Source organism: Stegostoma tigrinum, chromosome 8, assembly GCF_030684315.1.
Source record: "Stegostoma tigrinum isolate sSteTig4 chromosome 8, sSteTig4.hap1, whole genome shotgun sequence".
Classification (NCBI taxonomy): Eukaryota; Metazoa; Chordata; class Chondrichthyes; order Orectolobiformes; family Stegostomatidae; genus Stegostoma; species Stegostoma tigrinum.
Window position 1 is genome coordinate 92,430,373 of NC_081361.1, and position 115,803 is coordinate 92,546,175.

The 115,803-nt window shown below is 48.3% G+C and overlaps 1 protein-coding gene across 10 annotated transcripts; it reads left to right on the forward strand.

The window, feature by feature from the left end:
• The first annotated feature begins 8,532 nt into the window (after positions 1-8,532).
• On the forward strand, positions 8,533-113,934 carry miga1 (mitoguardin 1). Of its 10 annotated transcripts, none has more exons than XM_059648123.1 (17): positions 8,536-8,742; positions 8,892-8,923; positions 9,113-9,238; positions 17,087-17,282; positions 27,504-27,634; positions 32,011-32,140; positions 36,199-36,335; positions 38,878-39,001; positions 51,881-51,978; positions 65,581-65,702; positions 67,718-67,790; positions 69,486-69,572; positions 71,078-71,176; positions 96,670-96,804; positions 104,475-104,528; positions 108,016-108,132; positions 110,036-113,934. In XM_059648123.1, the coding sequence occupies exons 3-17, from the start codon at positions 9,131-9,133 to the stop codon at positions 110,243-110,245; spliced, it is 1,821 nt and encodes a 606-aa protein (XP_059504106.1). In that variant the 5' UTR covers positions 8,536-8,742; positions 8,892-8,923; positions 9,113-9,130; the 3' UTR covers positions 110,246-113,934. The 10 variants fall into 10 exon arrangements, with proteins under 10 accessions (XP_059504112.1, XP_059504106.1, XP_059504103.1 ...); XM_059648122.1 differs by having other exon boundaries at positions 8,537-8,742; positions 8,892-8,922; positions 9,091-9,238; XM_059648121.1 differs by having other exon boundaries at positions 8,537-8,742; positions 8,892-8,922; positions 9,109-9,238.
• Positions 113,935-115,803: the final 1,869 nt, after the last annotated feature.

A 115,803-nucleotide genomic window follows, 5' to 3' on the forward strand; every position in this document is an offset into this window, starting at 1 on the left:
AATCCACCTAAACTGCACATCTTTTGGACTGTGGGAGGAAACCCGTGCAGACACGGGGAGAATGTGCAAACTCAGACAGACATCCAAGGCCAGAATCGAACCTGGGTCCCTGGTGCTGTGAGGCAGCAGTGTTAACATGGTGCCACCCCAATTCTGCTGCTATTGTTGGCCCACAGTGCCTTATGGATGCCTGGTCTTCAGTTGCTACATCTTTTTAAAGTCTGTCCCATTTAGCATGGTGACAGTGCCACACAACACAATGGAGTGTATTCTCAATGTGAAGGTGGGACTTTTTCTCCACGATGAGTGTGCAATGGTCACTCTTACCAACAGTGTCGTGGACAGATGCATCTGCAGCTGGCATACCAGTAAGGTTGAGGTCAAGTATGTTATTCCTTCTTGTTGGTTCCCTCACCACCTGCCACAGGCCCAGTCTAGTAACTGTCCTTTAAGACTCGACCAACTTGCTCAGTGATGCTGCTGCCAAGCCGCTCTTGAAATCCTGAAATCCCCACCCACATTCTGTGCTTTTGCCATCCTCAGTGCTTCCTTTAGGTGTTGTTCAACATAGAGGAGTATTGATTCATCAGTTGGGAGAGGATGGTACGTGATAAGGAGCTGGAGGTTTCCTTGCCCATGTTTAACTTGAAACCATGACACATTGTGAGGTCTGGAGTCAATGTTAAGGATTCCCAGAGCAACCACCTCCCAATTGTATACCACAGTGCTGCCACCTCTGCTGTGTCTGTCCTGCCGGTGAGAAAGGACATATTCAGGGATGGTGATGGTGATGTCTGGGACATTGTCTGTAAGGTATGATTCTATGAGTATGACTATGTCAGGATGTTGTTTGTCTAGTCTGTGAGACAGCTATCCCAGTTTTGTCATTAGCTCCCAGGGGAATTTGCAGGGTCAACAGGACTGTTTTTGCTGTAGTCTCTTCGTGGCCTTGGTTAATGCCAGATGATCCATCTGGATTCATTTCTTTGAGAATTCATAGTGATTGATATTAACGGAGTGGCTTGCTTGGTTATTTCAGGGGGATGGTGAGATCCGGCCATATTGCTGTGGGTCAGGAGTTACATGTAGGCCAGACCTAAAATACATTGAGTCAGATGGGTTTTTCCAACAATGGTTTCATGGTGATCATAAGATTCCTAAATTAGAATTAGATTCTTAATTCCAAATATTTTCGTTGAATTTAAATTCCACCATCTGCCATGACAAGATATAAACCCAGGTCCCCAGAACATTTGCTGAGTTTCTGGATTAATACTCCAGTGAAAATACCACTCGGCCACCGTCTCCCTTACTTTGAAAATAAGGGGTCTTTTCAGACCTCTCTTTTCCAGAAGGGCATGGGGGCTGGATATTTAAATTTATTTGGAGGCCAAGTTTGACTTTTTTTTATTAGACAAAAGACGGTTAAAGGATGCAGATAGGAAAGTACAGCTGAGACCAAAACCAGTTCAGACATGAACAAAAACAGAAGTTGCTGGAAAAGCTCAACAGGTCTGGCAGCATCTGTGAAGAAAAAAAATCAGACCCGGACCCGAAACGTTAACTCTGATTTTTTTCCTTCACAGATGCTGCCAGACCTGCCGAGCTTTTCCAGCAATTTCTGCTTTTGTTCATGATTAACAGCATCTGCAGTTCTTTTGGTTTTTATTGAGTTCAGCCATGAGCTTATTGAATGGTGTAGCAGGCTTGAAGGGCCAAATGGCCTTTTCCTGTCACTAAGTCCCAAAGTTCCCAGCACTGATTCCTTCTACCAATGCTGCAGCAATTACAGTGAGTTGAACTATCACCTGGAGACATCGCAACAACTTACAAGACTCTTTCAATATCACTTCTGAACCCTTATTTTTGGTAATAATCTTAATTGAATGTCTTCTAATTACTGCACATGTAATTAAACATACCAAAGTCTCTCATAATTTTGAATACCTACATCAACTATCTTCTAAATTTCCATTGTTTTTAGAGCTACAGGGGTCACTGTTTAAATATAAGCAGTCAAGCCCCAGAAGGAGAAATCTTTTCTCTCAGTGGCCCTGAGTATTTGGAATTCTATTCTTGAAAAACTGGTGGAAGCAGAGTCTTTGAATACTATTCTTTCAGAAACTGATAATATTCTTGATGAGAACAGGGTGCAAAGTAATCAAAGTTAGGCCAGAATCAGATCATCCATGATGGTTAGAATCGTGGAGCAGGTTAAGGGGCTGAGTGGCCACCTCAAACTCCTAAGCTGTATGCTCTTTAATCAGATATTCCCAGTCTTTTTCACCAAAAATATATTTTTTTTGTCACTGATATAAATGATTTGGATGTGAAAATAGGAGAAATGGTTAGTAAGTTAGCAGACGAGGGTAGGGCACTCCAACATTAGAGGGCATAGGCTTAAGATGAGAGGGGAATTATTTAATAGGGACCCCTTTTTCACACAGAGGGTGGTGCATGTGAGCTGCCAGAGGAAATGGCAGAGGCTGGTACAATTGCAACATTTAAAAGGCATCTGGTTGGGTGCATGAATAGAGGGATATGGGTGAAATGCTGGCAAATGGGACTATATTAATTTAGGATATCTGGTCGACATGGACAAGTTTGACTGAAGGATCTGTTTCCATGCTGTACATCTCTATTACTCTGTGACTGTAATCCACTAGATAACTTTAGTGCACCCTTTCCATCCCTTCTCCAAATCCTTTCCATCTGTTGAGGTTGGTTGGCTCACTGGGTTGGTTTGTTGTTCCACAGACATTTCGTTACTGTGCTTGGTAATGGACAGGACAAATGTCATCTACAAGATCCCCTGCAGAGACTGCGAGAAACACTACATCGGACAAACAGGAAGGAAACTAACAAGAGAACATGAGCACCAACTGGCTACAAAAAGACACGACCGATACTCACTCATCTCAATCCACATGGACAAGGAGAACCATGACTTCGACCAAGATCCCGGGACAGGCTAGGCAGAGACAAGCGCGAGAATTCCTGGAAACATGGCACTCCACGAAGCAGGCTATTAATAAACACATTGAATTTGACCCCATATACATTCCGCTACGTAGGACATCTGGAAGTGAGGCAATCCATCGCAATGGACCCCAGAGTTTAAAAGCCAGGCAGGAAAACACACCGATGCTTCATCAGAGGCTGCACTGAGGATGTTACCCAGCACGGTAACGAAACGTCTACAGAACAACAAACCAGCTCGGCAAGACAACCAACCTCACCCCCACAACCCAAGCTACAAATCTACTCCAAAACCTTAGAGATCCTTCACATGTTTCCCAAATAAGCTACTAAAAACAGACACTGCAGCCTAACCAATGATTTAATTAGTTTTAGCATTTACACTCCAATAATCAGTCATAGCGTTTGAGACCCCTTTGGTCCATCATGTCTGTGTTAGTTATCAATTACCTATCTATTCTAGTCCTACTTTCCAGCACTTGGTCCATAGCCAAGTGTTCTATGATGCTTCAAGTGACCATTTAAACCCTTCCTAAATGTAATGTTAGTTCCACCCTCTACCACCCTTTCAGGCAGTGAGTTTCAGACTCCCACGACCTTCTAGGTGAAAATATCATCCTTAAGTCCCCTCTAAACTTCTCAGTCCCCTGGTTATTAATCCCTCTACTAAGGGGAAATGTTTCTTCCTATTTATGTCCCACATAATTTTGTACACTTCAATCAAATTGCTCCCTCAGCCTTCTCTGCTCTAAAGGAAACACTGCAGCCTATCTAAGGCAGTGTGTTGTCAATGATTTCATCTTGCTTTACAGTCAAAATACATTTATGTAGAAATAATACCTAGATAGAACTGTATGTTTCCTCTAGTATATAAGATATGTTAGCACAACAAGATATAAAACACATGGGGTGGCATGGTGGCTCAGTGCTCAGCAGTGCTGCTTCTCAAGGCCAGGGACCCAGGTTCAATTCCACCCTTGCGCAACTGTATGGAGTTTGCATATTCTCCCTGTGTCTACGAGGGTCCCTTTTGGGGTGCTCTGGTTTCTTCCCACAGTCCAAAGATGTGCAGGTTACAGTGAATTGGCCATGCTAAATCTCCCATAGTGTTCAGGGATGTGCAGCTACTTGGATTGGCTATGGGAAATATAGGGTTAGGGTAGCGAGGGGTGAATTGCTCATCAGAGGGTCAGTATGACTCATTGGGCCAAAGAGTCTGCCCCTACACTGTAGGGATTCTATGAAAATGACCAGCCATTTTGTACAAATGTAATAAGGAATATGGAATACATGCCTTTATTAACTGAGGTATTGAGTTCAAGAGCAGAGGTTACAAAAATAAGGTTGCTGGCAAAGCTCAGCAGGTCTGGCAGCAACTATGAAGGAAAAAACAGAGTTAACATTTTCGCTCTGGTGATCCTTCTTCAAACAGAGAGTTTATGTTAGTGCTGTTCAGCCACGTCAAGCCATATGAAATAGGAGCTGAAGTAGGATATACAGTTCACTGAGTCTGCTCCACCATTCAATGAGATCATGGCTGATCTGATAATCTTCAACTTCACTTTGCTGCCTTTTCCCCATGATCCTCCATTCCCTTACTGATTAAGAATCTGTCTATCTCAGCCTTTGCCATTTTCAACGACCCAGCTCATGCAACCCTTTGCAGTAAGGAATTTCACAGATCCACTACACTCAGGGAGAAGAGATTCCTCCTTATCTGTTTTAAATGGGTGACCTCTTATCCTGAGATTTTACCCTCTGGTCCTAGACTCTCTAATAGTTGCTTTATTTTCCAGCTTTGTATGCTATGTCCATTATCATGGATGATCTTGATAAAGGGAAACAACCTTCTTGCATCTACCTTCTCAATCCCTTGAGAATCTTGTAGGTTTCAATAAGGTTGGCCCCTATTCTGCTAAACTCCAATGAGTATGTGCCCAGCCTACTCAATTTCTCCTCATATGACACACCCTCCATATCAGCCTATCTTTCCTTAGATAAGGGGAGATGGAATACTGTGTGCAGTTCTAGTCACCACACTATAGGAATGATGGGATTGTATGAGACGGGGTACAGTGGAGATTCATCAAGGTGTTGCCTGTGCTGGAACAATACAGTATTGAACAGATATTAGATAGGCTAGAGATAGTAGGAACTGCCAATGCTGGAGAACCTGAGATAATGAGGTGTAGAGCTGGATGAACACAGCCAGCCAAGCAGCATCAGAGGAGCAGGAAAGCTGATGTTTCGGGTCTGGACCCTTCTTCAGAAAAAAGTGTGGGAGGAGGGAGGGAGGAGGTGTGTGGGCAAGTGTAGCATTTCCTGCGGTTGCAGGGGAAGGTGCCGGGTGCGGTGGGGTTGGAGGGCAGTGTGGACCGAACAAGGGAGTCATGGAGAGAGTGGTCTCTCTGGAAGGCAGACAAGGGAGGGGATGGAAAAATGTCTTGGGCGGTGGGGTCGGATTGTAGATGGTGGAAGTGTCGGCGGATGATTCCAGAACTCTCTCCCCACCCCCCTCTCTGATGAAGGATCTAGGCCCGAAACGTCAGCTTTTGTGCTCCTGAGATGCTGGTTGGCTTGTTATGTTCATCCAGCTTCATACTTTGTTATCCTATATACATGTAAGGCTTTCTTTTACATAATGTCTTACATGGCTTCTAAACGTCCCAGAACACTTCACATTAGTTATGTTAGTTATGCAGTAATCGTTGAAATGCAAAAGAAAGACAACTTGCACATGGTAAGATCCCATAAACAGCACTGAGGGAATGATCGCATCATGTGATTCTTGATGGGATGATTGTTAAGGAATTTATATTGGCCAGACACAGGAGAAATTATCTGAAAAGTAACATAGCACTCCCACAAAACTGTGATCGATTATCAACCTAGACTTTACACCTAAATCTCTGGAGTGAAACCTAGAGTGAGTCGAGAAGAAACAATGTTGGAAATATGTCACATCTGAACCAGACCACATCAAGATGCAAGGCTTTCTTCCTTTGAGGATATTAGTGAACCAACTGGGTTTTGTTCATACCAATCAGATGGTCATTTTTACTGATACCTGGCTTTCAGCATACAGGTGACGTGGTGGTTTGGTGGTTAGCACTGCTGCTTCACAGCACCATGAACCCAGGTTCGATTCTAGCCTTGGGTGACTGTATGGAGTTTGTGCACATTCTGCCTCTGTCTGTGTGGGTTTACTCCCACAGTCCAAAGATGTGCAGGTTAGGGTGGATTGGCCATGATATAGTGTCCAGGGATGTACAGGCTGGGTGGCTTAGCCATGGGAAATGCAGGGATAAGGTTGAGGGTGTGTCCAGGTGGGATGCTCTTCAGAGGGGTGGTGTGGGCTGAATGACCTGCTTCCACACTGTAGTGATCCTACAGCCTATTTTAATATTACAATTGAAAATTGTCGCCCGCACTAAGGAACTGGTCCTTTCAGCCAGCAGAGGTCACAGTGTAAGTTGCATCGAGCTATGACACTTGATGCTGATCAGACTAAGACCAGTGTGGCACAATAATATGGTTTTGCTAATTATCATTCAGATCTCACTTGTCAGTTGTAGTATGACTATAGCTTAAAATAATAGAAGTAGGGAGGTCTTACTGTACAGAACAATACAGAACATGGTTAGTCCACACCTGGAGCACTGGGCGCAGTTTTGCTCAACTTACTTATGGATTGACTGTTTGATTTGGAGGTGGATCAGAGGAGATTCGTTTGACTAATGAAAGATTTTTCTTCCGAGGAAAGGTTGGCCTTCCTCTGATAAACCATTTGTCATTAATCTGTCTGTCTTGTGTGTTTGCGGGTTTAGAAGGGGTATAATAAGTTATATAGTTAGCAATGCAAAATTCTTTTTTTCGGTTCTTGCTAAATTTAAGTGTGTAAATACAGTTACTATCAAAACCCAGTGTCAATTACTTTTGTTTTGAATATCAATCAGCCAGGTAACTTTATCATTTTGGTGGTCTTGCTTTATCAATTTACATTTTGGAATGGCTTGTAGAACAGTGAGGCACACTCAATGGTGCACTGTTCCCACTTAAATCATGACTCTATCCTTTTAAGACAACACACTTGTTCCACGTATCAATGGAGTGATACTTCCCTGAACTGCTTTGAACAGATTTGTATCCTTCCTTAAACAGGGAAACCAGAACGATATACCATGTGGATGCTAATAGGATATTTTCTCTCCTGGGGGAGACTAGAACCAGCAGGCAGAGTTTCCAAAGGGATCTCCCTCTGAAAGCAGTGCTTGGAGTGTTCTCCACAGAGAGCAGGAGAGGCGGTGTTATTAAATATATTTGAAGCTGAGTTTGATAAATTTTAGATTGACAAGGGAATGAATGGCTATGAAGGGCAGGCAGGAAAGTGGAGTTACAGGCATGTTAGATCAGCAAGGTTCTTATTGAAAAGCAGAGTTTGATCTCAGGGGCTGAATAGCCTCTTCCTGCTTTTATTTTTTTGTGATCACGATTGCCAAATTCGTTTATGAGCTTTTACATTCTCTTTGTATTTTTTGGATGTGGAGTCCTCATTGCTTATATTTTTAGTTGCAATTTCTGTGTCAACTGTGACACAGTTGGTTGCGCCGTCACCTCGGAATCAGAAGGTTCAATTCCACGGGTCAGAAATCTACTGTAACAGTCAGGGGAGACACTCCAGTGCAGTCCTGAAGGAGGCGCTGTCTTTTGAATGAGGTGTAAAACTGGGCTCTGCATGTCCTTTCAGGTGGAGCAAAAAGATTCCTGGCGTGTTATCATGAAGAAGAATGTCCTGGCCACTCTTTATTCTTCAATCAGCATGGCAAAAACTGGTGATCCAATCATTGGGAGTGTGTCAAATGCAAATTAGTTTTTTTAAATTCACTTGAAGGACATGGGTGTCTCTTGCTGGGCCAGTATTTATTGCCCCATCCCTAGTTGCCCTTGAGAAGCTGTTGGTGAGCTGCCTTCTTGAATGGTGGAGGGAGTGGATGCTTGTGGGTGTCGTGCCAGTCAAGCGGGCTGCTTTGTCGTGGATGGTATCAAGCTTTTTGGGTGTTGTTGGGGCTGCACCCATCCAGGCAAGTGGGGAATATTCCATCACACCCTTTTTATGCCTTGTAGGTAGTGGACAGGCTTAGTAGGGGTCGGTAAATGAGTTACTCGCCTCAGTATTCCCATCTCTGACCCGCTCTTGTAACCAATCTGTTTATGCGGCCAGTTTGGTTGAGTTTCTGGTCCACGGTAACCCCCAGAATGTTGATAGCGTGGATTCATTGATGGTAACAGCATTGAACGACAGCAGGCAATGGTTGGATTGGAGACGGTCATAACCTGGATTTTGTGTGGTACAAACGTAACTCTAGCTCTCCCAATTCTTGCATCACCACGGTTGCCTCATGTTAAAAAGTCCATTCAGGGACCGCAGGGCGTATGGAATACCATCAGGTGGGTCATGGAAGGAGCTACGCAAATAGAAGTTTCGCTTTCTGTTCGAGGTGGGGGGTGAGGGCGAGTAGCAAGGGGCAGCGTGACTTGAAGCGAAGGTTTGGGAACCCGGAAGTGGTGCGCGTTTGGTGCGTTGTCAATTACATCAGGGAGCTGAGGGAGGAGGCTGGGCTGGATGTAGCGAGCCAGCCGCAGGAAGCCAGCACCCTCCCATCCAGGGACAGCGACCAGTGCGTCCTCTCCCTCTCCTACCCAGCAACAACATCAGGAGCCTGACCACCTCCGTCCTCGGCCAATCCATGCCTGCTTCTGAAGGTGGGTCAAGTGCTTTGAGAAGTGCATGAATGCGTGCAAGAATCCAGATTGCAAAATTCTTATGCAATTTGCAAACCTTTCCCACCAAATATTTCAATCTGCCCTTTATTTTCTCTCTCTCTCTCCGCCACCTTGTGTTGCATAATCAGAACCCCGAGGCTGAGTCTGTACCAGTTATAAGGTAGGCTTAAAGATGCGCCAATGCTTAATTTTAATTTGCCGTTTGCCCGGAAAATCGTCAATAATTCAGTTTCATGCAAAACAAAATTGGACAGCGGTTTAAATATTCCATGTCTGTTTTGTTTGCATTTGGTCGAATAACGCCCTGTGTTTTGCATTTGACATGTTGCACCTGAACAATCTGCTGGAGGGGGAATGGAAAGGAGAAATGAGCGATCTAGCTGAGGAATCCATGAGCGATCCGACTGGTCACTTCAAGAAGCTGGCGGTCCGAGCTGTCGATCACCCCGTGTCTCTGTATCACTCCCTGCCGGAGGTCAGGCCATTTCTCTAACCCCCCTCCCCCCGGCGTTACAAACTCCACCTGTTAAGCTGACACCTTTCCCTACCCACGGTTCAGCCTTTAGAGAGCCCGTGTGCTGCAGTGGTAGCGGCCCTCCCTGTAGAATAGGATGCACCTGCTGCAGAGGTGCGTCATCACGTCTCTGAACTGGAAGGTTAGCACAGTATCGAACCAGGCTTTAATGGTGAGGTCGGCGAATTTTCAGGTGGATTCCAGCTTTAACACGCAGTGATTTGTTGGTTTTCGGGTCTGATATTCCCTCCCTGGGGACTGTGTCAGTATTTACAGGGGGTCTGTGGGAGTGTATCGGTATTTACAGGGGGTCTGTGGGACTGTGTCGGTATTTACAGGGGGTCTGTGGGAGTGTATCGGTATTTACAGGGGGTCTGTGGGAGTGTGTCGGTATTTACAGGGGGTCTGTGGGACTGTGTCGGTATTTACAGGGGGTCGGTGGGACTGTGTCGGTATTTACAGGGGGTCTGTGGGACTGTGTCGGTATTTACAGGGGGTCGGTGGGAGTGTGTCGGTATTTACAGGGGGTCTGTGGGAGTGTGTCGGTATTTACAGGGGGTCTGTGGGAGTGTGTCGGTATTTACAGGGGGTCTGTGGGAGTGTGTCAGTATTTACAGGGGGTCTGTGGGACTGTGTCGGTATTTACAGGGGGTCGGTGGGAGTGTGTCGGTATTTACAGGGGGTCTGTGGGAGTGTGTCGGTATTTAACGGGGGTCTGTGGGACTGTGTCGGTATTTACAGGGGGTCTGTGGGAGTGTGTCGGTATTTAACGGGGGTCTGTGGGAATGTATCACAATTTACAGGGTGTCTGTGGGACTGTGTTGCTATTTACAGGGGGTCTGTGGGAGTGTCAATAGTGACAGGAGGGTCTGTGGGTGTGCGTCGGTATATACAGGGTGTCTGTGGGTGTGCGTCGGTATATACAGGGGGCCTGTGGGTGTGTGCCGGTGTATACGGGGGGGGGGGGGGAGGGTCTGTTGGAGTGTGCCGGTGTATATGGGGGGGGTCTGTTGGAGTGTGCCGGTGTATATGGGGGGGGTCTGTTGGAGTGTGCCGGTGTATACGGGGGGCGTGTGGGAGTGCGCCGGTGTATACGGGGGGGGCGTGTGGGAGTGCGCCGGTGTATACGGGGGGGGGTGTGAGAGTGCGCCGGTGTATACGGGGGGGGGCGTGTGAGAGTGCGCCGGTGTATACGGGGGGGGCACATGGGTGTGCGCCGGTGTATGGGAGGGGCTGTTGGGAAGGCGCCGGTATTTCAAGGGAATTAAAGTGTCAATTTGTACAGGGCATCTCTGGGATTTATCTCCGAAGTGTCCCTGGTAGTATGTCAGTATTTGCAGAGTTTGTCAACATCGAAACACTACAATTATTTGCCTTGGAAGTGAAATTTTTTTGAGTTGTCCCATAGATCACTTTGGCTTTGAGTTTAGGACACTGAACTGTAAATATTTGGGTGTGCTCATGCCCTGAGAATCTGGTGGAAAAAACTATTGTCCTTCTGTGATGGTGCATCCACAATGATATTGGGTCAGGAATTCCACAAATCCAACTACCAACGATGAGAAGATAGTGTTGTATGGCCATGTCAGGATAGTGTGTGAGTTGGAGATGAACTTGGAAGTGACAGTATTTCCACCATATTGCTTTTCTTTTCACCGTGTATTCAGAGGTCGTGGCAGTAGGAAGTGCTGTTGATGTAGTCAGAAGGCAAAATGCTGGAAATCTGGGGTAAAAACAAGCAGGGAATGTGTCGGTATATACAGACAGTCCCCAGAAGTGTGTCAGTGTTTAATGGAGGCCTCTGGTGTATGTTGGTTTTTACAGGGTCTCCAGGAGTTTGTCAGTAAGTACAATGGTCTCTGGGAGTGTGTCAGTCTGTTCCAAGGCATTTCGAGGAATTATTTACAAAGGGTCACTGCAAGTGTATCAATATTTGCAGAGTTTGTCAACATAGAAATGTATTATCATTACTTGCCTTGCATTGTGAATTTTTTCGGGTTGTTCCACAAGATTGCTTTTCTGTGAGTTTAAACCGTTGAAGTGAAAATTTTTACATGTGCTCATGAAGTGTGGGCGACAGTGCCAGTTTATTTGCCCTTTTCTAGTTGCCCTATGAGTTTGGTGGAAAAACTATTTCTGTGATGGTGCATCTACAATGACATTAGGTCAGGAATTTCACAGATCGAGCTCCCAATGATGAAAGAATAGTTTTGTATGGCCACGTCAGGATAACGTGTGAGCTAGAGGTGAACCCAGAGGTGACGGTATCTCCACAATATTGCTTCTTTTTTCCACTGTGGCATTCCGAGGTCGTAGCAGTGGGAAGTGCTGTTGATGTAACCATAAGGCAAAATTCTGCAAATGTTGGAAATCTAGAGGGAAAACAAACAGGTTCTGGAACTTGTAGGTGAGTTGGTATCAGTGGGGAGACAACCAGTTAATTGTTCAGGCCAAGGAAGTTTCAGCTGAATGAATCATGCTACAGATGTGCTGAGTTTAATCAGGTAGCAGAAAGGTGATCTTAGCTGTAGTGGTGAGATAGCTGGCTGTGGTACAGTATAAATACCTACAGCATGGGGATCAATCCGTGTTGGCTGGAGTATTCCTGGAACTTATCTCATCACCCTACTCTGTGGTGGAAGCATAGCATTGCTGGAAAAGTTCAGCAGGTCTGGCAGCATCTGTGGAGAGAAATCAGGGTTAACGTTTCAGGTTGAATGACAGTTCCTGATTTACAGCATCCGCAGGTCTTTCGGATTTTGTTTATGGTTTGGCGACTGTCAGTTGAGCGTTCTACCAGAAGCGCGAGATAAAAACTGGAGGAAAGGGAAGAAAGAACAAAAATCTGTGTTAGGGCTAATGGCAGGCTGTGAGAGGATACAGGCAGTAGACTTTGGTACGTTAAATAAGTTAGCAAATGAAGTATACATTTTTCATTTTGGAAGTGAGAACAAAAGAGCATTATGTTAAATGGAGAAAAACTGCAGAAAAATGTTAACACAAAGAAACTTGAGGTTCCTTGCGTACGAAACACAGAAAGCTAGCACACAGGTACAGTGGCTAATCAGGAATGTTGGTCCTTTCCAAGGGGATTGGAGTATTACGGTGTACAAGGTACTGGTGAGACCACATCTGGAGTTGTATGAGCAGCTTTGGTCCCTCTGGTTAAGGAAAGATATTATTTCATTGGAGGCAGTTCAGAGAAGGTTCTTTAGAATGATCCTTGGCCTGGAGGAATTGTCTTATGAGTAAAGGTTAAACAGGTTGGGACTCTACTCATTGAGGGGTGGTCTCATTGAAACAGATAGGATACTTATGGGTGAAAAGTCAGCTGTAACAGGGCACAGGTTCAAGGTGAGAGGGTGAAAGTTTAGCGGAGAAGTGCGGGGAAAATTTTTCACACAGAGGGTGGTGGGTGCCTGGAACACATTGCCAGTGGAAGTGGTGGAAGCAGTCATGATAGCAATGTTTGAGGTGGTATCTTGGTAGACACATGATTGGGAGGCGAACTGAGGGATAGAAACTGTGCACGGGCGATAGGTAGCATGTCTAAACAAGGAATAGGAATTGGCGCAGGTGTGCTGGTCCAAAGGGCCTGTTCCTGTGTTGTATTGTTGTATTGTATTAAGGAGTAGATGCTGAGAGGATGCTTCCCCTCATGGGAGAGTCTAGGACCAATGGGCATAGTTTCAGAATAAAGGGACTCCAATTTAAGACTGAGATGAGGAGGAATTTCTTCTCTGAGGGTTGTGAGTCTTTGGAACTCCTTGCTACAGAGAGCTGTGGGGCAGAGTCCTTGAGTAGATTTACACCGGAGATAAATAGATTCTTGACCAGTCAGTAACTCAAGGGTTACAGGGAAAGGGCAGGAAAGTGGCCGTGAAAGATGTTGGATCAGCCATGATCCTATTGAATGCAGAACAGGCTTGATGGGCCGAACAGCGTGCTCTTTTTCTTATGATCTTAAATGAAAATAGGATGATGTTACAAGGTTAAAGGAGAACAAAAACAGAAGTTGCTGGAAAAGCTCAGCAGGTCTGGCAGCATCTGTGAAGGAAAAAACAGAGTTAACATTTCGGGTCAGGTGACCCTACCTTAGATTGTTGTCAACATGACCTGATACTCTTGATTCTGCCTGAGTAGCTCAATACCCCAAAAGTTTTTGTTTATATTAATCTTGATGCATTTAACAAATGCAAAATATATGCATTTCAGCTTTCAAACCACCCCCTAAATGTTTTGCAAAGCCAGAGCAGCCGATTTCCACTGTTCTTTGCATGAAGGACTGCTGGCTGACATCTGAGGCCTCACTCTAGTTATAAGGTTGTGTTCTTTGGTTTGGTTGACTGAGTTATGCAGTTGTATACAGCTCTTGTTAAACTCCTCTGATAGTACTCCGTGCTGTGCTGGACACTGTACCTCAGGAAAGATATGTTAGCTTTGGGCAGAAACAGCACATATTCATCAGAATGACTCTCAGAGTTAAATTATGAGGATTTAAATTAGCTGATGCCCAAGTTTGTGTTTTGTAAGCCCGAGGGAGGAAGGATAGACTTGGGAAGTTGGGAATTAAATTTCTCACTGGTTGAGTGTTTTGAGATTTTTGGAAATAAAGAATTAAAGTCGGTGTGTGTATTTTTTTATTATTCATTCACGAGGTAAGAGGTGTTGCTGGCTAGGCAGCATTTATTGCCCAGAGGGCAATTAAGAGTCAACCACATTCCCGTGGGTCTGGGAGTCACATATAGGCCAGACCAGGTAAGAATGGCAGTTTCCTTCCGTAAAGGACATTAGTGAGCCAGATGGGATTTTCCCTGACAATTGATTTACAGTCATCGTTACATTCCTAATGCCAGATATTTATTGAATTCAGATTCCACCATCTGCCATGGCAGGATTCCAACCCAGGTCCCCAGAATATTATCTCAGTGTCTAGGTTAACAGTCCAGCAATAATACCATTTGGCCATCATCTACCCTGCATATGATGGATCATGTTTACTACTCAGTCAGGGTGTAGGGAGGAGCCCGAGTGTGCAGTGCAGAATAGTTGTTTTATGCATTTGTGGAATGTAAGCATCGCTGGCTGAGCCAGTATTTATTGCCCATCCCCAATTGCCCAAGAGAAAGTGATGTTGAACATCCTTCATGAACCAGCAGGGTGTGGAGGCACCCACTGTGCTGTTAGGGAGGGAACCTTAGGATTTTGTCCCGGAACAGTGAGTTCCGAGTCAGGTTGGCGTGTCACTTAGAGGGCAACTGGCAGGTCATGGTGTTCCTATGTATCTGCTGCGCTTGCCCTTCCAGGTGGGATAGGGCACAGGTTTAGAAGGTGCTGCCAAACCAGCCTTGGCATTTTGTTGAAATGCGTCTTGTCAATGTGTTACTGTTGCCTCTGAGCATTAGTGGTACTCAAAATAAATGTTTGAAGCTGGTGGATGGACTGCCGTGTCTATGTAGCTGCTTCATCTTGTTGCTTTAGAAGAAGAGGTGGGAGTTTTGTGAAGCATAGACCAAAGCAATGTCAACCTAACAGAAGGAGGTAGAAGATTTGCTACTCCCAGATGCTGTTTATCAGTTGAATATTTAATAACTGCGTTGTGCTTCAAAGCAATCAACAAGAATTCATGTAAAATTTAAAAGTGCCTTGTAACAAATGTGTACATTTTATGAATAAGGTGGTAAATGCTTGGAACTTTCTTCGCAAGTGGCACTGAGGATCCATCAATTATTCATTTCAGAACCGAGACTGATGGATTTTGTAACCAAAGATGTCCAGGAATATAGGACAAGTGAAGTCAGGTCACAGATCGGTCATGACCTCATTGAATGGTGGAACAGGCTCAAGGGAGACTCAAATTACTGTGTTCTTCAGTTGTTGTTGCCTCTCAGAGATGGTATTTTCTTTGAATGAATTGTTACCCTGCTTGGCTGCACATTGTGTAGTTAAGTTGTACAGATCAGTAACGTCATTGATTGAATGGTGATAAAGCCAGGGAGATGTTGGTCTTGCCCTATTTGTTTCATTAACTTCACTCACATCTTAACCACCAACTTCACCTTTGCCAGCATGAATCATAGAACATAGAACAATACAGCGCAGAACAGGCCCTTTGGCCCTCGACCTGTGAACTGATCTAAGCCCCTCCCCTACACTATCCCATCATTATCCATATGCTTATCCAAGGACTGTTTAAATGTCCCTAATGTGGCTGAGTTAATTACATTGGCAGGCAGGGCGTTCCAAGCCCTTACCACTCTCTGAGTAAAGAATCTGCCTCTGACATCTGTCTTAAATCTATCACCCCACCCTTGTACAAGCTGAAGTCATCATCGTCGGAAAAAGACTCACTGTCCACCCTGTGTAATCCTCTAATCATCTTGTATGTCTCTATTAAATCCCCTCTTAGCCTCCTTCTCTCCAATGAGAACAGACCCAAGTCCCTCAGCTTTTCTTCATAAGACCTTCGCTCCAGACCAGGCAACATCCTGGTAAATCTCCTCTGCACCTTTTCCAATGCTTCCACATCCTTCCTGTAATGGGGAGACCAGAACTACACGCAATATTCCAGGTGAGGCCCCACTAGCGTTTTGTACGGTTGCAGCATGACATCACGGCTCTGGAACTCAATCCCTCTACCAATAAAACCTAACACATCATAAGCCTTTTTAACAGCACTATCAACCTGGGTGGCAACTTTCAGGGATCACTGTACATGGACACCAAGATCCCTCTGCACATCCACACTACCAAGAATCTTTTCATTGACCCAGTATTCTGCCTTCCAATTATTCTTCCCAAAGTGAATCACCCCACATTTATCCGCATTGAATTCCATTTGCCATCTTTCAGCCCAATTCTGCAGTTCTGCAATCATATTGTAAGATCCTACAAAGCAGCACGAGGCTGCTTGATCCATCATGCCTGCGTTAGATCTTCTGTAAAGTTGTAGGTTAACTCCCATATTTATTCCACACAGCCCTTCAATTTTCTCCCTTTCAAGCGCTTTTCCCAATTTTCTCTTGACAAGCTTGTATTCAGTCTACTTGTGCCACACCTAAGGCGTTACTTTCCATGTCAAAACAACCTTACACCTTTGGCCCGTGCATTCAAGTTCACCTTATACCCTCAATCAAAACCTTACAAGCAATTTTGTTCCAGGCAACATGTCCTGAGGTGCTTGGGAGAGCGATAAGTAGACAAGGGTCAATACCAAGCCAAAGAAAGACAGCAGTTCAAAAAGCCTGATGTCACTAGTGGGTCTTAAAACAGGTGAGGTGTGAGGATATAGAGAAGAACATCCAATACTCTGGGCCAAAGGACCTACCATTGTTGTCCCTGCACTATAACACAGAGTGCTCCTGGAGTCTTTTTAAAAACTACTATTATTGTGCGATTAGAAGAAACAAAGAAATACAAGATCTGACTGAAGTCCATATTAGGGAATTCCCCCCTTCAAGGCACATCTGAGTTTACAAATTGCATTCCCAAAACAGGAGGGACCTGAGAAGAACCAGATCAGAAAATGGCCCATAACACATAATCATTGTTGATTGTCAGAAAATCCCATCTGGTTCACTAATGTCACTGACGAGACTCCAGACTCTGAACTGCCCTCTGGGCAATTAGGGATGGGCAATAAAGGCTGCCTGGCCAGTGATGTCCTCACCCTATGAATGAATAATGGAAAAACTTATTGTATTGCAATGTTGTAGGAGTGGTAACAGTGATGCCCTGCAAGCTCATTATTTTGAATCATGCACTTAATAAGGAATAAATTTACAAGTAAATATTTTTTGCCTTCCTTAGATAAAGCTGTCTCCTCTTGTGAGGAAACTCTTGCTGATCTCTGTTGTGGGCGCTGCTTCGCTCGCTATTTTGGCTCACCAGTTAAAACGAAAGCGTGGGAAGAAGAAACAGGAGGAGGAGACAGAGAAAGAACAGTTGCCATGGGAGCAAGAGCTTTTCATACCTGAATTTTCCAGGACGGCAGCATCAGAGAAAGGTTCGCAGAGACACTTGTTTAAACAGCTTTTTTTTACATTTACTTTCATAATGAACATGTGTGAACAATTTGGATTTTTATGACAATACACTAGTTTTATTTGTGGCATCCACTTTTTATTCCAGATTTCTGTAATTGCCTAATTTTAAATTCTACAGCTGCATGTATATCTCTGGCTCATTCGTCAACTCTGCTGCTTCGCTTATTTTTGCTCCATGTCCCTTCTTCATAAGACAACACACCCATTCCACTCTTTTTACATCTTTGTGTTTTGTGCTGGAGTTACGTTACAGGTTATAAAGAATTTCCCACCTTCTTCCCTTTCTGGAATGTATTCTTGTGATACGCCGAGGGATAGGAACAGTTTAAGGCCATTCAGCCCCCTGAATCTGTTTCGCCATTTTAGTTTGATCACCACTAATCTATACTTCAACTCCATTCCTTCTTAAATAATTCCAAGGGATGTGGGCTGTTCCTTTATTCATTAACAGGAAGAGGGTGCTGCTGGCTCGGCAGCATGTATTGCCCCATCCCTAATTGCCCAGAGGGCGGTTAAGAGTCAACCACATTGCTGTGGGTCTGGAATCACATGTCGGCCAGACTGGGTAAGGATGGCAAAGTTTGGGGCTGGATGAACACAGCAGGCCAAGCAGCATCTTAGGAGCACAAAAGCTGATGTTTCGGGCCTCGACCCTTCATCAGAAAAGGGGGATGAGGAGAGGATTCTGAAATAAATAGGGAGAGAGGGGGAGGCGGACTGAAGATGGATAGAGGAGAAGATAGGTGGAGAGGAGAGTATAGGTGGGGAGGAGATAGGTCAGTCTGGGGAGGACGGACAGGTCAAGGGGGCAGGATGAATTTAGTAGGTAGGAAATGGAGGTGCGGCTTGAGTTGGGAGGAGGGAATAGGTGAGAGGAAGAACAAGTTAGGCAGGCGGGGACGAGCTGGTTTGGCAATTTCCTTCTCTAAAGGACATTAGTGAACTAGGTGGGCGTTTTTTTTTCCAGCAATCAGCAATGGATCATGATCTTCATTAGACTCTTAATTTCAGACATTTTACTGAGTTCAAATTCCACCTTCTGCTGTGGCGGGATTTGAACCCGGGTGCCCAGACCGTTATCTGGATTAATTATCCAGCAATAATACGACTAGGCCATTGCCCTGTTGTATAAGCATGTGAGGATCTGAAAAGGGTTAATGTCTCGGACACTGTCTGCTGTGATGCTGCTGTAGGGACTTAGTGAGGAGATCTTGAAGGAGTTAAGTTTGTCATCTGGGTGTTTCCCAGCCACTGTACAGCAAGGACATTGGTGAGAAAGTTGGGACAATCATGTGAGAACAGCTGTGAGGACCTTATTGATGTCAAGAGCAAAAATGCCCAACAACCAAGTGTGGAATGGCGAGATGACATTCTCACCAGTGAGCAGCGTTTACATGGATCGGTATGCATAAAAATCTCGTTATTACAGTCATGAAGAAGGGCCCAAAAAATTAACTCTGTTTCCTCTCCGCAGACGCTGCCGGACCTGCTGAGTTTTTCCAGCAATTTCTCTTTTTGGTTTTGATTTCCAGCGTCTACTGTTCTTTGGTTTCTTCATTATTACATGATATTGCCTTATTCGGAAAGACAGTTTTTTTTTCAATTTTCCCACTAGATGGCGACAATTTGCCTGAAAGTCAATGGGTTACCCAGCAACTTGAGCTCGCTCCTTGCCCTTCTGGACCTCCATCTTGGATACCAGTCACCGACATCAGATTAGATCAGTTCTGATCCCATTGACAGGCAGAGCAGGCTTGGAGAGCCGAGCGGCCTACTCCTGTTCCTATTTAGAGCCATAGAGTCATACAGCACGAAAACAGACCCTTCTTTCCAATCTGTCCTTGCTGGCCATGTTCCCAAACTAAACTAGTTCCCACTGCTTACGCTTGGCCCTTATCCCTCCAAATATTTCCTATTCCTGTATTTATCTATGTGTCTTCAACTTTGTAACTGTACGCACATCCACCACTTCCTCTGGAAATCCATTCCATACATGAACCACACTCTGTAAAAAAAGTTGCCCCCATGTCCTTTTTAAATCTTTCTCTTCTCACTTTAAAAATATACTCTGTTAGTCTTGAAATCCCCCACCTTAGGGAAAGGGCACCTGCCATCCACCTTATCTATGCCCCTCATGATCCTACGCTCCCACCCTATCTAGTCTGTCCACATAACTCAAATCCTTCATTCCTGGCAACATCTTTGTAAATCAATTCTAAACCCTTTCCAGCTTAATAATACTCTTCCTAAAATGGGACAACCAGAGCTGGACAAAGTATTCCAAAAGAGGCCTCACCAGGATCCTGTATAACCTCAACATGACGTCCCATCTCCTGCACTCAGAGGTCTAAGCAATGAAGGCAAGCATGCTGAATGCCTTCTTATGGTCTTTTAGTCTAACATCTGGGGCATGGGCAAAGCCGACATGCACACCTGATAGCCAGGACCTCTGGGTCCCCCTTGGCAAAGTAGGTGCTAGTTTCTCTCTGTCTGACATGTTGGGGGCAACTGACATGCACCAAGAAGGGCATTACATTAGCCAGTGCTCATCTGAGTGCATGGCTGGGCTTCAGAGATGGCGCCGGGTGCTAGGAATCCTGGGAGGTCCCGGCCCCGGTCCTGGGAGGTATGATGAGTGAGGTGCCGCAGATGTGTGATGCAAAGGTAATGAGAGCAGTTTGGGAAGATAGGACAAGAATACTTGCTAGCACTTACAGAGAGACACCCTCCACAAAACTCACCAAAATTGTCATCTTCTCAAGGGCAGCTAAGGATGGTTGACAAACATGCTGTAAGCCCAATGCCCACCACAGCTCGTGTTGTATGAATCTTCTGGTAGACGTCCTGCCAACATCATCTTTCAGGATAGGGTCTGTTTGAGTCTAATGTGACAGAAGTTCACTTAGCAATCAAAGAGAAGGGGCTCTTGTCTTAAACAAGATGCATGACAGCAACTGGGTACTAGGTACACAGAAGTGGTAGACATTGGGCTAAATCTTGCCAGGCGTGAAAATACCTTTAATGCCATTAAGCCCAATTTCAGAGGGCAGTTATGTGACCATATTGCTGTGGGTCTGCAATCACATGTGGGCCATATCAGACAAAAATGGCAGTTTCCTTCCATTAAAAAAATTTGTGAACAATTTGGATTTCTATGACAATACACTGGTTTCATTTGTGGCAATCCACTGGTCTCCATTAGTAATTCTGGCCTTTTATTCCAGATTCATTGTATTGACTAAAGTTCCATAGCTGAACGTATATCTCTGGATCGTGAGTCAAATCTGCTCCTTTTACCTAATTCACTCATTTTTGCTCCATATCCCTTCTTCATGAGGCAACACACCCATTCCAGGCTGGTAAACCTTCCCTGAATTGTTTCCAATGCATTTACGTCCCAAGAAACCTATGGACATTAAAAAAAAACAAGCAGGATCAGAGATAATGGGAACTGCAGATGCTGGAGAATCCGAGATAACAAAGTGTGGAGCTGGATGAACACAGCAGGCCAAGTAGCATCTTAGGAGCACAAAAGCTGACATTTCGGGCCTAGACCCTTCATCAGAAAAAAGTTCTTTGTGGTCCTTAAATGCTGTTTGGCCTGCTGTGTTCAAGAAGCAGGATATGGTCATTTCAAGGCTGCTCCATCATTCAATAAGATTATGTGGCTAACCCCAAATCCCCATCTCTGCCCACTCCAGATTACCTTTCACCCCCTTGTTTACAAAGAATCTGCCTTTGCTGTAAAAATATTTATATATTAGCGAGTTTTGACATAACCTAGAATGGTGACAAAACGTCTGAAAACTAACCTTCCAGCTCAGCAAGCAAACTCACATCCATATTTATATACTTTCCGCCCTCAAAAAGATGACCAAAATCAGAAGTCAGAATTGGAATTCTGTGCCTGTGCCCTTCTCTCCACTTCACCTGAGGAAGGAGCAGTGCTTCGAAAGCTCATGATTTCAAATAATCCCGTTGGACTATAATGTGGTGTTGTGTGACTTCTGATTTTGTCTACTCCAGTCCAACACCTGCACCTCCATGCCATGAAAAGGAATGTGGAAACAGAGCTCCAAATTCTCATGATCTAGAAAAAAATTCACCTAATCTCTGTCTTAAATGGGTGACCCTGGTTTTTAAACAGTGATCTTTGGATCTAGATTGTCCCATCGAATGAAACAACCTTTGCACATCTTCCCAGTCAAGACCCTTCATACATGATTCAGTCAAGTTGCCTCTTACATTTTTTAAATTTCAGTGGATATAAACCTAGTTTTATAAGATAACGTGCCTGTTCCAGGTGTATTCTGGTAAACCTTCTCCAAACTGCTTCCAATTCCTTTAAATCTTCCCTTAAATAAGGAGACCGATACTGTACCCTGTACTCCAGATGTGGTCTAACCAGTGCCCTGTATAACTAAAACATAACCTCACCTCACTAATTTTGTATTCAGTTCCCATCGCAATAAGTGATAATGTTCTAACTGTTTTCCTAGTCACTTGCTTCACCAAGCCTCTATAGACAGCACCTTCCAAATACCAGAAGCACAAGGGGCAGCAGACACACAGTAATACCACCCCCTCCAACTTCCCCTCCAAAACACTCACCATCCTAATTTGGAAAGATATCGCCCTTCCTTCAGTGTCACTGGTTCAAGATCCCGGAATTCGCTGCTTGCTGTCTTTGTCGGATTATCTACACCATATGGACTGCAAGGGTTCAAAAAGGCATTTTGCCACCACTTTCTGCCAGGCGATTAGGAATGGGCAATAAATTCTGTTCCAACAACAATCCTACATTCTAACCTTTTAATATTCATGCATTTGGACACCCAGATCCCGCTACCTCAGAAGCAAAAACGGAAATTGCTGGACAAGCTCAGCACGTCCGGCAACATCTGTGGAGAGAAATCAGCATTAACATTTCAGGTCCAGTGACCCTTCGAAACATTCCTCAATCTCAGACCTCTGCAATTTGTCTCCATTTCGATATAATGCTTTTATTTTAATTCTTACAACAAAAAAGGAAGATTCCAGATGTTCTATATTCTACTCCATTTGCCAGATCTCTCCCATTCACTTGGCCTATCCATACCTTTTTGTAATCTGCTTATGTCCTCTTCACAACTTACTTTCCTCCACATCCTTGTGTCATCTGCAAATTTGGCAACAGTACTGTCTGTCCTCAATCGATTACTGTTGGACACCAGTCATTACATCTTGTCAACCTGAAAAAGACTCATTTGTACCCAGCCCCTGCTTCCTGAGAGCCAGTTAATCTTCTCTTCGAGCCAAAACATGCCTACACCTGCGCTTTTACATTCTGCAATAACATTTGATGTGACATTTTATCAAATGCCTTCTGGAAATTCAAGTTCAGCTCAAAATAAAACTCTTCGAACCTCAGACTTGAAGATTTTAATCAATCCAGCATCTGTAGTCTTTTGACAGAGCAGTCCAGATTTGTGCTAATTTTAAAAAAACCTTAATTTCATTAATTAGTGCTGATTTTAAGATTATGTCCTCTAGTTTGAGGTTCCTCTAACACCACCCTCCCACCAAGGAATGAGTTTCTGTGTGTTAACCTGAGTGAACAACTTCTTATGATTTCAAGCACACAGTTAACGCAACCTTCCAAATTCAAACGAATACAAATATAGGGCCTGGGCTTACAATCTACAGGTGGGAAGACGCGGTCAGCATTGTTTCTGAATGTCGAGCCTGGCTCAAGAAGTAAATTGTCAAAGATTGAGATTTGCACTTGACCACCCCTTGACTGGCCAGAAGGGGCAGCACGGTGGCTCAGTTGTTAGCACTGCTGCTTCACAGTGCTAGGTGTCTGGGTTCAGTTCCAGTCTCGGGCAGCCTTCTGTGTGGAGTTTGCATGTTCTCCCTGTATCTGTGTCAGCTGCCTCCAGGTGCTCTGCTTCCTCCTGCAGTTCAGAGATGTGCAGGTTAGGTGGATTGGCCATGCTAAATTGCCCTTAGTGTCCAGGGATGTGCAGGCTAGGTGGGTTAGCCATGGGAAAATGCAGGGATAAGGGGCAGGATGCTGTTTGGAGGGTTGGTATGGACTCAACGGGCTGAATAGCCTGCTTCCACACAACAGTTAGACTATGATTAAAGTGTACTCTGAGCGTTTGAATTATTTGTCCAATTAACTGCATGCTATCTGCTCAATTTAACAAAATGATAAGGTACACAGGCAACCAAAACTAAATGATCTTCACCTTGATAGCAATTAGCATTGGTGCTAATGTTACAGATGACCCAAAGATGGGTGGAGGGGCAGGTAGGGTTGAGGAAGGGGAGGCTGCAGAAGGGATTAGACAGGCTAGGAAATTGGACACACAACTGGCAGATGGAATACAATTGAGGAAGTGTGAGGTTATGCACTTTGGTAGAAGAATAAAGGCATAGGCTATTTTGTAAATGGGAAATGCTTCAGAAATCTGAGGCACAAAGGGACTTAGGAGTCCTAATTCAGGATTCTGTTAAGGTTAACATGCAAATTCAGTTGGTAGGTAGGAAGACAAATGCATTGTTAGCATTCATTTTGAGAGGGCTAGAAAAAAAATGGCAGAGATGTATTAGTGATAATGGGAACTGCAGATGCTGGAGAATCCAAGGTAATGAAATGTGAGGCTGGATGAACACAGCAGGCCCAGCAGCATCTCAGGAGCACAAAAGCTGACGTTTCGGGCCTAGACCCTTCATCAGAGAGGGGGATGGGGTGAGGGTTCTGGAATAAATGGGGAGAGAGGGGGAGGCGGACCGAAGATGAAGAGAAAAGAAGATAGGTGGAGAGGAGAGTATAGGTGGGGAGCTAGGGAGGGGATAGGTCAGTCCAGGGAAGACGGACAGGTCAAGGAGGTGGGATGAGGTTAGTAGGTAGGAGATGGAGGTGCGGCTTGGTGTGGCTTCCTCTGCATTGGGGAAACCAAGCGGAGGCTTGGGGACCACTTAGCAGAACACTTCTGCTCAGTTCGCAATAAACAACTGCAACCTCCCAGTCACAAACCATTTCAACTCCCCCTCCCATTCTTTAGATGACGTGTCCATCATGGGCCTCCTGCAGTGCCACAATGATGCCACCCGAAGGTTGCAGGAACAGCAACTCATATTCTGCTTGGGAACCCTGCAGCCCAATGGTATCAATGTGGACTTCACCAGCTTCAAAATCTCCCCTTCCCCCACCGCATCCCTAAACCAGCCCAGTTCGTCCCCTCCCCCCACTGCACCACACAACCAGCCCAGCTCTTCCCCTCCACCCACTGCATCCCAAAACCAGTCCAACCTGTCTCTGCCTCCCTAACCTGTTCTTCCTCTCACCCATCCCTTCCTCCCAACCCAAGCCGCACCTCCATCTCCTACCTACTAACCTCATCTCACCTCCTTGACCTGTCCGTCTTCCCTGGACTGACCTATCTCCTCCCTACCTCCCCACCTATACTCTCCTCTCCACCTATCTTCTTTTCTCTCCATCTTCGGTCTGCCTCCCCCTCTCTCCCTATTTATTCCAGAACCCTCACTCCATCCCCCTCTCTGAAGGAGGGTCTAGGCCCGAAACGTCAGCTTTTGTGCTCCTGAGATGCTGCTTGGCCTGCTGTGTTCATCCAGCCTCACACTTCATTATCTTGGCAGAGATGTACTGTTGAGTCTGTCAGGATCTGGTCAGACCGCATTTGGAATATTGTGAGCAGTTTTGGGCCCTGTATCTAAGAAGGATACACTGGAGTTGGGGGGAATCAAGAGGAAGTGTACAAGAATGATCCTGGGATGAAGGACTTGTCACATGAGGAATGGCTGAGGACTCCGGGTTTGTGTTTGATGGATTTAGGTCGATCTGATTGGCACTTACAGATTACTGAAAGGCCTGGGTAGAGTGGACATGGAGAAGATATTTCCACTGTTAAGGGAGACTAGGACCTGAGGGCACAGCCTCAGAGTGAAGACATGATCCTTTAGAACTGAGATGAGGAGGAATTCCTTCGGCCAGAGGGTGGTGAATCTGTGGAGCCTATTGCTGCAGAGGGGTGTGGAGACTGAGTCATGAAGTGTCTTTGAGACAAGAGGCATGTTCTTGATTAGCAAAGGGATTGTGTTATGAGGAGAAGGCAGGAGAATGGGGTTTGAGAAACCAATGAACCATGATCAAATGGCAGAACAGACTTGATGGGTGAAATAATCTCCTTTTATCTTATGGTCTAAGATCTACTTCTGAGGCAACGTAGCATGGCACACTACGTCCCTGTCCTAAGGTGGTTTTCTGCGGCTGGTGAAATATAATTCTGTTCGGCAATCAGACAGTACTAATGGGATTTTAACGTGAATATTGTGTCTGTCCTGATTGAAGAGTCTGTTTTCATAAGCTGACTGCATGAGTTAGTATCTGGTACAACACTAGCACTGCATCAGTGCTTTCCCATCCCAGCTTCTGTTTGAAATCAATAGATGGGGAACTTTTTTCACATACTCTTCCAGCTAAGTGATAATTATCACTGCCAGGGATCAGAACATCTGGTGTTTTGTTTCTTGGTGTTGTACAGAACATTTTGTAAGTGTTAAAAACGCTTTACATAACAGTAGTCTTGGGACCGTTTGCCAACAGAATGTTTTGCGCATTGTTGGAAAAATATTTGAAAAGCAGGACCCTGCATTTATACATCTGTTTTCACGGCTTCATGTTGTCCCAGAGCAATTTACAGCAAATTATACAGTGTTGAAGTGCAGTCAGTGTGGAAGTATAAGAATTGCAAGCTTTCCAAATAGCTGAGAGGTAATGACTAGGTCCTTTTGTGATATTGATTGAGAAATAAATATTAGCCGGGATTCAGGGAGGATTTCAATGGTATTTTTGTAAAAAAAAAGGATATTTTGTGCCCAACAGCAGTTCTAGTTTAACGTCTTGTCTGAAAATTGGCACTTCCGACAGTGCAGCATTGCCTCGGATCTGCTTGGGAGTGTCGGTTGAGAATTTGTACTGGAGGCTGATATCATGAGAGGTGTAGATAAGGTAGATAGGCAGAGCTTTACCCCGCATGGTGGGGAGTCTAAAACTAGAGGGCATAGGTTTAAGGTGCTAGGGGAGAGATACAAAAGGGTCCAGAAAGGCAGTTTCTCACACATAGAGTGGTGAGTGTTTGGAACAGGGGCTACCTGAGGCAAATGCAATTTTGTCACTTAAGAAATATTTGGACAGGTACATGGATGGGACAGGTCTGGAGGGATATGGGCTAAACGCAGGCAAATGGGACTAGATTAATTGTGAAAAGTGGGTGTCTTGGACAAATTGGGCTGAAGGGTCTGTTTCCATGCTGTCGACCTCTATGACATGAAGCTGTTGAATGGGATTTGAACCCAAGGCTGTTTTAACAGTACAAATGTAAGTGCTGAGCTGTAGCTGTCACAAGAAGTGACAGGGTATAAGCGTGTAGAGCTGATTAAAGGACCAATTAGCTGCGATTATAAGACGTACATGTTTAGCTTCTGCTGGAGAGGGTCGTGGTTAGACTGGCGTGTTTGTGTACTGGGCTAGCAAATATTCACCAGAATTGTAATTAGATATAAAAGTTTAAATTCTGAGGACGAGCTGCATGAACTTTGCTTTAGGAAGTCGAGGCATGATCTAACCGAGGTCTTCGAGATGATGCACCGTGTAAAAGGAGAATTCAAGATGGCTTCGCACATCAGTCTCTCGGTTTAGTTATTGTTGTAACAACAGGCAGCAGATGTGGAAAGATTTGCATCTGAGTGTAGGCACTGGGTCCGCCTGGGCTCAACTTGTGCTTTTTTCACCCCTGAGAGAGAAGATTGGGGTTCAACCTCTGAGTGTATAAACCAGGCTGAGGAAGCGGTGTGCTATGGGAACTGTTGTTTAAAGGTACCATGCCAGATTGAGGTTCAAACTGTCCTCTTGGGTGGAGAATGGAAGAACAGTAGGAGACCTCTCCGTGGTGTTCTGGTCAACAAATGTGACTTCCCCCGCAAAAACAATTTTTATCTTCTTTCTTTTGCTATGCTCAAAGTTGAGCTGCAACTTTTCCTGCAGCAACTGCACTTCAAACATCTTGCTTTTATAATTGTGTTGAATGGCGCTACCCAAATGCAAGCTCTTTCCTGCATGAATGATGCATTCACAGCAATGTAACTGCCCACTCTGTGACCTCCATCCATAGGTTCGAGTTGTGCCAGTAGTCGACAGAACCTGAGCCTCTCCTTGCAGTCAAAGGGATCACACTCGCTCAACATGTACGCATCTGCCGGACTGCTCAGTAAATACTCTGGCTCAGTGCAGAGCCTGGCCTCAGTAAGTAGCTGACGAGCAGTCATTCAAGTGTCGGGACGGAGGGTATTGCTGCTCTGGTGATACAAAGACAGGTTTAGAGGGACAGGTGATGTTGAGAAAGCAGGGAGGCTGCAGAAGGACTTGGACAGGCTGGGAAAGCAGCCAATTGAATACCGTGTGGAAAGTGTCAAGCATGTTGGCAGGAATAATAAAGGCAGCAACTATTTTCTAAAATGGGAAAGGCTTCAGAAGCACAAAGGGTCTTGAGGGTCCTAATTCAGGCTAACTCGCAGGCCCAGTTGACAGTTAGAAAGGCAAATGCAATGTTAGCATTCAGTTTGAGCGGTTAAGAGCAGTGATTAACCGCTGAGGATGCGTAAGGCTCTGGTCAGACCGCATTTGAAATATTGTGAGCAGTTTTGCACCTTGTATTTAAGGAAGGATGCGCGTGCGTTGGAGCGGGTCCAGCAGAGGTTACAGGAACAATTCTGGGGATGAAGGACTTGGCGTGTGAGGAGCAGTCGAGGACTCAGGGTTTGTACTCGATGGAGTTGAGAAGGATGGGGATGGTGATCTTATTGAAACTTACAAAATACTGAAAGCTTTTGACAGAGTGGGCATGGAAAAAATGTTTCCACAAGTAGGTGAGACTCGGTTCCAGGGGCACAGCTTCAGACTGGAAGGAACTGAGTTGAGTAGGGATTTTTTCAGCCAGAGCATGATGAATGAAAGAACGAAGAATAGCATAGCACAGGAACAGGCCCTTTGACCCATCAAGATCGTGCCAACACTCAATGCCTTTCAAAACTAAAAACTTTGCTTCCATACAGTCTGTATCCCTCTATTCCCTGCCCATTCATGTATCTGTCAATACGCCTCTTAAACGTTGCTATTGTATCTGCCTCCACCTCCTCCTCTGACAGCTCATTTCAGGCACTAACCATCCTCTGTGTCAAAGACTTGTCTCTCACATTTCCTTTAAACTGACCCTTTCTACCTTAAATCTATGTCCATATAGTTGACCTTTCTAATCCTGGAACAGAACACTAACTTGTGGAACTCGTTGCTGCGGAAGGCTATGGAGATCAAGTCATTGGGTGTGTTTGAGACAGACAGATTCTTGACTAGTAAGGGAATGAAGGGCTACAGGGGGTAATATATCAGTCAAGATGGAACAGACTTAGTGCACCCAGTAGCTTAATTCTCCTCCTGTATCTTAGGTCCTTTGGAAGTTTGTTCAAGTCAGAATTGAAGCTCACTTTTGTCTTTGAAACCTCTGTAGAGCAACACCCATGACCCCTGAAGAAAGATGTCTCATTTCCACTTTAGTTCAGATAAACCTTATAAATAGGTCATCATAATAATGGAAATAACATTTTAAAGCTGAAAATAAAGCAGCTGTGGGAGACTGGAAGGCATAATATCAGTATAAGGAGTTGTCCAGTTAAGACAGAGATAAGGAAGAACTTCTTCTCCCAGAGGGTATTAATTCCTTGGAATTCCTTATCGCAGTGGACTGTCAATGCTGGGGAATTAAGTGTATTCGATACTTAGATGAAAAGATTCTTAATCAGTAAGGGAATGATGGGCTGTAGGGAAAAGGCAGGAAAGTATATTTAACAATTATCAGATCAACTTTGATCACATTGAAGGACAGAGTGATGGGCTGAATGGCTTCCTTCTTCTCCAATGTTTTATAGCCTTAACTTCAGAAGGACTGAAGTGGTGATTGAGTAAACCTTCCATTAGCTAAGTTTTTTAACCTCTGATCTGCTCACGGGTTTATGCACTTAAGGTCCGCACATGCCGCTACCCTTCAAGATGGTTATTGAGCAAAACTGGAATTTTGGAACTGAAGGCCAGAAAGTGGTCAGTCTCATGAACAAATCGGCAAAACCCTCCTCCTATTATTTAACACTAAATCGCCTGCCACAATTTCCATTAGTCCCCAACACATGCGCACACAGACGCACACACACACAGTCACTGACTGTCTCTCGCGCGCGCGCACACAGTCACTGTCTCTCTCGCGCGCGTGTGTACACACACACACACACACACACGTTCACTCACTGTTTCTCTCACACACACACACACACACGTTCACTCACTGTTTCTCTCACACACACACACACACACACACACACACACACACACACACACACGTTCACTCACTGTTTCTCTCACACACACACACACACACACACACACACACACACACACGTTCACTCACTGTTTCTCTCACACACACATATACACACATGCAGAGTGACTTACACACACAGATTCACTCACTGTTTTTCTCTCTCACACACACATGCTGTCACACTCACACGCTCTCACACACATACACACACACACTTCAACAAAGTGAACAAGAAACGATGACTAATTAGAGAATATTGGAGAAACTTAGGTCAGGCAGAAACAGCCGGGGAACGTTCCCAAGATGACATTCCACATTAAGCAGAGGTTCACCTGCACATCTGCCAATGTGGTATACTGCATCCATTGTACCCAGTGTGGCTTCCTCTACATTGGGGAAACCAAGCGGAGGCTTGGAGACCGCTTTGCAGAACACCTCCGCTCAGTTCGCAACAAACAACTGCACCTCCCAGTCGCAAACTATTTCCACTCCCCCTCCCATTCTCTAGATGACATGTCCATCATGGGCCTCCTGCACTGCCACAATGATGCCACCCGAAGGTTGCAGGAACAGCAACTCATATTCCGCCTGGGAACCCTGCAGCCATATGGTATCAATGTGGACTTCACCAGTTTCAAAATCTCCCCTTCCCCTACTGCATCCCTAAACCAGCCCAGTTCATCCCCTCCCCCCACTGCACCACACAACCAGCCCAGCTCTTCCCCCCCACCCACTGCATCCCAAAACCAGTCCAACCTGTCTCTGCCTCCCTAACCGGTTCTTCCTCTCACCCATCCCTTCCTCCCACCCCAAGCCGCACCCCCATCTACCTACTAACCTCATCCCACCTCCTTGACCTGTCCGTCTTCCTTGGACTGACCTATCCCCCCCCTACCTCCCCACCTATACTTTCTCCACCTATCTTCTTTTCTCTCCATCTTCGGTCCGCCTCCCCCTCTCTCCCTATTTATTCCAGTTCCCTCTCCCCATCCCCCTCTCTGATGAAGGGTCTAGGCCCGAAACGTCAGCTTTTGTGCTCCTGAGATGCTGCTTGGCCTGCTGTGTTCATCCAGCCTCACATTTTATTACCTAACTATTCTCATCCCATTTTCCAGCGCTTGGCCTATAGCCTTGTACAGCTTGGCATCACAAGTGCACGTCTAAATACGCCTTCAGTGCTTCCAGGGTTTCTGCCTGTAACACACTTACAGGCAGTGAGCTCCAGGTTCGTTCCAGCCTCTGAGTGCAAGATCTTTCCTCTCATCCCAGTTTTTTGTTTAGAGTATGTGGGCAATTCATTTAAGCGTGTCAGTGCTTTAGATTATTGTATGGTCAGTGTAATGTAAAGGAGCCAACTTGTGTGGTAGCCTTTGGCTTGACATGCATCATGCAGTTATAGCAAATATTGCCTTTAAGCCTGAAGATTGTGAAGCACTGTTGGTTTCCAGTGTGGGCCCCATTTCACCAGAACCAAAGCCCAACCAACGCAGAATTTTCAAAAAGAGAACTGAGATGCTGGAGAATCCAAGATAACAAAGTGTGGGGATGGATGAACACAGCAGGCCAAGCAGCATCTCAGGAGCACAAAGGCTGACATTTTGGGCCTAGACCCTTCATCTTCCGTTGCATCTTTTACATCCAGAGGGCATCACAAAACTCTTCGCAGCCAACAGGTTGACACTCTTTATTGAAGCTTTTTGTTTTGCACTCATCAGGACAATTTGCAAAAGTCCAAATTTAGTGTGGCATGGTTGCTTGGTGGATAGCACAGCCACTTCACAGCACCAGGGATTCAGGTTTGATTTCTAGCCTCGGGCAACTGCCTGTGTGGAGTTTGCACGTTCTCTCTGTGTCTGTATGGGTTTCCTCCAGGTGCTCTGGTTTCCTCCCACAGTCCAAAGATGTACAGGCTAGGTGGAGTGGTTATGCTGAATTGCCAGAGTGTTCAGGGATGTGCAGGCTGGTTGGATTAGCCATGGGAAATGCAGGGTTACAGGAAATAAGGTTAAAGGGTTATTGGTCTGGTTGGGATGCTGTTTGGAGGGGCAGTGCAGACCTGATGGGATGAAAGACCTGCTTCTGCACTGTAGGCATTCTAAGAATTAGCAAGAATACCAATTTGAGTGTGCCCCAAACAGCAGGGAGATGAATGGCTATTGGCATGTTTTCTTGCATGGGGAGGTAGTTTCTTCTTGAAAGTTCATGCAGAACTGGAAAGCGATTTAACTTGTGTGTTTGTTTCCATACCCAGGCTCGGAGTGCACACTCCTCCCACAGCTGCGTGTGTGCCGCCACTAACCTGTGGGACAAGGTTGCTGAAGACAGTGAAGTTAACCTGGTCAGTGTGCCAGTGACTACCCCTGAAAACCTGTACCTGATGGGTATGTGATGGGACAACAAAGTGGAGAACTGTAACTGGAATGAAAGGGAAGGCTCAGTGATGTAAACAAAGAAAATAATAGGCACAGGCGATAGGAGCAGGCCATTCGACCCCATTGATGTGATCGTGGCTGATTGTCTACCTCAAATTCACTTTCCTCGCAAAAACAAGGATCTGTCAGTCCCGGCCTTAAATATCTCTTCAGTGATGGATCACCTACATCCCTCTAGGATCAAGGATTCCAAAAGGTTCGCCACCCATTAAATGGGCAGGTGTCCCCTCATCTCAATCTGAAATGACTGTCCCCTTAACCTGAGACTGTGCCAACCATTATCCAGATTCCCCATCTGGGGGACACAGCTTCCCAGTATTGACTTGTCAAAAAAAATTCAATGATATTTCTCCTTTTTCTTCTGCAGGCCCAATAGAGTCATAGGGTCATAGAGACGTATCGCAGGGAAACAGAACATTGGTTTCCCGCAACACATCCCTCACACCCCGCCCCCGCCACAACCGCCCCAAGAGGATCCCCCTCGTTCTCACACACCATCCCACCAACCTCCGGATACAACGCATTATCCTCCGACACTTCCGCCATTTACAATCCGACCCCACCACCCAAGACATTTTTCCATCCCCACCCCTGTCTGCTTTCCGGAGAGACCACTCTCTCCGTGACTCCCTTGTTCGCTCCACACTGCCCTCCAACCCCACCACACCCGGCACCTTCCCCTCCAAACGCAGGAAATGCTACACTTGCCCCCACACCTCCTCCCTCACCCCCATCCCAGGCCCCAAGATGACATTCCACATTAAGCAGAGGTTCACCGGCACATCTGCCAAAGTGGTATACTGCATCCACTGTACCCGGTGTGGCTCCCTCTACATTGGGGAAACCAAGCGGAGGCTTGGGGACCGCTTTGCAGAACACCTCCGCTCAGTTCGCAACAAACAACTGCACCTCCCAGTCGCAAACCATTTCCACTCCCCCTCCCATTCTCTTGATGACATGTCCATCATGGGCCTCCTGCAGTGCCACAATGATGCCACCCGAAGGTCGCAGGAACAGCAACTCATATTCCGCCTGGGAACCCTGCAGCCTAATGGTATCAATGTGGACTTCACCAGTTTCAAAATCTCCCCTTCCCCCACCGCATCCCTAAACCAGCCCAATTCGTCCCCTCCCCCCACTGCACCACACAACCAGCCCAGCTCTTCCCCTCCACCCACTGCATCCCAAAACCAGTCCAACTTGTCTCTGCCTCCCTAACCTGTTCTTCCTCTCACCCATCCCTTCCTCCCACCCCAAGCCGCACCCCCATCTCCTACCTCCTCACCTCATCCCACCTCCTTGACCTGTCCGTCTTCCCTGGACTGACCTATCCCCTCCCTACCTCCCCACCTATACTCTCTCCACCTATCTTCTTTTCTCTCCATCTTCGGTCTGCCTCCTCCTCTCTCCCTATTTATTCCAGAACCCTCACCCCATCCCCCTCTCTGATGAAGGGTCTAGGCCCGAAACGTCAGCTTTTGTGCTCCTGAGATGCTGCTTGGCCTGCTGTGTTCATCCAGCCTCACACTTTATTATATTGGTCCAACACATCCATGCCAACCAGATATCCAAAATTAATCTAGCCCCATTTGCCAGCATTTGGTCCATATCTCTCTGAACTCTTCCTACTTACGTATCAATCCAAATGCCTTTTAAATGTTGTAATTGTACCAGTCTCCATCACTTCCTCTGGCAGCTCGTTCCGTACACACACTACCTTATGCATGAAAAAGTTGCCCCTTACATCCCTTTTAAATCTTTCCCCTCTCACCTTAAACTTATGCCCTCTAGTTTTGGACTCCCCTACTCTGGGGAAAAGACCTTGACATATTTATGCTGCTGATGATTTTATAAACTTTTAAAAGCTCAGCCTCTGACACTCCAGGGAAAGTAGCCCCAGTCTATTCAGCCTCTCCCTATAGCTCAAACCCTTCAACCCTATCGACGTCCTTGCAAACCTTTTCTGAACTCTTTCAAGTTTCACAACATCTTTCCTATAGCAGGGAGACCAGAATTGCACGCGGTATTCCAAAAGTGGCCTTCTATAACTGAACTTATTTATCCAGTGAACCTGGCTAAGATTCGCAATGATGTAGCAGCCTGCATCCCAGCATCCCGAATGTCCTCACAGCCGATAATGTGCCCCCACAGTTACAACATGGGCTTGCGGTCAGTTTGTGCACAGCAAGATCCCACCAATAAAAGAGCAGACGACTGCAGATGATGGAAAACTGCAACAGACAGAGGGAATGCTGGAGAAACTCAGCAGGTCTGGCAACATCTGTGGATCAGTTTCAAGACTGGTGTGACTCTTCTTCAGAACACAGTTCAGCAACCTTCAGTTCGGAAGAAGAGTCTTATTGGGACGTGAAGTGTTAACTCTGTTGCTATCTTCACAGATGCTGCTGAACTCCTAACAATGGCAGTTTGCTAGCAACTGCAGTCATCTGTTAGTTTGAAGAATAGAAATGGCCTATGACACCAAGGGGAGGGTGCGGAGGTGATGGCCTAGTGGTGTTTTCACTGGACTGTTCATCCATTTAAGACTGAGATGGATAGGTTCTTGATTATCAAGGGGATCAAGGGTTACGGGGAGAAAACGGGAGAATGGGGTTGAGGAACGTACCAGCCATCGAGCAGACTCAATGGCCAAATGGCCCAATTTATGCTCCTATGTCTTATTGACTTGTGGTCTTATCCAAAGACCCAGAACATGTTCTGGGGACCCGGGTTCGAATCCCACCACAGCAGAGGGTGAAATTTGAATTCAGTAGAAATCTGGAATTAAGAATCTAATGATGACCATGAATCCATTGTTGATTGTTGGAAAAATCCATCTGGTTCACTAATGTCCCTGAAGGAAGGAAACTGCCGTCCTTACCCAATGTGGTATACTGCATCCACTGTACCCGGTGTGGCTTCCTCTACATTGGGGAAACCAAGCGGAGGCTTGGAGACTGCTTTGCAGAACACCTCCGCTCAGTTCGCAACAAACTACTGCACCTCCCAGTTGCAAACCATTTCCACTCCCCCTCCCATTCTTTAGATGACATGTCCATCATGGGCCTCCTGCAGTGCCACAGTGATGCCACCGGAAGGTTGCAGGAACAGCAACTCATATTCCGCCTGGGAACCCTGCAGCCTAATGGTATCAATGTGGACTTCACCAGTTTCAAAATCTCCCCTTCCCCTACTGCATCCCTAAACCAGCCCAGTTCGTCCCCTCCCCCCACTGCACCACACAACCAGCCCAGCTCCTCCACTCCACCCACTGCATCCCAAAACCAGTCCAACCTGTCTCCGCCTCCCTAACCTGTTCTTCCTCTCACCCATCCCTTCCTCCCACCCCAAGCCGCACCCCCATCTACTTACTAACCTCATCCCACCTCCTTGACCTGTCCGTCTTCCCTGGGCTGACCTATCCCCTCCCTACCTCCCCACCTATACTCTCTCCACCTATCTTCTTTTCTCCATCTTCGGTCCGCCTCCCCCTCTCTCCCTATTTATTCCAGAACCCTCACCGCATCCCCCTCTCTGATGAAGGGTCTAGGCCCGAAATGTCAGCTTTTGTGCTCCTGAGATGCTGCTTGGCCTGCTGTGTTCATCCATCCTCACATTTTGTTGTCTTGGATTCCCCAGCATCTGCAGTTGCCATTATCTCTGCCGTCCTTACCTGGTCTGGCCTACATGTGACTCCAGACCCACAGCAATGTGGTTCACTCTTAACAGCTCTCTGGGAAATTAGGGATGGGCAATAAATGCTGCCCAGCCAGAAACACCCTGATCCCGTGAATGAATAAAGAAAGAAAAAGGACATTATCTTTATATAGCACTGGGGCTTTTTTTACACCCACTTGAGAGGGCACTCATGAGCATAGCCCTTCATAACGTCAAAGGATGTGTTCTTTCCTCAATCATTGTGGCTGTTTTAAGAACGTGAAGTCTCTCCATGATTGGTGCTGGTAACCAAGGTTTTGTTGTTCCCTCTGACTGTCACCCCTGTGCAGGGATGGAGCTGTTTGAGGAAGCTCTTCAGCGATGGGAGCAAGCGTTGTCTTTCCGCAGCAGGCAGGTGGAGGATGAGGCAAACTGCACCGCTGTTAAGCTGGGGGCAGGAGATGCAATAGCAGAGGAAACAGTAGAGGTAAGACCTGGCAAAGAGAGGACCCCAAGCATAAACATGCAACACCATGCACTCCAGGGTTACTCAACACTTTGGAGCAAGAACATGTAATGAAAGGGTTTGGATTTATGTCACACCTTTCACATCCTTGTTACTCCTTGATATAGTAAATAAGGTGATATGGGGTAGCCAATGGCTTGGTGGTGTTATTGATAGAAAATTAATCCCGAATGCTCTGGGGACCTGGGTTCAATTTCCACTGTGGCCGATGGTGGAATTTGAATTCAATAAAAACGAAATCTAGAATTAAGAATCTAATGATGACCTTGAAACCATTGTTGATTTATGGAAAATTCCATCAGGTTTGCTAATGTCCTTGAGGGAAGGAAACTGTCACCCTTACCTGGTCTGATCTATATGTGACTCCAGACCCACAGCAACGTTGTTGATTCTTAACTGCCCTCTGGGCAATTAGGGATGGGCAATAAATGCTGCCTGGCCAGCGATGCCAACATCCCGTGAGTGAGTAGAAAGAAATTTTTTTTCAAGTGCAGTCACTGTCGAAATGCAGCAGACTAATTGGGCACAGCAAGCTCCCAGAAGCGATTCACCAGAATGCTTCCGGGTATGCGAAACTTCAGCTATGAGGACAGATTGAAGAAGTTGGGACTGCTCTCCTGGTATCATCCTGACCGAGAAAAATAGGTCACTTTTTCACCGTTACTGGGTCAAAATCCTGGAATTCTCTCCTATAGGTATACCAACACCACATGGACTGTAGCAGTTTAAGAAGACAGCTCACCACCTTCTCAAGGGCTGTTATGGACTTAGCAAGTGACGCTTGCATCCCACAAACTAACACATCTTAATTCAATAGCTCATGTTTTCACTTTCTGTAAATAATTGAACATTGGACTTTCAGTATTAGAATATTTACTTATGACTTGCCGTGTGGAGAGTTAATGGATTTTAATGTGGATAAATGAAAGGCAATGCTTGTCTGGAACAGGAAGAATGAGGCACATACTGAATGCTTGGAACCCATTAACAATGGTAGGGGAGAGCACTCGGATACAATTACCATTTCTTGTTTGAATCCGTTGTCGGCAAGGCTGATCAGGATCTATGTTTGAATATCAGAGTAAATTAAGTTAACTCTGAACTAAGATTATATCTCAAGTATGCATTACGCTAACCTCACAAGGACCATGATCTATGAAAGAGGAGCAAGGGACACTTTCATAAAGGATAAAGAAAAGTCTTTGCATTTGTAGAGTACTTCTCATGATCTTGTGTCATCCCTATTGTTTTAGGGCCAATTAAATGTTTCTAAAATATGAATGTTGTAATGTATGAGGTAATTGTGTAGTGGTAATGCCGTTTGCCTAGTAATTTAGAATGCCGGAACCCCAGGGACATTGAGTTCAGATCACAGTAGGACAGATGGTGAAGTATTTCATAAAAATCTGAATTAAAACCTTGTCTGTTGGTAACCAGAGATAATGGGAACTGCAGATGCTGGAGAATCCGAGGTAACAAAGTGTGGAGCTGGATGAACAAAGCAGGCCAAGCAGCATCTCAGGAGCACAAAAGCTGACGTTTTGGGCTTAGATCCTTCATGATGAAGGGTTTAGGCCCGAATCATCAGCTGTTGGTAACCATATGACCACAACGAATTCCTCTAAAATCCTGTCTGTTTCACTAATGTCATTTAGGGGAGAAAATGTGACATCCCTACCTGGTCTGGTCTACATGTGACTCCAGGCCCATCCACAGTAACACTATGAACTGGCGAGAAAGTCAATTGTGTTAAGGGTAACTAGGAATGGTTAACAACAGCTAGCCGTGCCAGCGATACACACATCCCATGAAAGAATAAAGAAAACATCAGCCTTTATCTCAGTAGTACCAAGTTTTGCTTGTGATGGTTACATCTGATTAAACTGAATCAGAAGTAATCATACACCACACCTCAGGAAGAGTTTAATTGAACTTGGAGGAGGTGTGAATGACTGGGGCAAAATTGGCTAAATAAAGATGTTGGTTTGCACAGAATATGGATTAGCTAATTGGATGTTTAAGACGATAAAGGACTGATAGAGCAGATCAAAGGAAACTATTTCCTTGTTGAAGGGAGTTCATAACAATGGCTCATAAACTAAAAAATAAAGCTGGTTCATTTGCAGTGATGGTGGGTAGTATACAAAGCATCATGAAGCTCATTCCACAGCCTGTACTCTTATCCCCTGATGTGAATTATAAATATTACACAACATAATGAGGAGAACTCCACTTCTGTTCTTTATAGTAGTGTTGTGGAATCTCCCATGTTATTTTCAGAGGGCAGGAAGGCCTGTGTTTAATATATCACCTCCAACAGTACAGGGCTCTGCAGGAGCGCACCACATGGTCAGCTCAGACTATGACCTCAAGATTCTGGAGTGGGCATTGAATCCTGAATTAAGGGCCAGTAAATAATCTGACTGATGAGGAACATTCAGAAAGTCTGGAATAGCCGATGTGTTCTCTGTGTAATTAATCCATCTCTTTTTGCCTCCAATAGGACATAATCAGTGCAGAGTTTATCCACAAACTGGAGTGTTTACTTCAGAGGGCTTACCGTCTACAGGAAGAGTTTGAAGCCACTCTGGGTACACATGACCCAATTTCTCTAGCGAATGATATTGGTGAGTCTGCACTTATGTGGTTTATTTGTGGGAACCATTGCTTGTCTGTGCAATTGAGAAAGTACTAAAACCCTATTCTGATACATTCCTAATGTGCCTCGCATCTCCAATCCACTACATTAACCCAAGGCAGCATAGGCTGATCTTAAAAATGTTTATTAAAAACCAAAAGAACTGTGGATGCTGTTAATCAGAAACAGAAATAGAGATTGCTGGAAAAGCTCAGCAGGTCTGGTGGCATCAGTGAAGGGAAATCAGAGCTGACGTTTCAGATCCCTGTTTTAAGGAAGGGTCACTGGACCCGAAACATTAACTCTGACCTTTTATTCACAGATGCTGCCAGACCTGCTGAGCTTTTCCAACAATCTCTGTTTCTGTTAAAAATGGTTCACTCTTGTTTTCAAATCTTTCCATGTCTCCATTGCCCTCAGCATCTCTGTAATCTCTTTCAGTCCTCTAACTATCCTCCAATTCTGGCCTCATGTGCATCCCTAACAACCGTTCATTTCTCCGTAATGCCCCTTCGCTCCACCGTAAGCAGCCATGCCTTTAGTTTCCTTGGTTCTAGCCTCTGGAATTTGCTTCCTAAACTTCTTGGTCTCCCCAACTGCCACAGCCTCTTTTAAACTTCAAGTTGCTCCTCAAAACTCAACATTTTGCCCAAGCCCTTGATTAGTTATCCTTAAGTGGTTCGCGAGCAAACTGATCATGTGTCTGTGAGGTACCTTGATTTCATTTATAACTGCTGCATGTACCCAGGTACAGTGAAATGTTTTGTTTTGCATGCTGTATAGGCAGATCGTACAATACAAACTGCATTAGGGTAATAGAACAGAATGAGGAATATAATGTTATAGCTGCAGAGAAGGTACACAGAGAGCGGGATCACCATTTAAGTTTAAAATATGAGCGATCCATTCAGAAGTCTAATGATAGTGGGGAAGAAGCTGTTCATAAATCCGTTGGTGCATGTGTTTCAACTTTTGGATCTTCTATCTGACAGAAGAGGTTGGAAGCGATTATAACTGGGGTGGGAGGGGTCTTCAATGATTTTGGCTATCTGCCCAAAGCGGTGAGAAGCATGGATGAAGTCAGTGGATGGAAGGTTGGCTTGTGTGATTGACTGGGCTGTGTTCACACCTCTCTGTGGTTTCCAATGGTGCTGATGGTCCCTCATCCAAGCTGTTGCACAAATGTAAGTTGTTGCTATTGTAGGTAGACTTGACAGCACATTGTGAAAAACACGTTCACAGCTTTCACTCTGTGACCTTTCTAAGAGGCAGAGGCTAGACTTTCTCACTTGGCTTCTCCCCCTTGGGGTCATCAGTAATGCTAGTTGATAACCTTTCAATTTCTCCTCTTGTCAAGCCCTGTTCCTATTCCAATTTAGTTGCGGTTCAATCTCTCACCACTGTTTCCCTGCCTTTCTTGGCTCTTTCTCTTCTCTTCCTTCCTGGCTCCATCACTCACCTTACCACAGTTTCCTCAGTTGTGGTGTGTACAACAGCTATAACAAGGTGTAGAGCTGGATGAACACAGCAGGCCAAGCAGCATCTTAGGAGGACAAAAGGTGACGTTTCAGGCCTAGAACCTTGGGTCTAGGCCCGAAACGTCAGCTTTAGTGCTCCTCTGATGCTGCTCGGCCTGCTGTGTTCATTCAGCTCCACACTTTGTCATCTCGGATTCTCCAGCGTCAGCAGTTCCCATTAGCTCTATACAACAGCTATGTTGATTACCAATTCCTGTTTTTTTTAATAGTTAACAGCACCTACTCTTTCCTTCCCATTATCCAGGGCCAGTGAAAGACACTGCTGAGCATCAGCTTTTTGCCTTTGCCTTCCACCTCTCTCAAAGGCAATACTTCAGACTGGAGTACAATACCTCTCCTACCCAACTTATTGCCAGCCTTCGGTGCCATACTGAGGGAGTGTTGCATTGTCAACATAGAACAGTACAGCACAGGAGCGGGATGCTCAGTTCACATTGTTGCATCAAACATGTCACCAAATAATACTAATCCATTGACCCTGCTTTTGGTCCATATCTCTCCATTCATTGCATAATTATATGTTTGCCTAAAAGCCCCTTAAACCATCCCTGTTGTATCTGCCTCCACCACCACCCCGGCAGCGTGTTCTACCACCTCTGTGTAATAAACCTGCCCCTCACATCTCCTGTGAATTTTGCCCTTTTTGCCTTAAATGCCTGCCCCCTAATTTTAGACATTTCAAGGTTCTGACTGTCAACCCTATCTGGGCACCTCACAATTTTATAGACCTCTCCAGGGAGGAAAACCCGAGTTTTTCTAGCCACTCCTAGTCCGTACTCTCTAATCCAGGCAGCATCCTGATAAACCTCTCCTGCACCCTCTCCAGAGCCTTCACAGTGCCATCTTTCTGCTGAGGTTTGAAAATGATGGCCTGTTTACCCTGGAGTTATTTCAAAAAGCAGCAGTGTTGTCTTTGATACCCTGGCTAAAATTTATCCCTTAACCAACACCAGCAAAGAGAGATGGAAGCAGAGTCTGCAGGGGCTGTGAATCTGGGTTAACAGAAAATACTGGCTTTCCGAAATAGATCAGAAAGTGTCTGTGCAGCGGGGAAAGGGAAGTGTATGATTTGACAACCTTTCATTCAGACAGAAGACGTGGTCATTTATTCATGGTTTTGTGTGGAATCTTGCTGTGTGCAAATTGGCTGCCCGGGGAGCACAGGCAGGCCAGGTAGCTACTTCAGTTGCTCGCCTGGATTGAAGCCGATTTGTATCAGATAAGGACCAATTCACTGTTCTGGCCCCGTGTCCCTCAATAATGTCTCGATCTCAGTTTTGAGATTTTCCATTGGCGCCCAAATTCCATTGCTTTCGTTGCAAGAGTGTGTCCCGGAATTTCCACAACGCCCAAGAATCATAAGTACTCACATGAGGATGTCCTTGAAGTCACAGAAGGCGCTACCTGAATGCGCATCTTACTTTCCTAGCCTTGCCTTGTCATGTATTTTTCAGTTTATTGAGAGCAAAAGCAGCTCCAGCTCACCAGGGGGCAGCAGTCACACCGGGGAAAGGATTGGGGGTGGGGGTGAGAGGAGGAAGGGGTTGGGGGTGGGGGTGGTGGTTACGGAGCCAAATTTAGCTGCTGGCTGCCTGCTTGGCATTCTTCCCTGTCACCTGCCGTTTGAGTTCAGCAGGCCTGCTGAAGGTTGTAAAGCCACTAGTCCCACTGTGCAAGGGCCCGGCCACTGAGTCAGGTTTATTGCTAAGGTAACACGGTGTAGAGCTTGATGAACACAGCAGGTTACGCAGCATCAGAGGAGCAGGAAAGCTGACATCTCGGGCCTAGACCCTTCCTCAGAAATGGTTTCCTGCTCCTCTGATGCTGCTCGGCCTGCTGTGTTCATCCGGCTCCACACCGTGTTATCTCAGATTCTCCAGCATCTGCAGTCCCTATACTGTCTCTGAAACAGGTTTATTGCTGTCAGGCCGTGATGAGGAGTCCAGCTGTTGTCTTGTCAGCTTCCTTCCCCGCTTTCCCAGTCCTCATCCTGCCCCAGCAGAGGCTGTAACCGAGCACTAACAGAAAGAAAGAGAAACTTGCATTCGTGTAGCACCTTCACATCCCCTTCAGGATGCCCTAAGATGCCTTATGGCCAATAGGAAGCTTCCAGAGCGCAGTTGCTTGGTTGTTTTGCCAAAAATGCCATGGCCAGTTTGTGGAAGATTCCAGAATCATAATCACAACTAAATATTGCTCTGGATCGTGGGGAGAATTCCTCAGCTATTTGAGATAGCATTGTGGGATCGGTTATATCCCCCAGGACGTCAAGTTACAGGCTAGAAACTGTGTTTGATACTTTTTTAAAAAATGGCAGCAACATAACATGACTGATGTGTAAACTGGGAAGCAAAGCTCGTTTCATCTAGGGTCTTCCTAGTCTACCCCGGTAGCTTCCCCCTACCCTGACACGCCAGTGAACCAATACCTCCAACCAAACATTCCCAATTACAGCACACCTCGCCAACCCTTGCCCCATGACCTAAATGTAGTCACTCTTGACCCACTCTATCCCCTTAGTCATTCTGACCCCTATCGGCGACTCACCTGGATATTCACCAACCTAATTCCACAACATTTTGGTATGCGTGTTTAATTTTTAGCATCTTCTGCCTGATCACAGAATTCCTACAGCGTGAAAACAGGCCCTTCAGCCCAACAAATCCACACCGACCATCAGAGCATCCCCCCCGGACCCACCCCCCTGTAACTTAATCTACACCTCCCTGAACACTATGGGCAATTTAGCACGGCTAGTCCACCTAGCCTGCACGTCTTTGGACTGTGGGAGGAAACCCACGCAGATATGGGGAGAATATGCAAACTCCACACAGACAGTCGCCCGAGGCTGGAATCGAACCTGGGTCCCTGGCGCTGTGAGGCCGCAGTGCTAACTGCTGAGCCACTGCGATAGAAGAGATTATGACTGAGGTGGAGGGGCCTTTGATGATGTTGCCTGCCTTTCCATGGCAATCAGCAGTGTAGATGGAGTCAATGGTGAGGAAGGCCAAATCATTTTAGATTTAGTAACACAGAACTTGAGTATTGCTTAAAGACGACACGTTTTAGTCAGAGATTTTGCATCTTGCTCATATCAGGGTAATTTGCAAGAATACATATTCAAGGCGAAAACCAACCTTACACAATGTGTGGTGAGAGTACATTTTAATCATCTTTTTTCCTGTTGTTGCGATTTGGCAGCAGTGTTTCCTTCAAACTTGTATTCACCCAAACAGTGCTATCCTTTTATGAAGGATAGCTACTGGTTCCGCCTTGAATTTGTATTCATGTGAAATGTCCTGATGAGTGCAGGATGAATAGCTTCAACAAAATGTATTTATTCGGAAATTTTCAAGATTCATTCAAAGGGCTGTTGTGATACAGTGATAGTGTGCTCAACTTTATTGATCTTACTTGGATAATAGGTCAGCACAACATCATGGGCCGAAGGGTCTGCTCTGTGCTGTTCTGTGTTCTAACTTTGGACCAGAATGTCAGGGTTCAAGTTCCTCCTGCCCCAGAGGAATGTCATAACGTGCCTGAACAGGTGTTTTGAAAATAATTTGCTTTTCAAGATTTGTTAAGTGAATGAATCATAACAAGCAAATGTAATTTTGTACAAAGGCCAGAGCCCTACCAGAACAATATGGAAGGAACTAATCAAAGAAGAGATGATTAAAGAAAGAGCTAGCATTAATATAGCCCCTTTCACAATCCCTGGATACCTCAAAACGTTTTACAACCAGTAAAATACTGTTGAAATGTAGACCCTGTTACTGTTTTGGAAACATGATAACCAATGTGTGCACAGCAAATAACCACAAGCTATTAATCCATGTCAGGGAGAGCAAGAACTGCAGATGCTGGAGTCAGAGACAACACAGTGTGGAGCTGGAGGAACACAGCAGGCCACGCAGCATCACAGGAGCGGGAAAGCTGATGTTTCGGGCCAGGACCCTTTTTCAGAAATGGGGAGGGGGAGGGGAGCTCAGAAATAAATAGAGGAGACGAGTGGTTGGGGAAGGTAGGTGGGATTGTGATAGGTGACTGCAGGTGGGGATTGGTCAGTGAGGTGGGAGGAGCGGATAGGTGGGAGAAAAAATGGACAGGCTGTGTCAGGTCAAGGAGGCGGGGATGAGAGGGAGGGTTGGACATGGGATGATGCTGAGGGTGGGGATATTTTAAAACTGGGGAAATTCATGTTTAGGCTGTCGGGCTATGGGCTCCTGAGGTGGAATATGAGTGGGTGGCGTAGTTGTGACACTGGAGGAGGCCCAGGATGGACATGTCACCCAGGGAGTGGGAGGGGGAGTTGAAATGGTTCCTTACTGGGAGATGTTGACGCAAACAAAGTGCAGACGCTCTACAAAACAGTCTCCAAGTCTATACTTGGTCTCACTGATGTAGAGGAGCAGCAGATGCAGTAGACCACAATGACAAGTGTGCGGGTGAACCCCTGTCTGATGTGAATGTTTTTTTTGGGGGCCTTGAGAGAGGTGAGCGTGGAGGTGGAGGGGCAGGTGTAGCACTTCCTACAGTTGTAGGGAAAAGTCTTGGGTGTGGTGGGGTTAGTGGGGGTTCTGGAGCGAATGAGGGAGTTGCAGAGAGAGTGGTCCCTACAACAGACAGATAGGTGTGGGGAGGGAAATATCTCTGATTGTGGGGTTGGATTGCAGGAGGCAGAAGTGGCAGAGAATGATAAGGTGGATAAGGAGGTTGTTGGGGTGATATGTGAGGATAAGGGGGATTCTGTCTCTGTTTTTGTTGGCAGGAGTGGATGTCAGGGCAGAGATACGGGAAACGTAAGAGATGCAGTTGAGGGCATTTTCAATTACTGGAGGGGGAATGTTACAATCCTTGAAATATGAGGACATCTGCAATGTGCAGGAGTGGAACTCCCCATCTTGGGAGCTGATGGACCGGAGACAGAGGAACTGGGAGTAGGGGATCACATTCTTCCAGGAAGGTGGGCGAGAGAAGGTGTAGTCTAGGTAGCTGTGGGAGTCGGTGGACTTGAGATAGATGTTAGTGTTGAGGCGGTTACCAGAGCTTGAGATAGAGATGTCCAGGATGGAGACAGAGGTATCAGAAATGGTCCAGCTGAATGTGAGGTTGGGGTAGAAGGTGTTAGTAAAGTTGATGAACTGTTCAGGCTCCTCATGGGAGCACGAGGCAGTGCCGATACAGTTGTCAATGTAACGGAGGAAGATGTGGGGTTTAGGGCCAGTGGAGGTGCAGAAGAGGGACTGTTCCACGTAACCTACAAAGAGGCAGGCATAGCTTGGGCCCATGTGGGTACCCATGGCCACCCCCTTTGCCTGTAGGAAGTGGGAGGAATTGAAGAAGAAATTGTTAAGGGTAAGGATGAGTTTGGTTAGGCGGATGAAGGTGTTGGTGGAGGGGGACAGGTTGGGCCTGTGGGTAAGGAAAAAGCATGTTCGTGATTTTGGTTAAGGGACACAAATCCAGTGGACTTTAAAAGCTGAAGATTTCATAGAAACCTAGAGTGTGGAAGCAAGCCATTCAGCCCATCAAGTCTACACTGTCTCTAAGCAGCATTCCACCCATGCCAACCCCTATGCTATCCCTATAACGCTGCATTTCCCATGGCCAATCCACCTAACCTGCACATCCTTGGACTGTAGGAGTTGACCCACGCAGACACAGGAAGAATGTGCAAACTCCACATAGACAGTTGCCTGGAATTGGAATCAAACCCAGGTCCCTGGCGCTGTGAGGCAAGAATGCTAACCACTGAGCCACCATGCCAGGAGGCCAAAGCGATGATCGGTAGACAGGAGCTCCGCCCGCTTGGAGGAGTCTCACCAAGGAAGGAGTCAGAAATGAAAGACGTGGATTCATTCGGTCAAACGTTCATCACTTTGCTGTGAGAGGAGGAGAGGCTGTTATAAAAGGCGACATAAGTCATTCAGAGAAAGCTTCAGCAAATTCTGGCATCAATAGAAAGATGCGTCAGTGAAGGTCAAGATGACTTCCTGAAGGAAACATTTTCACCACAGTTGTCTCTGGATATGGACACTGGGATTCATTAGCCACCGTGGTCCCCCTGATAACAGGGGGCAAGGGGATTGGCCAGGAGCTAGCGAGCACGGAGACCAATTTGGCATTCGGCCTGATGTCTTTCTATAAAGGGAAAGTTATTCTTTGCAAAAACGGTCAGCAGCCATAGCTGATAGGGACTGTTGAAAGTTGCCAAGTGGTGTGAAGGGAAACAGAGACACTTGGTAGCCAGCTGAGGGATAAAAAACTGAAAACTGAGTCTCTGTACAGTTAGGACTGAGGCTGGGTGGCCCCTGTTGCTGTGAATGCACAGGTACAGCACAGCATCGCTGTGAAATCTGGCTGAAGTTGAAGGGAAAAAAAATTGGGAACTTTTCTTTTGAGAACGTGCTGGAAATAACTTTCTCAATTTTTTTTTGAGGTGTGGGGAGAGGGGGACAGAGAAAATGGGAACAGAGTGGCCCCTCCTCCACAATCAGGAGATGAAGGGAGATGTTCGGAAAACAACAGAAAAGAAACCGAATTAGAAGCAAAAATGCCTCTGGGTTTTTATAGCGCTTCGTGTTGAAGCTTTTCAAAGTGTGTTTGAAGTCCAATTAACGTACAGAAAGGCCCAACAGAAGAGATTGGGAACAGAATTAGCCTGTTTAGCCCCACCTCCCCCATGCCCTCCGACTTCCACATGCCCTGCACCTCACCCATATCCCCCAACCTCCCCATAATCCCCCTGAGCCTCCCCTAGCCCGCTCCCGTGCCCCCATTCAACATGGATGCAGCTGATCTTTCACTTTGACTTTTATTTCCCCCCCAACATACCTTGATTCTCTTCAAGCCCAAAAATCAATTCGTTTCAATCCCAATCCAGAATTAAAAAGTCTCATTTTATAAATAGAGGTGCTCAACTAGTGACTGTTCATCAGGGAGCACTCTGCTAGTGCTGCACCTAAGATTTTGTTCTATAAAATCTCCTATGTAGGAGTCAGTCTTTGGATAAATTTGAGAATAGAGCTTTGTTTTTAATGCCATATTTCTCCCTTTTTCATTCTTACTGAGACACAGCTCCTTGGATATCATTGCAAAAACCGTAACTTTATTTTTCTGTATTTTTGATTGCAGTCTGAAATGGGAAATAGACTGGGGAAGAAATTTCCTAAATTGCTGGAGCTCACAGTGAGTTATGTTACATGCAGTGAGGCTATGTGAGATAAGACTGCATGACACTGAGCAGATGCGGGCAGTGTCAGATTCAGCTGGCGATAGTTTGCTGATTGGTTTGTACACTTGTGGTTACTTGTGCATGCCAGCGGTTATCAGCTGGATTTTTTTTTAAAACAATGAATTAAAATTCCACAATCTACCCTTATGGCATTTGAACCTGGGTCCCTTGAGCATTTTCTGCATAACCACATTAGTAGTCTAGTAGTGATGCCATTAGACCATTACTTTCCCTGGCAACCTGCCTATAAATGCTCACTTCTACTTCCACTTGCAATACAGACTGAAACTCCATGTTTGTAAAATTAAACATTTCGTCCCACTGAGGTTGTTTTGTAATAATTACATCCATTTGAATGTCCAATCTTGTTGGCAAGGGTCAGTTACGTGTAGTTTGAGGAGAAGCAGAGAAAATGGGATAGGAGTTTCCAGATTTTCTGGTTTAACTGTACACATGCAGAGTCTAGAAATTGCCAACTGATTAATTCCATAAATCAATGAATGTTATTAATCTCATTGTTTTCCTAAATGCAAAATTTAGGTCATTAACTGGTTGTTCATCAATGTGCCCTGTTCATAACCTTGCAGTCACAACATTTGCAGTTTAAGCCTGGCCGAAAGCCTTTCCCTCAACAAAGTGACTTTGTCATCATAATATCATTGTCACGTCGCTGTTTGTGGGAGCTTGCTGTGCACGATTTAGATGCTGTGATTTCTACATTGGGACAGGGACTGCAGTACAAAAAAGGACCTCCTCGTGCCATCTGTGATGCTTTTCAAAGCTGTGAAAGGCAAGCTGTCTCTATATTGTAAATATAAACCCTGGCTGGATATATTCCTACTTAACCTTTGAATCATAGATCTTTCGAATGGAAAGTTGTTGATGAGACATTCATGTGCTGGTGATATTGCTGAAGAAGTTTAGACTGCCTCAATTTGCATTTGGGAAGTGGGAGATGCTCCAACTGCAGCTGGTCTTGGAGTTGATGTAACAGCTGAAGAATGGCCGATTTTGCCAGGGGATACAATCGATGTCTATTTTTACTCGCTGTTCGTTGGGCTGCCGTTTCAGACGTCCAGCGAAGCCCAAAGACAGCGACTCATGTTCATGTAGCACCAACGGGCAAACATTACAAAGTTCTTCTTGAGTCTGAGTGAAAGGTGGACATGGGGCTCAAGCAGAGCTGGCTCAATGTTGCTGCATCCCTAACAGCCTTGTGGATTTCTCTACACCACTAATACTGCAGGGGGTCTGCCAACACCTTCTCGAGGACAGTAAGGGATGAGAAATGAATGCTGGCCCAGCCAGTAATGCCTGTAAATGAATTTAGAGAAAAGACAAAAATCTTTGGTTGGGGTATTTAAATAGACCAGCCTGTGAGGCACAATAATGCTGCCCTACACATTAACGCTACCATTCCTTCCACGTCCGGCTGAGAGGTCAGATGGGCCCTGGGTATAACAGCCCTTTGAAAGGTTGGCAGCACTGGCAGTGCGGCACTCCCTCAGTACTGAGTTGGATTGTTGGCTGAGATTATTCTGTCAAGGTCCAGAGCGAGACTTGAACCAATGAGCATGAATCCAAGGGCTGGAGCCCGCTGGAGCAGAGCAAGCTGGCGGATTGAGCAGGAGGCTGCGTATTGGATTGCCACTGACAAACCCCTAAGTGATAAACTCCGAGGTGACAGAACAGGAACAGAAATAGAAAGAGAACAGCTACCGTTATGGTAGCCAGAAGCTCAGTGATGTGCTTACTGGTCCTCTTGGATATAATGTAAATGCAACTCTGAGGCGATTTAATCCTGCCTCCCTGCTGCCATGAAACCCATTTGAGTATCTTGTACCTTCAGGAACCTGCCCAGTGAAAGGTGCAGTTTAATCGCTGCTACCTTGACTCAATGTGAAAGTCCTTTCCACCTCGAATAGTGTGGATGGTTCCCAGAAAACATCATGTCAGCAGTTTTTAATTTTTAAAAATCTTTCATTTGCTCCTTAAAACAATCTTGCAACAAAAAAATCTGCAGAAAGCTGCAACACAAAGGAACTTGGGGTGGACTAATGCATGAATTACAGAAAGCATACAGGTGTATCAGGTAATCAGGAAGGCTGATGGAATGTTGGCCCTTCAATGGGGCATGGAGTATAACAGCCGGGGGAGGTCTTACTGTAACTGTACAAGGTGTTGGTCAGACCACATCTAGAGCACTGTGGGCAGTCTCAGTCCCCTTATTTAGGGAAAGATATTATTTCATTGGAGGCAGCTCAGAGAGGGTTCACTAGCATGATCCCTGGTACAGAGGGATTGTCTTATGAGCACACATTAAACAGGCTGGGACTCTACCCAGTGATAACATTCTGGGTCACAGGTTCAAATCCCATCACGGCAGGTGGTGGAATTTGAATTCAATAAAAATATCCAGAATTAAGAATCTAATGATGACCGTGAATCCATCATTGATTGTCAGAAAAACCCATCTGGTTCATTAATGCCCTTAAGGGAAGGAAACTGCCATCCTTAGCTGGTCTGGCCTACATGTGACTCCAGACCCACAGCAATGTGGTTGACTCTCAATTGCCTTCTGGGCAGTTCGGAGTGGGCAATAAATGCTGTCTAGCCAGTGATGCCGTCATCCCGTTAATGAATAAAAAAGAATAAAGAAATGCTGAGAGGATGTTTCCCTTCATGGGAGAGTCTAGGATCAGAGGGAATAGTCTCAGAATAAGACTGAATTGAGGAGGAATGCCATCTGTCAGAGTCCTAGAGTCCTACAGCAAGGGAATGGACCGTTTGGGTCCAACCAGTCTAGGCCAATCATTATCCCAAACTAAACTAGTCCCACCTGCCTGCTCCTGGCCCTTATCCCTCCAGATTATACGTATTCTTTTACTTATCGAAGAGTCTTTTTAAATGTGTAACTGTAGCTGCATCCACCGCTTCCCCTGGAAGTTCATTCCACACATGAACCACCCTCTGTGTAAAAAAAAAAAAAATTGCCTCGTCTTTTTTAAATCTCTCTCCTCTCACCTTAAAAATGTGCCGCTTTGTCTTGCAATCCACGACCCTAAGGAAAAGACACCCACCGTTGACCCTTTCTGTACTCCTCATGATTTTATAATCCTCCATAAGGTCGCCTCCTACGCTCCAGTGAGAAAAGCCCCAGCCGACCCAGCCTCTTCTTATAACTCAAACCCTCCATTCCCTAGGTTGTGTCTTTGGATCTCCTTCCTACAGAGATGTGCGGGCATGGCCCTAATGTACATTTAAGGTTGGCATAGATAGATTCTTGATCAGTCGGGGAAGCAAGTGTTATGGGGAAAGGGCAGGAAAGTGGACGTGAGGAGTGTTGGATCAGCCATGATCCTGTTGAATGGTGGAGCAAGGCTTGATGGGCCGAATGGCCTGCTCCTGTTTCTATTTCATATGATCTTACAGTCCTTTGGCTGGCATTGAATGTTTGGGTAGGGTGACTGGTTTAAGGTGATGTGGGGAAATCTCCAAGGTCTGAACAGAGTAGGCAACTTACATTGGCTTGTCTTTAAAGGTGGAGTTGGGAAAAGCACAGCAGGTCAGACAGCATCTGAGGAGCAGGGAAATTGTTGTTTCGGGCTGAAACCTTCATCAGGACTGGGGAGAGTGAGGGGAGCCCAGAAATAAATAGAGGGAGAGGGTGTGGCTGGGGGAGGGTAGGTGGGATGGAGATAGGTGAATGCAGGTAGGGGGTTATTGTGGTTGGTCAATGGGAGTGGGTAGGTGAGTCAGAAGATGGACAGGTAGGGAGAGGAGAGATTTATTTGATGTTGAGTCCTTCACAGAAATGCTAGTTGGGGAAGCAGGTCAGCCATGAATGAATTTATTTGCAGGACAGGTTCGAAGGTTGAACGTCCTCCTCCTGTACTATATGGACTTAGGTTTCACAAATGGATTACAGCAGGCACCTTCTCCAAGGCCACTGGGGATGGACAGTCAATGCTGGTTCAGCCACTGACACACATCCTGTGAGTGAAGGAAACTGATGAGGTGTATTGTAGCCTGCATCACTGCAGCTTTCGAGTGTAAATGCTCAGATTCAGCCCAGCTGTTCCTCTTTATACAGACAGGGAGACGGACATCACAGTGAGAGACCCTGAAGAGTTCTGCCTGAGAGACACAACCAGTATTGCATCGACAGACTCCTTTGTGTCGGCAGCTGAGGTGAGTACATTCCTAACGCTTGCAGCTCCCATCTCCACAATTCAACCGACTTTGTTTCCCAACATTAAAAGAAAGTCCCTGAGTCTCGAACTGTGTCTCTCCCTGTGCCTCTCTGCATCTCCCTCTGTCTCCCTGTGTCTCCCCCAGTGTCTCCCTGTGTCTCTCCGTGTCTCTCTGGCTCAACCTGTGTATGTCTCCCTCTGTCGACTTGTGTGTCTCTCTAACTATCTCTCTGTCTCTCTAATTGTCTCTGTGTCTCTCCCGGGTCAATCTGTGTCTCCCTCTGTTTCTCTAATTGTCCCTCTGTCTCTCCCGGGTCAATCTGTGTTTCCCTCTGTCTCTCTAATTATCTCTCTGTGTTTCCCTCTGTCTCTCTAATTGTCTCTCTGTCTGCCCCTGGTCAGTCTGTGTCTCCTTGTCTGTCTGTGCGTCTCCTTCTGTCTCCCTGGGTCAATCTGTATCTCTCTGTGCCTCCCTTTTATGTCCATATTTGCTGCTTTTGCTGGGATGTTTTTTGTATCCTCTCCAGTGAAGCCTGATGAAAAATAGCTGTCCAGCCAACTGAGCTAACTGATCCCCAGCCCCAGTGAACACATTAATTTTGCTAAGAAACACTTTAGCTTCATTTTGCCGCAAGGTTGCAAGAACAAGGTCATGTGATATTTCATCACTTGGTGTATGGTGTCAATATTTTGAGTTATTAGCAGGTCTTAGTCAGACTTAACCCCTTACTCTACCTGAAGGATCTTTAGGACACTGTTAGTATTTGCTATGTTTTTGTGTTGACACGAATAGGGGCAATGCAGGAGTCTGTCACTATTTGAGAAAAGGTTCCCACGTGAGTATTTGCAAGGAATCATTTTGCAGTGTGTCAGTATTTCTCTGTGATCTGTTGAAGTGTGATATTATATACAAGAGATCTTGGAGTTTTCTGCAGTCATCCACTGACCTGTCTCACTCATGCACTCACTCACTCACACAGGCACCCACACACATACCTACACATGGATAAAGATCGAAAGTCTGTATATGTCACTGAAAAGAGAGACTTATTGTTTTTCATCTTGCACTCATTAGGGCAAACACAGGAGTCCCAAATTACAAGCTATCAGAAGAACTTAATATGACAGGAGCAAATGGTACTGAGGAGTATAGAGAAGGACATAACATTCCCAAGTACACTTTTTTATAAAGTGCAAGGTTTGAACATATTTTTGTATGTCTCTGTTGCTTTCTCCATTTCAATACTTCAGCCAGAAGACCACAAGACTGGGAGCAGAATTAGGCCATTTGGCCGTTGACCCTGCTCTGACATTCAATAATGTCTGATATGTTTTGCAACCCCCATTGCCCTGTCTTCTCCCTGTAACCCTTGATCCGCTGATAAATCAAGAGCCTGTCTGTCTCTGTATTAGACACTCAATGACTTGGCCTCCTGTGGCATTAAGAAATTCACCACCCTCCTGCAGAAGAAATTCTAAAGGGTCATCCCTTCACTCTGAGTCTGTGTCCTTAGGTCCTGGTCTGTCCTTCTAGTGGAAACACCTTCTCCACAGCGATTCTATCCAGGCCTGTAAATATTCTGCAAATGTCAATCAGATCCCCCTTTGCCCTCCTAAACTCCATTGAGTACAGACCCAGAGTGCTAAATCACTCCTCATATGACAAATCCTTCATTCTCAGGATCATTCCTGTAAACCACTTATGGATTCCTCCAGCACATCCTTCCTTAGATACAGGTTCCGAAACTGCTCATAATATTCTAAATGCAGTCTGACCAGATTCTTATACAGTACAATCCACGCTCTTGTATTCCGGAAATGAATAACACTGCATTTGTCTTCCAAATTGCCACTGAACCTAAGCGTTTTCCATAAGAGAATTCTGAACCAGGACTCCTGAATCCCTTTCTGGATCAGATTTCTGAAGCCTTTCCCCATTTAGAAAATAATCTACGCCTCTGGTTTTCCAACTAAAGTGCATAATTTCAGACTTTCCCACATTCTACTCCATCTCCCACTTTTTTCTGCATTGACTGACCCCCTTCTAATAGTTGTCCCCTTATCTGCTGTGCCTGTAGATAGATTCCTGACCTTTTCCATACTCTCTGCCTTTTTACTTGTTCTGGAAACTTTAATAACCTTTGCTGAGCTCTTCCTCTCCCTTAACTAGTTTAAAGTCCTTGTGACTTTGATTTACCTCGACTTCTGTCATCTATCTTATTCTGAACCCTTCGTTCATTAAGATACAAAGCCTTTAAGTTTGTTCTTTTTTCAAGTTGCCTTACACTTTTATGGTTCCTTGGTACAATATGACATTCACACATTCTGTTCCTTCCTTTATTTTCCGGTAACAATCAAGCCCATCACTAACCAGAAATCCTACCATCTCCTTTCCTTTCGATTTTATCATTTTTCGAGTAAATAAGCCCCCACCCTGGCCACTATTTGGAGTTGACTTACCAAACAGTAGTTTCAACTGTGCAAGATGGAGAATCTCAGAAATATGTCTCACTCTTAGATAGTAAGAACTACAGATGCTGGAGTCAGAGATAACACAGTGTGTAGCTGGAGGGACATAGTGGCCAGGCAGCATCAGAGGAGCAGGAAAGCTGATATTTCGGGTCAGAACCCTTCTTCAGAAAATGTCCCGACCTGAAGCGTAAACTTTCCTGCTGCTCTGATGCTGCCTGGCCTGCTGTGTTCCTCCAGCTCCACACTGTGTTATCTCATATATGTTGGGTCATTTAGCTTGGATGGATAGTTTGCAATGTTGTGTGATGCTATGGCTGTGAGTTCACCTTCTGCACTGGCTGAGATTATGAAGGATTCTCATTCTCAGCCTCTTCCCCCTCACCTGAGGCCTGATGACCATCAGGTATAACCGCCACTTAATGTGCTTGCTGCAATGTGTTGAGTAGTCTAATGGTCTGGTAGGACTGTGGTGAATTTACCTTTTGGTTTAACAAAGTGTGAAGCTGGATGAACACAGCAGGCCAAGCAGCATCTCAGGAGCACTGCTTGGCCTGCTGTATTCATCCAACTTCACACTTTGTTATCTTGGATTCTCCAGCATCTGCAGTTCCCATTATCCCTTACCTTTTGGTTTGCTGTATTTACACAGTCATTAAATACAACGAGACATACTTTGAACTTCATTACCCCAAAGGTCTGAGTCACATTAAAATTTTCATAATCCTCTCCCACTGCCTGATTTGGACAGTTCCAATGAGCAGTGGTTTACATGTGACAGAGTCCACTGAGATGGCCACCTTGGTGTAGCCTAATTGTGCCTAATGTACTGTCAAACAAAAATGCTCCAACGTAACCATTGTACAGTAAGTGTGTGATTATGTTACTGAACTAATGACCCAAACACAGAACTGAAGACTTGAAATGTTAACTCTGTTTCTCTCGCCACAACTGAGTTTTCAGACGTTTCGTCACCATTCTAGGTAACATCATCAGTGAGCCTCCGACGAAGCTTCGTCGGAGGCTCACTGAAGATGTTACCTAGAATGGTGACGAAACGTCTGAAAACTAACCTTCCAGCTCAGCGAGCAAACTCACATCCAGAACCTCAACCTGAGCTACAAATCTTCTCAAAACTTGTTTATATAATAATCCAGGGAAGCGGAAATGACAGGCTGAGAAATTGAAGTCAGTTCTTAAAATACAGTCTCCTCAGAAATGAAAAGTTACGCCCAGTAAAAGTAGCTAGATTGGCAGCACAGTTGTAAAAACTGAAGTAACATCCTCTAGAAGGGGAAACTAGCCATCATTATCTATAAGTACAGAAGTTGCTGGAAAAGCTCAGCAGGTCTGACCCTGAGCAAGGGTCTGGACCTGAAACCTTAACGATAACTCTGATTTCTCTTCACAGATGCTGACCTGCTGAGTGTTTCCTGCAAAATCTGTTTATATTTCTGATTTATAGCACCTGCAATTCTTATGATTGTTATCTATAAGTAACTCTGGTGCTGGAAAAATCAATGTAGACTCAACCCTGCCATGCAGTAGAATCTAAGTGAGCCTCACAGTTGTAGATATTTTCCTAATCAAGAAATTCAAAGATTTTGTAACCCATTTCTGGGGCAAGTAGATCTTGCACCTGGGTGCCCTACCCTAGAGGTGGGGACACTGCCACCACACCGCATGATCCCTTAGCCACTTCATTGTAAGTAAGTAGTTGGAGACAGGCAATAAATGCTGGTGGTGCCAGAAATGCCTGCATCTTGGGAGCTAATTTTTAACAAGCAGAATCAAATAACAAAAGCAGGAGAGGCATTCTGAGTCTATTTAAGAAACTGAGTACAGTGCCCAGGAATCCCTGCTATCTGCTAGCAGATGGCTGCTGGCAGTTTGCTAAATTTATTAGTGCAGCCCAGAGGTAATCAGAGAAGTTGTATTGGCTGTCTAATTTGAATGTTCTGGCTATTTCTCTATACTGTTAGTGTGTGGTGTTGAGGGTTGGGGGGGCATGCTCCTAATTTTTCTGTGCTGGTCCTCAGTGACATCTTGTGTTTTAGCACAACGGAATATCATGCAAGCAATACCAAGCAGGAATTGGTGCCAAGTCACATAAGGAGTTAGAAGAATGGGTGACTTAAATGATTAGAGTCTTAGAGAATTTAAGGTGCATGTGGAAGGGAGGAACAGGTCGGTGTCTGGAGAGAGAGAATTTGAGTGCACAGGATTGGAGAGCCAGCCATCGATGGTGGGGTGGTTAAAATCGGGAAGTGCGGAGACCTCACAGAGTTGTAGGTCTGGAAGCAATGACAGAGGTAGGGAGGGGTCGAGGCCATGGAGGGAGAGGAATAGAAAGCAGAGAATTTTTAATGAGAAGTTACCTGTGTAGGGGCACCGTAGCTAAGTAAGATCTGGTACAGGTTAAAATATTTGCAGTGGATTTCTGGATGAGCTCAAGTGTACGGAGGGTGACAGGTGGGAAGCTAGCCAGGAGACGTCTGGAATGCTTCAGTCTGGAGACTCTGTCCGCTGGTACCATGTGGCCTGTGTGAGGTGGGTAAAGCAGAAGGATTGCACCCTGGTCCCTTTAGAAGTGAAAGTCTTCAGGTTAGGGTTTGCCTGGCAGAGGTAAATGGTTAGTATTTGGGCTGCAGGCCTGTGGTTTTCACTGTTGTGAGGATTGACATATCCCTAGAAACACCCCAGTCAAAATATCAACAGCCTTTTGCAAACTCCCCAAAAATATTAGCACACACCGTGAAGAAAGCCCTGCAAGTGTAGCCTTGAAGATTCACTATTAGCATCAACACATCCCTAGGCAGTTCTTGTAAATGTGCACACATGCCTGGGAACCTCTATAAATATTAACACATTCTCAGTGAACTCCTCGAAATGCACTCATGAGAACTCGCTATTCCCCAAGCACATTTAGAGGACCTCCTGTAAAATGTAGCACCCTGTTCTGTAAATATGAACATATTCTTAGGGATGTTCCATGTATGAGCTGAATTCACGAAGGTGTATAGTTTTGCTAAAGGCCTGAGTTCTTTGGCTTCCCTCCAACAAATGTAACTGCTCCACTGGGAGCAGCAGAACTGCTTGAGGGGTAGTTTTGTTTCCGATACTGTTCCTGGTTGTACGACACATTAACCAGCAACAGGTGATATGATGTCAATTGAAAACTGACTTCTTCGGTTTTTATAGTCGGGCTCAATGTAGACACATCCGCACAGATTTCATAAGCTTGACAACACTGTGTATTTAAAAACCTTGACTAATTTGAGTGAGGCCTGAGCGAAATATATGCAAGCTCTACCCAGTTTGACATTCCTGTCTCCATCAAAGACCTTGTCTGATTGAAGGGAGACCCTAAAATGATAATATGCATCAAGATGCTTTTGTTACAATTAGCGGCCTTAGTCCCAAGCACAAGTAAGCACTACATCTAATGCAATCCCTGGAGCCCCAACCAAAAACAAAAAATGCTGGAAATCACAGCAGGTTAGGCAGCATCCATGCAGAGAGAGCAAGCTAATGTTTCGAGCCTAGATGACTCTTCATCTCAGTTGACGTGAAGTGTGGAGGGGGTGGGGGCTGGAGTACTGGGGGGAGAAAGGATGTTCAGATTAAGTAATCGGAGTGTGAGAGTGGCAGAGCAATAATGTGTCTAAATACCAGACTTGAAAGAACAGGTAGCCCCGATGGAGTGAGGGGGTTGGTGAGGGGAGTGAGGACATGGTGACAGAGAATGTAACAAGTAAAGCTAAAGGAAGGGAGGGAATGGGAGTCAGTTCACAATCCAAAGGTGTTGAACTCAGTATTAAGACCAGAAGGCTGTAGAGTGCCTCGTCTGAAGATGAGATATCACTCCTTCAGTTTGTTCTGGGATCCACTGGAACAATGCAGCATGCCGAGGACAGACACAAAGACATGCGAGCTGGACACGGTGTTAAAATGACCAGCTATGGGCAGGTCAGGGTCCTGCTTGCACGCAGACCAAGAGATGTTCCACAAAGCGGTCACCCAGTCTGCATCTGGTTTCTCCAATGTAGAGTAGGCTACATTGGGTGCAGTGAATACAGTACACAAGATTGGACCCTCAAACTGGAGCCACTCCCCATGGAGAAGAAGATAATCCTGGTGATAATGGTCCCCTCTGTCTCACCATTATTCCTGAGCAACAGACTGAAAAGGGGTCATAACAGAAACTATCCCTTCAATGGTACAGTGCTGCGATGTGGGAGCTGCTAGTGCAGTGGTATTCTCACTCTCAGAAATCCTTGGCGATGTTTTAGGAGCCGAAGTTCAAATCCCACCAGACCTGAAGGCGGAATCTGAACTGGAGTCCGAATTGTTAAATATTAGACAGTATGGGAATTAAGCGTTTTGCGGGAAAAGGCAGGAAAGTGGAGTTGAAGATTATCAGATCAGATCAGCCGTGATTTCAGTGAATGGTGGAGCGGACTCAATGGGTTGAAAGGCCCAGTTCTCTTCCTGAAAAGAGGCCGTAAGTCGACAAACACGAATAATTGGGGGAGGTTGTGGGGGGGCAGTGGAGGCAGACGGTGCACCAGTTTCCTGGGATCTCCCCTTTGCCAATGCTTGAGGGCTCAGGAGTCACATTTGAAAGATCTCATTGGCATACGAGATTGGACCATGAGAGAAATGAACACATGGCATGGTGTCATGTCAGTGCCGCCATTCTGTCCTCACTGCATTGAAAGAGAAATCAAAGAGACCACATATTTCCTGTGGGATTCACTTACACTAGTCAAGGTTTTGAAATACATTGTGCTTTGTTTAGCCTCTGAAATCTGGCTGGATGTGTCTACATTTAGCAGCAGAGGGAAGAAAAAAACGCCATGGGTCAGTTTTCAATTGAGTTTGATGTCCCATCACCTGTTTCTGGTTACTGTGCTGTACAACCAGGAAACAGTATCTGAAGCAATCCACCACTCAAGGAATTCTGCTGCTCCCCAAGGAACAATTATGTTTGCTTCTTGCAAGCCCCAATGTAGCCTCGAGAAAGGAAGCAGACTTGCGTTGATGTAGCACCTTCTACAGTCCTGATTTTCCAAAACGGTTCATAGCCAGCGAAATGCCTTCCAAACTGTAATCACTGTTGGAATGGTGCCAACGCTGTAGCCAATTTGACACAGCGAGATATCGTAAGCAACAGCGTGCTGATGAGAAGCCATCACATTTGTACAAATTTTGCTCCGTCCGCTGTGCATTTACTGACTCGTTCGACGTGTCCAAGTCACTAAAGCATCTCTGCATCCTCCTCACAGTTTGCCCTCCCAACCAGCTGTGTGGCAAAACAATATGGCTGCCCTTCCCAGGAGAAGGTAGCATGGGACAACCTGCAGCTCTGCATTTAGGTTGTTTACTCAGAGAGTTGTCGGGGCGTGGAATGCATTGCTGGAGAGGGTAGTAGAGACAGCCTCATTAGGGGCATTTAAGCAGCTCTTAGATAGGCACATGGATGGTAGTATAAGGTAGCAGTGGAGGTTAGATAGACCTTAGGGTTAGGGTAAAAGTTCGGCACAACGTCATGGGCTGAAGGGCCTGTGCTGTTCTATGTTCTGTATGGCGACTGAGTCCCTCAGGGTCTTTATTAAATTGCTCCACACGTATAATTTTTGATCTTGGCTACATGATTGTTGTAACCCTGCATACGAGGGATCCTCCTTCTACTTTCAGTTGATCTTTTATGTCTGCCTTGAGCTGATGAAAGGAGACTTGGGTTGCAATCTCATCCAAAAAGGCAAAAATCAAGCTGAGCTTCGACTTTTGAAGGGTTATCTTGGGAATTATGAACCAAATAGCCTCTTCTCTGCTGTAAGATTTGACAGATCTTAAGGAGAGATTAGATAGGCTAGGGATAATGAATTGTGGAGCTGGAGGAACACAGCAGGAGCATCAGAGGAGCAGGAAAGTTGACGTTTCGGGTTGGGACCCTTCTTCAGAAATGGGTGAGGGCAAGGGGACTCATTTCCCAATCTAATGGGTGCCATGGAATGCTTCTCCTGCAATATGTGGGAAATCGGGGATGCTTCCAGTCTCCATTTGACCATGTGTGTAGGGAGTGTGTTCAGCTGCAGCTCCTGATTGACTGCATGGTGCACTGGAGCTTCTGGTGGACTCACTATGGAGCGTATGAGGCTGAAATCATCATGGGTAGCACATATAGCAAGCTGAAAACACCACAGTAAGAGCTACACTGGCAGAGAAGTGTTGGAAGACCACCGGGAAGATGAGTAAGTGTGGGCAGGCAGTGCAGGAATCCCCTGTGGCCAGTCCCCTCTCAGACAGGGACACCATTTTGGGGGAAATGGCCTCTCAGGGGAAAGCAGCAGCAGCAGCAGCATGATCAGTGGCAACGCTCCTGGCATTGTTATACAGCAGGGAGGGTTGAAGTGTAGGTGGGTGTTAGTGACAGGGATTTCTACAGTCAGAGGGCACAGTTAAGCATTTCTCTGACCACAAGCGAGACTCCAGGATGGTGTGTTGCCTCTCTGGTGCTAGGGTCAAGGATGTCTCTGAGCAGGCACAGGCTTTTCGGAAGGAGGAGTGTGAGAAGCCAGAAGATGTGGTCCACATTGGTACAAATGACATAGACAGAAAGAGAGATGAGGTTCTGCAAAAGGAGTTCAGGGAGATAGGCAGAAAATTGAAAATCAGGATCTTTAGGATTGTAATCGTGGGATTACTCCCTGTGCCATGTGCCAGTGAGGCCAGAAGTAGGAGGTTATACAATTGAATGTGTAGCTAAAGAGCTTATGTAGGGAGGGAGGGTTTAAGATACCTGGTCTTTGGGATCTCTTCCAAGGCAAGAAGGAGCTGTACAAGAAGATTAGGTTGCACCTGAACCAGTGGGGCACCAGTATCCCAGGAGAGAGGTTTGCTGGTGCCACTTGGGGATGGTTTAATCTAGTGTGGCAAGGGGGTGGGAACCAGAGCAGTAGGCCAGTGTGTGGAATAATTAACGAGGAGAGGGGCTAAATCAAATTAGTTGATAAGGGAGAACAGGCAGGGCCAGGTCAAAGAATACAGCAGAACTAGCAGTCTGAATGTACTTATTTTAATGCAAGGAGTCAATTGACGGGTAAAGCAGGTGGTCTTAGAGCCTGGATTAGAAGATGGGACTACGATGTTGTAGCCATTATAGAAACTTGGTTGAAGGAAGAGCCGGACTGGCAGTTCAATGTTCCAGGGTTTAGGTGTTTCAGGTTTGATATAGATGGATATAGAAGGGATGGAAGCATCGCACCATGGATGAAGGAGAATGTTACAGCTGTACCAGGAGCGGACATCTTAGAGGGCTCATCCAATGAGGTACTATTGCTAGAATTTAGGAATAATAAAGATGCAATCACTAGATATGCTGGGGGTATACTATATGTCTCTCAATAGTCAGCAGTTGTAGAGGAACTCATATATAAGAAGATCATGGAAAGATGTAAAAGCACAGTTGTAATGGGTGATTTTAATTTCCCCAATATTGACTGGGCCTCCCTTCGTGCTTTTCCTGGGGCATACTTTGTTAGGTGCATCCAAGAGGGTTTCTTGAAACAGTATGTCGATAGTCCCACAAGAGAAAGGATGGTGTATTGGGGAATAAGCCTCACCACGTGATTGAAGTTTCTAATTACAACAATATGAGGCAGTAACTGGAAAAAATGGACACAGAGCATTGTTGAAAATAAATCCACATCTGACATGTGGGAGTTTTCAGAAGCCAGTTGACCCAAGTTCAGGACCAGTCTATTTCTCTAAGGATGAAAGATAAGGATGGCAAGAATCTGGAACCTTGGGTGACAAGAGATGTAAGTTTTGTTAAAAAGATAAAGAAAGCTAATGTAAGGTTTAGGAAACAGAAATCAAACAACGACCTTTGAGGAGTATAAAGGAAGCAGAAAAAAAAACTAGAAAAGGCCATGAAATATATTAGGAGCGCAAGAGTGACTAGGGAAAGGGCAGACAAGTCCCCAGGTCCTGATGGGATCTGTCCCAGGATACCGAGGGAGGCACGGGAATAGATGGCTGGGGCCTTGACAGAGATCTTTCTATAACCTCTTCAGCCACAAGTGAGGTCCCAGAAGACCGGAGAATAGCTAATGTCATTCCTTTTTTTGAGACAGGAATCCTGGAAGCTATAGGCTGGTGAGCATTACATTAGTGGTAGGAAAATCATTGGAGAAAATTCTGAGGATTTACTTGCATTTGGAGAAGAATGGATTTATTAAGGATAGTCAACCTGGTTTTATGCTGGGACGGTCTTGCCACACAAAGCTGTTTGAGTTTATTGAGGCAGTGACAAAGATGATTGATGAGGGTAAGGCTGTGGATGTTGACTACATGGACTTTACTAAAGCATTTGATAAGATCCTTCATGGTAGCATGGTCCAGAAAATCAAATTGCATGGAAGTCGTGGTGAGTTGGTAAGCTGGGTGCAGAGTTGGCTTGGCCATAGAAGATGGTGGTTGCGGAGGCGTGTCCTTCTGACTGGACATCTGTGACCAGTGGAGTTCCACAAGGAATCAGTGCTGGAACCTTTGTTGTTTGGAATTTTTTAATGATTTGAATGAAAATGTCTGTGGTTCAATTAGTAAGTTAGCAGCTGACACACAAATTGGTGGAATTGTGGAGAGTGAGGAAGGTTGTTAATGGATAGAGCAAGACATACCTCAGTTGGAAAGTTGGATGGAGAAATGGCAGATGGAGTTTAATCTGGTCAGGCATGAGGTGATGCAATTTGGAAATTCAAATGCATGAGGAAAGTATATAGTAAATTGCAGGACCCTTAGGAGCATTTGTATGCAGAGCCCATAGTTCTCTGAAGGTAGCAGCACAGTGGTTAAGGTGGTAAAGAGGGTACAAAAGAGGTCATACTTGTCTTCGGTTACGGCATTGAGTATAACAATTCACAAGCCACTTTGCAGTTGTATAGACTTTTAGTTCGGCCACTTTTGGAAAATTGTGTGCTATTGTGGTCATCACACTGTAGGAAAGCTTTGGAGAGCGTGCAATAGAGGTTTTTCAGAATGTTGCCTGGATCAGACTGTATTAGCTGTAAGTAGAGGTTGGACAAACATGGATTGTTTTCACTAGCCCGTCGGAAGCTGAGGGGCAACCTGAGAGAAGTATGTAAAATGACGTGAAACAAGGATAAGGTCGATAGTTGGAGTCTCTTTCCCAGGATGGAAATGTCAGATCCTCGGGGGCATAGGTTTAAGGTGAGAGGGGGAAAGTTTAAGGAGATGTGTGACGCAACTTTTTTTCATGCAGGGGGTGGTAGATGCCTGGAACGTGTTGCCAGGGGAGGTAGCAGAAAAAGATATGTGAGCAAAATTTAAGAGGCATTTAAACATGAACTGGCAGAGAATAGAGGGAAGTGGACCATGGGCAAGCAGATGAGGTTAGTTTAAAATAGCATTATAGTCAGCGCAGACATGGTGGGCTGAAGGGCCTATTCCTGTGCTGCTCTACATTCTATCTTTCCTTTATCCCTGTGCTGAAATCCCCTTGCATTAAAGGCCAACAGACCAATTCTTTGTTAAAAGTGCAAACATATTACCATGTATTAAACCACAACAAAATCAGAGCGAGAGGTGGAGAAGAGGGGTGGTTCCAGAGCCTCGGGCCTAGGAAGCTGAAGGCCTGGCCACCAGTGATGGAGCGATTAAAATCACGCCCTATTTAAAAGGGCGAATCTGGCTCTCATTGATAAGCGGGGAAGAGGTCAGACATGCAACACGGTACATTCCAGCTGTCACACTTAACTCTACCCTCTGTTGTTCCTGGTGTCTGACTGGTAGCAGAGAGAGAGAGAGAGAGGAAATGGTGCTTTAACTTTGAACTCAATAAAAACACACAGCTCTTTCAAAAGAATAACATCTCCCCTGATTTATACTCAATAAAGAAAAATAAATTACCCTCAGCCGGAACTGCTTCTTGCAATAAGATTGGTATTGAGTAAAACTGTTGAAAAGCTGAGAGGTGAAAGTTGCGTAATCATAAATTGAAGTTTAAATAAACCAGCTGGTTGTTACTCCTAATTAATCAGTGACACTGACAAAGCTTTGAAACTTTTCCCGTTACTGCAGAAATAAATCATTTTAAGAAAACCAAGACAATCTATCCTGATAATGCATTAAGTAAGTTTCCACTGTTGTTATGGTCTGGAATGTATTGCTTGAAAGTAAATTTACTAGTGCCTTTCACAAAGGGGTTAGAAAAAGTACTTGGAAGGGAAATATTGCAGAGCTGTGGGCAAAGAACAGGTGGGTGGTATGAATTGATTGACATTGTTAAAGGTAAAATATGATTTTACACCCCCCCCCCCCCGAACACGGACCACGAAAGACAGAACTAGGCACAGATCTATACAGTGGAAGCTCTGAATGAACCCGCAAGGGCTAGCAATGGAACATTCTGGACTCACATGTTTCAGTCTGCCTTGTATTCCCCAAGGCATTTGTTTCTTTTTGTCACAGCGCTGATATCTTTGTAACTGTGGGAGGAAACCAGAGCACCCGGAGGAAGCCTACAGAGGTATGAGGAGAATGTACAAATTCCACACAGTTACCTAAGCCAGGAATCGAACCCAGGTCCCTGGTGCTGTGAGGCTAACCAGTGAGCCACAAGGACACCTTTAAGCATTATTTCTGTTTCTCTGTCCACGGATGCTGCCAGATCTGCCGAGTTCCTCCAGCATTTTCTGTTTTTATTTCAGAGCTCCAGCATCCGCAGTACATCGTTTTTATGTTTTATGCTTTTTTTGATGTTGGTTGAGGGAGAAGATATTGACCAAACCTCTTCTATCATTTTCACATGGGGCCTTCTGCATCTCTTGAGGAGTGAAAAGTGGCCGTGCTTTAATATCTTGTCTGACTGAGCAGCACTGCCCTGAAGTGACAGCGCAGATTTTCATGCTCAAAGACTCAGGAGTGGGATTGTGAGCCCAGGAATCTATTGAACCAGAGTTGCCAGCTGAATGTGGGCTGACACCAAGCTCAACTTCCCTTAATTTAAAATGTTGGCTTGTTCTTAGGAAATAGAATGGTTGTTCCATGACAAGCCGTACTGAATCTGATGGAGTTTCTATTTTTACCCTTATAATCCCAACAGCTTACAGAGCACCGAGACAACCGAGGCAGTACCTATGGTCTCGGGTCGTGGTGTCATCTGCCGCTCTATGAAGAAGCAATGAACTTGGCAGAGGATGGAAGAGTATTTTGCAGGGTGTTAAGGTGAGCCGATCTCTACCACTGCAATCTTCAGAGAGAGTGGGTGGTACGGTGGCTCAGTGGCTAGCACTGCTGCCTCACGGCGTGAGGACCCCAGGTGTGGTTCCGACCTCGGATGACTGCATGGAGTTTCCTCTGGGTGCTCCGGTTTCCTCCCCCAATCCAAAGATTTGCAGGTGGATTGGCCATGGGAAAGTATCCAAAGTGTCCAGCGATGTTTCGGATAAGTGGATTAGACGTGGAAAATGCAGGGTTATGGGGCTAGGATGGAAGCTGGGTTTGGGTGGGATGCTCCCCAGAGGGTTGGTGCAGATTTGATGGGCTGAATGACCTCTTCCGCAATGTTACGAACTCTATAGTAGGTGCTAAATTGGTTAAGCCCTGACGACAGATCCATGTGTCATGAATTGCTTGTTTCACCGTGCCCATTGACTGAACTGCAAGCAACACAACTGCTTGCTCTATGGCTATAAGATAAACAAGGAGAGCTGGTGGAAGAGAAGGTTCCAAACTCATACTATCCAGCAGCACATCAAGAACGCCTGCACCTCCTAAAGGGCACATTTGTTATGGATGAAGCAAGGGCTGGTGGTAATGCAGGAAGTGAATATGACATGGGACCCAAGAAGAGTAAGGCTGCAGCTTTGGTAGTGGATCTGGAAAAAAGGGGTGATTTCTAGTATCAAAAGGGGACTAGGAGGTTCTCCAGTCTACCCTGTGACCTGGATGCAGTACCACAAGACTTACAATGACTCCACATGCACAGTCAAGTTCAGATGGAGATCTAGGCCATGAACATCACTGGCCCATGATTTCTGTCCCTTCCCCTATGGGCTGCACAAGCCAACTTGAGAGAAGAGAGGGAATTAATTGTTTAAGTGGAATAAAACTTTGTGCAGGTAAAGCATAAGTCATCACTAGGGGTAATGAGAAAGTAGTGCTTATTTCCCTTTAGATGCTGGTGGTGAGTTTCTTCTTGAACTGGTATGGTCCTTATGTTGTACGTTGAAAGTGGCAACACAGGTAGCCAAGGTGATTAAGGAGGCATATGGCATGCTTGCCTTCAACGCCGGGGGCGTGCAGTACAAGAGTTGCAGAGATATAAAACCCTTGTTAGGCCACTTGTGGAGTATTGTGTGCAGTTTTGGTCACCTCATTAACAGAAGAATGGGGAAGCTTTGGAGAGAATGCAGAGAAGGTTCACCAGGATGTTGCCTGGTCTCCAGGGCATTGACTATGAGGAAGGGTTAAAAAGACTAGGATTGTTTTCACTGGAAAGATGGCGGCTGAGACGAGACCTGATGGAGGTCGACAGAATTATGCGAGGCATAGATCGGGTGGATAGTCGGAGGCTTTTTCCTACGGTTAACGTTTCATTTACTAGGGGGCATTGGTTTAGGGTCAGCGGGGAAAGTTTAAAGGAGATGTGCAAGGGAAGTTTTCAATAATAGAGTGGTAGCAGCCTGGAATGCACTACCAGAAGAGGTACAGGAAGTAGGCACATTGAAGTCATTTAAGAGGCATTTAGATGCGTCCATGAAAAGGGAGGGAATAGAGGGATACGGATTGAAAAATGGCAGGTTTGTTTTTAGATTAATTAGGGCATGATGGTCAGCAGAGGCTTGGAGGGCCAAAGGGCCTGTTCCTGTGCTGTACTTCTTCATATGTTCATTTGTTGACCTGCAGTGTTGTCAGGGGTGGAGTTCCATGATTTTGACTCAGTGATGGTGAAGGAATGGCAATATATTTCCAAGTCGGGATGAGAATAGGCTGGGAGACCAGCTTGCAGAGGGTGGTGTTGCTTTGTATCTGCTGTCCTTGTCCTTCTAGATAGTAGTTGTCATGGGCTGGAAAGTCCAGTCTAAGGGACCTTCATGAATTTCTGCAGCAGAAATGTCCAGTAGAGAATGGGTTGCCTCAAATTGAAAGCGGTTATACAATCCAGATCTGTTCTTGAAGATTTTTGACGCAACATATGAGTCTTAATGTTTGTTTTCAACTTATGTTTTGTCTAAAAGGACCGAGTTGCTGGAATGTGTTGGGGACATTGATTTTCTGGCCAAGGTACACTGTGTGCGTCAAGCTTTTCAGGTAATGCCATCAGAATTCACCTAACCCTATCGCATGCTCAATTCACACATGAGCGTGAGTATGTCTGAATCATGGATTATAAATTGTTGGTTAGACCTCAGTTGGAGTGTTATAGCCAGTTCTGGACTGTGTACATTGGGGTGTTAGCTAAGGCCTTGAAGAGGCTATAGGTGAGGTTCCAATGTCAAATGATGAGTAACTGCAGTTACATAGAGGGGCAAAAGAACTTGAGACTATTCTGCTCAGGGTAGAGAAGTGGAGAACAGAAATGTTCAAAATTCTGAGAGATTTAGAAAAAGTGACTGGTGACAATCTTTAATAAAATGTGAGGCTGGATAAACACAGCAGGCCAAGCAGCATCTCAGGAGCACAAAAGCTGACGTTTCGGGCCTAGACCCTTCATCAGAGAGCTCTCTGATGAAGGGTCTAGGCCCGAAATGTCAGCTTTTGTGCTCCTGAGATGCTGCTTGGCCTGCTGTGTTCATCCAGCCTCACATTTTATTATCTTGGAATCTCCAGCATCTGCAGTTCCCATTATCTCTGGTGACAATCTTTGTCTGGCAGTAGGGTAGGTAACTAAACGACCTGGACTTAAAAGGGACCGGAAGAGAATTTTCTTCATGATTGCCTTCTGGACTTTGTGCTGTAGGTTTTTCTCACTGGGCTTTTGAGAGTTTCCAGGGAAGGTACCAGGAAGTGGGTGGGATTGCGCTGTGGTCGGAGTAAAATCAAGCGGGGTGCCAGAGGATGGATTGCCTTCCTGCCATCGCTGGCATTTTACTAGTTTTGGTGAAAGTGGCACATGGCTTGCCCATTCTTAGACCAAATGAGACCTTTATTCGGGAAATTTAGGCTTCTTCCTGCTGGGCATTTTACAAGTTGTGGGCACTATGGAGACATTGGCAGGTAGATCCTATAGAGAGACTGCCAAGGTATATCAGCCAATTCAGAGGCAAAATTAGTGTCACCAGGTCAAGACTGACATATGTCAAGCAATTGACTTCATTGGGTTATAGATAACAAAGTGTGGAGCTGGATGAACGCAGCATGCCAAGCAGCATCTTGGGAGCACAAAAGCTGATGTTTCAGGCCTAGATCCTTCATCAGATGATGAAGGGTCTCGGCCCGAAACATCAGCTTTTGTGCTCCTAAGATGCTGCTTGGCCTGCTGTGTTCATTCAGCTCCACACTTTGTTATTTCGGATCCTCCAGCATCTGCAGTTTCCATTATCTCTGATACACTTCATTGGGTTACTTGGAAGTAGACTGATTATTATTATATTAGCAGATACTGCAACCAATTTCTAAACTTCAACATCCCATCAAAGGATATGGGTTAATTTTAGGATGTGAGTATATCTGTTTGTTGAAGGAGGAAGGGCTCTCCTTCAATTTTTGCCATGGAATAAATATTTAGTATCCCATCTCAAGTATCTCTGATAGTACATCACTTCCTCAATGCGTTTAGGCTGGGCTGAGAGGATTATTGCAGTGAATAGTTGCAGTCTGGAGTAGACTATCTGAATTGGTGATGGCAGCAGAATCAAGTGTATTCGAATCTTGGGGTGATTTCGAGGATGCAGTACTGAGGCTGAGCTGAACTCATACAGAACAGAAGCGTAAAGTATCAGTGGTTCAACGACACCGTAGCTAAGTTTAAAACATAATTTCACACTAATTACTCCACCTTTGCAGGTAATTCTTTCTGAAGTAACGAATCAAAAGTTTTTCGCTGAAGTGGGAAGGAAAGTTCTGTCAGCGATTATGACAAAAGCACATAAGGTATGGGAGTTCTGAGCTATGTAGCTTTTGCTAGCAAGGCCACAAGATAAAAAGACATAGTAACAGTGGTGGGCCATTCAGCCCACAGAGTCGGCTGTGCCATTTGGCAAGATCGTGGCTGATCTGATCATCTTTAACTCCATTTTTCTGCCGAATCCCCATAACTTTTTATTTTGTTTCTTCATCATCTTTATCATTTGTCTTATTAAAAACAATAGCAGTCAGTCCTGGTTACAAAATGATGACAAATGCATTAACGGGAGAATGGTTTTCTTGAGAGATTTTAGTACATGGTATAATTATAATTCAGAATAATTATTTGAAGTACAATTGTTTACATTCACGTTTTCCATATTTTACCTTTATTCTTTCTTTCCCATCTTCTGGAATGCAGTATACAAGCTCCTAAGTTATGCATCTTTCCATCACAACAATCCTTCTTTCTGTGCAAATCCATCATTGCAATTCTATTATTCAAATGATCATCATCTGTACCTCTATTATCTGTGCTTCCAGCATCCGCAGTGACAAGATCCATGATCCTCTCTATTGCATTATCCACACACTCAATTAAATATTCACAATCCCTTTATTGTTGCTCCCATTTTCCATGCTCCGGGTCTTCACAGTTCCCTTATCAGCTTTCTCACAATTGTTATGATCCCAACTGGTAATAATACTGGACTCTAGATTATAAACATCCACTTCCACCGACATTAATGCTCAGTGATTATGCTCAGGGACATTGCACTACAAAACACACTGCAGAAATTCACCAACGATCCTTAGACTGCACCTTCCAAATACACGACCGTCTAGAAGGATGAGGGGCAGCAGAAACTTGGGAACACCACCACTTGCAAATTCCCCTCCAACCCGCTCACCATCACCATTTGGAAATATATCACGATTCCTTCGGTGCCAGTGAGTCAAAATTCTTGAACTCCCTCCCTAAGGGCATTGTGGGTCAACCCACAGCACATGGACTGCAGCAGTTCAAGATGGCAGCTCACCACGACCTTCTCAAGGGACAACTATGGGTGGGCAATAAGTGCCCAGACGGTGATACCATATCCCATAAGGGAACTAAAGAAGCCCAAACCCAGAGTGAAACCTAATAGATCATCAGGATTATTTTCATAATTTTGTTTAACGTGGTGGTCAGTCACTGAACATATACACATTTGCTGCAAATGTATTTTTAACAAAAGAATATCAAAGTTTATGTACACAAAAAGATGAACTAACTGTACACTACACAAGAGCTAGTTGTTATAAATATCAGATATAAAAACTCAACACATTTCCCTTCAGCAACAAATTTTACGGATATTGAACCCTCAGAGAAAGGTCACTCAGCTTCCACTTCAAACCTCAGGGTTTCCTGGCCTACGTTTATAAATTTTCAGGAGGTCAGGAAAATTATAGCCTCCGCAAAAAAGGAAAATATTGTATAAATTTAAAATGTTGCGGAATGACTGAAACGTTTCTCCTGGCTTTTCTAGAATCCGAAAAGGTTTGAAGCAGTCTATGAAGAGATGATGTTTTTTCTGCAGCAAGCTGATCACTGGGAGATGACCCAGCGAGAGCTAGCAGCTCGAGGGGTGAGTCTGTACCTATTTTTCTAAGCAACATGTCGAGAGTTTTACTACACACCTTTTGGAACAGGTGAGACATGAGCCTAGGGCTTTCGGGTCTGGGGCAGGGAATCCCAGGGGTGAATCTTTAAAGTCTCAGTAAAGGCTGGGCTGGTAGGGTGCAGTGTGATGAACATACTAAGAGGTGAACATCCAACCTGTATGGCCAATGTCCTCCAGTTGAAATATAGCCCTAGGTAGAGTAATCATTTGTATAGCGAAAGTAGTACTTTGGACAGAATTTTGTGTATTTCATGTCGAGAAGGATACCATCAATAGTTTCACAGAGAGAGATCATAAAGCCTGCAACCCATTTTAGAAATATGCCACCAATTAAAATAGAAAATGACATATTTGCGCTGTCTAATTTGTCTGTGATGTTATTCCTGGTCGATTTTTAACTCTTGATTTGATTTTATTTATTGTACCAAAGTACAGTGAAAAGCTTTGTTTTGTGAGCAGTACAGACAGATCAGAACAAACAGGGACACACCAATCATTGAGTGCTTAGACAGAGCGAGGCATACAAGGTTATAGCGACACAGGAGGTGTACAAAGCAAGATCAACATTATTCGTAGTTAGAGAGTCCATTCAACAGCCTAATAACGGCAGGGAAGAAACTGCTCTTGAACCTGTTGGTGAGTCTGTTGAAGCTTCTGATCTTCTGCCTGACAGAAGATGTTGGAAGAGAGCATTAAGGAAGGGTCTTTGATGATGTTTATTCATTCATGGGATGAGGGCATCGCTGACCAGGCAGTATTTATTGCCCAGAGGGCAGTTAAGAGTCAACCATTGCTTTGGGTTTGGATTTACAGCTAGACCAGGCCCAGTAAGGATGGCAATTTCCTTCTCTTTAGGGCATTAGTGAACTAGATGGGTTTTCCCAACAATGGATTCACAGTCATCATTAGATTCTTAATTACAGATATTTATTGAATTCAAATTCCACCATCTGACGTGGCAGGATCTGAACCTGGGTCTCCAGGACATTATCTGGGGTCTCTGGATTAACAGACCAGTGATCATACCATTAGGCCATTGCCTCCCAGCATGTTGGCAGGCTTTCTGTGGTAATGAGAAGTGTAAATGGAGTCCATGGATAGGAGGCTGGCTTCAGTGATGGTCCCAAACTATGACCAACAAGAGCTTTTGAGAAAGTTCGGTAACTTGCTCCATGAGGCCATCAAGTGACTGGAGCCTGCAACTACACTGTGACTGTTGACATAGCAAAGCTAAATTCTGCAGAAATAGCAAGAACTGCTGATGCTGGAGTCTGAGATAAAACAGTGTGGAGCTGGACGACCACAGCAGGCCAGGCAACATCAGAGGGGCAGGAAAGCTGATGTTTCGGGTTGGGAACCTTCTTAAGAATTTTGAAGTCCTTTCTGTAGAAGAGTCCCAACTTTCCTGCTCCTCTGATGTTGCCTGGCCTGCTGTGTTTGTCCAGCTCCACACTGTGTTAAAGCGAAATTGAGACTTGTTTCGGATCTTCACACGTACAGTTCTTACCTATTCAGGGGCAGTAGTGAGGGAATTGTTAACAGGTGATTATCAGTCTGCAATGAATGCTCCTTGCATCACCAAAAAGACCCTGAGTAGGACTCAGCACTTTGAGTTTTAAAGCTGGGGCACTACCCACTGAGATACGATATCCTAGCAAAGTAAAATGGGCATTTACAATGGTAAAAGCAAGAATGGATAAAGGGGAGGAGTAGGTAGAATGCAAGACTTAAAGAATGCACTCCATTTGACTTGCCACGGAAGCAAAGTTGCAGAAACCATTCTTCAGATATGAGCCTATAACGGTGATGTCTTATTGCTTATTCAGGAAGTCCAGGTTGCTATGACAACACGCACATTGCAGCTTGGAACTGTAGATGGTGACAGTGGAAGCTGTAAACCTTTCCAGCACATGGCCGGCCAAGAAATCTCCCTCATTGTTACCGCTGCTGCCGGCGTGTGTTGGAAAGGTTTTCAGGTTGATTGTAATCCTGTTCAACATGTAATGAACACACCTCCCTTGGCAGCTGAGTCCTGGGGTAGGAGCTGAATCTGGAACTCCTTGTTTGGAGGTAAGGCACTACCTAGTGCACCACAAAACTGACACGTATCTTGACCCAATATATTCTGAACCTTGAACTCTTTAACGTATTTTCAAAAGAATCATAAGAAATCCAGCCAAGGATCACTTGGCTTTTTTTTGAGCACCTAAATGCTTCCCTGTCTCCAGGGACAATAAGAGGAAACATCCAGACTGATGTTGACTCTTAAAAAGCCATTGAAAAGGGCCCTTTCAAATTGAATAGGTCATTCACGTAAAAAGCTGTGTCGATCTTTCAAGGTGTGAATGCTTTATACACTAGATATACAACCAACCTAACTATTCACCTATTTGAGAAAAGCCTTTGAACTGGTGGAAGCTACATGATGTTTTCTGAAGAAGGGTCCAGACCCAAAACGTCTGCTTCCCTGCTCCTCTGATGCTGCCTGGCCTGCTGTGTTCATCCAGCTCCACACCTTGTTATCCCATGATGTTACAGCATGTTCTGGAGCTAAACAGACAGCACGCTACATTAAGCCTAATATTATGTTGAGAAGATAGGATAAACTGGTCATAGCAACCATAGTCACATTGAATTTTGCATTCAGTTTGCAAGGGAGAAGCGTGGGTCCTAGACTATTAATTTAAACTTGAATATGGGCAGTTATTAGGGTAGGAAAGCAGAGCCAGTTAAAGGGCACTGACAAAATAAATTAAACGATGTGTCATTAGAAATACAGTTGCAAATGTTGTTGGCAATATTTCAGACTACACAGAATTCACAGCATTCCCATCAAAAAAATTCGAGAGGAGGACTCATGACTAACCAAAAAGGTTAAAGGTGGAATTTTAAAATAAATAGCAATAATTTTGCAAAGGTGGCTGGCAGGTGAGACAATTGGATCGAATATAAAAATAACAAAGAAAATTATGAGGAGGGAAAAATTAGACTATGGGAGAAAGCAAGCTAGAAATATAAAAACATTTGGCAAATGTTTTTGTGAATATTTTTAAAATATTGTTAATCAAGTGAATGTTGTCCTGTAGAAAGTGAATCTGAGGAAGTAGTAATTGAAAATAAGGAGATGGCAGCTGAATTGAGCAGGTATTTTGCATTGGTCTTCACTGTAAAGGATTCAAGAAACATCCTAGAAAGAGATTGAAACTGGGAAATAGAAGGACGGGAGGATGTCAAGAAAATTACACTCAACGGGGAATCCGTCCTAAATAAATTGTTAGAATTGTGGGCTAACAAATCCTCAGGTTCTGATGAACAGCTGTAGAACATAATCAAGAAGGCAAAGAAAATATTGGCCTTTATATTGTGAGGACTAGAGTATAAGAACACAGATGTTATGCTGCTCCTATACAAAACTCTGGTTAGAACCCACTTGGAGAACTGGGCACCACACCTTGGGGATGTTTTATCAGCCATGGAGAGAGTGCTAAGGTTTTGAAGTAGATCTGTAGCTTGGGTTGTGGGCGTTGAGGTTGGTTGGCTCGCCGAGCTGGTTTGTTGTTCTGCAGACGTTTCGTAACTGTGCTTGGTAACATCCTCAGTGCAGCCTCTGATGAAGCGTTGGTGTGTTGTGTAATGTATATAGGGTCAAGTTCAATGTGTTTCTTAATAGCCTGCTTCGTAGTCATGGCTCTCCTTGTCCATGTGGAGTGAGATGAGTGAGCTCCGAACACCAACTGGGTACAAAAAGACATGACCAATACTCACTCATCTCAATCCACATGGACAGGGAGAACCACACCTTTGACTGGGACAACACCAAGATCCTGGGACCGGCAAGGCAGAGACAAGCACGAGAATTCCTGGAAGCATGGCAGTCCACGAAGCAGGCTGTTAAACGCATTGAACTCGACCCCATATACATTCCTCTACAGAGCAAACCCGGAAGTGAGGCAATCCATCGCAACGGATCCCAGAGTTTAAAAACCAGGCGGGAAAACACACCGATGTTTCATCAGAGGCTGCACTGAGGATGTTACCAAGCACGGTAACGAAACGTCTACGGAACAACAAACCAGCTCAGCGAGCAGACCAACCTCAATGGACAGAGTACAGTGTAGGTCTGCAAGAATGATACCTGGACTTCAGAGCTTAAGTTATGAGATGAGATTGTACAAATTTTGCCTGATTCCTTTACAATTTAGAAATTTGAGAACAACAAACCAGATCTGATTGAAGCCTTCAGGATATTACCAAGAAAAGACAGTGTAAACAAAGATAAAATATTTCTACTGGTGGTGGATTCTAGAACTAGGGGGCATAATTTAAAAATCAGGACCAGACCATTAGGGAGAGATGTTCGGAAGCACTTCTACACACAAAAGGGGTAGACAGATTGGAACTCTCTTCCACAAAGGGCAGTTAATTTTAAAACTTAAATACATAAATTTTTGTTAAGCAAAAATATAGAGGAGCATAAGCCAAAGGCAGGTATCTGGAGTTAGGTCATGAGCTTATTGAATGGCAGAACAGACTCAAAGGGCTGAATGGCCTCCTCCTGCTCCTGTGTTAAAAGAAGTGGCTAGTCAGATGGATCATGCGTTGGTTCTAATTTTCCAAAAATTTCCTTTATTCGAGTTAGGTTCCATCAGACCGGAAGATAATCTTTCACTGAAACAAAGCAGAGAATAGCATCTTCCAGGCCAGGTAGCATGACACCTGTCATTGGGAAAATGTTAGAAGCTATTATTAACATTATTGCAGGGCACTTAGAAAAATTCAACATAGAATCAGCATTTTTTTTTAAAAGAAAAGCGTATTTAAACAATTTATTGGGCTTCACTGATGTGTGCTGCGAATAAAGGGGAATGTATGGTGGATGGTTTGCGAACAGGAATAGGCTAAATGTTCTGAGGAAGGGTCATCAGATCCAATAACTCTGAATTTTTTTCTTCACAGACCTGCTGAGGCTTTCCAGCAACTTCTGATTTTGTCACACAAAATGAGTCTTTTCTGATTGTCAAGAAGTAATGATTAGTATGTCTCAGGGATCAGTGCTGGGACCTCAACCTTTGTCACTTCATATAAACAACCTGGATAAAGGGACCAAAAATAGAGTTGGTAAATTTGCTGACACAAAGATAGATAGAAAAATAAGTTATGAAATGGACACGACGAGGCTAGAAAGGGATACGGAGAGGTGGGTTAAGTAAATAGAGATCTGACAAATGGAGTGTGATGTGGGGAACAGTTCCCATTCGCCTAGTTCCTCAGAATCCAGCACATTGCGTCATTACCTGCTCCATTTGTGCAGACCACAACACCCCAGGGTAAACAGCACACTCTGCCCAGGCTGTACTGCAGTGACTCACCGACCATACCATGAGTTTGTGATGACCATATGGGACTGACAGTTTCCTACTCCCTGTATGTAACCCCGGATCAAGCCCCTGGACTGTACCCATGCTTGACTGTAGCCACGCGTGACAGTACCCATGCTTGACTGTAGCCACGAGTGACTGTACCCATGTCATGTGTTTGCCAGATGGTCATCTGACACATGCTGCGGTGTTGGATTGACGTGTTGAAGTCACCTGCCTCCCTGGAGAGATCCCTATGGACAATCAGACTGACTGTGTTTCTGCACAAAGGAGCACATTGTTACAGCAAAACTGTGACAGCCTGTGGTTCAAGCTGAAGTGCCTGTGTGCTAACAGGCCTGGCACCAGAATGCTGGGCAGGGCCATGATGTTGAGAGCACGCAGGTAGGCACGAAGTGAGCAAACACGAAGCAATTTTGAGGTGCAGCCGAGTCCAAAGTGTGCGCTGGGAGCCTGTCCCTGTGAGCGGGGTGCCCGTCGCTGTGAGCGGGGTGCCCGTCGCTGTGAGCGGGGTGCCCGTCGCTGTGAGCGGGGTGCCCGTCGCTGTGAGCGGGGTGCCCGTCGCTGTGAGCCGGGTGCCCGACCCTGTGTTCTGGGACCCTGACCCTGTGAGCTGCGAGCCTGTCGCTTTGATTTGGGTGCCTGTCCCTCTGTGCTGGGAGCCTGTCCCTGTGAGCTGAGGGCCTGTCCTAGTATGCTGGGTGCCTGTCCCTGTGAGCTGGGAGCCCGACCCTGTGTGCTGGCAGCCTGACCCTGTGAGCAGGGTCCCTGTCCCTGTGAGCTGCGCGCCCGTCGCTGTGAGCTGCGCGCCCGTCGCTGTGAGCTGCGCGCCCGTCGCTGTGAGCTGCGCGCCCGTCGCTGTGAGCTGCGCGCCCGTCGCTGTGAGCTGCGCGCCCGGCCCTGTGATGTGGGAGCCCGGCCCCTGTGATGTGGGAGCCCGGCCCCTGTGTGCCGGGAGCCCGGCCCCTGTGTGCCGGGAGCCCGGCCCCTGTGTGCCGGGAGCCCGGCCCCTGTGTGCCGGGAGCCCGGCCCCTGTGTGCCGGGAGCCCGCTCCTGTGTTCTGGGACCCTGTCCCTGTGAGCTAGGAGCTCGAATGTGTGAGCTGGGAACCCAACTCTGTGACCTGGCAGCCTGTCCCTGTGACCTGGCAGCCTGTCCCTGTGACCTGGCAGCCTGCCCCTGTGACCTGGGAGCCTGTCCCTGTGAGCTGGGTGCCTGTCCCTGTGACCTGGCAGCCTGCCCCTGTGACCTGGGAGCCTGTCCCTGTGACCTGGGAGCCTGTCCCTGTGACCTGGGAGCCTGTCCCTGTGAGCTGGGAGCCTGTCCCTGTGAGCTGGGAGCCTGTCCCTGTGAGCTGGGTGCCTGCCCCTGTGAGCTGGGTGCCTGCCCCTGTGAGCTGGGTGCCCGCCCCTGTGAGCTGGGTGCCCGCCCCTGTGAGCTGGGTGCCCGCCCCTGTGAGCTGGGTGCCCGCCCCTGTGAGCTGGGTGCCCGCCCCTGTGAGCTGGGAGCCCGCCCCTGTGAGCTGGGAGCCCGACCCTGTGAGCTGGGAGCCCGACCCTGTGTGCAGGGAGCCCGACCCTGTGTGCAGGGAGCCCGACCCTGTGTGCAGGGAGCCCGACCCTGTGTGCAGGGAGCCCGACCCTGTGTGCAGGGAGCCCGACCCTGTGTGCTGGGAGCCCGACCCTGTGTGCTGGGAGCCCGTCCCTGTGTGCTGGGACCCTGTCCCTTCGATTTGGGTGCCTGTCCCTCTGTGCTGGGTGTCTGTCACTGTGAGCTGGGGGTCCGTCCCTGTGAGCTAGGAGCTCGAATGTGTGAGCTGGGAACCCAACTCTGTGACCTGGCAGCCTGTCCCTGTGACCTGGCAGCCTGTCCCTGTGACCTGGCAGCCTGCCCCTGTGACCTGGGAGCCTGTCCCTGTGAGCTGGGTGCCTGTCCCTGTGACCTGGCAGCCTGCCCCTGTGACCTGGGAGCCTGTCCCTGTGAGCTGGGTGCCTGTCCCTGTGAGCTGGGTGCCTGTCCCTGTGACCTGGGAGCCTGTCCCCGTGAGCTGGGTGCCTGCCCCCGTGAGCTGGGTGCCCGACCCCGTGAGCTGGGTGCCCGACCCCGTGAGCTGGGTGCCCGACCCCGTGAGCTGGGTGCCCGACCCCGTGTGCTGGGTGCCCGTCCCCGTGTGCTGGGTGCCCGTCCCCGTGTGCTGGGTGCCCGTCCCCGTGTGCTGGGTGCCCGTCCCCGTGTGCTGGGTGCCCGTCCCCGTGTGCTGGGTGCCCGTCCCCATGTGCTGGGTGCCCGTCCCCGTGTGCTGGGTGCCCGTCCCCGTGTGCTGGGTGCCCGTCCCCGTGTGCTGGGAGCCCGTCCCCGTGTGCTGGGGGCGCGTCCCCGTGAGCTGGGACCCTGACCCTGTGAGCTGCAAGTCTGTCCCTCTGTGCTGGGTGCCTGTCCCTCTGTGCTGGGTGCCTGTCCCTGTTTGCTGGGAGCCTGTCCCTGTGAGCTGGGAGCCTGTCCCTGTGAGCTGGGTGCCTGTCCCTCTGTGCTGGGTGCCTGTCCCTCTGTGCTGGGTGCCTGTCCCTCTGTGCTGGGTGCCTGTCCATGTTTGCTGGGTGCCTGTCCCTGTTTGCTGGGTGTCTGTCACTGTGCGCTGGGAGCCTGTCACTGTGCGCTGGGAGCCTGACCCTGTGCGCTGGGAGCCTGACCCTGTGCGCTGGGAGCCTGACCCTGTGCGCTGGGTGCCTGTCCCTGTGAGCTGGGTGCCTGTCCCTGTGAGCTGGGATCCCGTCCCTGTGAGCTGGGATCCCGTCCCTGTGAGCTGGGATCCCGTCCCTGTGAGCTGGGATCCCGTCCCTGTGAGCTGGGATCCCGTCCCTGTGTGCTGGGATCCCGTCCCTGTGTGCTGGGATCCCGTCCCTGTGAGCTGGGATCCCGTCCCTGTGAGCTGGGATCCCGTCCCTGTGAGCTGGGGGCGCGTCCCTGTGAGCTGGGAGCCCGTCCCTGTCAGCTGGGAGCCCGTCCCTGTCAGCTGGGAGCCCGTCCCTGTCAGCTGGGAGCCCGTCCCTGTGAGCTGGGGGCCCGTCCCTGTGAGCTGGGAGCCCGTCCCTGTCAGCTGGGAGCCCGTCCCTGTCAGCTGGGAGCCCGTCGCTGTGAGCTGCGAGCCCGTCCCTGTGCGCTGGGAGCCCGTCCCTGTGAGCTGGGGGCCCGTCCCTGTGAGCTGTGAGCCCGTCCCTGTCAGCTGGGAGCCCGTCCCTGTCAGCTGGGAGCCCGTCGCTGTGAGCTGCGAGCCCGTCCCTGTGCGCTGGGAGCCCGTCCCTGTGCGCTGGGAGCCCGTCCCTGTGCGCTGGGAGCCCGTCCCTGTGCGCTGGGTGCCGTCCCTGTGCGCTGGGAGCCCGTCCCTGTCAGCTGGGAGCCCGTCCCTGTCAGCTGGGAGCCCGTCCCTGTCAGCTGGGGGCCCGTCCCTGTCAGCTGGGGGCCCGTCCCTGTCAGCTGGGGGCCCGTCGCTGTGAGCTGGGGGCCCGTCTCTGTGAGCTGGGGGCCCGTCTCTGTGAGCTGGGGGCCCGTCGCTGTGAGCTGGGGGCCCGTCGCTGTGAGCTGGGGGCCCGTCGCTGTGAGCTGGGGGCCCGTCGCTGTGAGCTGGGGGCCCGTCGCTGTGAGCTGGGGGCCCGTCGCTGTGAGCTGGGGGCCCGTCCCTGTGAGCTGGGAGCCCGTCCCTGTGAGCTGGGAGCCCGTCCCTGTGCGCTGGGAGCCCGTCCCTGTGCGCTGGGAGCCCGTCCCTGTGAGCTGGGGGCCCGTCCCTGTGAGCTGGGGGCCCGTCCCTGTGCGCTGGGGGCCCGTCCCTGTGCGCTGGGGGCCCGTCCCTGTGCGCTGGGAGCCCGTCCCTGTGCGCTGGGAGCCCGTCCCTGTGCGCTGGGAGCCCGTCCCTGTGCGCTGGGAGCCCGTCCCTGTGCGCTGGGAGCCCGTCCCTGTGCGCTGGGAGCCCGTCCCTGTGCGCTGGGAGCCGTCCCTGTGCGCTGGGTGCCGTCCCTGTGCGCTGGGAGCCCGTCCCTGTCAGCTGGGAGCCCGTCCCTGTCAGCTGGGAGCCCGTCGCTGTGAGCTGGGGGCCCGTCGCTGTGAGCTGGGGGCCCGTCCCTGTGAGCTGGGGGCCCGTCCCTGTGAGCTGGGGGCCGGTCCCTGTGAGCTGGGTGCCCGACCCTGTGTGCTGGGTGCCCGTCCCTGTTTGCTGGGTGCCCGTCCCTGTTTGCTGGGAGCCCGTCCCTGTGCGCTGGGAGCCCGTCCCTGTGCGCTGGGAGCCCGTCCCTGTGCGCTGGGAGCCCGTCCCTGTGCGCTGGGAGCCCGTCCCTGTGCGCTGGGAGCCTGTCCCTGTGCGCTGGGAGCCTGACCCTGTGAGCTGCAAGTCTGTCCCTCTGTGCTGGGTGCCTGTCCCTGTTTGCTGGGTGCCTGTCCCTGTTTGCTGGGTGCCTGTCCCTGTTTGCTGGGTGCCTGTCCCTGTTTGCTGGGTGCCTGTCCCTGTGCGCTGGGTGCCTGTCCCTGTGCGCTGGGTGCCTGTCCCTGTGCGCTGGGAGCCTGACCCTGTGCGCTGGGAGCCTGACCCTGTGCGCTGGGTGCCTGTCCCTGTGCGCTGGGTGCCTGTCTCTGTGAGCTGGGTGCCTGTCCCTGTGAGCTGGGATCCCGTCCCTGTGAGCTGGGATCCCGTCCCTGTGTGCTGGGATCCCGTCCCTGTGTGCTGGGATCCCGTCCCTGTGTGCTGGGATCCCGTCCCTGTGTGCTGGGATCCCGTCCCTGTGAGCTGGGATCCCGTCCCTGTGAGCTGGGATCCCGTCCCTGTGAGCTGGGATCCCGTCCCTGTGAGCTGGGATCCCGTCCCTGTGAGCTGGGATCCCGTCCCTGTGAGCTGGGGGCGCGTCCCTGTGAGCTGGGGGCGCGTCCCTGTGAGCTGGGTGCCTGTCGCTGTTAGCCTGGTGCCTGACCCTGTGTTCTGGGACCCTGACCCTGTGAGCTGCAAGTCAGTCCCTCTGTGCCGGGTGCCTGTCCCTGTTTGCTGGGTGCCTGTCCCTGTTTGCTGGGTGCCTGTCCCTGTTTGCTGGGTGCCTGTCCCTGTGAGCTGGGTGCCTGTCCCTGTTTGCTGGGTGCCTGTCCCTGTTTGCTGGGTGCCTGTCCCTGTTTGCTGGGTGCCTGTCCCTGTGCGCTGGGTGCCTGTCCCTGTGCGCTGGGTGCCTGTCCCTGTGCGCTGGGAGCCTGACCCTGTGAGCTGGGAGCCTGACCCTGTGAGCTGGGAGCCTGACCCTGTGAGCTGGGAGCCTGTCCCTGTGTGCTGGGAGCCTGTCCCTCTGTGCTGGGAGCCTGTCCCTGTGCGCTGGGAGCCTGTCCCTGTGCGCTGGGAGCCTGTCCCTGTGCGCTGGGAGCCTGTCCCAGTGCGCTGGGAGCTTGTCCCAGTGCGCTGGGAGCCCGTCCCAGTGCGCTGGGAGCCCGTCCCAGTGCGCTGGGAGCCCGTCCCTGTGCGCTGGGAGCCCGTCCCTGTGCGCTGGGAGCCCGTCCCTGTGCGCTGGGAGCCCGACCCTGTGCGCTGGGTGCCCGACCCTGTGCGCTGGGTGCCCGACCCTGTGAGCTGGGTGCCCGACCCTGTGAGCTGGGTGCCCGTCCCTCTGTGCTGGGTGCCTGTCCCTCTGTGCTGGGAGCCTGTCCCTGTTTGCTGGGTGCCTGTCCCTGTTTGCTGGGTGCCTGTCCCTGTGAGCCTGGTGCCTGACCCTGTGTTCTGGGACCCTGTCCCAGTGTGCTGGGACCCTGTCCCTCTGTGCTGGGACCCTGTCCCTCTGTGCTGGGACCCTGTCCCTCTGTGCTGGGACCCTGTCCCTCTGTGCTGGGACCCTGTCCCTCTGTGCTGGGACCCTGTCCCTCTGTGCTGGGACCCTGTCCCTCTGTGCTGGGACCCTGTCCCTCTGTGCTGGGACCCTGTCCCTCTGTGCTGGGACCCTGTCCCTGTGTGCTGGGACCCTGTCCCTGTGTGCTGGGACCCTGTCCCTGTGTGCTGGGACCCTGTCCCTGTGTGCTGGGACCCTGTCCCTGTGTGCTGGGAGCCTGTCCCAGTGTGCTGGGAGCCTGTCCCAGTGTGCTGGGAGCCTGTCCCAGTGTGCTGGGAGCCTGTCCCAGTGTGCTGGGAGCTAGTCCCAGTGTGCTGGGAGCCTGTCCCTCTGTGCTGGGAGCCTGTCCCTCTGTGCTGGGAGCCTGTCCCTCTGTGCTGGGAGCCTGTCCCTCTGTGCTGGGAGCCTGACCCTGTGAGCTGGGAGCCCGTCCCTGTGACCTGGGTGCCCGACCCTGTGACCTGGGTGCCCGACCCTGTGAGCCGGGGGCCCGACCCTGTGAGCCGGGGGCCCGTCCCTGTGAGCCGGGTGCCCGACCCTGTGAGCCGGGGGCCCGACCCTGTGAGCCGGGGGCCCGACCCTGTGAGCCGGGGGCCCGTCCCTGTGAGCCGGGGGCCCGTCCCTGTGAGCGGGGATCCCGTCCCTGTGAGCGGGGATCCCGTCCCTGTGAGCGGGGATCCCGTCCCTGTGAGCTGGGATCCCGTCCCTGTGAGCTGGGATCCCGTCCCTGTGAGCTGGGATCCCGTCCCTGTGAGCGGGGATCCCGTCCCTGTGAGCGGGGATCCCGTCCCTGTGAGCGGGGAGCCCGACCCAGTGCGCTGGGAGCCCGTCCCAGTGCGCTGGGAGCCCGTCCCAGTGCGCTGGGAGCCCGACCCAGTGCGCTGGGTGCCCGGCCCTGTGCGCAGGGAGCCCGGCCCTGTGCGCTGGGTGCCCGGCCCTGTGCGCAGGGAGCCCGGCCCTGTGCGCTGGGTGCCCGGCCCTGTGCGCTGGGTGCCCGTCCCTGTGCGCAGGGGGCCCGTCCCTGTGCGCTGGGAGCCCGTCCCTGTGCGCTGGGAGCCCGTCCCTGTGCGCTGGGAGCCCGTCCCTGTGCGCTGGGAGCCCGTCCCTGTGCGCTGGGAGCCCGACCCTGTGCTCTGGGACCCAGACCCTGTGAGCTGCGAGTCTGTCCCTCTGTGCTGGGTGCCTGTCCCTGTTTGCTGGGTGCCTGTCCCTGTTTGCTGGGTGCCTGTCCCTGTTTGCTGGGTGCCTGTCCCTGTTTGCTGGGTGCCTGTCCCTGTTTGCTGGGTGCCTGTCCCTGTGCGCTGGGTGCCTGTCCCTGTGCGCTGGGAGCCTGTCCCTGTGCGCTGGGAGCCTGTCCCTGTGCGCTGGGAGCCTGTCCCTGTGCGCTGGGAGCCTGTCCCTGTGCGCTGGGAGCCTGTCCCTGTGCGCTGGGAGCCTGTCCCTGTGCGCTGGGAGCCTGACCCTCTGTGCTGGGAGCCTGACCCTCTGTGCTGGGTGCCTGTCCCTGTTTGCTGGGTGCCTGTCCCTGTTTGCTGGGTGCCTGTCCCTGTTTGCTGGGTGCCTGTCCCTGTTTGCTGGGTGCCTGTCCCTGTTTGCTGGGTGCCTGTCCCTGTGCGCTGGGTGCCTGTCCCTGTGCGCTGGGAGCCTGACCCTGTGCGCTGGGAGCCTGACCCTGTGCGCTGGGTGCCTGTCCCTGTGCGCTGGGTGCCTGTCCCTGTGCGCTGGGTGCCTGTCCCTGTGCGCTGGGTGCCTGTCCCTGTGAGCTGGGTGCCTGTCCCTGTGAGCTGGGTGCCGGTCCCTGTGAGCTGGGATCCCGTCCCTGTGAGCTGGGATCCCGTCCCTGTGTGCTGGGATCCCGTCCCTGTGAGCTGGGATCCCGTCCCTGTGAGCTGGGATCCCGTCCCTGTGAGCTGGGATCCCGTCCCTGTGAGCTGGGGGCGCGTCCCTGTGAGCTGGGGGCGCGTCCCTGTGAGCTGGGGGCGCGTCCCTGTGAGCTGGGGGCGCGTCCCTGTGAGCTGGGTGCCTGTCGCTGTTAGCCTGGTGCCTGACCCTGTGTTCTGGGACCCTGACCCTGTGAGCTGCAAGTCAGTCCCTCTGTGCCGGGTGCCTGTCCCTGTTTGCTGGGTGCCTGTCCCTGTTTGCTGGGTGCCTGTCCCTGTTTGCTGGGTGCCTGTCCCTGTGCGCTGGGTGCCTGTCCCTGTGCGCTGGGAGCCTGACCCTGTGAGCTGGGAGCCTGACCCTGTGAGCTGGGAGCCTGACCCTGTGAGCTGGGAGCCTGTCCCTGTGAGCTGGGAGCCTGTCCCTGTGAGCTGGGAGCCTGTCCCTGTGCGCTGGGAGCCTGTCCCTGTGCGCTGGGAGCCTGTCCCTGTGCGCTGGGAGCCTGTCCCTGTGCGCTGGGAGCCTGTCCCTGTGCGCTGGGAGCCTGTCCCTGTGCGCTGGGAGCCTGTCCCTGTGCGCTGGGAGCCTGTCCCTGTGCGCTGGGAGCCTGTCCCTGTGCGCTGGGAGCCTGTCCCTGTGCGCTGGGAGCCTGACCCTGTGCGCTGGGTGCCTGACCCTGTGTTCTGGGACCCTGACCCTGTGAGCTGCAAGTCTGTCCCTCTGTGCTGGGTGCCTGTCCCTCTGTGCTGGGTGCTGGGACGTCCCTGTGAGCTGGGATCCCGTCCCTGTGTGCGGGGATCCCGTCCCTGTGAGCCGGGTGCCCGTCCCTGTGAGCCGGGTGCCCGTCCCTGTGAGCCGGGGGCCCGTCCCTGTGAGCCGGGGGCCCGTCCCTGTGAGCCGGGTGCCCGACCCTGTGAGCCGGGTGCCCGACCCTGTGAGCCGGGTGCCCGACCCTGTGACCTGGGTGCCCGACCCTGTGACCTGGGTGCCCGACCCTGTGTGCTGGGTGCCCGTCCCAGTGCGCTGGGTGCCCGTCCCAGTGCGCTGGGTGCCCGTCCCTGTGCGCTGGGGGCCCGTCCCTGTGCGCTGGGGGCCCGTCCCTGTGCGCTGGGGGCCCGTCCCTGTGCGCTGGGGGCCCGTCCCTGTGCGCTGGGGGCCCGTCCCTGTGAGCCGGGTGCCCGTCCCTGTGAGCCGGGTGCCCGTCCCTGTGAGCCGGGTGCCCGTCCCTGTGAGCCGGGTGCCCGTCCCTGTGAGCCGGGTGCCCGTCCCTGTGAGCCGGGTGCCCGTCCCTGTGAGCCGGGTGCCCGTCCCTGTGAGCCGGGTGCCCGTCCCTGTGAGCCGGGTGCCCGTCCCTGTGAGCCGGGTGCCCGTCCCTGTGAGCCGGGTGCCCGTCCCTGTGTGCCGGGTGCCCGTCCCTGTGTGCCGGGTGCCCGTCCCTGTGTGCCGGGTGCCCGTCCCTGTGTGCCGGAAGCCGGTCCCAGTGTGCCGGGTGCCCGTCCCAGTGTGCCGGGTGCCCGTCCCAGTGTGCCGGGATCCCGTCCCAGTGTGCCGGGATCCCGTCCCTGTGAGCCGGGATCCCGTCCCTGTGAGCTGGGATCCCGTCCCTGTGATCAGGGTGCCCGTCCCTGTGATCAGGGTGCCCGTCCCTGTGATCAGGGTGCCCGTCCCTGTGATCAGGGTGCCCGTCCCTGTGAGCTGGGATCCCGTCCCTGTGAGCTGGGATCCCGTCCCTGTGAGCTGGGATCCCGTCCCTGTGATCAGGGTGCCCGTCCCTGTGTGCAGGGAGCCCGTCCCTGTGAGCTGGGTGCCCGTCCCTGTGAGCTGGGTGCCCGTCCCTGTGAGCTGGGTGCCCGTCCCTGTGAGCTGGAAGCCCGTCCCAGTGTGCTGGGTGCCGGTGCCCGTCCCAGTGTGCTGGGTGCCCGTCCCAGTGTGCTGGGTGCCCGTCCCAGTGTGCTGGGTGCCCGTCCCTGTGAGCTGGGATCCCGTCCCTGTGAGCTGGGATCCCGTCCCTGTGAGCTGGGATCCCGTCCCTGTGAGCTGGGATCCCGTCCCTGTGAGCTGGGATCCCGTCCCTGTGATCAGGGTGCCCGTCCCTGTGATCAGGGTGCCCGTCCCTGTGATCAGGGTGCCCGTCCCTGTGATCAGGGTGCCCGTCCCTGTGAGCTGGGATCCCGTCCCTGTGAGCTGGGATCCCGTCCCTGTGAGCTGGGATCCCGTCCCTGTGAGCTGGGATCCCGTCCCTGTGAGCTGGGATCCCGTCCCTGTGAGCTGGGATCCCGTCCCTGTGAGCTGGGATCCCGTCCCTGTGATCAGGGTGCCCGTCCCTGTGTGCAGGGAGCCCGTCCCTGTGAGCTGGGTGCCCGTCCCTGTGAGCTGGGTGCCCGTCCCTGTGAGCTGGGTGCCCGTCCCTGTGAGCTGGGTGCCCGTCCCTGTGAGCTGGGTGCCCGTCCCTGTGAGCTGGGAGCCCGTCCCTGTGTGCGGGGAGCCCGTCCGTGTGAGCTGGGAGCCCGTCCCTGTGAGCTGGGAGCCCGTCCCTGTGAGCTGGGATCCCGTCCCTGTGACCTGGGTGCCTGACCCTGTGACCTGGGTGCCTGACCCTGTGACCTGGGTGCCTGACCCTGTGACCTGGGTGCCTGACCCTGTGACCTGGGTGCCCGACCCTGTGTGCTGTGTGCTGGGTGCCCGTCCCAGTGTGCTGGGTGCCCGTCCCAGTGTGCTGGGTGCCCGTCCCAGTGTGCTGGGTGCCCGTCCCAGTGTGCTGGGATCCCGTCCCTGTGAGCTGGGATCCCGTCCCTGTGAGCTGGGATCCCGTCCCTGTGAGCTGGGATCCCGTCCCTGTGAGCTGGGATCCCGTCCCTGTGATCAGGGTGCCCGTCCCTGTGATCAGGGTGCCCGTCCCTGTGATCAGGGTGCCCGTCCCTGTGATCAGGGTGCCCGTCCCTGTGAGCTGGGATCCCGTCCCTGTGAGCTGGGATCCCGTCCCTGTGAGCTGGGATCCCGTCCCTGTGAGCTGGGATCCCGTCCCTGTGAGCTGGGTGCCCGTCCCTGTGAGCTGGGTGCCCGTCCCTGTGAGCTGGGTGCCCGTCCCTGTGTGCAGGGAGCCCGTCCCTGTGTGCAGGGAGCCCGTCCCTGTGTGCAGGGAGCCCGTCCCTGTGTGCTGGGAGCCCGTCCCTGTGTGCTGGGAGCCCGTCCCTGTGTGCTGGGAGCCCGTCCCTGTGTGCTGGGAGCCCGTCCCTGTGTGCTGGGAGCCCGTCCCTGTGTGCTGGGACCCTGTCCCTGTGTGCTGGGACCCTGTCCCTGTGTGCTGGGACCCTGTCCCTGTGTGCTGGGAGCCCGTCCCTGTGACCTGGGTGCCCGACCCTGTGACCTGGGTGCCCGACCCTGTGACCTGGGTGCCCGACCCTGTGTGCTGGGTGCCCGACCCTGTGTGCTGGGTGCCCGACCCTGTGTGCTGGGTGCCCGACCCTGTGTGCTGGGATCCCGTCCCAGTGTGCTGGGAGCCCGTCCCTGTCAGCTGGGAGCCCGTCCCTGTCAGCTGGGAGCCCGTCCCTGTCAGCTGGGGGCCCGTCCCTGTCAGCTGGGGGCCCGTCCCTGTGAGCTGGGGGCCCGTCCCTGTGAGCTGGGGGCCCGTCCCTGTGAGCTGGGGGCCCGTCCCTGTGACCTGGGTGCCCGACCCTGTGACCTGGGTGCCCGACCCTGTGACCTGGGTGCCCGACCCTGTGACCTGGGTGCCCGACCCTGTGACCTGGGTGCCCGACCCTGTGCGCTGGGTGCCCGACCCTGTGCGCTGGGTGCCCGACCCTGTGCGCTGGGTGCCCGACCCTGTGCGCTGGGTGCCCGTCCCAGTGCGCTGGGTGCCCGTCCCAGTGCGCTGGGTGCCCGTCCCAGTGTGCTGGGTGCCCGTCCCAGTGTGCTGGGTGCCCGTCCCAGTGTGCTGGGTGCCCGTCCCAGTGTGCTGGGATCCCGTCCCAGTGTGCTGGGATCCCGTCCCTGTGAGCTGGGATCCCGTCCCTGTGAGCTGGGATCCCGTCCCTGTGAGCTGGGATCCCGTCCCTGTGATCAGGGTGCCCGTCCCTGTGATCAGGGTGCCCGTCCCTGTGATCAGGGTGCCCGTCCCTGTGATCAGGGTGCCCGTCCCTGTGATCAGGGTGCCCGTCCCTGTGAGCTGGGATCCCGTCCCAGTGTGCTGGGATCCCGTCCCAGTGTGCTGGGATCCCGTCCCAGTGTGCTGGGATCCCGTCCCTGTGAGCTGGGATCCCGTCCCTGTGAGCTGGGATCCCGTCCCTGTGAGCTGGGATCCCGTCCCTGTGATCAGGGTGCCCGTCCCTGTGTGCAGGGAGCCCGTCCCTGTGAGCTGGGTGCCCGTCCCTGTGAGCTGGGTGCCCGTCCCTGTGAGCTGGGTGCCCGTCCCTGTGAGCTGGGTGCCCGTCCCTGTGAGCTGGGTGCCGGTGCCCGTCCCAGTGTGCTGGGTGCCCGTCCCAGTGTGCTGGGTGCCCGTCCCAGTGTGCTGGGTGCCCGTCCCAGTGTGCTGGGATCCCGTCCCAGTGTGCTGGGATCCCGTCCCAGTGTGCTGGGATCCCGTCCCTGTGAGCTGGGATCCCGTCCCTGTGAGCTGGGATCCCGTCCCTGTGAGCTGGGATCCCGTCCCTGTGATCAGGGTGCCCGTCCCTGTGATCAGGGTGCCCGTCCCTGTGATCAGGGTGCCCGTCCCTGTGATCAGGGTGCCCGTCCCTGTGAGCTGGGATCCCGTCCCTGTGAGCTGGGATCCCGTCCCTGTGAGCTGGGATCCCGTCCCTTTGAGCTGGGATCCCGTCCCTGTGAGCTGGGATCCCGTCCCTGTGAGCTGGGATCCCGTCCCTGTGAGCTGGGATCCCGTCCCTGTGAGCTGGGATCCCGTCCCTGTGATCAGGGTGCCCGTCCCTGTGTGCAGGGAGCCCGTCCCTGTGAGCTGGGGGCGCGTCCCTGTGAGCTGGGTGCCCGTCCCTGTGAGCTGGGTGCCCGTCCCTGTGAGCTGGGTGCCCGTCCCTGTGAGCTGGGTGCCGGTGCCCGTCCCAGTGTGCTGGGTGCCCGTCCCAGTGTGCTGGGTGCCCGTCCCAGTGTGCTGGGATCCCGTCCCTGTGAGCTGGGATCCCGTCCCTGTGAGCTGGGATCCCGTCCCTGTGAGCTGGGATCCCGTCCCTGTGAGCTGGGATCCCGTCCCTGTGAGCTGGGATCCCGTCCCTGTGAGCTGGGATCCCGTCCCTGTGATCAGGGTGCCCGTCCCTGTGTGCAGGGAGCCCGTCCCTGTGAGCTGGGTGCCCGTCCCTGTGAGCTGGGTGCCCGTCCCTGTGAGCTGGGTGCCCGTCCCTGTGAGCTGGGTGCCCGTCCCTTTGAGCTGGGTGCCCGTCCCTTTGAGCTGGGTGCCCGTCCCTGTGAGCTGGGTGCCCGTCCCTGTGAGCTGGGTGCCCGTCCCTGTGAGCTGGGTGCCCGTCCCTGTGAGCTGGGTGCCCGTCCCTGTGAGCTGGGTGCCCGTCCCTGTGAGCTGGAAGCCTGTCCCTGTGTGCGGGGAGCCCGTCCGTGTGAGCTGGGAGCCCGTCCCTGTGTGAGCTGGGAGCCCGTCCCTGTGACCTGGGTGCCCGACCCTGTGACCTGGGTGCCTGACCCTGTGACCTGGGTGCCTGACCCTGTGACCTGGGTGCCCGACCCAGTGTGCTGGGTGCCCGTCCCAGTGTGCTGGGTGCCCGTCCCTGTGAGCTGGGTGCCCGTCCCTGTGAGCTGGGTGCCCGTCCCTGTGAGCTGGGTGCCCGTCCCTGTGAGCTGGAAGCCTGTCCCTGTGTGCGGGGAGCCCGTCCGTGTGAGCTGGGAGCCCGTCCCTGTGTGAGCTGGGAGCCCGTCCCTGTGACCTGGGTGCCCGACCCTGTGACCTGGGTGCCTGACCCTGTGACCTGGGTGCCTGACCCTGTGACCTGGGTGCCTGACCCTGTGACCTGGGTGCCCGACCCAGTGTGCTGGGTGCCCGTCCCAGTGTGCTGGGTGCCCGTCCCAGTGTGCTGGGTGCCCGTCCCAGTGTGCTGGGATCCCGTCCCTGTGAGCTGGGATCCCGTCCCTGTGAGCTGGGATCCCGTCCCTGTGAGCTGGGATCCCGTCCCTGTGAGCTGGGATCCCGTCCCTGTGATCAGGGTGCCCGTCCCTGTGATCAGGGTGCCCGTCCCTGTGATCAGGGTGCCCGTCCCTGTGATCAGGGTGCCCGTCCCTGTGAGCTGGGATCCCGTCCCTGTGAGCTGGGATCCCGTCCCTGTGAGCTGGGATCCCGTCCCTGTGAGCTGGGATCCCGTCCCTGTGAGCTGGGATCCCGTCCCTGTGAGCTGGGTGCCCGTCCCTGTGAGCTGGGTGCCCGTCCCTGTGAGCTGGGTGCCCGTCCCTGTGTGCAGGGAGCCCGTCCCTGTGTGCAGGGAGCCCGTCCCTGTGTGCAGGGAGCCCGTCCCTGTGTGCAGGGATCCCGTCCCTGTGTGCAGGGATCCCGTCCCTGTGTGCAGGGTGCCCGTCCCAGTGTGCTGGGTGCCCGTCCCAGTGTGCTGGGTGCCCGTCCCTGTGAGCTGGGATCCCGTCCCTGTGAGCTGGGATCCCGTCCCTGTGAGCTGGGATCCCGTCCCTGTGAGCTGGGATCCCGTCCCTGTGAGCTGGGATCCCGTCCCTGTGATCAGGGTGCCCGTCCCTGTGATCAGGGTGCCCGTCCCTGTGAGCTGGGTGCCCGTCCCTGTGAGCTGGGATCCCGTCCCTGTGATCAGGGAGCCCGTCCCTGTGCGCAGGGAGCCCGTCCCTGTGCGCAGGGAGCCCGTCCCTGTGCGCAGGGAGCCCGTCCCTGTGCGCAGGGAGCCCGTCCCTGTGCGCAGGGAGCCCGTCCCTGTGCGCAGGGAGCCCGTCCCTGTGCGCTGGGTGCCCGACCCAGTGCGCTGGGTGCCCGACCCTGTGCGCTGGGTGCCCGACCCTGTGCGCTGGGTGCCCGACCCTGTGCGCTGGGTGCCCGTCCCTGTGAGCTGGGATCCCGTCCCTGTGAGCTGGGATCCCGTCCCTGTGAGCTGGGATCCCGTCCCTGTGATCAGGGTGCCCGTCCCTGTGATCAGGGTGCCCGTCCCTGTGATCAGGGTGCCCGTCCCTGTGTGCAGGGAGCCCGTCCCTGTGTGCAGGGAGCCCGTCCCTGTGTGCAGGGAGCCCGTCCCTGTGTGCAGGGAGCCCGTCCCTGTGAGCTGGGTGCCCGTCCCTGTGTGCAGGGATCCCGTCCCTGTGTGCAGGGATCCCGTCCCTGTGTGCAGGGATCCCGTCCCTGTGTGCAGGGATCCCGTCCCTGTGTGCAGGGAGCCCGTCCGTGTGTGCAGGGAGCCCGTCCGTGTGTGCAGGGAGCCCGTCCGTGTGTGCAGGGAGCCCGTCCCTGTGTGCAGGGATCCCGTCCCTGTGTGCAGGGATCCCGTCCCTGTGTGCAGGGATCCCGTCCCTGTGTGCAGGGATCCCGTCCCTGTGAGCCGGGAGCCCGACCGTGGGAGCCGGGTGCCCGTCCCTGTGAGCCGGGTGCCCGTCCCTGTGAGCCGGGTGCCCGTCCCTGTGCGCCGGGTGCCCGTCCCTGTGCGCCGGGTGCCCGTCCCTGTGCGCCGGGTGCCCGTCCCTGTGCGCCGGGTGCCCGTCCCTGTGCGCAGGGAGCCCGGCCCTGTGCGCCGGGTGCCCGGCCCTGTGCGCCGGGTGCCCGTCCCTGTGCGCCGGGTGCCCGTCCCTGTGCGCCGGGAGCCCGTCCCTGTGAGCAGCGTGCCTGTCCCTGTGAGCTGGGAGCCTGTCCCTGTGAGCTGGGAGCCTGTCCCTGTGAGCTGGGAGCCTGTCCCTGTGAGCTGGTAGTCTGTCCCTGTGGGCTGGGTGCCTGACCCTGTGGGCTGGGTGCCTGTCCCTGTGGGCTGGGTGCCTGTCCCTGTGGGCTGGGTGCCTGTCCCTGTGGGCTGGGTGCCTGTCCCTGTGGGCTGGGTGCCTGTCCCTGTGGGCTGGGTGCCTGTCCCTGTGCGCTGGGTGCCTGTCCCTGTGCGCTGGGTGCCTGTCCCTGTGCGCTGGGAGCCTGTCCCTGTGAGCAGCGTGCCTGTCCCTGTGGGCTGGGTGCCTGACCCTGTGGGCTGGGTGCCTGACCCTGTGGGCTGGGTGCCTGACCCTGTGGGCTGGGTGCCTGACCCTGTGGGCTGGGACCCTGTCCCTGTGAGCTGGGACCCTGTCCCTGTGAGCTGGGACCCTGTCCCTGTGAGCTGGGACCCTGTCCCTGTGAGCTGGGAGCCTGACCCTGTCATCTGGGAGCCTGACCCTGTCATCTGGGAGCCTGACCCTGTCATCTGGGTCTCTGACCCTGTCATCTGGGTCTCTGACCCTGTGAGCTGGGTCTCTGACCCTGTGAGCTGGGACTCTGACCCTGTGAGCTGGGTCTCTGACCCTGTGAGCTGGGTCTCTGACCCTGTGAGCTGGGACTCTGACCGTGCGATCCGGGAGCCCGACCCTGTGTGCCAGCTGTCCTTGCTGCGGCCTTTCACTGTTCAGTTGCAGTGGAAGTCTGGGCTCCCTAATTGTCCTGCAATCACTTTGCGGAGGTGCCTTGAGGATGCTGATACCAACATCTGTCAGCAAAGAGTTAGTGCAGATGGCCCCACTGGATTGTGCCCTGTTCTGCTGAGCAACATAGTGTCTGGTCACAGCCAGCAGTGAGTTGACACATCCCTTTCCCCACTCTGACTTCCATGTTGAGAATTCTCTGCGAGTAATTGACGTGTGGCAAACGGTGGGGATGGGAAGCTGCGTATTGTTGAGATTAGATGTGCAGCGAATAAGGTCATAAATGTGCAGTAAGTCCCCATGAGTTGACAAACCAGTGTTGCCTAGCTGGAATCTCACCCTGGCACCTGGAACTTGTCTAAAAGATGCAGCACACTGCTCCTGGCATCTTACATGGTGCTGTTACATTTCATGCCTGAGCCCACTTTGTTCAGACTCATATAAGATTCTGCTGTTGTCCGTGATACTGGAGTGTGGGGTAATCTTCAGCTGATGACATGTGCGCGCACTTCTAACAGGGGTAACTTTGGCTAGAAGTCAGGTAAAAGGGCCCAAATTGATCTTCTGTCCTCACACCCCTGGGATACTGAGACCGATTGTCACAACTCACTGGCAGCCTGACTGTGAACAGTTAAATGAACCTCTTCGCTATGCAGTCAGCTGTACTCTGTCTTCACTGGCTGAGACTATCTGGGAAACTCATTTAAGTTTGGATGTTACTGCACTGTCCAAATTTCTGTCATGGATGCTCTGTCTTGGCTAGGAATAGAACAGCTCGGGCAAAAAAATATTCTAGAACAAGACAGCAACATAAGTCAATCCTCACATATTTAGTTGACTTTACTACTTTTAAACCACAATGTAAGAAGTAACTTTTTAAAAAAAAAATCGCTCATCCTGTGGGTGTGACAGGCCAGCATTTATTGCCTGTGCCAAATTAACCTCTGGACTGAGATAATGGGAACTGCAGATGCTGGAGAATCCAAGATAATAAAGTGTGGAGCTGGATGAACACAGCAGGCCAAGCAGCATCTCAGGAGCACAAAAGCTGACGTTTCAGGTGTAGACCCTTCTGAGTGGGTTGCCTGAGCTGTTGAGAGTCACGTGCCTTGCGGTGGGTTGGGAGTCACACGTAGGTCTAAAGACAGCAATATACCTTACCTGAAAGGTGTTGCTGAACCTGATGGGTTTATGCTGAAATTGCCAGTGGCTGTGCAGTCATTCAGATTTTTATTGAACTCTAATTTCATCACCTGCCCTGGGGGGATTTGAACCTGTACCCCCCGAGCAGTTAAGCTGGTGTTTTGGATTTAAAAGCCGAGTGACACTACCATTATGCCACTGCCCACTGCTGTTTGTTGTCAGCTCCACTGACTGAACTTTCTGTTCATTAGGCCTTGCCTGCCTGTTGATATAGATGTTATTACCTTTGATGGGAAGACTGTAGAATTCTTGCTCGGAGACAGAAAGGGAATTCATGTTTTGTGGCTAATCTAACCCATCTTCTTCAGAATATGGCCATATTGGATCAGTTTCAGAGTGGAATGGGAGTGAAAGGAGGTATGGATAGTAAGATAGCAGGTGACAAAATTGGTGGTGTAGCCGATAGTGAAGGAAGCTACCTCAGAGTACAAGGGACCTTGATCAAATGGGCCAAGGAGTGGCAGATGAAGTTTAATTCCAGTAAGTGTGAGGTGTTTCATTTTGGTTAGACAAACCAGGGCAGGACTTACTAAGTTATCTGCCAGCTGTTTCCTCTGTGGCAGGGTTATGGAAAAGTCTGGATGGTACTCATCACATTAACTTTCCACCAAACCACATCTCCACCCATAACATGGGCACTGAAATCTGCAGCCTGCCCACCAAATGTGAATAAGTAATAAGAAGCCAGTTGGGCTTGTTGAAAGCTCAGTTTACCTCAGTATTAGAACATAGAACATAGAACAGTACAGCACAGAACAGGCCCTTCAGCCCACAATGTTGTGCCGACCATTGATCCTCATGTATGCACCCTCAAATTTCTGTGACCATATACATGTCCAGCAGTCTCTTAAATGACCCCAATGACCTTGCTTCCACAACTGCTGCTGGCAACGCATTCCATGCTCTCACAACTCTCTGCGTAAAGGACCTGCCTCTGATATCCCCTCTATACTTTCCTCCAACCAGCTTAAAACTATGACCCCTCGTGCTAGCCACTTCTGCCCTGGGAAATAGTCTCTGGCTATCAACTCTATCTATGCCTCTCATTATCTTGTATACCTCAATTAGGTCCCCTCTCCTCCTCCTTTTCTCCAATGAAAAGAGACCGAGCTCAGTCAACCTCTCTTCATAAGATAAGCCCTCCAGTCCAGGCAGCATCCTGGTAAACCTCCTCTGAACCCTCTCCAAAGCATCCACATCTTTCCTATAATAGGGCGCCCAGAACTGGACGCAGTATTCCAAGTGCGGTCTAACCAAAGTTTTATAGAGCTGCAACAAGATCTCACGACTCTTAAACTCAATCCCCCTGTTAATGAAAGCCAAAACACCATATGCTTTCAGAAGATAGTACTCCTTTCCTTCTTGAATGTAATTTAAAATCGATCCCTATCATTGCCCCTTCCCCCCACTCCCTCACCTTTAGGGGCCAAAGATCCACTGCACACCCGAATTACTTCACTCCAGGGTTCCATTAGACCACTTGCCTGCAGTCCTGGCAGTGACCACTGTGGAGTTCTGGCACTGTTGGGATTGGTGAAGGGTGGGACTTGCCCCAAGTGAGGGGCAGAAGTACAGCTCTGCTTTAGTTTTTCCCATCCACAGGGCTTCGAGCCTGCAGGGTAGGCTTGTTGTTGGTCTGTGTTACCTCACTGTTGACTTTTCTGCTGAGAGGTGTGCTGTTTCCCACACCCCTCCCTTGTACTTTCTGCCAATAATTTATTTTTGAATTGATCGTCGGGCTATATCAATCAGCTTGATGCTTGAGGTTAAAGCATCTTAGAGAAATCTGTTCTGAGATGATCCTATGTCAATGTGAAGGCTAGTGCATTATGATCCAAACTGTCTGCATATTTATACATGGTTTGTATTTCATTATGATCCCAGTTTATGGTATTATTGCTCAAGTCAGATCCTAGAATTAAATCTGACTTGATAGATCATATATTTGCTTGTTTGGTTTAGTCAGTTACTGAAAAAAGTCACAAAGCTGCAGAGTTTAACAGCAGACTAAAATGTGTTATCCAAAAATAGAAAAGAAACAATGCTATCAAAATATAGAACACAGTTGGAAGTATCTTAAAACACAGCACAGTACAGTGTTGTTACTCGACACTGTATACAACAGAGATTCAAATCCAGAGGAATTATCAGTACAAAGGACCAGGTTTCGTTTCCCCCTTGGACGATTGTCTGTGTGGAGTTTGCGCCTTCTCCCCATGTCTGTGTGGGTTTCTGCCAAATGCCCAGGCTTGCTCTCATAGTCCAAAGAGTTGCGGGTTAGGTAGATTGGACATGCTGAATTTTCTACAGTGTGCAGGCTGGGTGGAATAGCCATAGGATACATGAGGTTATGGAGATAGGGTTGGGTTCTGGGTCTGGGTGGGACACTCTTTAGGGGCAGTTTGGGTGTTTAGTGCATACTCGATAGGCCGAATAACCTCTTTCTGCACTGTAGGGGTTCTATGAATTTCATTGGGCAAGGAGGTGAATGGGTATTCCTTGGGTTTATCTGCAATTTGTTGATCATCGACACACAAATTTATAGAACCGCATTTTTATTCTGAGTAGGTTAAAACACATTAATTTTTATCCCAAACAGGTTAAACACATTAATTTTTATGATGTTTTCCTGGACTTCATACTGATGGATTCCTTCGAAGATCTGGATAATCCACCTACTTCAATACAGAATGTGGTCAGCAATCGATGGCTCAACAATTCCTTCAAGGAAACTGTAAGCAGCGAGCTATTTATTATGATTTCTAGAAATATACCACCGTTCCTTCACTGTTACTGGGTCAAAAATCTAAAGCTCTGTCCCTAACAGCATGGTGTACTTGCGCTGAACGGACTGCTTGGAGACAGCTCAATACGGCCTTCTCTGGGGCACTTACGGACGGATAATAAATATTGGCTTGACTAGCAACACCTCTAAACCATGAATTTTTTTTTTCAAAAACGACCTCTGAGTATCGAAGGAATTTTAAGAATTCTATTACGCGTATGCACGGGGGAACAGCAATAACTTTTTATTCCTGTCTGACACGAAAGCAAAGTGGGTAAGAGGGCCAATCAAACTAGTGTCCGATCCAAGGAAGGAGCATACAGATTGTCTCAGAAAAATAATATGTCTGAGGATTGGGAGCGGTTTAGAATTCAGCAAAGAAGGACCAAGAGATTGATTAAGAAGGGGAAAAGGCAGAATGAAAATAAACCTGCAGGGAACATAAAGACTGACACTGAGAGTTCCTATCGGTACAAGAGAAAGAGATTGGTGAAGACAAATGTAAGTCCCCTACAGACAGAAAGGGGGAATGTAAAATAGGGGACAAAGAAATGGCTGAGCAACTGATTACGTACTTTGGCTCAGTCAAAAGAGGACACACTCAGATACCAGAATTGTTGGAGGATGCAAGGCTTAGGGAGAGGGAAGAATGGAGGGAGATCAATGTAAGTGGAGAAATGATGCTGGGAAAATTGATGGAATTGAAGGCAGATAAATCTCTAGGGCCTGATAATCAATATCCCAGAGTACGTAAGGAAGTGGGTATAGAAATATTCAATGCATTAGTGGTCATCTTCCAGGATTCTATAGACTCTGGAACAGCCCCTGCAGATTGGAGGGTGGCTAATGTCACTCCAGTATTCAAAAAGGGAGTTAGAGAGAAAACAGGAAATTATAGACCATCAAGTCTAACATCAAAAGTGGGGAAAATTCTCAAATCCATTATCAAGGATTTTATAGTAGGGCATTTAGAAAGTAATGACAGAATAGACAGAGTCAGCAAGTTGGAATTCTATGAAGGTGTAACTAGTAGACTTGACAAGGGGGAGCCAGTCGATGTGGTATATTTGGACTTTTGGAAAGCATTTGACAAGTCCCACATAAGAGGTTATTGTGCAAAATTAATGTGCGTGGGATTGGGGAAAGTGTATTGAGATGGGTAGAAAACTGGTCGGTAGAGAGGAAACAAAGAGTGTGAATTAAATTTTCAACTTGGCAGGCAGTAACTAGTGGGGTACCGCAGGGATCAGTGCTGGGACCCCAGCTATTCACAATATATGAGGTAAGTACGCAGGTGCAAAAAGCAGTAAAGAAGGCAAATAGTGTTGGCCTTCATTGTGAGAGGCTTCGAGTACAGGAGCAGGGATGTGATGTCGCAGGTGTACAGGGCCTTGGTGAGGCCACACCTGGAATATTGTGTGCAGTTTTGGTCTCCTTTTCTGAGAAAGGATGCTCTTGCTCTCAGAGGAATGCAGCAAAGGTTTACCAGGCTGATTCCAGGGATGGTGGGACTGTTGTATGAGGAGAGATTGATGAGGTTAGGATTGTTTTTGCTGTAGTTCAAGCAAATGAGGGAAGATCTCATAGAGACTTATAAAATTCTGACTGGACTGGTTGATGCCAAAATCTTGAAATGTATTCAAGAGGTGGCTAGATGTAGCAATTGGGGTGAATGGGATCAAAGATTATGGGGAGAAGGCAGGATTAGGCTATTGAGTTGGACGATCAGCCGTGATCGTGATGAATGGTGGTGCAGGCTCGAATGGCGTCATCCTGCTCCTGTCTTTCAGTAATCTAACATATACTGGGATGCAGATGTTTGATATCAGTCAGGCCAATCTCTCATTACAGAGAGACACTTGATGGTAGCTTAACCTGACAGTTGCTGTACCTCAGCTGAAGGAGAGTCCTCTGTGATAACCTGAGCTGGTGCAGGAATTGAACCCACACTGTTAGAATTGTTTGACATTATATCACAAACCAGCTACCCAGCCAACTGGGCTAACCCTTTGCTTTGTGGGTGGGGGGTGGGTAGTAATTTGCATTCACAAGTTTACATGAAGTTTTGTTGTCTTCTAATGGATCACACAACTTAACTGGCTGAAATTTCATCCAGTAGCGTGTTATATTTATACAAGAGCCTTAAGATAATAAAATATCCCAAGACACATCAATGAGCATTACCAGAGAGAATTCGATATCAAATCGTGTATAGAGACATTAGGAGAGCTGCACAAAGCTTGGTCAAGAGGTTGGTTTTAAGTAGTTTCATTAAGGAGCAGAGAGACAGAGAGTTGAAGATGTTTGTGGAGAGAATTCATAAGAGTTTAGGGCTGAGTGAAAACATGTAAAACAGTCCCACATCACAATGGCATGTTTGTGGAACTGTGCACTTTTGGCTCTCCGTATTTACTGCCATAGCAACATTGCTCTGTGTGAGCGACTCAGCCTTCTAGTGTGGGTCCAGCATCTTGTACATCCATCTCAGGTTTCCAGGTAGTGTTTCCCATTTGACTCTGTGGTAACTTCTCAGCTTTCAGCAGCCCCAGAAATCACAAATCTTTTGGATCAAACAGAAGTTGGGCCATTTCTGCAGCAGACAAATTGAACATGCACCTCCGACCTCCTACGAGTTACATATTTGCTGCCCAATGGAGGCTTTAATCATGCAAGCTTTTCACCTCCAGTGCCGTAGCCAACAACAGGGTGTTAATATTATTATAATACTTGGTAGAGGCGTACAAAATGATCAGAGGTATAGATAGAGTGGACAGTCAGAGACTTTTTCCTAGGGGGAGGTAAGTCTTACGAGGGGGCATTGTTTGAAAGTGAGTGAAGGAAATATAGGGGAAAACGTCAGAGGTAGGCTCTTTACTCAGAGAGTGGTAGGGGCGTGGAATGCATTGCTGGAGAGGGTAGTGGAGTCAGCCTCATTAGGGGCATTTAAGTGGCAATTAGATGGGCATATGGATGATAGTATAAGGTAGGGATGGACGTTAGATAGACCTTAGGTTTCGGGTAAAAGTTCTGCACAATGTTGTGGGCCGAAGGGCCTGTCCTGTGCTGTACTTTTCCATGTTCTAAACTTATTCACAGGTTTGTTACCTATCCCTAATTGCCCTCAAACTGAATGGCTTGCTCAACCATCTCAGAAGGACACTTAAGAATCAACTACATTACTGTGAGTGTAGAGTTGGATGTAAGCCAGGCGAGATAAAGATGACAGTTGTTTGCCCCTGAAGCTCATTAGTGAACAAAATGGGAATTTACAACAATCACTTATAGTCACCACTACTGAAGTAGCCTTCAGTTTCAGATCGAACAATAGAAATTACATTTCACCAATTCTTCAAAAATAGGGTATGAACCATCTCAGACAGAGAATAAAAGGACAACCAAGGAAAGAGTGGGACTTATTAAAGTCCAAAGGGGTAGCCTGTGTGTGGAACCAGTAGTTGTGAGTGATGTGTTAAGTGAATAACAGTTTCGCAGAAGAGTAACAGAGTGTAGCTGGGGATTTCACTTGGGACGGTGAGGTTCGAGAACACATTAAGATTAATCAGGAGGGGATATACCTTCCCCAGAGTACAACTGTACCCACCTTCCCCCAGAGTACAACTGTACCCACCTTCCCCCAGAGTACAACTGTACCCACCTTCCCCCAGAGTACAACTGTACCCACCTTCCCCCAGAGTACAACTGTACCCACCTTCCCCCAGTGTAAAACTGTACCCACCTTCCCCCAGTGTAAAACAGTACCCACCTTCCCCCAGTGTAAAACAGTACCCACTTCCCCAGTGTAAAACAGTACCCACCTTCCCCCAGTGTAAAACAGTACCCACCTTCCCCCAGTGTAGAACAGTACCCACCTTCCCCCAGTGTAAAACAGTACCCACCTTCCCCCCAGTGTAAAACAGTACCCACCTTCCCCCAGTGTAAAACAGTACCCACCTTCCCCCAGTGTAAAACAGTACCCACCTTCCCCCCAGTGTAAAACAGTACCCACCTTCCCCAGTGTAGAACAGTACCCACCTTCCCCAGTGTAAAACAGTACCCACCTTTCCCCAGTGTAGAACAGTACCCACCTTTCCCCAGTGTAAAACAGTACCCACCTTCCCCAGTGTAGAACAGTACCCACCTTCCCCAGTGTAGAACAGTACCCACCTTCCCCAGTGTAGAACAGTACCCACCTTCCCCAGTGTAAAACAGTACCCACCTTTCCCCAGTGTAAAACAGTACCCACCTTCCCCCCAGTGTAAAACAGTACCCACCTTCCCCAGTGTAGAACAGTACCCACCTTCCCCAGTGTAAAACAGTACCCACCTTCCCCAGTGTAAAACAGTACCCACCTTCCCCAGTGTAAAACAGTACCCACCTTCCCCCCAGTGTAAAACAGTACCCACCTTCCCCAGTGTAGAACAGTACCCACCTTCCCCAGTGTAAAACAGTACCCGCCTTCCCCCAGTTTAAGATATTAACCAATAAATCTGATTTGAACTTCAGGAGAAACTCCTTCCTGCAGAGAATGTTGAGAATGTAGAACTCCAGAAGGAAATTACGAAGAATAGTGTAGTTGTATTGGAGGGGAATATTGATAAACACATGCGGACCCAGGAAATGTTGCTTGTATTTGATAGCAAAAGTTGGGATGGAGCTTTTGTGGAACAGAAATGGTGACATAGAATAGATGGAGCAAATGATCATTTTGTGTTGTAAACACTGGTTTTCACCGACTACTAGCTGAGGGATATTCCTGACTCTCGTTATTCTTGGTGGGTTAATACCTTATAAGGACATACTACATTCCTGCAACCTAGCCATCCAAAGTATGCGAATTTAAAAAAAAATTTAGTTTCTTCAACCAGCTCAAATACCTCAACTGCATGGTTTTGGTTAAAGTAATCTGAAGTATTCTGAGATATATTGCGAAGAACTTGGCAACAGCATTGCTTTCTTTGGCCCCTACGCTGGCTTTGTGTCTAAAAAGAATAAGTACTTCCTTACTGTGGTATGCAGCTCAGATAGAAAACGTCAGCTTCTGAAACAGAATGTTGAGTTGTAACAGAGAAACACATCTCACCGAGCAAACATGTCTGAAGGGTTCAAGTCATCATTTGTTTATGTCTCTCCATTGTGGGGAAGGAACCTGGGGTTGGGGGGTGGGGTGTCGTGTCCCAGTTGAGCCCTTAAGTAGTCCTGGTCATCAGGAGAGAACTGGCTTGGCAGATAAGATGAAATAAATTTAAGTGAAACTTAGAAGAAAAATAACACAGGGATCAAATTATTGTGTGTGTATGCAAGAGAGAGGAAACATTCTGTTGGGGAAATTTGTTACAAAAACATTTTTTTTGGAAATGACGATTGTTTGAGAAGCCTAGGATTTTTATTTCTTTGGGAGGTGGGCAGCATTAGCCAGAGTTCAGATATTGCAAATTCTTAGTTAGCCTGGTAAGATGGTGGTGGGGTGGGATGGGGGATGCAGAGGTGGTGTCCCTAATAGCAACATTGTATTTACAGTTGAATATAAATCAAATCTCGGTCATAGGGACCATTCCAATTTATCGTTTTAAAAATAGTTCACTCCTATACTTTGGGGAAGGAAATTGGTCGTTCTTCCCTGGCCTGGCGGGCATGGGACTCCAGACTCACAACAATAAATACTGACTCTTAAAACCGAAAGAACTGCGGATGTTGTATATCAGAAACAAAAACTGAAATTTCTGGAAAAGCTCAGCAGATTTGGCAGCATTTGTTGGAGACAAATCAGATTTAACGTTTCAGGTTGAGTGACCCTGCCTTTGTTCTGAGGCAGGGTCACTCGACCTGAAACATTATCTATGACTTCTCTCCACAGATGCTGCCAAATCTGCTGAGCATTTCCACATGTTTCCGTATTGACTCTTAACTGTCCTCCGAAACAGTCTTGAAAGCCCCTCAAGGGCACATTGGATGGCCAACAAATGCTGGAAAATAGGATCAGGAGTAGACGTTCAGCCCGTTGAGATTGCTCGGCCATTCAATAAGATCATGGCTATTCATTCAACTCAGTACCCTGTCCCTGCTATTTCCCCATCACCTCTGATTCCTTTTGCCTTAATAACAATATCTAACTTGATATATATATCTTGAAGCGAGGCGATGATATTATGGCAATGTTATTGCTAGACTATTAATTCAGCGACCCTGGTAATGTTCTGGGGACCTGGGTTTGAATCCAACCACGGCAGATGGTGGAATTTGAATTCAGTGAAAGTATGGAATTAAAAGAATAATGACTGTGAATCCATTGTCGATTGTCAGGAAAACTCCATCTGGTTCACTGATGCTCTTTAGGGAAGGAAACTGCCATCCTTACCTAGTCTGGCCTACATGTGACTCCAGGCTCTCGACAATGTGGTTGACCCTGAACTGCCCTTTGGGCAAATTACTGCCGGGAAATGAATGCTGACCAACCAATGATGGCCACACCCCCAAGAATGATTAAAATTTTTTTAAAAACACTTTTGTGAAAACACATTGTCTTTTGGCTTTAACTGCTTTCTGTGGCAGAGAATTCTACAGGCTTACCACTGTCTGGGCGAAGACATTTCTCCTCATTTCAGCCTTAAATGACTCATCTGTATCCTTAGTCTGGGATCCTGGTTCTGGATTCCCCGATCATTGGGAACATCAATAGAAAGCAGAAATCTGCTTGAAGTTTGAGATGAGCTCACTCTATTTCATATCAGCCCTCGAGCCAAAGTGTAGTTTATAAAAATAACAGAAAGACCTGCATAGCTGCTGAAATTGCACAGCGCCCACATAATTAGTTACAGTAATTATGTTGTTTACTTGAGTGGAGCAGCCCAGCTGTACGTGGCTTGAAATGATGCTTGAGCGTAAAGTTGTCTGAAAGTGCTACAAACTGTACTAAAGTGGAACATTCTGTGGTACTGACTCCTGACACAGTCTGGGGAGACTGATCTCCCCCCACCCCAATCACCACCACCACCTCAGTTCTGAAAGCGCCTCAGGCATAGTTGCTACAGAATTCATGTCCTTCTGTGGTAGGATCTGCTCAGCTGGTCGTACGTAGGCTGCCATCTGAATCAGTGAGCCATGGGTACCAGAGACTAGAACCCAAGCCGATACTTTAGCAAAGTACTTGAAGGAATGCTGCCTTGCTAAGGATGCTGTCTTTTATATGTGATGTAAGTTGAAGCCCCATCTTGCCCCTCATCGTTGTGACAATCCATGCCCTATTCCAAAGTGGATAGAGGAAATTCTTCACAGTGAGCTCAGGCACGACTCGTATCTCAATTAACATCACCGGTAGCATAGTCTCTGGTCTCTATTTGTGGAATTTTTTTAAAAAAGTCACTCATGGAACGTGGGAATGTCCTACATTGTCTGTCCCCAGTTGCCCTTGAGAAGGTTATGGTGAGCTGCTGTTGAACCACTGCAGTCCACATGCTGTAGGTAGATGCCCTTCGAACCCTGCTCCCAATTCCATCAAAAACTAAGTGTCCACACTTCTAAAGTAACCTATCAGCCCTGATACGTTCTTTAACCTCGCGAGGTTATCTTTGTATCTCAGTTTCAGATTGATCAGCCCTTTCCGTCTGTTTATGTTGTCTCAGGCTGTGGCTTCAAGTTGTTGGTCTTTCCTGAAAAGCAAGAGACAGCAGATAAAGGTGAGTATGTTGCGGGGGAAAGCAATTGTTCAATTCTCTCAGGAATTATAAGTGGTATTTATACAACAGAACTCCAGTATATTAGCATTGTGGTTCTCTGGTTTTCTCATTTGATGAAATCTACTTTGTGGGAGCCCCCACAGTTTTCAAAGTGCACTATGTAGAGCATAGTCCCTCACCCTCGTCTTGTTGAGGCAACTAGCAATAATGTGCGCAATTCTAATTGGGCAGGAGCGGAGCATGGAACATACGAAAGCAGGCTGGGTGCGTACAATCTGGTAGGCTCTTAACTGCCCTCTGAAATGCCCAAGTGAACCACTTACGCCCAGGAGAATTGGGGATTGGCTATAAATTCTGGCCCAGCCAAAGCACGCATATTCCATAAACGAGTTTCTTTTCTTTAAATCGCATTTAAGCTAAACAGGCGGCAGTCAGTGGCAGTGATGGATGCCTTTCCCATGATTTGGAGACCTGACAGTCGAGGGGTCTGTGCCTCTTCAAGGGAAGACCCACTGCATCCAAGCACCACCCGGGCACTTAACAGGACAGTGGAGGTCCATTCCTGGCATCAGTGACCTCCAAGGGCAGACGTCCTGTCTGGGTAAGAGCTCGGTGGGTGTTGGTTGCTGCTGGTATCACGTCCACTGAGGTCTGCAATTGGCACTGGGTACCAGGCCACACAAGTGAGCGGGCAGGAGGGGGTTTGCAGGGTAGGGGGTAGTCTCTGTGCGGTGATAACCGGGGTCAGCAACAAGGGCAAGGGAATGGCTATCAGGTGCACCAGGCTCCCTCACCCTGCACCACTATGTATGAATCAGGGACTCCTCAACCCCCCAACCAACACCTGCAAAGGCATCCACCCTGTATGGTAAGTCTACTATTCAGCACTGGCTTAGAACATGAGACAGCAGGCTGAGACACTCATGAGGTATCCATTTATGGTGTAAAGAGTCTAAATTGGCTATCATAATCAGGGTGGAAGCAGGATCAGAATTCATCAACTTGTTGAGAGAAGTTATTATGGACTCATACTTCCACTGCTGTTTCTGATCAGCATTTCAAGTGCTACCTATTGTGTAAAACAAGGTATCTTCTCCCTATACTTTTTTGGTTATAAATTGTCAGCTAAATAAAAAATATCTACTTATCCAAAACCATTTGTCAGGTCTTCCCTTAGTTTTCTTCATTCTGTTGAAGGGTTTTTCTATTCTTCCGACTTTTGTCGTGTTATGCCTCGCAGTCAGAATGTCAGTATAGCTTTAAGAGACATGCTGATTGTGTCATCGCAGTATTATGGTATGTACTGAGGATAATACGCCATCTCACTCTGGGATCACTTGAAGCATGACAGTCTACTTGAAGCATGTTCTTCTGCTGTAACCCAACAACTTAATATTAGCCCACACACTTACGCACCTGATCAATGACAACAAGGTGTGAAGCTGGATGAATACATCAGGCCAAGCAGCATCTCAGGAGCACAAAAGCTGATGTTTTGGGCTTAGACTCTTCATCAGAGAGGTGATGAAGGGTCGAGGCCCAAATCGTCAGCTTTTGTGCTCCTGAGATGCTGCTTGGCCTGCTGTGTTCATCCACCTTCACACTTTGTTATCTTAGATTCTCCAGCATCTGCAGTTTTCATTGTCTCATGCACCTGATCAATGTCAGGTCTCTACACAACAGCTGGTTACAGTAAATGTCTGTTGGATTCTTCAATTCCACAGTATCCACGCCCCAGTTCCTTATGTTGCAGTGATAACATTACAATTACCACATCTGGTAAAATAGCCTGGGGAACGTAAAAATCACATCAACAATAGACACTTAAGAGTGTGTTGGAGACAGTTTCCATCAAATCATTCAAAGTTCATGGAACTGGATTGTGATCTGAAAAGAAAACATATGCTGGGTTGCAGGGAGAAGGCAGCAAAATAGCAATACGTGAATTTCCCGTTCAGAGAATCAATACGGGTATGATGGGCCAAGTAGCCTCCATCTGCTCTGTAAAAATTGTTAAAATAGACTTCTTGTCTATCTCTTTTTGTCCATGGCCTTGCATCCTTTCCAAAGTAAGTAAGTTTCATCATGGCCTGTTAAAGGAAGCATGAGCTGTAGCTGTGTGAGGATCACCAATATTTTTATACAGGGCAACCTCTTTGTTAGCAATTTGCCTTAAAATGTAACACTGTAAGAAAATGGAAAGAGACAATTCATTTCCCCAAATATAACAAGAATCAAGTTTAAATGACTTTACCCTGAAGTCAAAAAGTGCGGTCCTGCCTTTATTACAGAGAATATATGTCTCACAAACAGGCCATTCAGCCCAATCAGGCAATGCCAATGTTGTGCTATACTTGAGCCACCTCTCATCTTCCTTCACTTAAATCTACTATCATAATCCCGTGTTCCTTTCTCCCTCCTGGGCTTATCTGGTTTCCTCTTAAGTGCATCTAAACAATTTGTTTCAACCATTTCCTGTGGTAGCAAGTTTCACATTCTCGCCATTCTTCAGATAATCCTTACAACAAGTAGCTATCAAGCCCTTAGGGAGTGTGCAGATTTCCCACGTTACTACTGTTCTATTCCAGCTGCTGAAGGATGGAACTGGAGCCAATCTTTACAGGTTTTTGTTTTATTTAAAATAATTTACAGAAATCCATAATAGAAATATGTACTTCCCAACTCAACAGCTGCAGTGGCACAAGTGAATCTTCAATGAGTGTTGATATCTCGTTAACATACTCAGGGCATGTGGGATTTCAGTTATGTAGATCGACTGAGGAAACAGCAAGTAATTCTGCTTGGAGCAAAGAAGTGAGTTTAGGAGAGGGATTCAAAGTTATGAGTGATTTTGACAGTCAGTGACAGGAACAATGGCTACAGATGAGATGCAGGACTAGAATTCAGAAGGTGTAGTTTTACGATAATTAGCAAAAAGGACTAGGTGATAGATGAGAGGAAATATCCACGATGTAGCAAGTTGTCATGATTTGGAATGCACTGCCTGAAAGGGTGGTAAAGGCAGATTCAATATTGACCTGTAATTGGAAATTGGAGGAAAAAGCCAAGACACAAATAAAGAGTAGCGAAATTGAACCACATAGAAAGCTCCTTCAAAGAGCTGGCACATATATGATGATCTGAATGGGTCTATAAGATTCTCGGAAATAAAGGAAACAAGTTGGACGTTCTCAACAGAACTGCCCCCCATTTAGTATCAAATGGCAGTCTGATAGATAACTGTGCTTCACCCTTCAGCATCTGGCTTCAAGTTCTAGTCCTACCAAGAGTGACAAACACTTCCTCTGTCAATTGGATGTGAAGTGAGTTCGAGAGACTCTATGCAGTGCAGCATTGAGAGGAGGCCTTCAATTAGTGTCTGCCATGTGTTAATTTTATGAAAGCTGGTAAAGGCAGTTACTCCTGGGCTTTCCAGTGAACAGTTTGCATATTCCTCTTTCTCATTTGTGCTGGTTGACTTTGACAGGTGCCCAATGGCTTCATTGCTCATTTCTACGCCGTCTGTGAGCACATCAGTCCAATACTGGCCTGGGGATTCTTAGGGCCCAGAGACTCCCTCTACGATTTGTGCTGCTTCTTCAAGGTACCACAATCTCTCGCTTTCCATTCAGTGTGAACATTCTGCCCCTTCTCTTTGAAAAGTCTTGTTGCAAACCTACTTGGATGTAGGGTGGTGTAGGGAGGGCATCGGATGCCAGGGTATTGGGGAAATGGCAGGAGAATGGCACTAAGTGGCATGGACAAGATGGGTCTTCTTCCATGTTGTAAGAACTCAACGACTCTATATCATGGCACTCAGTTGGAGTTGCAGATACATTTGACCAAATGGCCTTATTCTGTGCTCGAAGACCCCTGTGATTTTGTGTCTGTCAGGGTGAGTGATGGAGAAGGCTGGATGACAATGAGGGACGCCGTTGTACTTCAGATGTTCAAAGCCCTGGTTAGACTCTCTCTCTTAGATACCATATCTTGGGAAGGAAAATATAGTGAGAGGGTGAGGATACTGCACAGCTTCTCCAGGACTGAGAGGGTTATATTGTGAAGACAGATTGCATAGCCAAGGCATGTATTTCCCGAGGATATAAGCAACTGTCAGGTGACCTGACTGAGCGTTTTCAAAATCTTAGAAGAATTTGGATAGGTCCTGTCAATAATTCAAAGTTGAGTTAGAATTAGCCCATTGTGGTGGCAAATGAGGAAACATCATTCCATATAAAGAGAGTAGATTTCTGAAATACTCTCCTCAAAATGGCTCTGGGCAACAGGAGCCATCAAAGTTTGAGGTCTGTAGACTTTTAGGTAGGGTACTGAATGTTCTGAAGATAAGGTAAACATAGTTTTTGGGTACACCAACAAATGAATGGTGGAGCAGGGTTTGAGGTGCAGAATAGCCTACTGTAATTCCTGTGATACTTTCTGCTGCATTTGTATTATGTCATAGAAAATAGGAGGAGGAGTAGGCCATTCAGCCCTTCAAGCCTGCTCCACCTTTCAACATGATCATGGCTGATCATCTAACTCGGTGCCTTGTTCCTGCTTTCTCCCCATACTCTTTGATCACTTTAGCCCCAAGAACTAAATCTATCTCCTTCTTAAATTCATTTAATGTTTTAGCCTGAACTGCTTTCTGGGTGGAGATATTTCTCCTCATCCCAGCCCTAAATAGCCTACCCTGTATCCTTAGAATGTGACCCCTGGTTTTGGACTCCCTGGTCATCAGGAATATGCTTCTTGCATTTATCCAGTCTTGTCCGAATGGAATTTTACAGTTTCTGTGAAATCTCACTTCATTCTTCTAAACTCCGACAACAGAAAGAAATAATCGGGTTTGGTGGTGGGGGGGTGGGGGGGTGGTGACAAGTTGAGGTCCTTAAGTGACCTTTAATTGACCACTAAAGAATCTTAATTGCTAATGGACCTTCTCACCTGGTACTTAATTAGCCAGGTGGTAGAAGTGGGGGTGAAGTTTCCATTCAAGGCAAACTCATCCCATTGTTATTTCTTCTCTTGGTTTTCGGAATAATGGGAAAATGGTACCCAGGTTAGTTGTCTTGATTGCACTGATTAAAGGAAGAATGTTAGTCAGTACATTGGGAGAAGGCTTTATTTGGAATAGGGACGCTTTGAGAGATGGTAAAGTTGCATAGTCCCATTAGACCGTACGGCTACACTCTCATTGGAGAGAGACAAGTGGCAATGGTTTAGCCTGAGGGTCACCATGCTTCAGGCAAGGCGGAGAGGTTGAGAAGGCAGGACCTTTGTGGTAACCTGAACGAATGCAGGGATGAAACCTACACAGTTGGTGCCATGCTGTGTGGCAAACCAGCCAACCAACTAACTAAGCTAACCAACCCATGGGATCTAGCCCACCTTAACCACCAGTTCAGCAGAAAGGATAACTAATGACACATTTATTAAACCAGCAATGCTGTCTAGTGAAGTGTAATAATGTACAAGCTAACGGTTATTGGCAATGTCTTTCCCAGGAACAAGTTCTTTTCTTCATGAAGGACATCTTTGACTTTGAGAAGGTGAGGTACACCAGCACCGAGTGTCTTGCTGAGGACATCTTACACTTGATACAGCGTCGCACTGAGCTCTTGATGGCTTATCTTGGAACAGACAGCCTGAGGCACCTGAATGGGTATGTTGGACTCCCCCTACCCAATGGATGCTTGGAAGCACAAGCACAGTAAACCAAGACTTTGAACTCTGTGTGAGGGTTATCATGAGCACATATAACATAAGGCTGTCTGTAAAACCTCACAGGCTCCCTAAACCATGACACTTGAACCATTCCATTATATTTCTTCCTCACTACTTTCGTCCCCGTTTGAGTTTTTTTGGTCCTTACATTTGCAAAGGCCTGTCCTGTTGATTCAAGCCCCATTACAGAAGCATGGACACCAGCTGCTGGCTGCTATTTCAGTGCAGCACAGAGCTGCGCTGTTGGAGGGGTTGTCTTCTGAATGGGGGATTAAACTGACACAACAAAAGTTTGAAGAAGGACAAGGGAATTCTCTCCAGTGTCCTACCAAATATTTATCCAAGAGATAATCGAGCGTTATTAATCTCAATGCTCCTCTGTACGAATGGGGTGCAGCATTTTCCCCATTACATTTCTGAAGTGCTTTATTGACAGTAAGTGATTTGCAATGCCCTGGGGGTGTAAAAGCAGCTTCATAAATATAATACCCTACTTTTTTTTCTGCTAGATGACTCCTGAATCAGGATTTAGTACCAGTGTTGTGAATGTTTGATGTGAATTTTGATTATTGGAGTCACAAGGCTCTGTGCAACTCAAGGATAGAAAGTTTATCACCCCAAGCACATAGCAGCAGATATTGGGACATAGCATATATTGTCATGTTCACTTGTTAGCCTTCGCACACCAGAGTTTCAAAGTACAAGACAGCGCTGGGACTTGGTTCTACCTCCTGACTGGAACCAGACAGAGCAAAATTTGTTCTCATCGTATGACAGGGGGAGCCTTGAAGAAGCACCTATCCTGGTGCAGTGATGACAGAACATGTTGCACGGTGCCTATAATTATTGATAGACTCAGGGAGGTTTCCAAAGGAAAGTATCCAGGATTTTCATAAAGTCTCCACATTGCTGATGATGATGTACAGGCTGGTTGTCCAGTTGAAAATTCCAGTTGCAATTGTGAATATTTGGCAGAAGAATACTCCAGTAACTGTGTTACCTACAATATACTTTGTGAAACCTTGAATTGTCTGCTTTGTTCTTGTTCCTTTCTGGTTTTGAGCTTGACCAGTAGGAGTACTGTCAGGGTTTCCACCTTTAATCTGTCTTAACACTAGACATATCCATCCTGCTGTTATTAGAATTGGACAGGGGTCAAACAGAGGGTGGTACAGACCTAGGTCAAGGGGATGGCATACAATCAGGGGGAAAAACTATCTTAAGGTTGGAGCAGGATGTCAGCAAATAAATGAACCACACTTGGGATGGGATCAGAGCAGGGGTTGACGGAATAGGGTTGGGGCAGAAAAACTCAGAGAGGAGATCAGATAGATCGAGGGATGGGAGCAGATTTGGCTATGGAGGAATGGGTTTGGGATTGGCTACTACATGGAGGCAGATACCTTAGATATGAGGAAAAGGAAGGAATAATGTCAGCTAAGTGAGGTAGGCTAATTTTATTTATTCATTCACAGAATGTGTGGTGTTACTGCCCATGCCAGGATTCATTGCCCATCCCTAATTGCACAGAAGGTAGTTAAGTATCAACCACATTGCTGTGGGTCTGGAATCACATGTAGGTCAGACCAGCTTTCCCAATAATCAGGAGTAGTTTTGTGGCCATCATTAGACTATTAATTGCAGATACTTATTGAATTCTAATCCCAACTTCTGCTGTGGCAGGATTTGAACCCAGGTCCCTAGAACATTACCAGGACCTCTGGATTAATAGTCTAGCAATAATACCACAAGGCCATCACTTCCCCTGGTAATATTAAGAGCAGGATGGGGCACAGAAAGGTGAATGAGAAGCGATAATAATCGGGCATGGATTTGGCAGTAGCAGGGATGGAATTGTATCTTTAATTTTGATGTTTGCTGATGCCTCCCAGTCAGCAAGGAAATAAGTGAGAATGGTGAGGTTTTTTCCTCCTTGCATACACTAGTCAATGTAATCTATACAATTCCTCTGTGCTCTTTAGCACTCGGGTTAACCCATTTAGCCTAAACCTATAGCGATGCATTTACAGGGAAGCTAGATAAGCATGTGAGGGAGAAGGGAATAGAATGTTGACAGGGGTAGATGTGGTAAGGTGAGACAAGACTTGTTTAGAATGTTGTCAGTAACACAGACCAGTTGGGCTGAAGGGCCTGTTTCTGCACTGTATCTTCTCTGAAGTTTGTAAAGTTGCCATAGTCTCACTGTCTCATTAGAGATAGAGAGAGAGAGAGATTAGGTGGTGGTTTATCCTGAGGATCAACATGCATCAGGTGAACGGTGAGGAAGAGGAGTATCCTTCATTTGATTTGGTTTGGTTTGATTTATTATTGTCACGTGCTTAAGTACAGTGAAAAGTTTTGTTTTGAGTGCACTATAGGCAGATCATATTGTACAAAGAACATGGGGAGATTGAACAGGACAAGGAATACAAAGTTACAGCTACAAAGAAGGTACACAAAAAGCAAATCAACATTAGATTTGAAATTTGAGATGTCCATTCAGAAGTCTAACAACAATGGGGGAGATGCTGTTCTTGAACCTGTTGGTGCGTGTGTTTAAGCTTTTGTATCTTCTGCCTGACAGAAGAGATTGGAAGAGATTATAGCTGGGGTGGGAGGGTCCTTTGATTATGTTGATTGCCTTTCTGAGGTAGTGGGAAGTGTAGATGGAGTCTGTGGATGGAAGGTTGGCCTATGTGATGGTTCGGGTTGTGTTCAAAATTTTCTGTAGTTTCTCATGGTAACCTCAGCCATTGTAGGAATCAAACCCATGCTATTTGGTGTCCCTCTGAATCAGAAATCAGCTAACCAACCCTCCCGCTGTGAAGTTAATGACAGTGTTAAAATAGCAGAGACAGGAATTCACAAAGATCATGGTAACTGTTTGGTTATGTATCAGTAGTAAATGCTTGCTGTTGACTCTAACCACTCAATTCTAACGGGGCATGCAATGCACAGGGGTTGATTATGACCATCACTGTCTGGGCTGGTTGGTCCATTGACACAGCAGATTGGCTGCCTTTTGTAAAACCTGCCAGATTTGCATTGCACGAATAACAGCAAGATGGAAATCAGGCAGATCTAAGAGCAAGAAGACAACTCTCCAGATCAGGGTGTCACATGCCAGAAACAGTGACCAGCCCCTTTCCTTCAACCATATGGGTGGCAACCCTAGACTACTCACTTATGTTATTGAATGACTGCTTATCTGCTAAGTGTTCTCTGCTTTTCTATGGTCCATAATGTGACTGTGTACATATGTCTGTACCTATACCTCACTATGTATAATTATATAGACAGACTGCTCAGCAGCACCTCATCACATTTCCCTATTAGCACTAAAAGCACACACTAGATATTCACTTTCAAAATGGTTACTTGAATTTTCGAGTTGCCAGTGTGTCTCTGCCATTGAAGTATTCCTGTGAATGTACTATGATAATTCCTTAGAAATACATATACCTGGCATTTTAAGGCACTAAAACAGTTTATGCAAGTTGCCTTACACTTTGTTGGTCAGTAACAGAGTCTTGCAAAATGTCTGTATTGTTGTCTGTTTGGTTTCTGATACTCAGCAACTTAAATCCTCACTAATTCAAGGTCCTTGCTATTTTACTGCTTTGTTAACAAGTACTACACATTGACAAATATCTTCCGCAAGTAAAGCGCTTCAAAAACAGTCTGCTGCATGTTTCTTTGTTGATTTTAATGTGTGTACATTTGTTTCTGATTTCAAATGCACCAGCAATGTGTACTTGGACAAGGGCTTGCACTTTGCACGTGTTGTAAGAACAATAGGACTGTTGTCATTGGAGCAGGGAAGACCCAAGGGGAAGATTTATTGGAGGACTTTTTCGTGAAGATGAAGGATTTGGAAAGGGATAAACCATTTCCAGAGGCAGAAGGACCATGAATTTAAGCTAATTAATCAAAGAACCAGATTGAAGATAGAGATAATGAAGACTGATTTGTCTGTAACAGCTGAAAGATACATTTAATGGTAAACTTTCAGAAGTCAGTTGGATATTACTTGAAAAGGAAAGCTTTGTAGGTCTAAGGATGAATAAAAAAAATGCGCTAACTTTTTCAAAGAGCTAGCACATGCACAGTGAGTTGAACGACCTCTTTCTACAATGTCAGGATTCTACAATTCTCTAACATTGAGCAGGGTCATGAGATTGGGGAATGGGAGAATAGACAATAGGCAATAGATACTAGAGTAGGCCATTCGGCCCTTCAAGCCAGCACCACCATTCATTCTGATCATGGCTGATCATCCACAATCAGTATCCTGCTCCTGCCTTATCCCCATAACGCTTGATTCCACTATCTTTAAGTGCTCTTATCCATCCCTTTCTTGAAAGTATCCAGAGAGTTGGCCTCCACTGCCTTCTGGGGCAGAGCATTCCATAGATCTACCACTCTCTGGGTGAAGACGTTTTTCCTCAACTCTGTTCTAAATGGCCTACCCCTTATTTTTAAACTGTGTCCTCTGGTTCTGGACTCACCCATCAGCGGAAACATGCTTCCTGCCTCCAGAGTGTCCAATCCCTTAATAATCTTATACGCCTCAATCAGATCCCCTCTCATCCTTCTAAACTCAAGTGTATACAAGTCCAGTCGCTCCAATCTTTCAACATATGATAGTCCCGCCATTCCAGGAATTGACCTTGTGAACCTACGCTGCACTCACTCAATAGCCAGAATGTCCTTCCTCAAATTTGGAGACCAAAACTGCACACAATACTCCAGGTGCGGTCTCACCAGGGCCCTGTACAGCTGCAGCAGGACCTCTTTGCTCCTAAACTCAATTCCTCTTGTTATGAAGGCCAGCATGCTATTAGCTTTCTTCACTGCCTGCTGTACCTGCATGCTTGCTTTCATTGACAGATGTACAAGAACACCCAGATCTCGTTGTACTTCCCCTTTACCTAATGACTCCATTGAGATAGTAATCTGCCTTCCTGTTCTTGCCACCAAAGTGGATAACCACACATTTATCCACATTAAACTGCATCTGCCATGCATCCGTCCACTCACCTCACCTATCCAAGTCACCCTGTATTCTCATAACATCCTCCTCACATTTCACCCTGCCATCCAGCTTTGTATCATCAGCAAATTTGCTAATATTACTTTTAATGCCTTTGTTTATATCATTAATGTATATTGTAAACAGCTGCGGTCCCAGCACCGAATCTTGTGGTAATCCCACCGGTCACTGCCTGCCATTCCAAAAGGGACCCATTTATCACTACTCTTTGCTTCCTGTCAGCCAGCCAATTTTCAATCCAACTCGGTATTTTGCCCCCAATGCCATGTGCCCTAATTTTGTTCACCAATCTCCTATGTGGGACTTTATCAAAGGCTTTCTGAAAGTCCAGGTATACTACATCCACTGGTTCTCCCTTATCCATCTTCATAGATACATCCTCAAAAAATTCCAGAAGATTAGTCAAGCACGATTTCCCCTTCGTAAATCCATGCTGACTCTGACCTATTCTGTTACTGCTATCCAAATGAGTCGTAATTTCATCTTTTATAGTTG

What these genes read in the sequence shown, in the direction of transcription:
- miga1 (XM_059648120.1), top strand. Translation starts at nt 9,086, where the DNA reads ATGTTGCACCTGAACAATCTGCTGGAGGGGGAATGGAAAGGAGAAATG. An exon ending in TGAAAACCTGTACCTGATGG is followed by an intron (nt 32,141 to 36,198) that starts GTATGTGATGGG and finishes ACCCCTGTGCAG; the next exon opens with GGATGGAGCTGTTTGAGGAA. An exon ending in GTGTGCGTCAAGCTTTTCAG is followed by an intron (nt 67,791 to 69,485) that starts GTAATGCCATCA and finishes CCACCTTTGCAG; the next exon opens with GTAATTCTTTCTGAAGTAAC.